Below are 144,179 nucleotides of genomic sequence, written 5' to 3'. Positions count from 1 at the left end.
ATTTTATAAAGATAGTTTAATGTTTCGATACTTGCGTGACAAAACTTTTTGTCATGTAAATATTAATTCATGACTCATACTCATTCCGATACCAACTCCAGATGTGGATCTAAACTTTGCACTTTAGAATTGATTCATATTCTTTAATTCAACATGTGAATTTTCCGCGGACAACATACTATATTTTTTTCAGTTTAGTACTCTGGGGGTCACTGCCCCTATTTTCTACGGAATACGCCCATGTTAGTGTAACAGCACCCAGATCTCAGATAATTGTGGGTCACACAAATATTTGTCTACTCGTGTCTCGTTGGCTTGCTAACCGTTAGAGATTGGATGTTTGCATTGTTTTATTACTTGAAAATGAGTTTGCGCCAGTTGTAAAGATGCAATTTTTTTTTAAGTAAAAAGTTTTCACTTATGAATTATATTTCGGATTGCATACCACGCATCCGCACCTTTTTAACCTAAAGGAGTAGGTAACGGTGCATCGATTACTTCAATTTTTTGTTGAAGTTTAATTGCCCCAAATCGTGATAAAATGGCAAAGCGTAATGACATTCTCAATTTAAGTTAGCACTGAATATTTTGAAAGGCCTCGTAAAGTTTTAAGATGTTGTCAGTTTGTAATGACATTTATTACATAACTTAACTATAACAGCGCCACCTACTGAACAACTTATTAACTAAGGCTCACTTGAGTGTTACCTCAGTGAAAGGTTTTATATTCAAGTTTATACATAATAGTATTTCATGTTTCCGCTAGATGGCTCTGTTTCACGACAAATTTTTGAGCTTTAGCTATTTTATTTATAGAGAATAGAGCCATACCCTCACAATTTATTTGCCACTATGGTAAAAGAGACAAAGAGACTCTGCGGCCAAATAACTGTTTCTTTTCTGTATTAGACATTCGCTGCGGCTATAGGTCGCAACATTAGTTTGTTTTCTTCACATTTTAGTTAATAGTAATCATTTATTAATATAACACTATATCTTATTTTTTATTGGATTATTATAACTTTGTTTCACACTTTTCAACAATTATACTTTTTTATATGAATTCAGTAAGATTGTATACAAACCATTCAGTTTATTCTAGACTATCATATTTCTATATGTATATAATTTGCCATAAATAAATTAACCTAACAAACTTTATATTTAGTCATCGTAAATAAAATTTTCAATATGAATTCTGTGAAACTGCTTTCAAAAGCATTATTTCCCCAAAGAATTTCTTTGAGGCTTTTAAAAGATGAGATTACAGATAACAATCTCAGTAAGCTTTTCAAATATTTGTTTTTATTTGAGTAGAAGAATCTTTAGACATTACAAAGATTTTAGCGGACTTGCTTTTTATATAATATCTATAATTACGTAATTTAATTATTAATATTATTATATTATAAATTGAGTTTTTTGCGCATTGGCAATACATATCAATAAAACCTATGATAAAAGTAGGTAAGACGTGTGAAAATCAAACTCCAATTAGAATTTACAGTATAAATAATATCTAACTTAAATATAACAATACTATAATTATGTAAGCATTAGGTTTGTATTACTATTAACGCCCACGAATTTTTATGTTTAGATTTCGTCCATAGAGTATAAAACACTGGCTTATCAAATGTATGACCATAGATATTAAGAATCATTAAATGCATTTTATTTGGTTTACTAGATAGCGTAGAATAATGTACCATTTATTGTAACTTTGACTTTGCGGATGAACAACACCTCAATCCCCTTCGTGACCATGAAGGCTGAAAAGTCTTCGAAAAGTCGGAAGAACTAAAATATAAAAAATCGCGATAAAATCCGAAGAGTAGTTTAATTTGAATGTACCAATGTTTTTATAGTTTATAAAATGTTACTCGTGCATAGTCCCTCATTGCAAAGGACTTCTTGCACGCTATGAACTGAGCTCTGAGTGAGATAAGCTCTTAGTAACAGATTGTATAAGAGTTCTAATGTTGCAATCTTGGGCGGATCGTGTCCGCAACCGAGGCGACCGTTACATCCGCACTCGGGTTACTGTCTTCGTTTATACACCTGATTTGATATTAAAATGAAATTAGTTTTAAATATGCCTCGGTGCCCGACTGCCTCGGTGGCGTAGTTGTATTGCCGTCGGTATCATGTCCGGTACAATAGCGCTCTGATGTCCTGGGTTCGAATCCCGGGTCGAGCAAAATGATATTTGGGTTTTTCTGCTCAGTATCAGCCCGGAGTCTGGAATTTATGCCCGATATGGCGATAGGCTCGCCCCCTATCACATCATGGGACGAAACATATTTGGCGAAAAGTGGGTGCCCTAGTTGCGCCTCTGCATACCCCTTCGGGGATAAATGCGTGATGTTATGTATGTATGTAGTTTTAAATATTATTCAAGTAATAATAAAGAAGGCGATAAGGCTTGTTATACAAGTCCATTTCTGCTGTAACTACAGCATATATTTTGCGTAGATTTTAAAGTATCTGAAGATGAGGTTAAAATAGACCGAAGTAGAAGATAATAAGGATGTATATATGAATGAGAAAGAGTTACCCTGATGCCAACAATTAAACAAATTATCATCACTTTGTGAGTGCTATATATTCAGTGCAAATTATTACAGGTTACATTATACAGTAGTGTAAGCCAAACAATGACAATTATTATTTATTGAGATAGATAAAACAATAATTGATTAATTCCTGTAAAATCAGCTTTATGTAATAACTTCACGTGTTTTAATTTTAATTATTTCTACATTCACATAACAGTGACCGAGTTAACAGCCCGATAGCGGCTATTTCTACTTCACTACACACAGCCCGGACTCAACTGAGAAGGAATTTAATTGTTTTCTAGATGCCAGCTGCGGGGTCGAGGTGTAAGGTGCCTTTTCCAGCGGGCTTTATGTGCTAATATTTTAATACTTACGATTTGCTTAGCCGGATTTAATAATAGCATCTTAATCATTGAGGGCTATATCTGAAATATCTTTAAACATACCGCCAAAGAATAATGTATGACATAAAACCTTAATACAGCCTACATCCTTTGCGTGACCGTTCATGAATTTAGAATCGGTTTGATAAATCTAAGTTATGTGAATTGTAAAATTATCACCAAGCATCAGATTTGAAGCCTTCCAAAAAACGTGTACAAAAATTGTTGATTTTTTTTTTTTGGGCATAGTAGTAAATCCTTGGTGGTATCGGATCACTTGCTCTGAAAATAATCTATTACGGATGACCTCCAATGATATTATAATAGTACTAAGACCTCTTATGCCTTGAATAAAATTCGTCCAGATTTCAAAGCCTTTAAGGAATATTACCTTGGCCAGTCGAAACGTACGCGCCCCAAACCTCTGCAGTCGCTGAACAAAAAATAGTTTTTCGTAACAAAGTACAGGCGAGCTTCATTACGTAATAGCGCTAATACTGAACAGAAAGCGCACTGAAATACTACCAAAAGCTTCATCCACTGTCTGCACTAAAGAGGTTCTATTTATTCTAGAAAAATAAGGGCGCTTCCTTTTCCGCTTTAATACCGAATGAATTATTGACAGTTGGTGATTTTACGTCGCGATTTTATTTTTGATTGCGTCTTCGTACTTGAGTTTCTTTCATTTCAGTTGACTTTCAGATTTTCTCTTTTAACAGTAATTTTGCTATAAAGCATCTTTGGTTAGGTTTTTGTTTCACCGTAATTATATTAGTAATGTTTCATTGAGTACAACCATGATGAATGTATCTAAGTTTCTATACGATAAGTTTTATCACTCGCTCTATAACATATAAGTTTCAAATTCTAAGTAATTTGTCTCTTGCCTATTTGGTATTTTAGGTCTTCGCTTATCTAAATCGATGCTCGTCCACACATGTTCTAAACTCACGTAAAGGTCACAGGTTGGCTTGATTTGTCGCTGATAGTATGTTCCCAAATTGCGATCACCAATTTAATCTGTTAAATGTGTGTCTGTTTATTCTTGATGAGTATCTTTTAGCATTTCTAGATAGGTATATGCTATGTCAGCGGACTGTGGTCAAGTGATAAATGTATTTTAATATTTAATTTTTAATGACATGTTGAGTTAAAGAGTATAACAAATTAATTGCGTTCTCATTTTTTAAATAATGCACTCGGGCATATTTGATAGCCAAATTCTTTAATTTATATTCTAAAACTTGTTATACAAACTAATTTAATTTAGTCGTCACGAATTTTTCAAGCGATTTGAATGTAAATATATTATGATCTCAGTGTTTTTACAACTTTATTTGAACGAAATCACGTACCCTTTTAAAACTTTATGATTAAAAGTTTAGGATCAACGTGAGGTTGGATTAAAAAAATCAATTTAGATTCATAATCTATGAATCCTATCGTTAAGGTACTTTAAACTTTTCGTATCAATCATTTTGAATGAACAAAGCCGAGTTCTGGAAACTTTTTTTTTTTTTTTTTTTTTTTTTTTTTTATATTTTTTTGTGTCGCGGGGAAAATCCATTTACGGACCCCCCACCTCCGATGAGGCGGGGAGTGTCGGACTCACCGGCGCCTTCCACCCAGCGATGCTAGGAGTCGCCCGAGATGTAATGGGCGGTCGCTGGGTGGGTCCCTACCAGACTTAGCGCACCGGAATACCGACTAAAAAACCCCGCGTGGGCCATCATCGGCGCATTAGGGACGGCTCCGGGAAAACCTGAGCAGAACGCATGGATTGCGCCGGAACCGCCCCTGCGCAGTGCCGCTTTCGCGGCCCGACTCGGCGGGGAAAGGTCCGTTCCCCGCACGCCGAGCGTCGCTGTGGCGACGGCGACAACGTGAGGCCTAGCCCTTCACGCTGTCGCCCACCCCGTGGGCCGCCTTAATGGATGGTAGGAGCGGCGGCCCCGGTTGCCCACGAGGCGCAGGGCGACGGGTTAGACACCGTCGCCCCGACGCCTCCTTCTCCTCCTATGGCGGCGGCGGGCGGGATCGGTCTGCTCCCTATCCCGCTCCGCGGCCTCCTTCTGCGACATGGCACGCTCGCAGAAGGAGGCCATAGCTCGCCACGACCTCCGACTGCGGACCATGGCGGCGACCACGGTCGGCAACGAGAGGTCGCTTCCGATGACGGCCAAGAGAGCGCTGCGCTCTTCCGTCCAGGCTGGGCACTCCTCGAGAGTGTGTTGGGCCGTGTCCTCGCGGCAGTTGCCACAGTGGTGGCACGCGGCGGACTCCTCCTTCCCGGCTATGCGACACAGGTATGCACCGAAGCACCCGTGCCCGGTGAGCACCTGCGTCAGCCGGAATGTCGGCGCACCGTGGCGCCTGTCCAACCACTGTCGAAGGACGGGTCGCACTGCCGCGACGGTCCTCAAGCCCGCACTCGGGCTCTCCAGCCTGAGCTGCCATTCCTCCACAGCGGCGTTGCGGAGGGAGACCAGAGTGGTCTCGACCTCTTGGGGGGCTAGCCTCTGTCCTCGGCGCAAGCTCTCTTCCCGCCACCAGAAGACAGAAGAGAGAGCCCGCGCGTCGAGATCCCAGGGCAGAGTGCCCGCCAATACGCAAGCCGCTTCGTGTGAGATCGTGCGGTAGCCCCTGACGATACGCTGCGCCACCATGCGCTGCGGTCTTCGCAGCAGCCTGACGCAGCGGTCGTTCAGGGAATTGGCCCATACGGGAGAACCGTATAGGGCCATAGACCGCACGACTCCAGCGTACAGATTCCGGCAGGGATTGCCAGGACCTTCGACGTTTGGTAGCAGACGGCCGAGAGCACCGGCCGTCCGTACCAACTTCGGCGAGAGCCTCAAAGTGCGCGCGGAAGTCCCATCGGCTGTCCAGATGAAGACCGAGATACTTCATCTTTGAGCCGACGGGTATCCGCACGCCCTCCACAGAGATGTAGGCCTCGATGGGCGGCCTACTCCGAGGCCCATGGAAGGCAAGGGCCTCGGTCTTGTGGAGAGCCACCGCGAGACCCAGTCGCCGAATCCTGCGCACCACCAATTCGGTACCGAATGAGGCGAGCAGGGACGCCCTCTGAAAGGTCCTGGCCGTCGCCGTCACGAGCGTGTCGTCCGCATAGCAGACGACGGCGACGCCTCGAAGGTTGGTACCACGGAGCACCCAGTCGTAGCCGATGTTCCACAGGAGCGGCCCGAGGACCGAGCCCTGCGGGACACCGCACGACATCGCTCTACGGTGCCACCCGTCAGCGCCCGGATACACCACGTACCTGTCTGACAAGTACGAGCGCACCAGACGCCGGAGATAAGGTGGCACCTCGTGATACCGCAGTGCCTCGTTGATGCAGGCCCAGGGCATGGTGTTAAACGCGTTGGCGATGTCTAAGGACACCGCCAGCACGACCCTGCCCCGAGCGACTGCATCCTCCGCCAGTGCTTTCACCCGCAGAATCGCGTGAATCGTGGATCGGCCGCGCCTAAACCCGTACTGGCAAGCGGCCAGATCCGGGCCGATCCGTTCGAGATGCCCGACGAGGCGAGCGTGTACCACACGCTCGAACAGTTTGCACACCTCGTCGAGCAACACGATCGGTCGGTAGGCCGATGGCGACTCTGCGGGTCTCCCTTCTTTCTTGAGCAGGACAAGCTTCCCCGTCTTCCACCGCGACGGGAAAGTGCCCTGCTCAAAGCACGCGGAGAAAAGGCTACGGAGCCTCGTACCCAGTGACTCGACAGCGAGGACCCAGACACGTCCGGGTACACCGTCGAGCCCCGGAGCCGAGTTTTGCTCCGCAACCGAGACACTGCCACCTGGAGCTCTCCAGGCGAAACCTCCGGGATATCCTCTGCCGGAATCGACAACGATGGCGCCGATGGACGTGGCGCCATCGGTGGAGGAATGGCCTCCTGGGTGGCCGGAAATAACGCCGCGACAACGTCCGTCACCAGATCGGCTCGGAGACTCTGCGTCAGCGGGGCGCCCACGGGCGGAGCTTGCTCAACGCCATGCGGTACGGGCGTCCCCACGGGTCGCTGTCGAGAGTTCTCCGAGACTCCTCACGTGCCGCGGCCTTTGCTTGCGCAATGGCCACCCGCAGCGCTCTCTTGGCCGTCTTGTGTAGGCCGTGAAGCAGCCGCTCCTGTTCATCATCGCCGGGCGGACGGGAATGACGGCGGCGGTGTCTGGCGAGTCGACGGCGCGCAGCCATGCAGGACGCGCGTAACTGGGTGAGCTCCGCCGACCACCAGTACACCTGTCGCTTCGGAGGGAGGCATCGGGCCTGGGGCATGGCCGCGTCGCAGATTTGCGACATTGCCCCCGAACCACTCCGCCTCCTCTTCGACCCGCACCGGCCCTGCCGGTACAGGGAACCACGCCTGAACAAGAGCGGCTTCCTTCACGGCCTCCCGGTTGAGCCGCGTAACGGCCCAACGCTGGCCGCCCCATCGTCGGGAGGTCAAACTTCCACTGTTGCTGGGCTGGTTGGTCCGGGGAGTGGAGACACTGAACCGTATGTACCGGTGATCGGACAGCGTCTCCTCCTCCACCAGGACTCTCCAGCCCTGGACACGGCGGGCTAGGTCCGGGGTGGCGAACGTGATGTCCACCACCGAACCCCCGTTGTGCCGCACGCACGTGTCCTCCGACCCCCGATTTAGGACGACCAGTCCTGAGGAGATCGCCCATTCCTCCAGGGCCCTACCCCGCGCGTCCGTCACCGACGAACCCCAGGCCAAGGATTTGGCATTGAAGTCGCCGGCGACAAGCACAGGGCGGGGCTGGCTGCTTTGCACCACCAGGGTTCCCAGCCGAATGAGAAAACTCTCAAATTCGGCTAGGGATCTGTTGGGGGAGAAGTAGGCTCCCACTACCCACACCCCCCCCCCCAACAGAACCGCCACACATCCGGTACCCTTCGCTACTTTTTTTCGAAGGGCGGGGAGCCGGCGGCACCCTGGTGATGACAGCCACCGAGCCGTCGGAGTCCCCTGCCCAGTCATCCCGGGGGGGAACGAAATACGGCTCGCTGACTACAGCCACGTGGATTGACCACTGCGCCAGGCTCTGAACAAGCAAGTCCTGCGCTCTGGCGCAGTGATTGATGTTCGCCTGGAGGAAATGTTTTTGTGCCATGATTTAATGGGCGATCTCCATCTCCACTGGTGGGACGGTTGCGGACGCGTCACAACTTCAGCACCTCCTCCGCGACGGTTGCGGGAGGGGGTCGAAGAGGCGACGCAATCCTTGCTGCTCACCCTGTGCCCCGCGGGTTTGCCGGCAGCTGCGCACACTGCGCAATGCGGCTCCGCGGAGCAACCCTTGGCCTTGTGGCCCTCAAGACCGCAACGGTAGCAGATCCCGCTGCGGTCCACCCCTGCGGTGCATTTAGCACCTACGTGCCCCCGGCAAAGGCACCTGTAACACCTTTGGGGCCTCGGCTCAAGGAGCGGACCCCGGCGGACACGAAGCCTACCAGGACGCGTCCTGCCCTGGCGACCTTATCCGCCACCTTTGCCGGGCACTGGGCCCACGCGGCGCCCAGACCCGAGTGCTCGATCTTGACCTGGCCCACCTTCAGGTCCTCGATCGAACACTCTCCGATTTTGGCGATAGCCGTTGCGACATCGTCAGGGGTGACGGACTCGTCAAGCCCTGAGATGCGCAGCTCTGCCGTCATGACGGGCCGGGAGACGCGAACGTCTTCCAACCCACAGAGCGCCTCCCTCATTTTGATGACGAGGGAGTCGGCTTTCGCCTCGGACTCAGGTCCGGGCACCTCGAAAAGGTAGGCACCGGTGGCCACCCGTCGCGCCTTCATGCCGACCCCGATGCCAAGGCTGGCCAGGTCGACTTTGCCCCTGACCGCCTGCAGGGCCTGGGCGTAGGTCGTGCCCCGTTCTACTGCCTCCGGTGCTACCGTCAGGGTGACGGCAGCCTTCTTCGGAAGACGAAGCTGGGGCACAACCTTGCGCACCACCTTCTGCCTCTGGCCGGCATTTGGGGCGTTCGGCTTCGGCCCGGTCCTCCTCTTGTTCCTCTTCCCCCCTGCCGCCCCGGTTACCCACCACTGTCCACCCCTTCTTCCACTGTTGTGGGGGCCGGAGCGGATTGAGGCAGAGGCGTCGCCGCTCTCCTCCTGGACCCCCGCATACGCCGACGCGGCGGGCGTTGGGCAGGCTCCTCGGCCACAGGTGTGGCTGCAGGAGCGGGGCCGAGGCGGGAGCTGGAACGTCAGCAGATCTGGGCGGAGCCGCGAGTGTTGCTGCTGCCCGACTCCTCCTCTCCCCGACGGCTGGCCAGGACGGGCCAGACACCACCGACGCCACTGACGAGCGTGGGAAGGGCGCTGGGGCGAGTTTGGCCGAGATCGCCTCGAGCGTTTTCTCCATGAGAGCTTCCATCCGTCTCTCATGCCGCTCGAGGCGATCCTCCTCCTTTTCTTAGAGGCCGCCTTCGGCTCCTGGAGCGGTCGCCGGCCACAAAATCCTCGAGGATTTTGTTCTGGGTGGCCAAGGCAGCCTCCAGTGCCGTCACCTTCCGCTCGAGGGAGGCTATTATGGCCTCCAGTCTCGCGGTTTCCGCGGAGGAGGGCTCTTCCGCGCGCTCCTGCAGCTTGGCGGCATCCTCCCTGAGAGCCTTCACAAACGTCCCTTTGAGGTTCCGGGACGCTTTTGAGACGTGACGGATGTTCTCCGCCACCTCAAGGAGGAGGTTCTTTGTGGGAACCTTTGCCGACTTTGGCGCCGCAATTTTCGGGCAGGGCGCCACGATCCTCACTTCCTGGAGCGCTGTCTCCTCCTCCACTGCGCGGGCGGCTTCGGCCACACGTTCCTCCCTCAGGGCCGACTGGTAAGCCTCCCTAATCCCGGCCACGGAGTCATCCTCCTCCGTATCCGAGGCTGAGGCCCCACACAATTTTTGGCAGCGGCGCGCAATACTGGGTCCGTTGCGCTGCCACTGCCACTCGTGCGGACTCCCCGCGGCCTTTTGAGGCCGGCTTACGGGGTTGCCGCGCCATTCGCCTAGGTAGCCGCGAAGAGTCACTGCTCGGCTCGGACTCGCTCAGGATCCGGGCCGGCGCGCGCCTCCTAGCGGCCACCGCCTTCCCTGGCTTAGAGCCACTACCACCGCGCATCTCGGCAGTCGAGGTGGAGGCAGTGTTACGCCCAGTCGCCAACGTAATGTCGCGGTCGGAGAGCAACTCTACCTCGACAGTGCACTCCTTTTTTTATTATTTTTTTTTTGGGTTTCCATCTTATTCCCACGAGTATGGGGGAAATAACGGTCCGCCCAGGCAGTGCCCCCTGTACCTGGGTAAGCCTAGCGTAACCCGCGCAGAGTGTCGGCCGGTACTCTGGCGGGGGTCGCACTCGGGACCGAACTACCCATCGGCCATGCATCCCCTCGCGGTGCGCCGCCGCTTGGGATTCGGGGTGATTTTTTTTTATAGAGGTTTTCTTCCTCGCGGTCCGGGCGGTTAAGCCAAGACCCTCGGTCCAGTGGGAGCGCGAGACATATCCACAGACCTCCACACCAGATTACGATCTGCGACGGCGACAATGGGAGAGGGAGTCCCCCCCACTGCCTGCTCGGGGCGGGATGAGCGCACACCGAGCCCGTCGACACCCCCCGGACAGAACCGGGAGCCGCCCGAGATGGGCCCACCTCGTCCGAATCGGACGACGGCCGCCGCAAGGGGCGACGACCGCCATCCAACTCCATTGTCAGGATATTGGCCGTCGCGCCGACCAGCTCGATCGACGCGCCGTTGCCCAGGGTGCACCACGAGGAGGTTTCCTGACCTAGCACCCCCGAGTTCTGGAAACTGATTTAACTCTTTGAACATTACTTAACATTATATAAGACTGAAATCCCTTTTAGATAAGGGTCAGAATGAGTGTGCAAGTATGAAGATGAGTATTAATGTACGTAGTTGGTTATTCTTTAATCTGTAATCAATGGAGATTTTCTTCTATGATTTAGGTGCTTATTTTACGTATAATACAATAGGTGTACACTGAACATGCGGTATCAATTAGAGGTGATCACAGTATATTATCATCGTTAACATCATCAACCGCAGGGTGTCCACTGCTGAACATGGGACTCCTCAAAAAAATTCCAGATCTACCTATTGGAAGCGGTCCGCATCCAGCGGCCTCCTGCGACTTTTAATTAGGTCATCTATCATATACCAACATACCCACGAAGAGGGTGGTATATGTATATGTTATGTTTGTGTTAGTAACCATCAAAAGATACGTTCGATCATCGCAGATAGATAAATGCTATACAGGATGTTTTAGTATAACCCAGCGCATGGCCAATATTACGTGAATAGGCGATCGGAAATCTAACACCACAGGAACCAAAACATAAATTTTTCATTTCACATTGATTTTCTATGTTTTTCAGAAAAAAGCTCAAATATTTTTTCAAGCACCTGATATAATATTTTATTCACGAGAAATCATTCGATATTCGTAGTTCTCATAAAATACAATAAGTATTCTCTTTATAAATGGCGTATTCTTTTTATTGTTGTCATCAGTCCTGTTTGAATTAAAATATTTATTCCACTGGTTTATTTAGAAGTTTTACATCATTTGTTAAAGGTTCTTTACTGTTACCGCAAATCACTTGACTGAACAGCAAAAAGTTTGTGAATGTTTTGCTTGATGCTTTGTTTAATGATTCGATACAAAACAATCAAACGTTTTCAATAAATAAGTTTCTCTTTACAGCATCTAGTATTATTTACTTTGCTTTCAAAGTCTTTCGGATATTTCGATATTAGGAAATATAATTTAATTATGTTTATTTTATGGGACACGCAAACATCTTAAATTAACTTTATCGCGAAAAGAAGCAATCATTAGGGTATTGAGTAATCCAGGAATTATTTTTTATCTATAATAAATCTAAGTTGACAGTATTGAAATTCCTATTTCACAGTATACACTGCTGCCATTAGGCCAAAAGGCAATTGATTACATGTGATCATCATACTGTTTGAATATTAAATATTCACCGTCTTAATAATAAACATTGTTTACGTATTTATTATTCATAATGTTATAGCACAGTGTGTTGTCTGTTTGTTTCTGCATTGTATGGAATTTTACGTCATTAGGTTTAATACAAAATGTTCTATAGATGGGACAGTCATACACAAAAATCATTAATATTTTCTCTTTTTGACATAACAATTTTTTTACGATTAAATATTTTGTAGCCTCTTCTAGTGAGGGAGTTTAGGCCTTAGTTAATCACGCTGGCCTAGTGCGGATTGGCAGATTCACTTACCCTCAATTTTTTTATTGAGAACTTCTCAGGAGTGCAGATATCTTAACTAGTATAGGAGGGCCGTGTCCAGCAGTGAGACGGTATATATTGAAGGCTGATATAATTTCATAGTTATACGACTGACCTGACACAATCCTGGGCACATTCCCTCAGGCGGCAATAGCTGCAGCTGCACGAAGAGTAGCAGGAGCCGAGGTCGGAGTCAGCCAGGCTGATGGAATCGAATCTCCTCACCATACCCTCGCCCGAACTCGGCACTGTGTGGGATCCACGCCATCTGGAATTGTTGAATGGAAATCTTTTTTAAGACCAGATTGGGAATTTCTTGTGTGTACTCGCTATAGTTACTTATTATTGAGGGTAGTTGTAAGGGAATTTGAATAATCTCGAACAGCATTATGAAATTTCTTCAGTAGGACATAAAAAATATTAGCATTAAAGATTATTAAAGAATATTTAGTCAGAACTATTATAATATTGAGCAAATATATTTGAGAAATATCTTGTACAAATCAAAATCTTTTATCAGCTATATTTAACTAAAAATGTATGTAAAAAGTTCAATACCTTGCGCTTTTAGAATCCATGTGTTCGACTAGAACATTCCACGTTCTATGTATAAGGTACAGCAGGAACAATATTCTAGAAGACTCTGCGTTAGGCGGTGGCTCCTTTTTCCGGCCCTGCCGTTTTCTACTATTTTGACTGCTGATGCCACTTCCCATCTCGCATTCGATATTCAAAATTAAACTGTCATTTCGACAATGACAACGCGATATGCAGATGTGCGCTGAAAAATAAAAAATAGAAATTGTAATTTAATGATGATGGACAGTGGCCAAATTCGCATGCTTTTTACTGTATAGTCAGGGCGATAATATTTTGGGAAATATTGATTTTGAACGTATTTCTGTTGGAAAAAAAATTAAATAAACATGTAAATTAATATTTGCACGGCCTTTAATCATCTCCATTGTATTTAGTGTAATTAAGGCTCTAACAAAGGCCTTATTAATGGAAATTGTAATCTTGTGATAATTTGGAGTGATTAATGATGTCGCGTCACTTGATTTAATTTAGTTAGCACATTTTTTTATGTTCGCAGGCAAAACAATTTTTCTTTAATATCTATGACGCAATATAAATGTAGTATGGTTGAAAAACTAGTATTATTTTAAATAAAATGCTATGGAAACACACGTTATTTTCCTACAAAGTAAAATGAACTATTCTAATACAAAATGTATCCCACTGTGCATTGCTTCCCTTATAAAAGCGTCATATTTCAAAAGAAGTTTTAAAATGCACACGACTGTTTTATCCCACTGTGTAGTGCATACACAGTGGGACAAAACAGTTGTGAAGTAAAACAGATAAAGCGTACATCATTGTACTTTGCATGCGTTGGCGTCGTATTGACGTGATCTCTTGTGCATACATATGGTCACTATATTTCAAATACATTTTACACCTCATATACCGATTGACAAGAGAGATTGACAAGAGATGATTATACAACGGCAGTCGAGACAATAATGCTGGCCTGTTGGAACCGGATATACACAGGCTGATCCCGGAAAGCGCGACACTTACGTGGGCCATTATGACGGGTTTTAACACCTTGTGTACGGTGGTCACTATCAGAGTGGATATAAAATATGTAAGTATATCCTATTACCACCAACTTAGCTAAGTTCTTATTCTGCAAACCATATGAGCGGTAGTCCGTGACACTACCTTATATGGAACACGAGAATCTTTATATTAATGATGTCATGTCGTTTTTATTCAAATGTTATATATCAATGTCATTGTTAGTGTTAAAGTTCAAAGATCAGCTTAGTCAACATCAAAAACAACCTAAAAATTGTAGATACAAATTATTTTTTTTGACACACAATATATTTTTTACAAAACATATGCAATTTTTTTGGTATGGTATCTGTTATTTTATAGTATTAATTATCAAAATGACACCCAACAAATTAGTACAACGATGGATGACTTAAAAATTTGTACACATTTTGTATAAAGTATAAGTTTTTAGTTGTTAATGCTAAATATTACTCCATCAAATTAAGTATTTAATTTTTATTAGTGTCATGTTTATACTATTTCCAATAGACAATAAGGCTAATGTTCGTTGTATTGGAAGTGTATATTGTGAAATTCTATCCGAATTCAGTATCCATTTATAATTTTACCGTTAGCTGGTAACTATTTTGGTTTTGCAATAATTGATTTGTGTAATGTAACACTTTCCTCACTGTTAACGATGAATAATTATTTTAATTATTATTATTGCCTTTAATATAATAACATTTCTTTAATAAACATAAAAAATACAACGCTAAGCTGCTGTGAATAAGATGTTTTAAATAGGTTCTAACACAACGTTTACTTGTTTTGCTTTTGAGACAGAGCGTTGTTTTACAACCAACTATTCCATCATGCAAATTCACACTTACTTTAGTGGTATCGATTTCTTTTAAGCTTTGTGTTTAGTTTCGAAGACTGACGTTTTTAGAAATGTTGTTTCATAAATTTAGAACTTAAAACGTACGAAAGAAGCTCTGTCATCCTCTTTAATGTTTATGTAAAAAAAAAACGGTTTACATTTACTTTGAGATGTTTTGCCATTTCTTTTGTTTTTACACTTATTTACAGCCGTTCTTAATAAAATGATCCCAATCTCAATCTTCAATCCGATTGCCAGTATGGATCCATCAACTAACTCCTTTGTATGTATATCGAAAAAAACTTTGTACTGATTGGTCCATTTTTGAGATACATCGAAAAAAGGGATTGAGATCGTTTATCGAAAATGGCGCTTAGTCAGAAATACACTTTAGGAGCTCAGGAATGTGGTATCACTGACACTTTTTGTGTTAATGTCATTAAGAGTACACTGTTGTGCACTTGGCAGTTAATCCATATAGCAACTACGTGGAAAGTGCAGCGACAGTTAATGAGTGTACAGACAGCTAGTCCAAACTGGTTAGAAAGTAGATGTTCTACGATTATCGGGAACTAATTTACGGGTAAAAGTTATCATTTTTCTTAGATTTATTGAAGCCAATCATTATTCCAATTTATAGTTTGTAAAGTTATTTCTTTCGAGAGCTCTGTTTCATTTGAGATATTAAATAACTAAGTTATGTACAGCAATAAAGTAAATATTTTATTAAAATCATATCGAACTTTATATGAATGCTATTAATCAAAAATGTGTCATAGTTTTTAACGACTTATTAATTATACCTAAGTATTTATTAATTACCAAACACAACGTTTCGTACAATTGCCTTCACATTCGAATAATTAAGGAAAATGTGCATTCGAAATTCAACCGTATCAGGTTCTAATTAACGGCAAATTTTCCAACATTTGAATTGCTAGTAAACAAACTCATAGTGCCAGGCCGTTAATACAATAAAAGGCATAAATCTTTGCATAACAATGAGCTATAAATTAGCAATAGGATGTTTTAGTATGACGGGGATTAGAGTTCGACAAATGCATTCAAGTATTATGATTCCGCTACACTGTATTGAGAGAATCGTCATGGTAATTGTCTGGATATAAGCCAGTTTTGCTCGCAGCGAAATGCGTTCGAGGAATTATAGGGCGAAGAATGTACGTTTAATTTACAATATTTTATGCTATCGGTGATTTGAAATAGGAACACAGAAATAAACGGTACCATTGATCGTTAAGAAATCTTGAGGACTGTCATTGATGCGTAAAATTGTTCATTTGATAAATATGGATATTATGAATAACGATTTTCTTATCAGAAGCTCTTTAAGAATGTTCATTGTGACATTTATTTGTTTTGGCGTGCCTGGGTAAATTATAAAAAAAAATATTCTTCTCTCTCTCTCTCTCTCTCTCCCTCTATATATATATATATATTATGTATCCACTTTCCGCTGTGTGTATTCCGTCCCATAATTATGGGATAGGGGGCAAGCCTGTTGTCATATCGGGCACAAATTCCGGACTTCGCTCTGATACTAAGAAGAAAAACCCAATATCACTTGGCCCGACCCGGGGATCGAACCCTAAATTAGGCATTTATTTCTTCAGATAGTCGTTAAAACTTCAACGGAAAATATCTTCTTAATTCTGGAAACCTTTAAACGCAAATTGAATCCGTCGTTTCATAAACCTTAAAATGTAATAGTATCGCTAAAACCATTTAATCTTGCTTTACCGTCGCAAACGGGTAAAAATACGTATGCGGTTTGAAACCGTGCGAGAGATCTACGAAATGCTTTGGCTGGATGCGAGCACACGTTTCGTCTAAGTAATGGATGCTGTGCTAGTTTTGGCACGTTTTCTGTAGCCGCCTCGAATACCAGGTCATGTAAAAAACGTGCACTAAAGTGGTTGAATCAAATTGCGTGGCAAGGTAACTGCAGTTGGCGATGCTCAATGACTTGGATTCTAATTATTTTTTTACCAAATGGATGTTTTTGAATTTAGAAGGATTAGTGTTTTTTTATTTGGTACGATGATTGCAATGAGGTCGTTTCTAATTATTTTTTTATAAATGTTTTTGAATTTGGAAGGCATTGTTTATGTTTTTATTTGGAACGAACGATTCTAAGAAAAGTGTTAAACAAGAAATAAAATGGTTAACTCGTTTATATCTGTTGCCATATATTTTGTGTTGTTATGTAGTCTATACTGTATACCCACGATTTCGTAATTATCAATTTGATATGCAGTCAATTCATTGATTTTTAGTTAGTTGTTTGTAAATTTGCAATAACAAGAGGAAATTTTGTAAGTCATTCTGACTACTCGATAATTCTTTGTTCTTATTCACGTGCGTATTATATTATGAGTTATAGCTATATAATATGTGCCATGAGATTTAAATCTTTATCTAGAATTTAGACACATGTCTTAGTCTGACAAGGACGATGCAATATTTTGCAGTTAGTTACTTTTTTTCTTTTTAAGTATGAGTAACTTTTGTCTGCGGCCCCGCCCAAATACGCTTTTTCGGGATAAATATTTTTCCGGAATAAGTAATAACATATAGCATTCAGGAGTAATGACAGCTACATTACTTCTGGGGGATATTAGTGACAGAATTTTCAAAATCGGTTTAGTAGTTCCAGAGTTTAGCGTATTCAAACAAACAAACTCTTCAATTCTATATACTAGTTTAGATATTAACTTTGCGTGATTAGCCATGACGCTTGTACCATCGGTCAAGGAGTCTGCTAATTCCATCTATCAGTGTTAAAAAACAACGGAAACAACAAATCTATCTTCTGGTGGAGTGCATTTAGCGTATCAAATCGTTCATGAACTTCGCCCAGGTGGTTTACGTTAGGTGAAAAGTACATTAACCCTAATCAAAACACCAAAATATTTTAACTAATTAATAGTTCTTAAAAAGTATCTCGTCCCTGCAGTGCATGGTTTATAGTAATTATAATAAAGTTTAATGACATTAAAATTAAACTATTTTACGGGTTTTATTGTAGTTTTTATATTATAACTTTCTCTTAAAATTAAATTCTTTGTAAATTAAATGATTTCGATGCGAGTCGAGTAATAATTAAAGATAATCAAAGTTATGTTTGAATTAATCAATAAAAATTGTTCATATTGCAAATAAAGACATATACAAAATGTTCCTTTTTTATAGTTTTGCGATCATTAACTTTTAACGCTCAGCTACATAGAACTCAATAACCTAAAATATATTTTCGGTTTAAAAGTAGTTTTTAAACCGAAACTAGATAATTATGATTCCGATAGTTGATTTCCTTGATATATAAATTTGCAACGAACTTACATGTACACTATTTATAACTGTCTAGAATTTTTGTAACGTACTGCCACGGAAAGTGGCAGCTAGGTTTGAATCAAAACGGTAACACCGTGGTCTATCTCTTTAAGGATTTGGTTCCATCTAAAAGTTATAATTATACATCTACACATATTATAAAACAAAGTTCCCTTTTCGGTCTGTATGTTATCGATTTTCTCAAAATCTACTTATTAACAGATTTTTATGAAATTTGGTATCGATATAGTTTAAGGCCCTGGGAAGGTTATAGAAAACCATTTTAGGATGGGCGAAGAGGAGAAGACCAGGGAATGTTCACTGACCTCAATGTGTATTAATAACGAAGGTACGCATACAACTGTGTGCCTTGTGCCGCGGCAAATGTTCCCTTGTGCAAGGGCGCGCATTCGGTGTGGAAACTGAGCGCTCAAGAATTCCCTCAGGGGTTTGAGATGTTGACATCTGTTTATTAAATAGCGATGACCTTCATGCTGACTTTAATTTGACATCATCTCAACTGATATCGAACTTCAGAGTGTAACTGAGTTGCATTTATTAATACGGTTCTATGTTACTATGCCATTAATTAATGTTATGCTTTAGGTAATAATAATATCAGCCCTGTATCATATATTATTCCACTGTTGGGTATTGGCTTCCTCTACTACTGAGAAGGATAAGTCCTTATTCCTCTACGCTGGCTGAGTGCGGATTGGTAGACTTCACACACCCTCAAAATTGTTATAGAGAACATCTAACGTTTGCGGGTGTCGTCACGATGTTTTCCTTCATCTTTATAGCGAACGATAATTCACAAAGAATACACACATGATGTTAGAAAGTTAGAGGTGTGTGTTCTTAGGATTTGAATCTGCGGACATTCGTCTCGGCAGCCCGTTCCACAACCAACTAGAGTATCGCCGCTTTTTTATATGCTGGGGGTATTTTACCGTAAATACGTATTGCACTTGCAGGTTATCGTTACTAGGATTTTGCATTTACGCGAACTTTGTATTAAAATACCACTCAATTAATTCTGCGTTTAATTGCCCTTATTAATATAGACGGACAGCTCTACAAACGTCATAATTCTCACGAAATATAATTTATCAACGACTTTCATTTTATTTGTTGCTATTTATTCGATGTCACGTTTTTTTCTCTCACGATTTTACTTTCTTATTAAGCCGCGGGAATTTAAAACACAACGCTAACTTGCTTTAATTAGACAGTAATAAGAAAAAACACCTTTATTAATATTTTAGAATATTTTGTAATTTTGAATATAGATTATAAGGTGTAATGTCTTATACTACTGATTTCAACTTATGTTTTTAATGATTTCTTATGTTTAAGTGAATGTTACACATTAAAATACAATACTATTCGGATTTTATCGTGGTTTTTATATTTTAATTTTAATTTTCTGCCGACGTTTCGACGACTGCAGCCTCGTGGTCACGGTCAGGGGAAACACCGCTGTAAAATCCGAAAAATAGTTTAATTTTAATGTTCTTTCTTTAATAGAAGGGTTACATTATCTTTGGGGGATATTATTCATGATTGTAAAGGCTTCTATTAATGCGATGGGTGTCTCAAACATAAATGACAGGTATTCTATTAAGACGGTAAACCCTGCAAAATGGTTGTATATTGGTAGAGAAAAATATTAAACAGCATATTTTTGCAGTATATTATGTTTATTTTGGTTACTTCATTTATTATAAATAAAATGCGACTATAATTTTTGATTTTGAGCTTCCCCTCCCTAAAGTACTTACACATAAACCAAATCTATTGATGGACAATTTAATAAGAAACGTTTCTGTATTTTAAATATTTTAAAACGGCCTAAATTTGGATATTTAAAGTAATTATTCATAAATATTTGCACATTTGCGCCCGTAACTCATGCGCCATAAATGTGTGGAAAGAGTACTCGAGAGTGTTTACTCGAGGAGGGTTTTAAATTAGTAAAAATTTTGTCACGTAGTTCTCTATGTAAGAAGACATTCACTAAGAAAGCAATTTACGAAAATCTGCGCTTAAGAGTGTAAAATAGTATGGGAATTTTATGCGAGCGGCATCGCAAGCAATAACAAGTTTTTTGATGCAGGTATTAATGCCAGGAAACCATCATCTCCGGAGAGGAATTAACGCCAGTCAACCTTACTTACATTGGCATTAATCTATAAATGACGTGGCTTCAACATTAATTTAATTATATCCCAAGATAATTTGCTCTTATTAAATTGCTAGAGATTTTTCTAATGTCTATTTGTTATTTTATTTATTTTAATTAATTTTGATTTAGAATTCGTTTTTAAAGATTTTTCAAGAATCAATAAATATTAGGTTTTGGTTAGTGATGGAGCGTAAAATCCTTCCCCCAAAACGCAAATATTCACTACGTGCTTTCCTTGATAAAAAAGTAACTTCAGTATATATTAGTTGACGAGATAAATTACGTCATATTAGTACCTACTTCAAATTCGTTGGAGTTTTTTCGTTTACTTCTAACAAACATCCATCTTCTTGCAACATCTTTACATACTTTTATATTATTATTAATTTATTATCATTAATATGTTAACAAACACGCTCTATGATATCACTGGATCGATAAACGTAATGTGCACAAACATCTTTATTACCAAGGTCCAGTGGACATGTAGGGTGTTTTCGTGCGGATGCGCACGCATCAACCAATGTTCCGTGTGAAACACCATCGAGTTTCACTTCAAATTATGCAAATTACACTTCAATTCTCACTTCAGTAGGGTTTGTTTTGTTTTCTTCGTCTTTCTTTGTGTACAATGTTCATTTTTATTTAATAATTTTTAAAAGATCTTCGGTATGTGAACAAGTTTTGTTTTTATTACGTGGTAGGTAAATTAAAATCCATATGAATTGAAACGATTGTTAAAAAATCTTACTGAAATATTTATCGTGAAAAAGCTTGTTCGGTTCCATTGTTTTACAGACGGCATGGTTTTTATAATAGAAAATCATGAAAAAATACCAATACAAAATTATTAACAAAAAGTTAATAAAATTTAAATAATAAAAACACCCGAGGCATTGTTTTTATTTTACGTTTTTATATTAATTTAAATTTAGTTTCATGTTAACCCTTTCAAAATGAACTTCCTCGTGCAAATATGGGACGAAACGTTAGTCCTTGCAGATGACGCTTCGGTCCACCATCGGCTAATGTAACTTCTTGTTGTAGGGTTAAACTCACATTAAACACTCGTTTCCTATTCAATACATCACGTTACCCGTGCCTTTTTGAAGTAAACTACACTAGTTCACAACTATTTGAATATGACAACGTTCACAAGAAATTTTAAGTCATTTAATGTTAGGCCTTTCTACTTATATTTAAACGTGAAGAGATTTTGTTTGAACACGTTTAATTCTAACGCATATATTCCCAAAACAATGAGAGAGATACAACTATTGTGCGGCCCAGAGAAGTAGAAAATGTTAACACAGGACACAGGCTTTTAAAAGAGACAAGTATTCATATTTCTTTTGGCTAATGGAGGTGAGTCAAAATTTGTTCAAAGATTTCTTATTCTAAGAGCGATTTAGTTGAGTGTGACATATCCCATCTTCATGCCGTACCACTTACATGGCGTCGCTATTAGAATGCTTGTATCGCATTCTGTATGATCTTCTTTTTTATACGTGCACAGAAAAATTATCCCCTGCACTTGATGGTAAGTGTTGTGGGGTCCAATAGAATGACGACTGGTAAGAAATGATCACTTCTAGACAGTCAACACAAATGGATGACTCCTAAGTAAACTATCGTATGTAACAATTCATTTTTTTTTATTTATAGCGTTTCGTTACCCAAGTACTGTTTAGTATCAAGCCTGTTGAAATAACTTAATTTATTAACTTTTTAAAGGGTTTCGAACTGATTAGTACCTATATAAAGAAACGCTAGAAAGTGTATACACAGGCTGAACCTGGAACGCGACACACTTACATGGGCCACTATGGTGGGTTTTTATACCAGGTGCACGGTGGTCGCTATCCAGGCGGATAAAAAATATATCCTACCACCAGCAATCTCGATACGAGTAAGGAAGTTGCTATTCTGCTCTGGTAGACACTTAATACCCACGGGTCTTAAATATTGTATACTAATTGTTCTATTATAAAAATATTAGTTATGTGATACCGTTTTTGCGTAATAATTATTGTTCACATTATCTTAAGAAGACAATAATTACAAAATGAAATCAAATATATTGATAAATTTAAAATAGCAAATTTAAAAATATAAAAGCTTAAATCTCTAAAATTGATTAAGCCCGAAAGTCCATAATAAATTATTGTCTATTTCTCCGAATAGCAATGAGTTTTATTTCAAAGTCTAACATTCGCATAAACATAAGAAATCATTATAACAGAAGCTACTCCGGAGTGCTTGTAGGCTCTATAAGAATTCCGGAGTAATGTAGCTTGTTATTAGTGAATAAAAAATCAAAACCGATTTAGTAGTTCCTGAGATTAGCGCATTCAAACAAACAAACTCTTCGCCTTTATATAGTAGTATAGATAAGTATATAAGTATCCACTTACAACCAATCAAGCCAAAAGCAAAACAAGTAAACAACTGACGCTTTACCGCATATTGTCGAATGTTTCCTTCCTCATGTTATAACTATTGACAGTTTTATGAGTGCACGCTTCGCAACACAAGTTCGCGTGATGAGCGGCGACGGTTTCCTCATATGACAAACTTAATTATTTAATCATGTGTATTAATGTTTCAGAATTATTGACTTACTTACAACTGTGCAAGGTTTCAGGTTTATTGTGCTTTAGATTTTGCTCGCTGCTCTGTTTGCGTGGAAGTCGTTTTCCAGAATAAAACTTATGCAATGTCTTTTTCTAAAAAAAAAAAAGTGGTGATAGCCGTAGGCTTAGCCTTAGATAGGTTGTGGAATGGACTGCCGAGACGAATGTCTGCAGATTCAAATTTAAAGGCACACACCACTGACTATTCTTAAAAAAAAATGTGTGTATTCTTTGTGAATTGTCGCTTGCTTTGACGGTGAAGGAAAACATCGTGAGGAAACCTACATACCTGAAAAGTTCTCTTATAGAAATTTCGAGGATGTAGGCTAGCGTGGTGGACTGAGAACTAATCCCTCTCAGTAGTAGAGGAGGCCCGTGCCGAATAGTGGGACATACAATACAGGGCCGATATTATTATTATATTATTAATTTCTTTTTCTTAGACAAAAAGTAATATTTATTAAGTAATATTTATGTATGTTAATCCGGGAACTCGTGTAGATGTGTCAAATTTCATCTTCAACCTAAACAAAGTCTATGCGTTTTCCTAAAAAAAAAACATATTAATACCGTCATATTAAGATTGCCTATTATAATTATTGGTAAGTAGCATGTATGACGACTTCTTGATAAGATATTAAATTTAGAGAAGATATAGAAATTAAAAGAATTGTGGTGTCACAAATATTATGATTACATATAAAATAATTGAATTCCGCTAATAACTTATGACTTAAATCATAAATGAAGTTGGAAAGTCTATATCCGCTACAATAGGTGCGCAAGCGCATCCGCATAACAAAATAAACCGGCAATATACTACTAATCAATTGATTTCTTGCGTGATGCGATAACTAGTAAGAAGTCTGGATTAACAAATCACCTCTAATAACTCGATAAATTATACTTCGATAAATAATAGGCAATTATTTGGTTTTTAAATTTTTTTACTAAATATAAATACTTAAATTAGACATTGTGTATAGTAAAAACAGAACTGATATTGAAAGGGAAAAAAAATATTATTAACTCGTTACAAAATATTTGGTCAGTTGGAAAAATAATCGGAGCCGACCATTTGGTTTAAGAAAATCACGTCTATTAACTGTCTTCTCCTTATTGCAAATATCCGAAGTTCTAAACCTTGTCTTCCTTAAAATCCCTAATCCTATTCTCTGAAATGGTAAGTAAAAGTGGTAGTATGGTGGTTTCCAAAAACATGGACATCATAGTCACATCTACTTTCTAGTTGGCCCATCTACGACACAAAAAATAGCACAAAATCCAATCGCAACGATCTAACAACTTATCACAAGACAGACTCAAACTAGCTTAAAGAAAACGCAATCTGAAATGTTTGAAGAACAGCATTTCCTGGTGCGTTTTGCCTCAAGAAGATAGTTATGTATTCACGAATGATAGATAAAAAACGCATTAGAGTACGCTATCAGTAATATCCAGGAATCTTGCTATATACTATTGGCATTTAAATAGTGTCTAATGACCTTCTGATAGTATCTATAAGAACTTATGCGTTGACATTATTCATTTATCAAGCCAACCCTAATGGAATTTCTTTTATTATGGTATATCATTAGATATTTGTATCCCAAGTCCTGCTAGGGTTTTCACGCTGTCGCAAATAAGCAAAAGCTATTAACGATGAACAAATATTAGGTAACTACCGTTATTTGAATTTAAAAGATTAGATGCGTTTATTTCATTTCGTCTATCAAGACAATTTTTTTTTGTAATTTCTATGTTTCCCCCAGTCTTCGTATTGCATTAAATTTGGATATCGGATACACGATTTAAATTTTTTCTGAAATTGAATCTTTAGCAACTAATTTGATTCTAGCGACTTCTATATCGCTATAGAAGCTATATATAGGGTTGTCAACCATAATGCAAAATATAAATTTAGACCAAAAACATGTTATCTAACCTAAAACGTACAAACAGGAATACTAATGTTTTAAGTTGCTATCTTTGTTTAGCAATGTACAAAATTTGTGAGTTGGAACTGGAGCCTTTAATTAAATTTAATTAAGGTTATTATTGTTTGTATCTGTTGCTAGATAAGTTAGAATATTCATACGTTACAACTTATATGTTTTATAAACTTTTACCTAAATTGTGAATCAGTTATGCTACTACATAAATAACATAATGTTTTTATAATTAATTCCTTATCAACGATAAATCCTCTGAACAATATGCCGCTAAGAAACGAGATTTGCTACTGCGTTTAATCATAGAAATGGATGGTTCCAAATTTGAATTTCAAATCGCGCTTCGATCCCAACGGTTGTTGACGTTTGACGGGTAACCCACGTCGCGGTTTTTGGATTGGTCACGACATGTTACTGGATGACTCCTGTGACATGAGAGGGAACATCGTGTGACAGATGTTTGAAATTGAATGGAATTGAATTTATTGAGAAGGGAAACTGAACTGCCTTGGCTTACAGACGTTGCAGCTTGCAGTGTAGTATGTGAGGGTAGTATGAGTATAGTCTCTGGTACAGTATGATAGGAGTCAAGACAAAATTATGGGACAGTTTAACTAAATAGATAAATACTTTAATATTTATAGGTCTGGTGTACATAGATGTTCATGATTAAATTTTCAACCTTATTGTCATTTGATTAATTTGATAGAAAACTAACGAATCCGGTGTTGCCCAAACTGAAACCCGAAACCAAAAGTTCCAACTCCACTGTTTATATTTATGTAATTGTATGAATAATATTATTATAGTTTTCGTTTTTGGTTATAAATTTCAGCAAACCCTAGTATAACGATAAAAGGTAAAAGTTTTGTTCCCGTACGGCGATTCGAAAAGTTCACAAACCTATGTTTATAAATATTTTAACAATCAAAACGAAATAATATAATTTTTAAGCCAAATAAAACCATCGATGAAATTGGATCGTGGTCAAACCATTTGTTAACTGTGCAATAACAGGAAATCCGTGCTAACTCTCCAATAAAAGGTAATCTTAAAATCATAAAGCCAAATAATACTTAGTTATTAATCGCTTGAACGAATTCATTCCTTTAAGATTGGATTCGATATTTAAAAAAAAAATCCGTCTACCTCTATATCACTTGAATGTGCCAATTATTTTTTATCTGTTAAGTAATTTGTTTTATTTATATAAGTTTTATTTTTATAAATCTGACTTGGTTTACTTTTAGAAAGTGCGATTAACAACGGTTTTTTAGTTATATCGGGAAACCGTTACAGTTAAATAAAATAACGATGGAATTGATCCGATCACGTGACCGAGTATTACTTGAACTTAAAAGTCAAAGTTTTCCATAAATACCCCACTTTCAGATTGACATGAATTGAATCTAGTAAATAAAGATACTTTAAGGTAATTTTTTAAAATGATTGATTAATAGTCCTTCACATACATTATAATCTGGCTAACTGTTGAATGGGTATAAAAGTCAAACGATTATGTAATTGTATTCATAGAGATGATTTACAATTCGCATGTGTATTTAATCTGATGGCTAACTTTTATCGGATGATTGAACAATTAACTCTTAGTAAAAAGAGTAATCTATTTCATTGGCACGGTCATCGTCCGTGAAACGCTGCGTTATATGTATAGTAAGTCATTTTTCGAATGATTTTCTTTGAGGTTGATGACTTTTTTATCTAATCTTCGCTGTTATGTATTTAGTACGTATTTATCTATCTATATTCATTAATGAAAAATTGCAACGTTTCAGAAATTTTGTAATATAAAAAACAAATTTACTGACTTGTAACCACTAAATAATGTTTTTTTGGTCTGACTGGTTGACTACCAAACAACGGGCAGCCTCAACTTTTGGGTCCAAATTTTCACAGACAGCTATAGAATATAGATGATTAAAAAAGATTCATAAAAAGTCATCTTGAAAGAAGGGAAAATTAATATTCACGAGTTATACAGTTTAAGCAATTCACACGAGGTTGTTAATTTTTGTAATAAAAAAAATTTATTTGTTTATAGTGCTCATTCAGGTTTACCGTGTAATAAATGTATAAATAATAATAATATCAGCCCTGTATTATATACTTGCCCACTGCTGAGCACGGGCCTCCTCTACTACTGAGAGGGATTAGGCCTTAGTCCACCACGCTGGCCTAGTGCGGATTGGTAGACTTCACACACCTTCGAAATTCCTATAGAGAACTTGTCAGATGTGCAGGTTTCCTCACGATGTTTTCCTTCACCGTTAAAGCGAACGTTAAATTCACAAAGAATACACACATGATTTTTAGAAAAGTCAGAGGTATGTGCCCTTGGGATTTGAACCTGCGGACATTCGTCTCGGCAGACCGTTCCATACCCAACTAGGCTATCGTCGCTTTTTAAATAGGTACATATAAATATCCCGCGTGTAAAATAATTTATATATTTCGGGCTTCAAGATCCATCGGTACCTAAAGTTACATGTTGTCTTCAGTTAGTTCGAAGAATTTCATTAAGCAGGTAATTCTTAAAGTAATTATTTGATGCAAATGCCCTCAGCTTGCCAATATTTTGAATACTTATAGGTTGAGAAGCTATTTAGGCTAGTTGTGAATATTCACTCGGTTTCCAGTGAAATGCCCACAAATTTTACTTTTTATAAACATGAATTATTTCTTATTAATTTCAATTATAAAGAAGAGTCATATTATTATTTACATGGTGTTACTTTATATTGAAAGACTGATTTTAGAATATTAGGTTTAGTTATTGAAACGGATGTAAAATTCCTGTAATTCGGAAGTATGCTTAAAAAGTTCTCTTATTATTCAACGAATCAACTAACAGATATGTTTATTTTCTGTTATAAGAAATTAATAAATGTTTATCTAACTTGAGTGGCATGTCCATCGCGTCTGACTTATAAGGCGGGTACTTATCATGAAAGCAATACTTAATAATTTATTATTACCTTATATAGCACTTTCATACATTTACATTGCTTTCTATCACCAATATCACTGCACTGTTCAAATCACAATATTTACACTGCGAATACAATGTTTCGTGATATGATAACACCAAAAATATTAAATTCGTTTAAATCGTTAAACATTCATAAATGACGGGTAAAAAACAAAATTAAAAATAATATTTATTCGATATTCAAATGTGACGAGATTGTTTTCGTTGATTACTTTTGATAATGAAAAGACGCGCGAACGTATAGAAATGACCTAGAGAACTGACTGATAGAACTGGACGGCGCGCGCGCAGCCATGCGGGGCGCGCATTCGAAAACACAGGTTTATGAGAAAATTGATACATCTTGATGCTTTTGCAAGAATGAATAGTTTATTGACTAACTGTTACCATTACTCGACGTTTAAAATCGAGTCATATCAATGTAAAAATGCCATTCAAGATTGTTTCAATAATTTCGAGACACCGAAATAAAACAAATGTATTGTAGGTGTCAATTGTTGCAAAGCACTAGTAAAAAAATATTTTCTACTTTGCAGGTGTGTTTTGGAAGAGATAACAATTACCATAACGAGAGGTAGTTTGAATGAATTGTAGACTGCACGTGCTGCCAGCTTGGACAGTCAACTTTATCCAAATTGTAATGTGTTTTTTAATGAGAGGTGTGTTTTCAAATTATACGATGAGAAAAGTATTCGTTAAAATTTTATTGCAATTGAATTTTGTTGGTTTTGGTAAAAAAAAAATAGAAACATAGCTACAATCCACTTTTTATAATTAAAATGTTAAAGAAAAAAATAACAGAAAGTAGGGTCACAAAGCCTTGCACCTAATTATGAGGTTTGACGTACTTACCCTTCGTTCTAATAAAGTTACTTTAGATACTCAATAATTATATGTGTTCTAAGTGATTCATTTACGACATTAGACACCAGTAATTATATACAAAATAAGCAGTATTATTCTTATATTCATCACAGCCAACGTATTTCAATCATAAAGCGAAGTCGCAACGTACGTTTAAATTAAATTAATAATTTATACACTTTCTATTTAAACATGTATTCATAGTGCAACATCTTGTTAGCCAGTGATTAATAACCATTACTATGTAAAATACTTTGATTATCAAATTTAACAATATCTATACACGTTATAAAACAAAGTACCCTTTCTGTCCCTGTGTTATCGATTTTCTCAAAATCTACTGATCGAATATTTTTATTATTTGGTATGAAGATAATTTAAGGAAACCGAAAGGTTATAGCGATTATGAGAAAATATATAGCGGGACTTTTATCCCGAAAAACTCAAAAGCTAGTTTATATTATTCTTTTTGAGGAAGATAGTTTCTTCAAATGACCAAGTATCATAAGTCGTAGTACAAACTTCATTCTCAATTCATAGGTTCTGAGCACAACACGCGGCCGATATGAGATTCCACGAGATCGCATTAAAGCCGTGCACACATTAAAACGTTTTCCATTTTTTATAATATGTTGCATGTACACGTCTGTTATTTTAACGGTTTATGCAATTGCTTTCTCATTCGAAATTATTAGGTCTGTGCCTTCGATGCGTTTTTCCAATGTCAATTTTCTTTAATTGAAAAATAAATTATTTATGACTAGTAATCGTAGGCGACTTTGTTGCTGAAAACTTAATAAAGTGTCAATTTTACTGTATGGATGGGATATCTACGTTTTTGTTGTATTATGTACAGATAATACTATTTATACTTATAAAGAAAAGTGATATATCTGCTTCTTCTTAATAAAGACATCTGTGACACAATAAATTTTCTTAATAAACCTTTTTAACACACATGTACGAAAATATGGTATTATTTAAAACTAGCTTTTGGTCACGGCTCCGCCCGCGTGAAGAATTTTTTTCCGGAATAATAGTATCGTTTTATATCTTTCCGAGATAAAATGGAGCCTATATTTAAAGTAAGACCTCTAGTAATACATCCTTAATCCTTATGATAGCAGAGAAGCAATAGGTTTAGATATTTCAAGGTTTATAAACAATAAGGGTATTATGTCTGTGTCGTGATGCACCTTAGACTAACATTGAGGTGACAGTAATAAGAGACTTTAAGGCCCTTCCTCGAGCAAACGTCTTTGAACGTTTGTTCCATACATTTACGACGGATGAGTTGCGCGCGGGAATACGCCAAGATTAACGAATAATTGCATTAAAAATCAATTTGAAAACCTTTTTAAAGATTTAATCTACCAAAATAGGGGACCGGCCTATGATTGATTTTGTACATTATTCTATATGTAATGGTTAATAATACAAAAAAGAAGCACTCCTGCGAAAGTACATAAATATTGGTTAAAAAATGAGCGAGTAATTCATATTTAAAATATTGTAATGTGCAGAAGTGGTCGCATGTGGGGAAATCGCTTCATCTCTTTCTTTTGCACGCGTCGTAATTCCCGATAACGTCACATGTGGGTATTTCGTCTCTTTTCTGTTTCTTGTTAATTAACACTTCCACCAAAATTCAAAGACTTGTAACTTGTTGATATTATACCGGATTTCAATAATTCCTTCTGTGTTATAATTTATATTATGTAAATATATGATAATAGTAAAGAACAAAAATAGCTTCTAAAAACATGGATAGCACGTCGTTTATCTGAGGGTAGCGCCTTAATACTATGTGATAAAGAAACTGTCGCAACGGGACATCGCAATCACATTTGATCTAATTATACACAGGTAATCGATATACACTCCTACTATGTATGTAATAAAGTAGTGAGAAACAGTATGTAATGTTATAGGATCTGTATGCGGTTCTTGGCCAGTGGAACATCAGGTGCCGTACTGCATCCTTAACTAACGGTTATTAACTTAAATATAGTTTATACAACCTATGAAAGATGAGCGGTGTTTTTAACTGATTAGGTTCATTTGTATATCCGTTATGTTTGTTTACAGAGAAGCTAGTTTAATTGACTTTGAACAGAAATATTTGTACCATCGAATAAATCGATGGCGTCCACGCATTACATTGTAAATCAAAAAGCATGACTTTACAAGGGACTTATTTCAATAAATATTATTATTTGGTAAATATTTAAAAACATCGACTACCTACTTTATTAAAATTATGTTTAATTATTGAAAAAAATGTTGCAGGTAATACTTACTTGTCATAGTCATTTTTATATACTTATAATTAAGTTTATTTGAACTTACCAAAAAATGTAAAATATTTATAACTTAACATAAATAAACGGAAAAAATAAATGAATAAATAATGACAGTTTAACCAATGTTGATTCGAAGATCTATTTTCTGTCTATTGTACTAACTTGTCATAAGAGCTATTTAATGGCCTAGGTAATTAATAAAATATTTTCATTTCATTATCACTTTCCACTCATAAGTGTACCTTTTGCTTCATAGGATAACCACATAAGCCTCTATCAACTTACTATAACGTTTCACTCGCATAAAAGATTATGCGGATTATTAGTCGGCTTATCGCTTACACCAGCGCAAAGTTATCCGACATCTAATAAGATCTAATGTGAGCCCCGTGTCGCATATACGACGAATTATCAACATATTCCAGCTGGAACCGGTTTAATGTAATTTAGGTTTTAATTTGTTGCAGTGAAACCAGTTGATGCACAGTGATGTTAAAATGCAAACAAAATTAATGTTGGCCATGACCAGATTTTAGATGTTTTACTTTAGTATCAGATTATATTATCCTATTTATTGAGTTACTAACTTGCTGAAATAAAACGGCGATAGCCTAGTTGGTTGTGGAGCGGACTGCCGAGACGAATGTAAGCAGGTTCAAATCCCAAGGGCACACACCTCAGACTTTTTTAAAAAAATATGTGTGTATTCTTTGTGAATTATCGCTTACTTTAACGGCGAAGGAAAGCATCGTGAGGAAACCTGCAATCCTGAGAAATTTTCTATTAGGAATTTTCGAGGGTGTGCAGTCTATCAACGCTCACTAGGCCAGGGAGTTGGATACAACTTGCTGAATAAAATTATCATGAACTAGTCCCAAGGGCATGGAATAATGTAACATACTTGGCCGGTGTCATGGGGATGCGGTTATGTGCTAGTAATGGTGTAATAATCCTCCTAGCTTAATTTTGGCTATGGCGGCCATTCTCATTGGAGATCTATATGTGAATAAATACGCAGGGGATATTAGAGTCCATAAGTGTATGCGGAATACAAAGAGGCACTCTTCTTACTTTTACTCTAATAATCCGGTGAGACGGCAATCCAACATGACCGGTCAGAAGTCAGGCGCAGGAGGGCTTTACGTGCTTTGTATATAATCATTATTATAAATATAAGTTGCTATATAGTAACAGTACCTATAATAAAGAAATTAGTGCTACTTTTTTTATCGGTGTGGAATAGCTTTTAATTTCATTAAAACCGACTAATATAAACTTTCCCTATGGTAATACAAATATAGTCTAATTTCACAAATTTCCCATGAGTTTAACCCCAATACATGTCATCACCATTAACCTAATACTTTCCATCGACTAATATAAATACGCAGAACTAGATATTTTACGATTACTCATTTATAAACAGATATGTATTTAAATAATTATTTTCCTTTTTAAATTCCTTTACCTTCGGATTGTGTCTTCAATCCATCTTGATGTATTTACTGACTTCATTCAAAACAAACTGACATAACAAAAGGCTAAAGCGACGGCTCGCAGTCCGACGAATGTGACTGAACTAAGAATAGATCATTCAGAGGTGAACACGGGATAAGATAGTATCACATTACTCCTAAAGAGCTCATCCATTATGAAACTTTGTTGCAGGATTTAAAACAACGCTATTCACATAGATGGGCATGAAGTATGTAACATAAGGAATTTTCTAGATATTATGACGTAATATTTTAATTCATACATTTATATCACACCTTTATCGCTCAAGGGGTTGGCAGAGGTGCAATCAAGGCACCTATTTTTCGCCGTGTGTGTTCCTGCCCATGATATGATAGGGGGCGAGCCTATCACTATATCAGGCTCAAATTCCGGATTCCAGGCTGCTACAGAATAGAAAAACTCAAATATTATTTTGGCCGACTCGGATTTCGAACGCAAGATCTCAGACCGATGGCGTAGCGCATGCAATACAACTACGCCACAGAGGTAGTTCAGTACCTATTTGAATTTAAATTTCAACAATTATCTAACAATAAGAATATTAAAAGTATTCCGGAAGCATGAATATCGCATACTCTTTCATTATTCCTATAGCTCGGGAGTATATCCATGATACGTCTGGCTTTATTTTTATTGTTTTGAATGAAGAGACGAGCTTGCCGTTCATCTGATTGTAAGCAATACGACTGCCCATAAACAGTAGAAATACCATCCAACACCTTGAATTACAAAGTATTCTTTGGTATTCCACTGCGATCGCCATCCTAAGACAGTAGATTTTAAATCTCATTATGTCCAGCAGTTACACTGGTTATAATGCCCTTCAATCCGGAACACACAGTGAGTACACACTGCTGCGTGGCGGTAGAAATAGACATTGCGGTGGTACCTACCGAGGCGGACTCTCACATATGAGAGATCTACCACCAGTAAGCCTCTGGAGATAACAACATCAGATGACACACTTGCTTGTTTGCTGGCATGTGCTATAAAAAACTTAATATGCTGATTTACCAGCTCAATCAAATTTATGGTATGTTAATAGATGCAACGAATAAAAAACTTTTTATGATTATCATTTAGGAAGATAACACTGCGTGGGTGTTTTTATACTCATAAACTATCTCTTTAAGTATATTAGTATTAATAAAAAATATTTGTGATTTGTTTATTATTCCGATTATCGTTGATATGATGGTAAGCAATAAAACCGCCCTAAACAGCAATAACACCATCAAATACCTCGAATTACAAAGTATCGTTTGGTATTCCACTGCGCTCACCATCTTGAGAAATGAAATATTAAGTCTTATTATGTCCAGTAATTACACTGGCCACAATGTTGTGTGTATGTTCCATAATACCTTCGAATCTCCTGGAACGATTTTGATGAAATTTATTAATAATCTTAAAACGATTCGAGCAGATGGTCCCGTAAAGTATTGATAGCGATTGGACTGAAAGTCATCTGGATATAAGTTATAATTAGTATTACTTGTGTGGGACTCGACGAGTCGCTATATAAAATTCTCAAGGAACTAGAAATAAAATAAACGGTCTCTGCACAGTCTGTTACCATTTTCCCTGAAACACTCGTAAAGATAAGGAGCGTAGAACTCGCTGCGTTACGATAAAACTCAAAAGATTTAGCGCTGCTTAATGTTGCTATTATGCAGATCTTTTTAGTCTTAAATCCAGACAGTTCAAAAGAATATAAAAATAGTAAAAATGTTTGAGACAATTGCAGAAAATATAATTTATATAAACATAAATGGCAAAAGTCTATTTGATAGTGGAATAGAATGCCGGTATGAATAAATCAGGTTCAAACTCAAAGACTTGTACCTGTGAATTATTTAAATATGTGTGTATTCTTTGTGAATTATCGCTTGCTTTAACGGTGACGGAAAACATCGTGAGGAAACGTGCATATCTAAGACGTTTACAAAAATAATTTTAAGGTTATGTGAAGTCTGCTAATTTGCACTTGGCCAGCGTTATATTAAGGCCTAACCCCTCTGAGTAATTGAGCAGGCCCGTGCCCAATTGTAGGAGAATAGAAAATGCAGAGCTAATATTATTATTATATATAATTTAAATGAGCTGAATATAGATACGTCCTTTTTTAAATCGAGCAAAGATAGGAGCAATATAATTCTGACCATAGTTTACAATCTAAAACGTAACCCTTGCGTGCAATATGGCAATAATAAATAAACTAAATTACTTCATAATTCTCAAGGCACAAAGTTGTAAGTTTACAACTACTGCAGTTTAAAACTAGAACTTAGAACTCCGAGACACGAAGAGATTATATACGTACCAAATATTACAAATGTGTACTTAGTGTTGTTTGTATGTCTATGGTCAGTTTTTTAGCAATTTAATTCTGATGGCACAAACAGAAAAGCATTTTATTGACGTACTAACAGTATTTCATACTTATCTATCTATACATATTATAAAACAAAGTCCGCAAAAGCCGTCTGTATGAATCATCGCTTTTCTCAAAATCTACTGAACGGATTTTTGTACGATTGTTACTAAAAGATAGTGCAATACTTAAGGAAGGTTTAAATTAATAGCACATCACGGTTTTATGTAAATTGACAGAAATATAGCGATTACTGTTGAAGACTTCGCGTGGTTGTAAAAAATCTCGTGGGTCAGGATTTACGCGGGAATAAATTTTGGACACACCGATTTCCAAGCGGGTGAAGCCACATGCACAGCTATTATTATAATAAATGCAAGTTATTCTGTCTCTCTATGATGTTTTTATGGCTAAATTCTTAAACGCAATTATCGTAGCAAACAAGAGCAAACTTTGTATTCGTCGTCATTGGGGCGCCTTGACCTGTTCGTAGAAAAAACTGCGTATACGCATGTACAATCAATGTAAATTTAGCTGTAACTTTACGTTAAAAATTCCATAAATTGCAACTGTAAATGATGTAAACATTTGAATGGTAGAATATTGCACGTTAAATGCACATACTATTATATTGTATCGTGTTAGAATACTTGAAATTCATCCCGAAATGTAAGATAGTCACGTATCCGAACCGAAGACGTGTAATGCACATGCAAGATATAAACACTGACTTTTGTGATGTCTTTTGTGCTTCAGATATTTGTTTCCGTATATTAGATACGTGAGAGAAATTCCAATACTTGTTGAAGTTTAAATTCTTTTACTGCAAAGGAGTTTCTACAAATCCTCAAAATTCTTGAAAGAGGAAGTTGGAAATTCAATTCTTAGTTGAAGTAACGTGTGACATATAAGGTTATCTTAAGATTGCATCGTTGTATTTCTAATGTTAACCAGCTATTTATATAGCACATTAGTCACTTAAATCTTATCTTATTTCATCTCATCTCATCTCATCTCATCTTTAACTTATAAACGCAAGAATTGGTAAAATTGTTTGGATGTTTGAAGTAAATGCATAAATAACAGATTAAATTTGGATAAAATTTTGCACGGATGAAGCAAGTCGTAGATTACCATATAGGTTTTTTTATCTTGTTAATGTGCTCTCATAGGAAATAATGGTTTTTATTAATAAAACAAATTAAGTAGATAGTGCTGGCACCGCTCAGGGTTTAAGGGACTTTTGTAGCGGGAAAAGCTTTACACTTAGACGAATGTGCAAGCAACACCTCGAATTACTTAAATCATATTTAAGATTGCCTAAAATTCCGTGAAGTGTGTATTGAATTTTAGGCTTTCTGTTGAACCCTTATAGGGTGGGCTATTAAGTACTAGGTGATGTTTGAAAAGTACTCAGTCACAATATTTCCATGAATTCTGTGTATCGACCGTTGGCAGACTAATTGACTTAAGCGACATTTGTTCGAAACATTAAGAGTAGGTTAAAAAAACGGATAAAATTGGGCAGATTTCCAATACGTATAAAACCAATGTCGCAAAATCATCAAACAAATACAAAATCAGAAAACTACTATTATTAAGGTGTAGATTGAAATCTGGAATTTGTGGTGGATGAGGCAATGCAGTCGACCCTTAACACATTGTGGACTGAAATTGAATACACATTACACGTAGCAAAAAGTGGGTGTACCAGACGCGGTTCTATTAATCATTCCGGAGTAACAGTGTGAGTGTAAAGGTATGTACAATACAATTACAAGTATATTGAAAGAGCGCATGTTGCTAAAGCAGTAAAATTAAATACATTTTAGTACTTTTTACCATCCGGTACTTTCGATTTCAACATTATTAGTCTTGTGACTCCAGTTAAGGCTTTCTATTTAGTTACAGTTTACATTTCGGGATGTAATTATAACCTACAATTTCTTGCTTTTGTTTTCATCATTTACCCTTTTCTCTAAACCCACACGAACTTGGTGTTGAATAAAGAATTTGCAGACGTACGTCAATTACAAGGGAAATTAAAGGGAAATTATGAAACTTGACAGATTGTGCCTCAGTTACCTATGTGTGTAGAGCTTAGCAATTCAAAGTGTTGGTGTTGCTACTATTTATAGGCGTATTGCTGCTCATCGAGTGAATTGCGTTCTTGTAATTTATTTGAAAATAAAAACAATCATTCCGATAAATAATCCTAATTGAGTTTCATATACATAGTTAAGATAAAAAACTTAAACTAGTCTTACCGTTTCAATTATAATGGAGTTGAAAATGAACTATTGATGATAATAATTTGGAAAATTCGAGTTTATGAAAAGGATCGGTACGGAACCTTAAAAGGTAATAAAAGAGAAATAGTATAAAAGTAAAAAAAAAAATACAAAGTTAACGCAACTACAAGATAGAATTATTCCTTTTTTAACTTTCATATAACCATTAAAGTCTCGCACGTAATAAAACGTCTCACTTGACGCGTTATTAATGATTATCTCTAGAATCTTGATGAAGATAGATGCTTCAATAAGTAATCAAACATTTTAATTTTGATCTAATTGAAATTATTTCTTTTGCTGAGAGAATTATTTGCACTTAATTTTTGTTTATTTTTATATTTATATTTACGTTCCATGCTAGTACTTATTACGTGTGATAATAACGTGACCACCAGAGAGTCCATAGCTAAGACGTCTTACTACAATCGATTATACGAATAGAAAACAAAAAAAAATGTATAAGAATGAATAGGATAACATCTGAGATATGTTTTTCCCATACAATATCATCATCAGCCACATAAAGTCCGATCCTGAACATTGGCCTCCCCCAAAGATTTCCAGACGGACTTGTTGAAAGTGGCCTGCATCCAGGTGTTTCTGCGACCTTAATCAAGTCGTCGGTCCACCTTGCAGGTTGACGTCCAAAGCTGCGCTTGCCGGTGTGGTCTCCACTCGAGAACTTTTTTGCCCCACCTGCCGTCAGTTTTGCGAGCTATGTGCCCTGCATATTTTTATTTGATTAGCGTAAACGATTGTAGAAAGGCGTCTTGGCTACGACTCATCATCAGCCCGTTGCAATCCCCTGCTGGACAACAGCCTCTCCCAAGGCACGCCACAGAGATGAGTCTGCTGTTTTATGCATTTAGTCGCTGCTGGTCCTCTTGTGCAAGTCGTCTCGCCATCTGACCACTTGGCTACAACCTGAGTTGTTACAACTCCAAACAATAATTGAGATAAAACTTCACAACAAACTGAATAAAAACTAACAGCTTACATCCACTGAATATGTACTAGTCCATTCCATAGTTAATTTTGTTCGGAATATACCTAAGTACTATTAATCCTAGTGGAAAGCACTTCGACTAATGTATTGTAGATTCCCTACAGGTACACACACGATGCATTTCAAAGAGCTCCAACTGAAACAATCATCTAATGAAAATTCCCCATTATACGTTAGTGTAATTTTCTTCACTATTCATTCTCACGCGAGCGTTTAAATGGAATATTGACTAATGTTTGAGATGATAAAAGAGGAGTATCAATGGCGATCCGTGAGAGATTTGTTAAGGTGATCATTTTGCCGAGGTTTTTTTGCACGTATTTTGTGTATATATCAGTCAAAGGGTCCGTATAACCCGATTCCTACCGGTTTCTCTTTATGTAGAATCTAATTATCATTGGAATGATTTGCAGACCGTACTTATGCGTATTACTACCTATATATTGTGTCGGGTTCCCTTTTCACCGTTCGCCACTGGCATTAAGATGTAGCGATACATTTTCAGTCATGTAGAACAATCGTTACCTTTCTGTTGCTTTTTGGTGTAAAGATATAACCTTCGACATTTAATAATATCAGGAAATCGTTAGCAACATTTAAAGCATTCAGACGACCTCAACAATTAAATTTATTCAACGCGAATATATTTTTATTTTGTTTTTAAAAATATTTATATGTGGAAAAAAATATTTTAAGAATTGCACAATGAAAAGGCCACACGAAATACCGGTATTCGCACACATCCGATATATAAAAAAATATAATATATTTATATATTATGTTACTATTCACCGGTTTAGTTTATGTTATATTCGTTTTGTATCTGCCTACCTTACATTCTAAGGATAACGTAGTATTTAATTGGGTTAATCGATTATAAAATTGAAAACTCAATCAACACGTAAGCACTAAGCTGAAAAGTATAATTGGTCTTGGCGTCACTTATTAGTATTGCATAATATATTATTATTTCAATAGTATTTAATCACATAAAAATAACTAATAAGCAGATAAAATAAAAGAAACATAACATGTCTAAAACTCTATTCTTTTTCGCGACACTATTTACGCAGTTCGAAACTAAATCGATTTGTTCTTTTTATTTTAAAAGTATTATATTTTTCCCGAATATAATAACCAAGTCGGATGCCATATCTTGAGATTGTAAAAGTAAAGTTGCAGTGAATTTATCGTTCCCCAGTTAGGTTCTATACGGGCTGTCGGCAACAAATGCTTTCAAATTAAGTGTTTGCGCGTGATCTAAGACCTTAATCGCGATGGATAGTCGACTATGGCTAACAAACTAATTCCGTACAAAATTTTTGGTCCAGTGAATTTACAACACAGTGTTTATTGAAATAAAGTGTTGTTTAAGTTACCCTGGAAGTGTATTTAAAGTGTATTTTATATCTTTATGGATGGTCTAATTAGAATCAATTTGCAATGATTTACATCACTCAATAAACAACAAATTGGATAGTTATCTTATATTGACTACTCAAATTGATTCATTAATTCTTTTAGATTTGTTTTCAATGTTGACTAAGTAATAATCATTTTACAGTAAGTTTGTAATTTTAAAATCCTAAAGTTGTAGTAGTACGTAAATTGGTATATTTATTTAAGGCACTTCAAATCCTTAGACTTTGAGGTTGTGACATTATTATACACGCCTGAGGTTTGAAATTGTATGTCTGGTAAAATATCGCGTTAAATATTTGAAAACGATGACTTGAAGACGATCATGCCATAGCTGATTATTTTAATGAAGAGTATGAATCTATGCATAAATTCTTTTTTGCTGATGTTACATTCTTTTATTACTGTCATTTATTCTCGTTCCAACAAATATGAAGTACCAATTGGTAATTTCAGGCTTTAATCGGGAAATATGCTTAACCATTTCGTCCGCTTATGTGCATAAGTATTATTAAAAAAGTACAAGCTAGAACGAGCTTTATATTTAAAGTTCGTGAATTCATATTCCTTTGTATAAACGGATATGAAATTCTATGGTTAAAAGACGCATAATAACTGCACATTGCATTAAGGGCTTGAATGAGGGAAGGTTAAAAGCCACGTGAGTTCTGCTTTATTAAAATTAATCTTCGGGTATAAAAGTTAAGGTTTACGGTAAGTATGGCGTGTGTTATATTTTACTGTTATTATAAAAAAAGCTAATTAAAGAACTTCTCTCATTTTGTCTTTTCAGTGTATTTAGAATACCATTCAAATATAATTTGTAATTAGGTAGGCAAAACAGTTGTTGTTATTTTGTATTTATCCTTCGACATTTCTAAGCAACTATTAATAGCTCTAAATGTTTGTAATGTTTCATATTTCTTACTTTAATATTTCCTTCCTGTGATAGAAGGTTGGTTCAATTTTGTGTTCCCACAATCTAGTAATAAACAGACTGTGAATAAGCTTGGGTGTTCAACAAAGGATGTGCGGTCAGAATTATTTGAGAACAGTAGGACAACATCCAGCAGTTATTATATGTTTAGTCTAACCTCTGAAATAATAGGAACAATAATTGTTTTGTATTCAACCAATTACCACTAACAGAATTTACAATTTCGCATGTAATTAAGATAGGGAGAAGTAGGAATAATAAGTCACCACAATAACTTTGTATAAGTAGTTATATAGTTTATACTTTACATCATACTACGTGTAGCCCGTGGCTTCGCGCGTGATAAGCTTTTCCAGTTACAAAAGTCCCTAAAATACTTTACGACACTATTACATAACACAACATTATTTCTTATGGGAGTAAATTAGCGTGACAAAAAGTAAATAAACCTAAGTGTTAATGTAGGACATGGTCTATCTACCCTTTGTGCCAAATGCCATTGAAATTCTTTCAGCTGTTTCTGTGTTTCCTTTTAACAAATATCCAAACATTTTCACCAACTTTCGCATTTATAAGATTAGTAATAAGTAAGATTACAACAGTCAGTAAAGATTATGATTAAATTATTCCCCTTTATGTAGAATGTTGCTTATTAGATACAAATCGGTGTTTATTACCGTCTTTATCACGTCAAAATAATTATACTTTGCTGTTCAAACACAAAACGCAAATTAACAATGTTTATTGTTAAAGTCTTAATCAAAGTTACAACTCATAAAGATTAAAAGGAAATGAGAGACATGTACGTTTTACTTCTATCCATTACCGCGTAATCGCATTTACAACTTGTAGGTTTTATAGAACTGAGAATTGCTGGCATTGAGTTTCATCCTAAATAGCCTCTTAGCGTATAGACTATACGGTGACATTAGAATCTTATAAGCCTACCGTATGAGAATAGTTAATTAGACATTTTACTTATCGTAGGAATTAGTTCTTTATTTCTAGTAGGATCAGAGTTTGATTATTATCATTAATATTATTACCCAATAGTTTGTAAACGTATATGGAAGTTGGAGAATTAAATGCGGAGACCGCTGAACAAATTTAAACAAGTTACATAAATAAGGTTGTAGACTTAGCTTAACTATATTTGTATTTTGTCTATTTTTTATCCCCGAAAATTTGTCAGTGGTATTTTTATCGCGGTAAATGCGTTTATCCTACTAGAGACACGAGAAACACTTAGTAATAATTACTTAGTATCAGACAGATAGCCCTAAACGCGCTTTATCCCATACTGCCAATTAAAAAAAAACTGCTTATCCCGCCTCAAACTCGACTGAAATCCCGCTGCGGTACGAAGATTGAATGAATGTTAATTAATCAAATTTTGATTTTTCTGTCGGTAGTCGCTATACATAAAAAAATGTCAGCAGTTAATTGATGAACCAATTTAGATTGTGACGTATAAAATGAGAACGTAGATTACAATATCACCTAAAATAACAGTAAAGTCAATGAAACAAAACTGTGGTCTTTCTTTGCAATTGTTCGTCGCAATCAGAATAACTCTTTGTAAAAGCTCTAACAATTGTAACGATGAATGTAACCATTTGGCATAAAAGACTACATATAAAGAAGTCGGGAAATGTTTCTGTCATTTCAATTTAAGCTTTATTTCATGAGCGGCGTATTTTTAATATATTTTTGTCGTAAAACCTAAATTTCATATTACTATCCATCAATTTCGTGTATTGTAATATTATTTTATTTTCATTAACATGTGAGTAAAATGTATAGTTACTTTTCTAGTTTGTGTGATACTTTCATTTTATCTTGTTTCTGTTTGATGACCGCAGTAAAGCAGGTAAAAGAAAAAAATATACAAAAATCCTAATAGCATGTCCCTTCTGTTGCCAATATATATATATATATATATATATATATATATATATATATATATATATATATATATATATATATATATATATATATATATATATATATATATATTTGTTGGCAACAAACGTAGTGAAAACTCTTTACTTGGTTATTTTTTTACATGACCGGTAAAGTATCACCGGTCTATATTTATTTTCCAGACAGTTATTCAATTATTGAAACACTTCTTTACTTCACTAACAATTTACTGCATAGTAACACTAGCGGAATACACAATGTGCTCGGTTCGAGCGTCCAAATAAGACTCGTACAAAAACAAGACAACAAGATTGAGCTCTCGTCGTTCGGCCGGTCCTTATATTGACAGCAGTCGACCTCCCTCCTCTTCTAATACTTCCTCGATGTAATGATAGATGGCGTCACTATCGCTCCGGAAATTCACCAATTCAAGGAATAACGAGGTGCTGCGGCGACATATATATATATAGCCCATATAAGTAGTTGTTTTGATCAGACCAGGATTAAAGGATTATAGGTTTAACCAAGTTACTATTATTTTCTGACAAAAGAGACGTTTGTTTTTGGGTCAACTGTAATTATATACACCTTACGGTAGTGAATTAAGGTATAAATTATTATACTAATCTTTAACCATATCTCATAATAAATTTTATTTTATTATTATACTTATAGCATAGATTAGTTTATTTTCGGATTACCTTCATTATACTTTATTAATCGATCGTAAATACTCAATTGTCTAACTTAATAATTTAATAATATTTTCTATATTGTAGCAACACTATCAGTTGTTTGTATCCAGCATACCAACACAAGAACAGCTAATCTACTTTTTCGAATAACATTTTTCGTGCAATACACTCGTTATTTTAGTACCATAATAAAATAGTGAATGTATATGAGTTAAGAGTTTTTCTTCATCAAAATCCTTCTGAATATTTCAGTCAGTTTATCTACTTTATATTTTCACTAATTATCAATAGATTATTGTTTTATTTCTGCTTTACCGTAAACGTTGTTTAGGTCTAAGTCCATCTCCCTGTGGCCTGGGGCATCTAAAGAATTCCGCCACGGTATCCTCTGCCTGTCGTAAGAGGCGACTAATTGGGGCTTAGAGAGAGTCGAGGGCGAGCAGTGGGGAGCTGCTCGTTCGTCTACACCGAGTTTGAGGTGGACGACAATGCGCGTAGTAGGTCTCCCGATGTCGTAGACTCCAAAGGCGTCATTCAGCATGTGGGGCATCTTAGCCCCTTCAATTAGAGAGGTGCCGCAATGCGGTATCGCGCAGGGACGGGTCCGTGCAGCTATCTTAGTGCAACAAGATACCCCGGGGCAGTCCCACAGAAGGCCACCGCGGGTTTTGGTTGGTATGCCGGTGTAGGGTATACAAGGGTTAGCGACTCGGTCCAACGCTCGCTCGGATGATGTTATACTTCCGAGCGTCGACATTGGGCCGTAAGACCGGTGAAACCAACATAACCATTCCACTGACCCTCCAAGTGGTGGTAGCGACAACGCGTTTTTTTCCCCGCGTAAAACAAAAAAAAAGGGTCTAAGTCCATCTGTATACATTTTTGTACAGACATAAAATAAATGTAAATTGGTGGAACGGTAATATAAACCAGATCACATTTTATGTATGAAATAACCATTGTAAGGAGCGATTAATACCCGCCAGGTGCAGCACAAGCTGCAACGATGATTTAACACTCTTGGGTAATTGCTATTCCATTTGCAGAGGCCGTGGCTTGTGTTTTAAACTATTATTTTAGTAACCACTCCTCGTGGCTGTATCTATTTTAAATTTATTTTGTTTTTAGTATAATATAATAAGAATATGATATTTAATAATGTCCGATTACCTAAGCTTCGACCTCATTTTTTTTTCACACGCAATTAGTAAAAAAAATAACTACTAGATGTCGGTGCTAAATAGTTTTTAAAAAATTCTGAAGTCATTTGAAATCAAAGTTGGGGATAGAAAATTGCCACGCGTCCTAAAGATCGTCTTTTAAGACGGTGACATAAAATACAAATTAAACAAAGGCTTATTAAAAAAATCTTTAATAATACTCTTACATCTCGTTTGCATCTAAATACAATATTTACAAGCTTATAAGTAATTCATTATTACAATTAATATAAAGTTCCGATTCTAAAGTTACTAGCGAGTGACCACTTAACATTTTATTCCCTTCTTTAACGTAGTGGGTAACACCTGAACTAAACGATAACTTAACCGTTCGTTGACGTTTAAATTGTCAGTAACTTTAGAATCGGTCACGTGTTATAAACACATAATTTTTTTTCATTTTTCTAAGACCACGATAGGCAGTAAAAAAGGCAGTGATTTTAGCTGAGTTGAGTATTTGAAATTAATGTACATATTATATAAAATAAAAGCTTCAGTTTTGTAACTAAAGTATAATAAATCATTGTCCCAAAAATACACAATTCGCAACTAGATAAATACTTACGCACATAAAATAAATATGTGGTAAATTAAAGGTACAAAAATATCCCATAGAAACAAAAATTATTTCACAAAATATTATGTTAATTATAATTGTTTGTTATAATTTGCTTCATATAAAAATGTTAAAGAACAAAATAAAAAATACCACTAAAATAAGTGTCGTAAGCAATGTATAAAAAGAGAGAGCATATTTTATTATTCATAGATTCGTTACAATCGGTTGGCATATTGTGTACCTTTGGGAGAGAAAAATATACGTAACGGGAGAAAGGTCAGACAAGCTTACTAACTTCACGTTTTTTGAAAAATTGAGCAAAATTTTATACATGACGCTCTAAGTTGCAAAAGAAACGATCAGAAAAAACTTTGTCTGTCCCATCTTTACATATCAGGGGTATTGTACCAACAAAACAATGTTGAATCCAACTTAATCGAGAGTTAAAAATAATGCTGTCAATAATGACATTGTCAATATTTCAGTCATTGTATCCTAATAATAGTATTAGGATTCAAAATGACTGGAACGAATGCATTTTTAGTCTCGGTTAGCTATAATTTTGTTGGTGCAATTGGCCCACATAATTTAATATAAGATTTATAGATAGACCTATTGTTTATATTTTTCAAATAATGTTAAGAAATTTACATTATATCACACTAGTCCTCTCATCAACTATCCGATATGCAAACTAAACGCCAATAAATATTATTGTAAATAATTACATAAGTACCTATAGTAGGTGGATTTATCTGTTTGTTACTGTTGTATTACTAAATTTATTACAAAATGTTAGCGTTCCTTTAACATGAGAAACTAATTTCGTGGTATCCAAACATAATAATTTATTTCTATTTAATATCTAACAATATTAATTTTTCAGTACCTATATTCTGACATCGATATCACTTATTTCACAAGTCAGTTCATTTTTGTCCAACAAGATTAACATTTAGATATTTATTATTTTTCAAAATTGAGCAAACGTAGCACCTTCTCGTATACCGTAACACAAAATCAGTTTCTACAAAATTATCTGACAGACATCCAAAATGTTTGAACACTTTACGAGGCTATATACATAGCTGATTCGGACCTTACTAAAATTAAGCCTAAGTTATGAAAAATATTTATAGCTGAACATAAACAGTGAACTACATATAAGGCTTACCGCCTCGCCGCGGGTGCCTGGGTGTGGTGGGTGCAGCCTTCGACATTCTCAGGCCAGTCACACACGTTCTCGTTGTAGTTGAACACCAGGTTTTGGGGGCAAGGCATGTGGTGTTTCCTTTCGCCTTCACACATGTAGTACATTGTGCAGTCAGCCTTATCTGGGTGGTACGATATGTGGCCGTCTTCTTCCTCGCAGGTCACTTCGTTGGCTGGAAAAATTGTTATTTTACTTATAGTACGCACGAGAGAATATTATAATATTTCACGATCTTCTATTCAACATTTCGATCGCTAATAGTGCATACATATTTTTTTCTCGGAATTTGATAATAAGAGATGATTTTGATGACTGCCTCGGTGACATAGTTGTATTGCTGTAAGACTGTTGTCTTAGATTTGATCCCTAGGTGGCAAAGCGATGTTGGGTTTTCTACTCAGTAGCAGCCCGTAGTCTAGAATGCGGGCCGATATGGCGATCTCGCTCCCCATCACATCGTGGGATGGAATACAGACGATGGAAAGTGTATTAAGTAGGACTGTTTAAAAATATACCGGTTGAAACAAATTAATTTATACTTTGATTTATAATTTATAATTCGATTGCATTAAGCTGCTAAAATATGAGGTAATTTCTGTGGTTATAATTTCGTTGAGCGGATTAACAATAATAATGAAGACCTTTAGTTTATGTGTAATTAGGAACTTTATACTTATAAACGTACGATACGTATAAACGTACGAATATAATATGTTGTCTGGACAATAAATTCTCCATCAACAATGGAATTAATAGGTCCAACTGAATGCCAGCAGACAATGGGACGCTCTCAATGCCCTTTAATATTAACTCGGGACATAATCATGATAGTCAATACAGTAATTATGCTTTCGAAAAACAATCATTAGATTCTTTTTCTCTCTACCCAATATTAATCACTAATACACAAAAATATGACGAGGTTTAAGTGTATAGAAAATATATTATAACCTGGTAGACTATCAAACACATTATATACGATATAATTGGATACTTACGATCTTTAGTAGTGTATTGTCCAGTAGGTCCAGATGATTCATAGGGTCCATCGTATTCAAGTTTGACTTTGTAGTCTCCGAGCTCTTGCTTCATGGCGGTGATGAGAGGATACTTCCCAGTTCCACATGAACCCCTGAAGTCGTCCATATCGATCGACCAGACCATTATTCCTCCGAAGCCCTCTTCTTTAAGCCAAGCCATCTGTTAATTAATTTAATATTAATTAATTGTTGAAATTATGTAAATTTTAATTAATCTTAATGGTTTCAAAATATTCTGACGCCTTGAGGAAAATGTAGTCTCAAACTGTCAAAAGAATTACTGTTTATATATTTTAATGAAAGGAGAATCTTGTAAACTAATTTAGACTTGTTTTTTGTAATTGATTATGGAAACTATAATATTGAAAATAAGTAACAAAATACTATATTTATTCTAAGATAACGTGTTACGCCCCGATATCTGTTAGTAATAGTTTGCTTACCTTAGTTTTAAGAGATCTCTCATCATCGAACCCAACCCATTGGTCTTCCCTGTAAGCGAAAGGCACCATCTGCTCGTTGTCCCATACAAGAGTAGTGTTGTCTTCACGAAGGAACTCGCAGATCTCGTAGTACGACATGAAACCAGCTTCGTTGGTGAATCGTCCAGCTGAACCTGTGATAATATATTTTATTTAACATCTATACTCTCACCTCAACAGTAAAATGATTGGATACAGTTCAATCATTCAGGCTTGATACGGATTAATCAATCCAGATTCACTTCGACTCTGAGGAGTGGTGTGAAACCTTCGTGTTGCCATAGATATTAAGAGCATATTTTACCGAGACTAGTATTTTAAGTTCATTGATTTCTTTACGTACTATAATTTCAAAACAGGGTTCGACATTTCATAAACACCCGAAACTGTTACACTAAGTATAGCCACAAGATTGGATTGAAGATCCAAATTATTTCCCTCGAGGGTGACGCCTACGACCGTTATTTTGTATATTGAACCAAATCTGTCCCTAAAAAGTAAGTAAGTAATTATAATATAATTTAGTTAAATACACAAACAATATAATAATTATAAATAAAAACTTACCGCCACCAGAAGCAGGCGCTCCGATGTCGAACTGTGTGTCATTGATGAGCGTGAAAGATCTTCCGTACGTGGGCATACCGATCATAAGCTTTTCTTTAGGAGCGCCTTGACGGACCCATTCACGAGCTGAGTAGTCCTGGTAACAAAATGTGTATTTGTATTATAAAATAAATACATTTTTTTTTCACACTGGTAACTAATTTATCGACAGAAAAATAGATACGTATGATAACGTTTAATTGATTTTTGAGCTATTTTTTACGATATCCAAATAAGTAGTTTTAAATTATTTAATTACAAAACATGCTTTGGCAGAGTTAATTTGGACTTACCACAGTGAGTTTCTTCTGGTAGCTGGTAGCACTTTCTAGGGGGAACAGAGGGCTGTTGTGTCCGACTTGGCGTTCCCATTGGCCGTGGAAGTCGTAAGTCATGACGTTTATGAAGTCCTAGATACAAAAATAATTGAAATTTAAAACGTGGTGATTGACAAGAAGATTACTCAAAGTATTTTGAATCATAGGTCTTTGTAATCTGACAATAGCTGAAGGTAGGTTACCCAATACCGTACTAGATGTTCCTGTACAATTGATTAAAATTGGCCGGTAATGTGGTGATACAGAATTAAGTATTTGAGCCTTTTTGAATGCTTGAGTTAAGCATCGAAAGAGGTCGTTAAAAATAAACTAAAACTGCATTTATAAAATACATATCTTTAAGCGTAGGAACATTACCAAGTGCTGTAAAGATAGTGTGATTCCTCACCAAATATTTAGAAATTTCAGGCACGTCGTAACCAGCAGCGATGGCTTCGAAGGATGCGGGTACAGCAGCGGTAAGGAGGAGACGAGGTTGTCCGGACGTCTTGGCTTCACCCTCAAAAGCTAAGCGCAGTTCTTTGAGCAGGGATACATAGGCTGCGCGGTCGTCGGCTCCCCTAATAAAAATTATAACAAAATTTTATAGTATAGAAAATAAGGTTTCAACATCAGCGATATAATATTGTCCATATTGAGTTCAGAAAACTGAATAATTATGTGCGACTAATTTTTTTATTCTTATAAATGAATATAATAATAAAGAAAAAAACAATGGCCCTATGATCATATTATTAATAATACAAAATTACCTCGGGTATTCCCAGTCTACATCCAAACCGTTGAATTGGTAATCTCTGAGGAATTCAATGGCTTCGTAGACGAACTGGTTCATACGGAAGACGTTTGATGTAAGTTCTTTGAAGGGCGTGGAACCGAATGCCCATCCGCCAATGGCGAGAAGGATCTAGAAAAAATAAGTTTGGTTTAATTCGTGTTCAATCGTGTTAACATTTTAAATTCATCGTTCATGCAGTACACACATTATACTATACATACAACTTTACAAAAGTTATTTTTTAAAGTACTTTTGTCCATATTTTTTTGTAATAAATTAATGCCATTATGTCTTTTACAAATAAATAAGCTAATATTTTAGCTACACCAAATATTACCTTCAAATTGGGATTCTTTTCTCTCAGAGCGACAACCTTGTCGTACATGTCTGCATCCTTTTCATCAGCTTCAGCCAGTTTGTAGTCCTTCAATGTCGCGAAGGCGTAGATGACGTGAGTGCAGAGGGAGGAATCAACATTCTCAGGCATGAAGCGACCTGCGCTCGGCCTCTTAGAGGACCAGGAGGTAAGGTAGCAGAGGACTTGCGGCTCTCGTCCTGTGCAGAAATAAAAATGAATAAATATCGGATACTAAGTAATATTACAAACGCATATAATTTTGATAAAAGAATAACATTTTAATTTAAGAGTTACACAAATTCATAGGCATCAAGTTAGTTCGTAAGGTATCCTGATCAAATTGTCACCAGTTTCAATCAATGAAAGAAAAATATTCTTCAAAGATTTTCAATTAGAACCAAGACTAATAAAATCGTCGATCAATCATTGGAGCATAATTTGGAACGATTCATATAAGCTTCACTTCCACCTGGACATTTTGAAATGAAGAATTAATAAAGAATCGTGTTGTTCTTTCTGTGCTGCAAAGTTTCAAACTTATTTCATATCTTTCACTTTTCATACTTCAGGAATAGTACATACTACATGTTTCTGTAATAATATTATGTGTAATAAATTATAGTAAGTATTTAAAACAAAGTAACCGCTTATTCACGCTTTAGAAACCTTATAACCTTATTGCCATTGCAAATGTGTTATTTATTACTTAACACACCAAAGGAAACATTAAGCGTGTACTCGCGAAGATTGTCAAGTGCCTACGTCATGAACTTGCCGGCATTAAATCACGAAATACATTTGGAACATTTCACCAATATACGAAGATCTCTGAATCTGTTTTGGTTATCTACATTCCACCTAAGGTTTGTGAATTTCGCTTACGGTTCAAGTGTCAAGTTTGCCTGGTCTGTGGGGAGCGCTTCAACGTGAAAGCACTCGATGTTTCAAACTTTTAGTAACTGTGTCGTCAAGAAGACTTTCCAAAGCCATTCTTAACAGTTGGGAACAACACAACGCCTGAGAGTGACCCTTTTGGCACTCCCGTCGGATATTTTGTGGCTTTTAGTGTCAAACGCACTTCTGGTTACATTTCGATGCGATGAAAAACGTCGCTTTTAGACCGTTACGGGTTTGTTTTAGTGGTGTTTGTACTTCACGGAGAACACTTAAGGAAAATTGAGTCTTTAGTGATGAAAATTTAAAGTTACTTTTTTACTTCAGACACTAAATGATCTATTTTATTGAGTTTAGATTAACGGCCAATATATATTGCACTTAATATTTATGCAATAGCCTACAATACGCTATATTTATAAAAAATAGTTTCCCTAAATCATGTTTCCTAATGTCTCTTTACAGCGACATAAATAAATAAAAAATATTGTACAAATAAAGAAAATTCTCCGCAGAATTCCATTGCACAAAATACTTTTAACGAAAGCAAACCGGGACATTTCTGAAATTCTTATTTCTTATTGCCGATGTTCACTTGCACGCGGAATGTTACAAACGTGTTTACATTTGAACGAATGCATTTGACTCGTCTCTGCTTCTGAAAGGGCATATCGATTGGCTTGAGTTTCACTTCCTCCATGAAAATTCTCTATTTGCTTAAAAACTTGTCAACTTGGCTTGTATAATAGCTCGCGTAACTTGGGATGTTATACTTTAGATTATTGTGAATAAATTGTAATTTCTTGTTAAATAAAATGAAATTATGTAAGCGGAATTTCAACTTTAAAATAATTATGGCAAGTAATGATATGGCCACACTGTTTATATTTACAACCACAGACGTTAGAATCAAAGTTTTTATGAAATGAAGATGTATTTAAAATTTAGGGATAAACAATAAATACTTGAGAAAAGCAAATAATTGTATAAGAACATGATTGATGTGGTATGAGTCATCAGTGGTTCACCTTCAAACTATTCAAATTAATAATCAATTTGTATAAATAACAGCTTCGTGCATGCTATCGACTTTCGCTGTTCGTATAGATGTTACTATGTAAAGTAAATAACTAGCATCGTAGTAATATGAGGTATTGAATAGTTCTTTTTTTTCTGTTTTGTTAATTATAGTAATTTATATCGTTGTGAAATTGAGATTTACGACTTATCTAAGAAGATATATTTATACGCTATAACTAATATTCTCTAGGTACGTATATTATTATAAGTTAAATAACAAGGAAATATCGAGTTCTTATTATGTTTATTGAAAATGCCAGGTTTTTTGTAAAATGTACAAAGACAAACAACGTAAGTTTCTTAAAAAAACAATTAGGTAATTGACTATATATCACGTCCATAGATAAAAACTTTCGGTTATAAAATGACTTGCACTAACACTTTGCACTTTCCAAAGTGATTAATCTTCTAAAACGGAGAAAATCACGATGGAAGGCAATGATTTGAAAACTGTCAAATGGCCAGGTTTAATAAAGGAGACGTTGGACCGGAAAAGGGATTTGCGACAACGAGCAAGAGTAATGACGGTTACTCACTGTTTTTATCGATTGCGGCGCCGATGTTGTTTTGTTTAATCACTACGTTCTTCGTTGGTTTCTTCACGCGACTGAGCACGTCTTTAAGAGTTATCTTGATTGGTTCAGGCTTCTCAGTTACTTCTATCACGACACTTGATGCTACTGACGCCCAGTCGACATCCTTTGCGTCTTTTCCACGGGATATGCCGCGAAGTTCTTCCCTAGAAAAGGGGAATTTAATTTTAAGTTAATTATAGAGATTTAGAAGTATTGACCGTACATCGGAAATTAGTTAACTATATTAGATAGCTAATGTAAACAGCACTCGCCTGATTTAACTGTATTTGTGAGAATAGTTACATTATATTTATATTAGATTTCACAGGGAAGTAGTAAGTTTCTATATCTAACCTCATAGCACCAATCAACGGATACTTGACGTCACCGCCGCATACGCTTCCACTGAAGTCATCCATGTCCACAGTCCACACCATAGCTCCACCAAAGTTGTTGTCCTTGATCCACCTGTTAAAGACCACAAAAATAAGAAGATACTCAAAATTCATAAAAACGATACAGTCGTTTTCATTATAGAGTGTTTATTTTTCGAAAACGTTGCAACAATTTGCGGCATTTAGAAAAGTAATAACTACTTCTACTGACAAAGTGGGAATTAAAGTTAATTTAGTTTCGATTTTATTGCTCAGTGAACTTGGAATGAAGGAAAAGCAAATCTTTTTCTTGGAACTTAACTTAGAATTTCAAAATAATTGTGTTAACTTTATGTAAATTATAAATGTTTGTTTCCAATTTATATCGTTGTTAAATAAATATAAGCGACGTAAACTTTTACAATTATCTTAACATAAAAGTGTTTGTTATCATTAATTATAATTTATTGTGAGAATATCTTCTTTTAATTTAAAAACAGAGTTTATTTTTACTGCTGTCATAATGTTGTTAATTCCCAGGAGCTTGTGCAGACTGGCGTTAATTGGACTTATTTCTTACCGTGTAATAGCATTAAATCGTCGCTGCGAGGTACCAATTGAGAATTATAGGATGCGGATTTCGACACCAAATAATTCTTTGTCTAAGCTACAGAATTCCTAATTAGTCTTCAATTAACTAGTCCGGCATTAGTAGTCTAAAAATAAAGCGACGTTTACTTAAGGGCGTTTAAATGAATCCAGAGTTAACTGAAATAATCTATCTTAAAATTACATTACTAATTATAGAATATGATGATTCTGATATAGGGGTCATATCAAAATCATCTTAGGGATACACCTGCAAAAGTATCACTAAATTTCAATAAATTATAATTAGCATTACCTCATTTTGTTTCTGATAGCCTTTTCGTCATCGAATCCAACCCATTGGTCTCCATGGATTGCGTAGGGCACTTTCATCTCGTCATCCCACACGTAGGTTCCGCCATTACGTAAGATCTCGCACACCTTTTCGATAGAAAACACATTTGGACATTTGTTTATAAGGGTCCGTAAAAAATGATTTGGTCATATTATTGCGCTACTAACTCTAACTGTAGGTTGACAACTAATTGAATATAAGTTTAGCTATGTATATTGGATAAGGAACGTGTAATATTTGGATGACATTCAACATACTCCAAAAATATTAGTTTTACGCAAAGCGGATTACATTCTAATCCGGGATTCAAATCAACGTTTGACAAGCTGAAGGCCATAAGTCGACCATTAGGTCAAAGGTTAGAACAAATGAGAATTTTTGTAAAGGAAATCGGTAGAATTAAAGAAGATTTTTTTCTATTTATATCTATGCAGGTACGTGGTTTGATTGGTGGATTTTTTGTGAAAACAGTGACCAAAAATTTGCGAAATGATGCGAAGAATAATTAAAAATACGTAAACTCCTGAGATTGGTACATTTAAGTAAATTCTCGAAATTATTAATTTATACAATTGCCAATATCTTTTTCATTTGCATTATACTACTCATAAAAAACATAATGATATCCAGACACGCTACTGGGACCTGTATCCCTCGCATGCTTATTGTCAAATACAACGCTCGACAGCATCATAATATTAATTTCATTATGTCAAATTACGAGTACTAATAATACATAGTTTTAAAATGTACCTTACTTGTAATAATTGCTTGTAACCTCAAAATAGTTATATTATGATTATTACTGAGTCTAACTGCTATTAGAATTATTCCTAAATTTTTGTATCAAAATAAACTTTCTTCGCGTTTAGTGGAATACTATGTAAGTGAAATTAAAGCCCACTTGAGATTATATTCTACTTACTATAGTAAACTTTGAATAATAGTACTAAACTCTTTTTCAGTTACGCATTTTTGCACTAATCCCGACGATTTGCTCCAGAATTATTTCATATAAAAATAATTATAAAGCCTCATTTTATAGTTTCAACAAAAAGAAATTATGTTACTGTATGATTACCGGTATACCATAACATTCTACTTGATAGTTTATATTTTATGCTTAATTCAGTTTTGCACAGATTTTTCTTCTTTACTACGTATCGTTACAAACCAAATCGGCAAGTCGAAGGCATTTAAATAAATTTCACCATAAATGTATGTTATTAGTTCACGGCATATAAACATTTAAGCTAACCTTTACGAACCAGATAATTATTATATGCGAAATTTTATCATATTTCAACTCTTTAAATGCCACTCAAAATGTTATAAAAACATGAAAATATCACTTAAACTTCCGTACATATTATGACATTTTAACACCGATATTCCCGCCCGTCTGCTGTGCCATTAAACACATCAAACTGCTGATTACTTTTTGAAACTGTCAAAATTCCTGCGCTGCGAAATTAGCTCGTAACTCAAGCTTTTTTACAATCTCCTCCAAGGTCGCATCCCAATACAAACAATACTTGGAACAGAAGACAAGACAAAATAAAAGTATTTTTAGACCGAACAACTTACATAAAAAATAAGTTGATTTCGTACTTAGTTCGCTTTTTATAGCTCACTTTGATAAAATTATGATGATTGACATCGACTTTAAATTACTTACCTCTGATTGTTCACAATTACAAACTGACCTAATTAAAACTCTAATAACGACATATTATATATGAACAAATGTTTCAAAACGGCATTGAAATACCGATCCATAATAATAAAACTAGTACCTACCAATAATCATAGGATGTTATCGACAAAACCGTATATTACAGAAAACGTGGTGTGAAGTATATACTGGCATAAATTGACTTCGAATAATCTTAAATCTCCTGTAATTGTATTCGACTTAAACAAAGCTTGCGTTTTGATCTAGGTTAGCACGATTGAAGGTTTTATGCGAGAAATCTTAAACGGCAATAAATAATGTGTTTAAATAAAGGTGATTTGTTTTTATATAAAATCTTAGAAAATATAGAATTATAGACTCATAAGAATATAGACTTTTATTTTACGAATGCATACGTCATCTACATTACAACTTCCTTCCTGAATATTGCTTTAAAAACATTTTACTGATATTACTTTTCGAAATTTAATTGTATACTTTCATGATTTTACAATTACTTGGAAGAAACGCAGTAATATGACATGTTCGTAAGTGTTGCGATAGAAAGTCTTGAATACTCAAGCAACTGCGCCGTGTTAGAGAAAGTAGATCGTTATCATGATTATTAAGCTTGCCGTATTGAAGATTTTTTCTTATATTCTCAATTGCTCAGCGCATCACGTATTACGCGAACATGAGGTAGAAATCATATTTCATATAGCAGCGAAATTTAGTTTAAGATTTATCAAATTTGACAAGAACTTGACATTAATCTTTCTTGATAATTCTTGTTGATGGAAGTTTGACACAAAATTAATGAGGATATTATTATATTAGTTAATGTACTTCATTGTTGTTTAATAGCAGATTTTAAACCTATTACGTCCATTTCATTAGCTGCAAGCATTTGTTATGTAATGAAACATCTATTCAATTATTCTGAACCACAACCATAATCACAAAAGATATTTCTGAAACGATTTCCTAAACAATGTAATGAACCTGCTTGATGCTGTTGTATTGTGACCACCTAAGGATTCTCAGGCAATATTTTTAATTACCTCATAATAGGCGAGGAAGCCCGACTCCTTCGTGTACTCGCCGGCTTTTCCTCCACCGCTGGCTGGGGAATTTACTTTGAAGTTGTTGACGTTTGAGAGGGTGAATGTGCGGCCGTAAGTCGGCATACCTGTAATACACCACTCGTGTTATTTGAAGTGTTACAGCCTCTTGTTGATAAGCCCTTCGGATATTTTGCTTGAATGATACTTCCAAATGGGCTGTACTTATGGAGTGTCACTGAGATTTTTTTAAAATGTCGCAAAATATATTCATAACTATTTTTAACTTAATATGATTCCTTCAAAACAATTTCAATAACTATATATAACAAATAACAGAATATATGTGAACATAAAATTGCCTGCTGGTAATTTTATGTTCAGATATATTCAGCACTGTATAGCACGAAGCTGTTTTATGTTCATCTACACGAACTCGTACCAATAATAAGTTTCTCCTTAGGTGCGCCCAGTTTGACCCAGAGGTGGGCAGCGTGGTCCACCGACAACTGTTTCCTCCATTCAGAGTCAGTAGAAGGCGCGTACAGGGGTGCATTGTGACCGGTTTCGCGTTCCCATTTGCCGTGGAAATCGTAGGCCATAAGGTTGATGAAGTCAAGGTAGCTGATGACAACAATAATTTAGAATTAGATTTTTTATATTTTCTGTATAATTAAAATAAATGCTTTTTTAGTTTAAACATCCGCGAGCCTATTGTTTAGATAACCTGCCAGAGCCTACCCGACTTGATCAAGTTTCCAATTACGACGAAGCACTCTAGAGGCTAGAATTCATTAAGTCGAAATAAAGTTTTACAACGTTTTATGGGTTAATTATAAATGATACAGTATATATAGCCTATTTAACAAACTAGCTTGAACAGCAGAAAGTAGGAATAGTTCGCTTCGTAAATAAAGAAGTAAAAAACAGTTTTCAATAGCGCCATTGTAAAATTTTCTGCATATTTACGTGTCATTGTTTGATCCACTGTATATTTCCCACATTAAAACAAAATTTTTAGAAAAACTATTATTTGTTTGCATGTTGAATGATTGGAAACTCTGATACTATTCAGGTCATCTGCAGAGTGATAAGTGTCAATTGACAGAACCCACAAGCATAATACCTTCAACAACATTTTGTTTTCAACTATTTCAATAGCAATTACAATTGTTTTCGATTTTAGTTCTTATAAATTATCTGTAATCAGGATTGTCAAAATTTAATAAGGTGATTTTAAAATAAGTGTTATACCTAGCAACAGCAGGAACGTCATATCCACTCTTAATGTTGTCAGGGCCAACGGGCACAGCGGCAGTGAGTAAAAGACGGGGCTTCTTCACTTCTTGAGCTTCTGCTTCGAAGGCTTCGCGAAGTTCTGTAACAGGAAAAACAAAAGCAATTTAGATACGATTGGCATTAGTAATTTACAATACATATTCGGTCCATAAATAAATTACTTATTTTAGTTTTTAATAAAAGAAAACTTTCTGTAGTAAAATTATAAACCGGAGCTAGTAATAAAAATTCAACAAAAATAGAGGTAGGATAAAATAATTTAAGTAAGTTTAAGACTTAACGAGCCTGTACATATTTAACACGAAGAATAAACAAATAAAATTTATTCCCATAACTAACCCAGCTGTAGGTTTAGATTTACGACCATTAATGTTGTGAATTATGAATTCACGAAACCAATTTTGCAAACATCAAGATACCATCTAATGGTATTATAATAACAATCCATATAACTGAGTTGGTTTATAGAAAGGCATTTTCGAAAGGAGGTTTTGAAGCCACTCTAAATGTAGCAAGGACAATTAGTGAGGTAAAGTGAATAGTCAAAGAATTTAATATAATAAGGCCATGTTTATATAGGTCGGTACGAGGTGTATGTAGTCCAATCGTTTGATATTTCGATGCATCTTATTATTTGATTGTCTGAGTATTATGCTTGTGATAAATATTACACAGAAACAGTAAATAAACGAATATAATTTACAAAGAATAATTGTTTTGTCTACTGTTATCGCAGACCGTCTCGCTTTGCCTCACATGAAGTTTATGTTGCCCTGTTCAATGCCAACAAGACAAACCTTTTTATACAGCATTCAATAAAATATCGACAAGTGTTTTGCGTTGTTAGTCCGAATGAATGTTGCTTATGAAAACCGCACGTCATTCTCCCAGTCATTGAAAACGAAGGTGATAAGTTCAACAACTTTCACGGCCCCAACTGTTATGCATTTCTGGTTATGTCTGAGAGATTGCAAAATAATATTCAAGTATTGAAATATATAAAACATTTTAATAGTCCTTTATGTTATTGATGTCACATCTCTTGATGCGGATAATGCCCTTAGACTAATAATTGTACAAACAAAACTTATCAACAACAAGATAAAAACTTTAAAATGCGAACAAAGAGCTAGTTGTTTTTAATATCAATTTACGTTAGCAAATTCATGTCTTATAATACAAAAGTTATAACATTGTGAAAGGATGGTCCCTATAAAGTGAATGGCCAAAGGTCCTTAGCGTTTGGGCTAGGCTGGTATTTAACCATTCCGTGAGTTACCTAACGTTGAGTCCAGTTTTGTAATTCTCGGTAGGTTGGGAAGTTATTTTACGTGCAATTTGGCCAATTTATCAAGGTTCGCAACCAGTATGGCTTGCTAAGTATTTTGGCACCACTCAATTTGGCAAAGCGTTCATATTATTTAGCACAATATTGGTTTGTATTAATTGCGCTGTTTAAATATTCCGTCCACTCGGAACAGGAACCAACGATTGTTTATGTATTTTGTTTACATTTTCATATCTCTAATTAACTGCAATATGGTAACAACTTCTATTTCCATATCGCCTAAATTACATCAATTTATGTAACAGTATATGAGAAGTTCAATGCTCTTCCTGCAGAATTTTACATCTTCAATGCTAAACGTTAGTTGCAAATATGTAATAAAGAATTAAAGTTGATGCCAATATCTGCTGGTTACGTCTTCATCACTTTATAACGGACAGTAATAATGTATTTATTGAATGAATGAATTCTTAAATTTTCATAAAAATAAATTGCATACAACCTAGTAAAATCAACAACTCTTAAATGGGCACAGCAAAGTGACTTGACTGCACGTGGTGGTAAGTAGAGTGGCGTCTGGATACCAGTCTGTTGGAAGTTAGTTACTGAATAAAACAAATACAGCGAATTGTGAGCCATCCCTACACTGCACCCTTACTTGGAAGGGATCGTAATATTTTAGCACTGCACCGTTCTTTCACATATTTCCTTTGATATGAAATTTCCATAGAAAAGGTTATTCAATACGTGGAAAAACAAAAGTGTGGTTAACGCGGTAATGCCTCGCACTTCTGTTTAAGGTTTTGTATATCATATGAAGTGATAGGCTCACGCTTTAAATCCCGCACTAAAGTATGAATATTGTGGAACTGGAAGTCTCCCGTAATTATCGATACGCTTGCCACAAATCTCGTATCTCAGTGAGGGGTTTGGAATATATTGTGTATTTATTAAGGTATTTAGACACTCTGTATTTATAATAAACCTACAATATTATATTCCCTACACTTTGGGAATATAATATTGTAGTCAAATATTATTCTCTAAATTTGGTGTTTCATACTGTATAGCTATAGCTATGTATATTATCAAATCATTTCCAAAGTTATATATACGGTGCGTTTACTTTTGTTCTACAAGATCGAATATTGTTACGACAGCTACATTTATTGTAAGGTTCGATATTTTATTCAGCGGGCGTATATCGGCTGTGATAAGAATCAGCAGTTTTTCACTGCAATCCATCTTATTTCGACAGATTTGCACGTAACATATTGTATGTATTCGAATGAAAATTCCTTGGAGGGTTTATACTTTGTCACAATACTGAAACTTAGTAAATGAGTTTCGCTCAGATAAATAGGTGCTTAATTTCAAATGTTACCAATTCTTTTTATTACCGGAGGCTCTAAATGATTTTGTAAAATCAATTAGAATCAGTATTTAGAACTAACTGACGTTAAAGCGGCGCTAATATAATATAGTTATGCCTTTTATCTAATAAATGATCCATTCAATTTGATGAAGATATTTCCGAAATATTGGTAGAAAATAAATAAAATTATAATCAGCGTATGATTTATTTAAAAAAGTATAATTACTATAAGATAATATAGATCATATAATACATACATCTATATAGATTTAAAATAATAATATCAAAGAAACCTTTTAATTCTCAGTTCATACAGAAACCTATATATCTTTAAATACCTACACATATATTTAAGTTAGCAGATTTCATTTCATATAAATAATATCTTAATTTCTCATTGCATCCGATCTCATATAAATATGAAGTAAGTCAGCTGCAGATGATGCGTAAAAAAATATTCATGAATAATATGGGTTTATAGATAGATATACACTAGATTATTTTTCTGAGCTGAAACAAAATAATTTATTTGAACCTATAAAATGTTATGCATTATTTAGATTCCATCAATATTAACTCTAGCAACAGTTCGGAAAGCATTTCCCTCTATAGAAGAACGGGCAAGAAACTCTCATAGTGCTCTAGTCAAAACCAGTTTAAGCTGTAAGAAAAAATACAATTGTTTTTTGTTATTGTTGTTTAGAGCCGTTCATTAAGATACTAGCAAACTAGGTAATAATATTTCCATATAAATGCACAACCCTCTCAGGGATCATGAAATAATTGAACCCAAAGTTTTCTAATATATCATGATCATCATCATCAGCCGCAGGGTGTCTACTGCTGAGCATGGCCAATAATAATATAATGGACTCTAATATATAACCCTAGCAAATTCTGTACCAGATCATAATGATTTACTGATTTAATTATCATATTGTATTCTGTAAATAGTATAAACCACAACCAAATTAATATTATGTGAGTATTTATACTAAGTTTCGTGCGACCAAATTTGGCTGTCTATCGTTATTTTTGGTGACAGATTTAATAGTTCAATATTCATTTATTTCGCAATATGAACGCAATTTGGCGTATTGAATATCCATTTACAGGTTCAGTTTCAATGTACTATTTGGTTATTATGTAGTTTATATAATTATTTGTATGGGTATAGAACTGTAAACTGTCATTATAGATGTTTATGTATCATACAGTTTACATCATGCTATGGTTCTCAAAACAGTTAATCGTGGTTATAATGTGACGTATAGTTTGGTTTCTCCACACTTTTTTGTTTTATTATTTTATTTTGTTTATACTTTTATGATCATTTAAACCCACCACCTACCATGGTAAAAAATGAGCCTTAAAAAAAGGGCAAACGAACAGATGGCAAGGTGCGATGTTTCACTATTAGAGTTCCGTTTTTTTTATTGCTTGTGGAACCCTTAAATTTAAAAAGATGGAGTTTTTTTGATTAACTGGAGACACACAGGTAGCACTACATGACGGCTTTATAATAAAGTTCCATGGGCTTTGTTTGGGCACGGAATCCTAAAAATACTAACCGACATAATATTATATTGCTTAAGATTTAAATATTCGCATAATTTTCATCACGCGTAAAGACTTTGAAAGTCGTTATGAGTTCTTTAGATGTTTTCCTTATATCCCTGACATATTTACGAAGTTGTTTGAGCTCACGTTTGGAATCCGGCCCTTATTTGAGCCTTAAGTTTATAAGTTGTTCCGCATTTTATATTTTCTCCAGAAAGTACGGAATTTCTATGGTAATCGATTGTTTGTTGGGATTTCTGAAGTTGTTAAATTAGAACAAATAATTATAATTCTTTTGTAATGTTCATAATATTTTAAGTTATTATAAATACAGAGTGTCTTAATACCTTAATAATACACAATATATGCCAAACCCCTCACTGAGATACGAGATTTGTGTCAAGCGTATCGATAATTACGGGAGGCTTCCAGTTTCACAACATTCATACTTCGTGAGCCTATCACTTCATATGATACACAGAAATCAGGATCCTCATATACAAAACCTTAAACAGAAGTGCGAGGCAATACCGCGTTTACGATACTTTTGTTTTTCCACGTATTGAAAAACCTTTTCTATGGAAATTTCAAATCAAAGGAAATATATGAAAGAACGGTGCAGTGCTAAAATATTACGATCCCTTCCAAAATGTATATAAAGTCAATAACGTAAAAATTCAGAGGCATACCTTAAATAATAAAAGATTGTATACATGGGGAATGTTTATCTAGCTCACGAACTTCGATACTTGTTTATTTCTTTTTAACGACCAAAGAAACTATCCCAAGTGCTGTACTTGTACGAATATCAAAGTTAACAACTCATGTCGAGCAGTTAGACGACTCAATTTGCCAAAATAAAGTCTACACGAAACTTTTATTTCCTAAAGAAAAATGGAATGTCGTTAGAACTTAATTTCAACAATATTAAAGTATAATTTTATAACAAATGCGGAATTCACAATGTAGATTTCTCGGTTCCGGTCTATTGACTTTCAGTAATATGTAAATTGAATACTGCGAATTAGTATTCGAAGTTCTAGCGTTCCTAAACTTGGTTCCAATGAGATCATTATGCAGTTATTGTTAAATGCAAGTTTTGCACTCATTTCATTTATGTTTTAGGCTTTGTTTTTTGTGCGGTACTAGGTACTAAGAATAGTAAGTCGACATTTTACCATACTACTCTATCCAGATTTTTTTTTTTTATACAAACGCGACAAAGTGACCCCTCTGCATCTGACGGCAGATAATTACATCTCGGCAGTCGACGCAATTATGCCAGTCTGTTGGAACCTATTGTATATGTTCAAAATAAAAAAAGTAAATAGAACAAATACAATTGTGAATTTTTGGAGATTATCTCTTGAGGCTCTCAAAGTTTGTGCTTAAACATCGTAGTGTATAGAAATTTGAATACTGGAGTGTAAGCTTTGTAATTACACTTACAGGAGGGAAATTAAATGTAAATGTTGCCAACTTCTGAACAATAAGTCGAACAGGCAAGTTGCCAGGAGTGGGTTTCTGCAGATATTCAAATGAGATTAGAAACAGTTAGAAAGCTAGTTGATATTGCGTTCAGCTTACACATCGAATATTAAAAACGTATTTGCTATAACTTATATCGAACTTGTTGTCTTAAGGGAGGTAACGACTTAAGCGAGGTATAAATACCACGAAAGTAGAGAGGAAACTCATGCTCTAAGAAAGTATTTATGCTCTAAAAATAGCGCTTATTAGTGTATTTTTTATGTTCAGCTTTTAACATCGAATACAGTAGAAACCGATTACAATGACCTCGGTTATAGCAACGCTTCGGTTATAACGACTAAATGGCAACGTCTGCAAAAAAATGTATACAAACAGTATTGTTTATAACGACTAGGTATCAAAAATAGCGTCCAGATTCGGTGGTCCCTTCAATGTCTTTATAACTGGTTTTAATTATGTATTTTAGTTTACATTTTAAAATGTGAGATAACGTGTAGAAAATAAATGAAATTAAAACAATTAACTACGCCATAACTCCATTTTTTATATACCTAACACACAAGGGCATAACTGTACTTATTGAAATGGGAACTATCAAATGACCTAGACGTCTTCCTGCAAATTGAATATCAAATCACCAGTGTTGCAATTAATAAAAAAGAATTTAACATCAATAATTCACACGAGCCGCGACCGTGGCCCACATTAGGCGCGACGGCCAACATTCTGTACGGACCACAAATAAGATAATAATGTTATTGTTTCATTGTTTTGATGTCTTTATGGCGAGTACTGACTTCATGCAGATGGGACGATATTTATTCGTATTTTTTTTTGTTTTTCAATAATTTTTATTACTTGAATTAACCTAAATACTTAATAGGTATATAAAAATGTAGTGCCTTACATTTTAAGTTCGTAAAATTTGATACACCTCATTGTTATGGCGAACCTTGTATTCAATAACAACCGAATATGCTAACTGTACTGATTAACACATTTTTACACTTAGATATGCCACACTTAACGTACACGCGTTACTTAATATAATATAACTATTTACATAACATTTTTATATAATATTACACATATACTTTACATGGACGTATAAAAATTTTAACCTCGATAAGAACTCTTATACCCCTACTACCATAGTTTAAGTTTACATTAGCTATTTCCGACTCGATAGTCAACGTACGAAATAGTTTTGTTGAAGTCTTACAAACTATAAAGTTTTCAAGTCGTTTGCCAACATTTTAAGAGTTGTTTGTACATCAAAATACAACGCATGGGAGTCGGTAAAGGAACAACGATACGAATCAATTGATACATAAATACTGCTATTTTTTACCCGACTGCTGAAGGAAGGTAATGATTTTTTACAATAGGAAACGTAGTAAAGCAGGGAACCAAATTAAACGGAAGCAATTTCTGGATGTCATCAATCACTGTTACATCTGGTATTTACCAATTCAATTGAAAGTGTTAATCTGACCATTAACAGTAACCACTAAATACTGGTGAACGGTACAATTGCCAGTTGTGGTAATCACCCTAAATATGGCACTTTCAAGACCGTAAAATGTACAATTTATATTTAACAGCGTGACTTATGCTCACGGAATTATTGTAAGTAACATTTAAGGCTGCCCGCATATGGCACGATTTGGTATATTTGCAATTTTTGTGTGGCATCAAAACGCTACGGTTATTAGCAGAAAAGGTTAGACAATTTGTTATTTGCTTCCAATGCCTTTTTAGAATATAGTATAGTGAAGACGTTAATTATTGATTTCAATTACTTTCTATTAGCCAATTGTGAGATCGGTGACTGATTAAAAAATTAAATTCAACTAAGCATATATTTTCTGTACTAAAACACAGAATGAATGATAAAAATCATGACGATCCCATAAAATATGTTTGATGGGACACTTCTACACTATTGAAAAGGGAGTGGTGTTAATTGACTTAATTCTGCAAAAACTCTAATCATTTGCAAAAGTCGATTAAATGGTTATAGAAATAATAACGACATTTTATATGTAGCATTATAATGTTATTATATTGGTCTTAATTAGTTTTGCATATTGAATGACTTATGAAATTCTCTATTCAACTGGTTTGTGAATATTTTGTAAACAAATTTATGTTGAACTAGATTTTCGTAGCATCTGGTCAATAACGTAGATCAAAATTAATATTCATATTAATTTATACCTCAGTTCTATTACTATGATAATGAATTGCATAGCGATAAACTATTTTATTCCAGAGTAATTAGGCTGTCATTTAGATTGTAAAATAAGTAACAACCAAAAAGTATTTTGCTATAAAACGTTCTGTATACGGTGCCTTAAGAAGACTCTTGATTACTCACCGGAAATAAAGGGTCAAGTGCGAGTTGAGGCGATTAATTTGATTCAATGTCAGACGTCACGACTTTCTTTATGAGAAAATATAACGCTGTTGATTAAGTCTTTATTTCCTTGTTCCGGCTCAATTATTATTTTATGTAATTAAGAGTTTTTTTACATCAAAAAAATAGTTACGTTCAAACAAAACACGACTTTAACAAAACAATTACAACTTTCATAATAAAATAATATTATCTAATGTATTGTCCCAGCAATCATAGCAATTATAGGTTACATCATATTTGGACTCAGAGTATTTAGAATAATTAACACACCTCTCACAATTTATATTCTATTACCTCATTTTCATAGTAATGCTATGTAATCAAGCGAGGCACATCAAGTATCAAGCAATGAAAGCGTGCTGCAGTTTTTATTGGTTTACTTTGATAGGATTTCCGCGCGGAAAATATTCGCGTTCAGTACTTACATTATGATAAAGATAATTTACCTGCATTTAGTATACGCAACAAGTTAATCATTTAAATATATGATAACATTATGACAATTTTGTATAACGACTAAACAGAATATTCATAATATACATATTTATTGGAGGCTTACTTTTTTTGCGCCGTGTAGTAGTATATCCGTTTTCTGATAATACAAATTCATACCAAACACAAACCTCAAATAAATCTACCGGATTAGTATTAATTATAATGTAAATAAGGTAGACATTCTAATTTCAATACAAGCGTAGGGTAATAAAAAGAACAATCAAATTGTGTCGAATTTGTTTAGGCTAGTCCTCTTTTTTATCCGCACTAAATTTTAAAAGAGGCGTAAAAGACCCTGTTGTTTCAAGTCTGGGTTATACTTGTAAACTGGTGTGGAAACTACGACGATGTCGCTACCTTCCAATATCTTCGGGTATCCGACATCTGAGAGTTAATTCCACGCGGTAATCAATGTGAGAGCGACTGCACGTGGTGCCACAGACAGCGGGGAGATTAATTTTATATAGCAGGAAAAAAAAAGCTTTGAAGGCGCTACTTCTGCTTTATCGTTGCCAAAGAAAGAAATTAGTTCTACTTTTCATAACATGGCGAGAATTTATACCTGGTAAAGTTATGTTTGGGTTTTATGTAAATATTATATTTTAGTCGAAATACTTGGGTTCGTAGAATTTAAATTCTTATTGGTAATAATGTAAGGTTAGTTTTAGTGATTGTAAATTGGCGCATTTCTAATAACATAGAAGCAATGTTTTAGCTATATATTTAAAGTGCGTATTATGTACTACAGATATTTCAAAAACGAATATCTACATTCGTTTTGAAAAAAAATAAAGTATAATATCTAAAATTAGGCATAATTATTTTGCATAACATTCAAAAGGAAGTTTTAAATAATCATGATATTAATGTTGAAGTATCATTTTTTTTTAGGAAAAAACCAAAACCTAAATTGATGTCTTGCAAAGTACAGTCAGCCACAAAATTTGCTGCATAAATTCAAATTTCAAATCGACTTTAAACATTTGTGTCCTTATCAGAAATAGTTTTACCTATACCAAAATAAATTGCAAATAGTTTATAATATAATAATAATAATATCAGCCCTGATTATATACTTGCCCACTGCTAAGCAGGGGCCACCTCTACTACTGAGAGGGATTAGGCCTTAGTCCACCACGCTGGCCTAGTGCGGGTTGGAAGACTTCACACACCTTCGAAATTCCTATAGAGAACTTCTCAGATGTGCAGGTTTCCTCACGATGTTTTCCTTCACCGTTTACATTATTATTTGCAAATAGTTAACATTATTTTAAATAAAGAAAAAGAAAATTAGGATTGAAATTAATGTGTTGAAGAGTTTTAAAGTTCTGAATTTGTTCAGCTACTCCTGTGGCTCACTGTACAGGCTTTATAATATTGATATAATAATATTTTTATAGACCTGTCAGTACTAATTTTGTCTACAAACTTTCGTCGTATTTCGCTTGCTTAATAAAGTCGAGGTCATGTTTAGCACTTTTAATGTTTTCCTATTTAGTATTTACTAAATCCGCTGGGCGTAGTAAAAACACATTATAACTTATATGTATGTATGTTATTTAATATATAATATGTATTATGTATTTATTAGATCTAAAAGTACATAACAGGTTTTATGACCGCAATTTTTTTTTGATAGACTATGGTAATTAGTAATCATCTCTTGATATTTACCAAATACTGTCAAATACAACTCAGAATATCTTAAAGTAGCTGGTAAAACTAATTTGGTATCTCGAATATAGGTAGACTAGAAAACATAAATACACATGTAAGTAATCTTTAAGTTTTTTTTACATTTGGTAAACGTTAAGATTTTATTCGCCAAACATTCAGATATCCTACTATCCTACTAATCTTGACTAACCCTTCTTATGAGTTCGACTATTGGATATAATTAATTCATTTAACGATTAAATCGCTTACAAGAAGAACATACCCTTTTACAGTTCTAAGTCAATGTTTGAACACTGTATTGGAGTGTTATCCTTGATTAAACTTTCGTGTGATTGTTTTACATCGACGTTTCGAAATATCTTTACAAAATGTGTTTTTCGGTCACATACGTGGGTCATAGGTACCTATATATTTATATGATATTGCACTGATGTTAGTACGTTAACCGAATTACAAAATAAATACACACCTACCTATTATTATAGGTACAAAACCTAACCTTAATCACTTTCTTATTCAGAAGCGGTAACTTGAAACATGTAGTCATTTGGCGAACATAAATACACAATAAAACCTTATTAGCTTCAGCTTCATTATTTCTAAAGCATTATATTACTAGGCCATTATTAGCTTCACACTTCGCACTAACAAACGAACCAGCACTGAAATGAAATTATGTAATATTGATGCGAAATTTTGTAAGGATTTGGGTGTGTGTTCCAATAAATGAAGAAACCGATGATTTGTATTTTTGGCGCTGGCAAGGATATGTAAAAGAGCTGTCACACAATGGAGCCGCGAACAATATCTAATTGGAAATAATTAAGTGGCCTTATTAAGGACCCTCTCCAAGCACGCGGCCTTGAACGATTTGTTCAATACTTGACGGCGCGCGATTAACGGGCGGGGCGCGATTAATGCAAATATTTTAAAAAAATATATTTTAAACAACAATTTTATGTATTTTTGAAAAACTTTAACTACTAAAATATTCCTTATAACATTAAATTGAAGTGTAATTTTTGAGGGGATACACAGAATTACAAGTTTTAGTGGCGTTTTTATGATGAAATCTATGAAACAATATTCACTTAATAAAATAATTCAGACAATAACGTAAAGATAACATATTAACAAAATATTATCATGTTTAATTTGTTTTCTTTAAATATTATAAATTTCGAATAACATAAAATCATTTAAAAATTAGTCAACGTGCCGTTCTGGTGGGGATAGGCCTTTAAAAAATATTTTTTTACACAATTTATCTGAATTACATTTCAAAACGTCACGGACGTATCGATTCAAAGCAGAAAAAACTGTATGAGGTCATGTGCATAAAAATATCAACTAACTCGGATAACTATCTGACCTTATGGAAATGTCGAGGACAGAGATGCATCTCGGTGAGTCACAATTTCCTTTTGTTTTAATATAAAACAGTGTTGCAGTTTCGCATCGCCCACGTCTAGGTACGTGATCTTTTACAACAAAAAGAAAGCTTAGAACGTTTTGTATTTGATAGCTTTTCGAAATCCTATAATAACCGATAAATAATCAAATTTAAAAAACAAATCAGCAAATGTTGCTAGGTGGTGATTAGTTTATAGTTTAAAAATTGTAAAATGCGAACAAAAATCAAAAGTTCAATTTTCCAAAAAACCGGAATGACAAATTTATCATTTCAGTTGACGAGTGTCTATACTATCTATATAGTAATATTAAAAAGAGGAACAACTTTTCAGTTTGTAGGTTTGTAGAGGTTAATCTTTGAAACTACTGAACCGATTTTGACAATTCTTTTACTAATAGGAAGTAAATTACTCCCAAATGCTATAGGTTATTTTTTATTCCGTTAAAATATAAATCGGGACTTATATCCTGGAAAAATTGTTTCACGTGTTCGGAGACGCAGGCATAAGCTACTTTATTGTATTTTGTACATAATTGTAGTTTTTGTGTCACAAACATCGGGGCAGGCAAATGTTCATAAAAATCGTAATTACTGCATAAGGATATGTACTACATCCTGATTTTTGAGAATAAATCACAATTGTATAGAAATCGTAAAAAATACTTCTATACTTTTTAAGAATAATCTGCTCTTTACCTGTTATGTTAATGAGTAGACTTAAAATATTGATACGTGTCAATAAAATTGTATCACGCATCATAAAAGCGTGTATCTTTATGGCTTGGAAAATAGTAGCTTCGTCGATTAGTTTTGGGTTTTAACTTTTTATTATATCTATTGTTGATTGACGGTCACTACGAAATTATATCTCAAATAGTATTTAATCACGATAAATATATTATGTACCAATATAAATAAGAATTACGTAATAATATAAAAAAAACCTACTCACAAATATTTATTATTTTACAATTAATACTAACACAAAATGTCGAATACGTCCGTATTTGATCCAATGTTTGACCAAATTCAACCTATCTGCATACTATATGGGATTTACGTAGCACGTTTCATTAGTTTAGAAATGTTCACAAGTTTAATTACAAATGTAGAATGACAAATAGTGACACCGTTGTGCCCGAATCCTAATACGCCTTTAGAGAGATTATTGAATACGTTTCTCTAAAGGATATAACAACATTGTGGCAATGGAAATTAGACAAGCACTCCTTAGAAGATTTACGTTTATGGCTTTATATTTACAATAAGCTTTGTGATGTGTTTTTAAGTATTTTTTCATATTCTCGCGGAAACTGGTTATTTTTCTTGTATAAATATAGTATCTTGAATGACTATACAAAAACATCAACACCTGTCCGTTAAACTGTTGATATGTGAGAAGAAATAAACAAACATTTATTCGTATTTAGAGTATTAGCATCAGCTATAAGTAATTAGTAAAAAATCATGACATAAACCCACAGAATATAAAGCTTACAGGGTTAATAATACATTAAACAAAACAATGCAATATTGGAAATCAAATGACTAATATTATGCATCAATAAGGAAACGTGATAATTAAAAAAAAAAAAATTCACGTCGAATTCATAACCTCCTCCTTTTTTTGAAGTCGGTAAAAAAGGCAAAATGCGAAAATGTTTGGATGTATATTAAAAGTAAACGTAGAAGGATTTAAAAGAAATTTGGCACACGAATAAGTATACCATATTCTGGATCAACGCTACGTTTATCACGGTAATTGGCTCCTAAGGGATATAACGGATATTTTTTCAATCTAATTTTTAAATAGATTTTAGGGCTGTACTATAAATCACTAAAATGTTTTAGGTACCTTTGTACCGGGAAAGGCTTTCACGTGAGTAACACGTTTAAAATAACTTTCAAAGAACAAGCACATTTCATGTCCTTGTTTAAAATATGGCTTATATAGTGTTGGCTAAACATCGCGCGATTGTACATACAACACGTTTCTCTGGAAAATTCTTTACACTTTCCACTTCTGAGTTTGGTAGTGTTTGGTAAAGAAATCGATTGTAATACCTTAGCAGACTAACCGCCACTTAGTTTCCGTATTCCTCTTAAGTGGCTTCCGTTGGACGCATTTGTACCTGGAGTGGATAGTATGTAAGAAGTGCACTTGGCTCTTAAGGAAGTTTAATAGAACTAGTAAATAGTTTAACAATGTTGGATATTGAATTCCTATGATTTATTTGATACTTAGTAAATTTAGGGGCTATTTTATAAATTTCAAGTACATTTTGCTTCACAGTTATTGTATTAAATAACGAATGTGGAGGACACTCATTTTGTTACTATTTGGGGGCATAGATTAGAATGTGACTTTTATTTTTAGTTGGCTTTTATATTTATGTGTCAAGTAGCATTTACTCAAAAGTTGTGAACCCTTGTTATATTTGAATAATAGATGATCAATAATTTAAATTAATTAATTGATTATTACCTTTTTTTATTATTTAATGGTATTTTTATAAAAAACATAAACATTTATATGATATGGTCACTACTGAACGAAGGACAAGGCAAACGTCTTTTTGGTGTCACATTGACCTCTGCAACAATCTAGTATATTGTACAAGAAACAAGGTATGTTTTTAAAAATATATATATAATATCAAAATTTCTTGATATTATGTCTATAAAATCAAGCAATATTTAAAAAATCGTTTTTTTTTTCAATCCATACAATACTGTTACGTGGTCCAATTTACAGAAAGGCAGATAAAATAGACAGAGTTTTGTAATCCTAACGGTTCGAACCGAAGCAAATGAAAAACGTACAAAAATCTTAGTTTATAGTCAGCGCTGATTGAAGTGCATGCGTTTCGATTTTTTACTGAAAAACATGAACTGTTCACTCGAACAATTCGTTTCTATCTAAAAAATTTGAAGGTTTTGTTTACACATAAAATATAAACAAATAGCATTGAGTATTAAATATAAAGAATGACGAAAAATAGATATTATTTAAGCGCAAATAATTACAAAATTAATTTAAGACTAAACAGTTATGACGTTGGTTGCCACAATCTGGTAACTTCCAAATAGTTTATTAAATAGAGGTTTATCATGAGAAAAATCTTAAAATAGATCGTAGTCAATAATGTCTGACAGTTCAATTAGTCAGACTTATTAATATTAATAATTTGAAAGGCGCGTACAGAAAATATTTTATAAAGTAAATTTTTGATATCAAATTGATTTATGCCACTTGATTTATCAATATTTTCTTCTGGGTTTGTAAATACGCGTATTGAACTCGCTGTAACATCATAAACTTCGGTCAGTTCGAAGTTGCGAAGTCTGCTAATTACGTTCTGAAATCTTCTTTATCTTCTCAAAGTCGGCGGAGTGTCGTGACAAGAAAACAGTGGCGAAACGTGCCACGCGTTTTGATGTCACAATATGAATGGCCCTTTACAATTTAGTGATGCTTGCAACTTTACAATACGTCGATAAGCTTAAGAAATCTATTGAGCTAATCACAATATAGTGCGTCTTTAAAATGAATTAAAACTGTTCTTTTAAAGATGGATTTTTGATATACAAATTTTATACTATTAGTGTCTGAAGGTTTAGTATCGTGTGTTGACTGGTTTTCGTTGAACGTTTGTTCAACAACAACATCATTTATTAAAATACATACTATATAATAGGAAAAAAGGCAAACCTCCTTTTCTAAATAGACAAACACATATCATATATATTTTACATCGTCAATATGAAATTGAAATGCGTGTTAGATAATAAAAGTAAACGGTCATGTCAGTATGAATGCGCAAGGCGAGCTAATATTTGTTCATGTGAGGTTGAATTTGCTTAAGCACTGCCTTGTAATGAACATTTGTCGTGTTCGTTTACGACGTGTATGGCTGATATTGACACATGATTTAAACGATTCACCAAAAAAGGAAATCATTGAAACGCATAACCTCAAAACATGAACAGCAAATCTGATCAAAGAATAACATTCTAGAACCTTTTTCGTAACTTTATTATTTTAATAATATAAAAAAATAGTAATATGAATTTTAATTCGAATTATAATCAATATATCACAGAAACAGAATCGAGAATCATCTTCCAGCAGCAATAAATATTAATATCACACAAGTCGAGATGTATTAGCATATCGGACTGCGTAATATCTCTGAAGTTGAAAACAATAATTTAGACTTATTTATCCACTCATCACCTTGACCTAATAACTCTAAATGAGACATTTAATTATTGCGCATTTCCTAATAAAATAAAATTGTATTTAATATTTTATCGTTATAAAAGTTAATATCTCCTTCTTTTGCACGGAACTTTTTCCATTTGAGACTTTTGCCTTAACAAAAATTCCAATTTACATTTTTCCAGGGGCAAATAGCCTAGATGCTTATTAAGGAAATTATCTATTCGTGTGCCAAATTTCATCCTTATACATTCAGCGATTTAATATAAATAATGCAAAAACATTCTAATATCTAAACATCGAAAATTTTGGCAAACTTTTAAACCCTTAATATTGGCTCAGTTTTACATTCTTTCAGATTTATCTACGATTACGAAATTCAGAAAATTTCTCGGCATTTTTGCACCATTAAATTATCGAGCAACACATTATTGATATTAATTACAGTTTTATCGATAAAAAATATTTTATGTGCAGCACTGCCGGTGTTGGCGACAGGTGCAGCGGAGCACGGCTCGCGACCGGCCACCGACATGGTGTATCGATATATCGATAAATTGTATTTAGATAACACACAGCCCTATCACAAAACAGAGGTGGATTGAAATTAATATTCTGTGGTTATTCGTGACTATTGTAATTACTGTGCTATAAACGTGCTTCCACTTACTTTAAATTATTCGTAGTGGTGATAAATGAATACTGTTGAAGTAAAGAAGCGTGGGAGGAACCTTACGGTTGAATAGGCGCATAAATGATATAATGCGGGTTGCAAAGAGCTTTTCAATGTACAATACTCTGCCGTTCTCGTGTTTGGAAAAATAAATGGAGGATTTCTAATTTGAGATAGCGCCCTTTTAATTCAGCACCAACCATGTAAGGTTAAATCTTACATTTTTTGTATATTTTTCAAAGTTCAGTTTCTGTATTTTTTTTCAGCATTTTCACTTATTTTTTTATACCTTATTAATTGAGCTTACTCTTTTCGTTCATTTTTAATATCTTTCATCTCTATAATAGCTATTAAAAATACGATACTTTTAGCTTTGCAAAGAACATTTTGTTTTGATCTAGTTAAAATTTTAATAACCATTGAAGCGTCTGCGCGTTATTTTATGTAAAATTATGCAAATTATGTATGTCTAGACTTCTGAACTTTAGCTACAGGGTTTGGGTGACTACGTACACGCAAAATTGATATTAAGACATACTATTCATTAGGAACTACTATGTAGATAATTCGAATTTCGAATCTTACTTGGGGAGTAAACCTCAATTCCCTTTCCCTTTCCGTTGCTTTTCACATTTTAATTAATCTTCAGTGTTTTAAATTAAAAAAAGAAAAAGAACAGAAAGACGTGAAATAAAATTAAAATAAGTTCTAAATTTAAAAACATATCCAATTCTAATAGTTTACAAGTCTACACAAACCGGCACACCTGTCCGCGAGAGGTTTGATATTTGCCAATATTTTGGTCATATGACCGTTAGAAAAGAGATATAGCTTTTAGAGATTACATTTGAATTGGTTCATCCTTTTGTTACCTAAAATGGTGTTTGTTTTCATTGTGTGTCCACTGTTATTTATAACTGTAATCCGCAGGTAGTGTTATATGATTTTCTCTTTATTAATTGAACTTTTACTGCTTACTTGCTTTCGCCAAAAGAAATTAAGCGAATGTATGAAACTGTTTTTTAGTGCTGACGGTGTATTTCGAACGCAATAAATCCGATGGTACCTAAACGTAATATAATCGGGCAGTTTGTTTTTTTCTTTAGACTTTTGTACATAATAGTATACATGTAAACGCGGAGAGAGCGCGCTAAGTGAGCGCGTATAAAAAAGCCACCTGAATTCCTATTAACCTAACCTAACATATTTTAGTGACTTCGGCGAAGAATAACAATTGATATTATTGATTTGATTTCTCTATAAATTGTAATAACATTGTGTCTTGAAGAACTTATAATCTCGAGTCCAAATTACACAAAATTACTTTTATTAATTTCGTAATTTTACTTTCACAGGGCGTTTTTTTAATAAGTATGTAATATAAATATTTACTTGTTTATTTAAGCGTTGAACGTAATCTGATTACACGAATGAGATTTTTCATAATCTCTTCGTCGAATTTCGTGTATTCGAAAGGATTATTATGGATTATACAAAAATCGGCTTTGAAATGTTCGATGAGAAAAATATTCATAAATGAGGATGTGAGCGAATTAAAACTGACCGTAAACCTGGGTAGGCTTTTAAAATCCATTTATTTCATAATCCATCAAAGGGAAATATACAAAATGAACTCTAATTCTTTTTTATTATGGTGTATTTTTCAAATATATTTTGCTTATTTGGCTGAATAATTTATATTTTCAAGTCTCCATCAGTTCGAAGATGCTAACACTGGTCTAGAGAACACGTGAAAGACGACGTGTGGATTCCCTTTATGTTTCAAAAGTAGTTTAAGATATTTTACTTCCACTATAGTACAGTGATTTATATGAAACGAGAAAATACTTGTGCATATTTTAAAATATGATGCATAAAGTTGAACGTTGGGGTGTATTAACTTCAAAAATATTGTAATTTGAATAAAAATTCATTTAAATTCTTAAATATTGTTTATCATCATTTTTATTGAGTATGTTTTCGTTTACCACGTCTCGGTATGATATTAAAGATCGGATATTAGAAGATTTGTTGGATTTGAAACTTAGAGTCCAATTAGATAAGCTTCAGTTTATAACAATATTATTATCCTCTTAATACACTGATGAGCAATCTTTCATATATCATTATTTTTTATAAACTGGCTAATAGTGTATATTAAATCTATTTGAATTGTCTCTACTGTTATTTCCATGGTAACAGGAGATGACTCGCCCGCTCATTAAATGAACCCCAAAACGATTCCGTCAAAGGGCGACGAGGAAGGGAAAAGTCACTTTTAACAAGCTTTTTATTTTATGCACCTATACAAATTAGCACTTAATGTTTTCGGGAAACAAGTTGATTAGTTTAACGTCTAGACGCTAAACAATATTTGAAGAAAATGTAATTATTAATTAGTGAACAAAAAATCTCTATTCGCTGCTCTTTTCGTCAACACTACTTGCTTCCCAAAACTGAACCTTACCTTTTAGCAGCAAAACGTAATTTTTCTTGTCATCGCCGCCTTTGGGGTACTCCCAGTCGATATCCAGACCGTCGAAGTTCCTGTCACGCAGGTAAGGAATGGCGGAGTAGATGAAAGTCTGCCGGGCGTAGCGACTTGCGGACATCTCCTTAAACTTTTGGGTTCCGAACGACCATCCACCTGGCGGAAATATTGAGAAATTAGATATAAAATACATCTTAAGCATTAAGAAATAGATTACATTTTTAATAAAACTTTGCAAAAGGTTAAAAACTTTTACCACGTTCATAATAAAATTTCATTTTGTTATAATTGGATCTTACGTATTAACAAAAAAAATATATCTTTTCAACGAAATCCTCTTAAAAAGTTTTTTATGTGAATACTTTAGCACTTTTTGTTTTTGGTCTTCCATTTGGTATTATAAAACATGAAGAAAAACAATGCCTACAAAAATCCCAATGATAAAGTGAAGGTGTGAAAACCAAAGTCATTGCGACTGCCATTTTTTTGTTCGATTTTCGAATTAATCGTACAAAAAGCATAGCTAACAGTATCATGTTACACTAACCATTGTCATAGAGAAAAGATTATCGTATGTCGATATCATTATTCGTCATGGTTGATTGCATAGTTCTTATGCTATTATGAAAACGGCCGGGGTTTTTATCGGCGTGAAAATAGGTGAAAATGTACGTGCCGTGGGAAAGCCGCTGTGGCGCTTTCGCACGTGTGCGCTGTTACATTATCGATATCGATGTTTCTTTCGTGTTGTATAACAGTAATTATTAAGGTGCATTAAAACGATCTACATACGGATATGTTTGTATTACATAATAGTGCCTACCATTTAGTTGTGACAATACATTATGTCTCTATAAATATCTGTATTGGAATATTTTAACAAACAAAAAGAAGATAAAAAATGCGTTATATAAGCCATAAACAATATGTAATAGATGAAATTCTGTTATATTCTGCTGAATATAATAATAAATGATTGCTATATAATAGTAAGTAAGTACTGGGTGTTAACATAATGTAGAATCTATAATTAAATTAATTATTATTTACTTTAAATCCAAATACATAAATGTTAACTTCCATGCAAAAATAATACTATTTTAAATCAGTGTTGTAGTATAAAGCAAGATATACTAGAACACTAATTTAAAAGAGTACTCATTATGTTAGTTTTATGGATATAAGAATAAATTAACAAATTAATTATAATTTATTAGTTATATAAATGGCGCAAAATTTGGCATTTTTGCATGAAATTGGGTTGACCTATATAGTTTATTTAATTTATGTTATTATTATGGAATAAATGAACATAATGATTTCTTATGTTTACGCGAATATTAGACGATAAAATAAAACCAGTTTTTGGACTTCATCGCGGTTTCTTGTTCTTCGGTTTTCCTGTAACTGAAAAGGCAATTTACAGTCGTTTTTAATTTACAATTTACGTGTTTCGTCTACGAAACGTCGGAAGAAAATTAAAATACAAAAAAAAGCGATTTAATCCTGAACGATAAATGAACATTATAGTTAATCTGATAAAAATAAATTAAGACCATGTTATTGTAAAATATTTTAGCACAAGATTGCTAATGCGATAAAAGGTTATTCTAATTTATACGTAATTTATTTTTATTTGATTTAAAAGTCAAAACAAACTGAAAGCTCTAATAAAAATAATTATCGAATTGGCAATTTTAATTATGCAGATTACAATTTATCCATTCACGTCAGTAATTCATATGAGTATTTGAAGAACTCTACTAACTACTGAGTTTATGAAATTGTGACGTAACTGCATTTTATTTCATAATAAGTGTCTACAAATTAAGCAAATGTTTTCCGCATCGTTAACTGTTACATAATTAATAATAAAATGTAATAAGAAAGTATTAAAATGTATTGTTATCGTACGCTTTATTATTTAAAATTTGTATTATATATTTATTGTTTGGCTTGTAAGATTTTTTTTATATTGGCTATTAAGTTGCATAATATTTGACCTATTACAACATCTTCATAATTTAGGTTAATATACTAAACATGTTTTTGCTGGTGGTTTTCTTTGTATAGATTACATCTAAGCATTGTTTTAAATTTCGGCTACGAAAAGGCCCGCATTTCTCGCGTAACTCATTAGATTCTTATATATTTATAATGTTATTGTGGTACATGCGTATTTTATGAAATGTTATAGTAAATTATATAATTTACTTTATGGTATTAAATAGTTTTTTATGTAAGAACAAACAAACAGACCTTTTGTTTTGTATTAGAGGTGGATTTGAGTGTATTATATAAGCAGTCTTCTGATCAAATACTACTAAACCTAGCTTTGTATTTCTAAATCTATGACTAATACCATAAACTCGGAAGCTTTTTTTATATGATAATGATTTAATAAGGTCGGTTGGCAGGCTAATTGACGTAAGCAACATTTATTTTCGAAAAATTTAGACTAAGTTCAAAAAACGAAGAAAAATAATATGATGGTATTGTTTCCAAATACTTATAAAACCCAAAGTCGCTAATGAATGTCGCTTAATTAATTTAGCCTGCCAACTGTCGATAGTATCCTAGCTACTGACAAACCTTTGAATGTTATTGAACAACCTTATTTACACATAATGGTTTCCGCCGTTATATATCTAGGTCTACTGTTATAGGCTGATATATGAAAAGATATTAATGGACTTGTTTAAAAAATTTTACAAATTAAAACAGCAACATATTACGTCATAATAGAATTATGTATAAATTTTAATAGCTTGTTATTTCGTTATGCAATCGTGAAGCGAATTTATAAATTATAACCATATTTTTTAAATTTTGCTTTTTTATGTCTATTATTGCTTTTGTATACATAAATCTCAAATTACATGTGAAAAATATCTTTATTTATGGTTTCCAGGTTAATCATAAAAAAATCACGAATAAGAGCTATTTTACGTGTTTTTTTATTAACTGATAACTACTCTACCGATTAAGTTAAATTAATTTGTTATTAAAACTGTTGAAATTAATGAAATTTTAATTTGTTTATATAGTCAATAAACTCTTGTAGTAACTTAGTACATTATTGATACAATTTCAAATCAATTTGACGGCTGTAAGATTCATTGAATTAAAGGTCATTTCTATTCGAAAAGTAGAATTTAGATTAAAAAAATACGTAGAAAATAGATTGGATTCGCAATAATATGTGTTTAGCTTAATTGACCTAAGTCATATCACTATAAAATATGGCTTAGGTCAATTATCCTTACAGCCATCGATTATTATAGATATTATGCTATCATCAATATACTGGATAATATTGCGAATTATCGATATTGTGGGGGTCATCCCTAAGCGGGTTCAACTTTGAGGTCTGTAACCTACCGAGTGGTGTCTTGTGCTCTATACGTATTATCCGAACGGCACAAAGAATGTTTTTGTTAGGAAGAATTTTTCTATTGAGTTCTGTGGAATGAATGGTAAGGAAATTGTTATGGTCTGATAACAATGTGGAGTGTGAATAACATTGGCGGAAAAATCTTGTGTTATAAATGTACTGGTATGTAGGTATTAAAGAAAATGGAATAAAAAAACAAATGTGTAGAAATACATTAGTAATGTGATATAGAAGAATATATTAATATAGAAGGGCGGTCCGTGGTAGAACGTAAGTTCTACCACGGACCGCCTTTCTATATTAGCTTTCCTTATCTCCTCAGATAATTGATGGTGCTTCATACATGTGGCAAGTGGTCTTTTTTATTAAAGATATGTTAGTTGAATCACTTACCAATAGCCAATAAAGTTTTCAATTTTGGATTAGCCTTTTTCAAAACGTTGATCCTGTCATACAGTCCAGTCTTGCCATCTTTGGTCTCGTCGTTGGACTCGAAGGAGCTAAGTTTCCCCTTCTTTAGCCAGCCGAAAGCGAAGATGATGTGCGTGCAGAGATCAGGCTGGATGTCTTCGGGCATGAACTTGCCGATCTTGGTGCGGTATTGAGACCAGTTGGTGTAGTAGCAGACAATCTAGACAATTAAAAATTATGTTAGTGCTATGGTAATAAGAGTCTTTTTTAAATACACTACTACTTAACTTTTAAATAATCTATCATAATAAATTGTTGAGTTAGCAACATTTATTGGTTTTAAATGTCGTAAATTATACTATTGGCAAATAAAACTAATTCAATTGTATAATACATGCTAAAATGCTAATGAGTAGGTAATATTATGTTATTGAAAAAGTCACCTTCAAATTATTTTTTATCTAAGATTAATAGTAGATTAGTATTGGTAAAATTAAGATATTTTTCATTACGATTATTTTAGTCATCAGTTGGATGTGAGAGTTGTTATAGCATAGTTTGTTACAGAGGTATATAATTAAAATTAAAAAGCAAAAACTATAGCAGTGATACATATTTTTATGATCGACCTTCTCTTTCATGTTTATGTGTTGTATAAATTATTTAGTAATGAGCTATTTATTGAAATTTTAATTAAAAAGCGTTGTTAATAGATTGATTTGCTGGTTTTATTACAAACCAGTTTCTGTTTTATGCTTTAATGGGAATGCGTGAATTATCATTTCAAAATACATTATAATTAGCCAATGTTCATAACTTCATAGTTTGATAACCTAAGCATCCAGGCTTTCAAAATTCATTTTGCTTATTACGAATTCAATACTGCAATGTAATCACGCTTGAATTAAGGTATTGTTTGCTACAGCGTGTTAATTCAATTTACATTCATCCTTTTAGTATGCAGGTTTTATATTTTTACTAACGAGTTACTTAGATTTATATAATGACTCACAAGGGTCCACTACTTGCCGGTTCGTTTAACAGCCAAAGCAAATTTAAACTCGTTTAATTTTAATACAGTTTAAAACCAAATTTCTAGAGATTTTAATGTCCTTTACATTTAAGGTATCGCCACTTTAGAAGGTAGAAGTGATTTATTAAAATATTGTTAACGTCAGATTATCGGTTAGTTCATAATCAATTATACAAGTTTTTTCCTAAATCGCAGCAACTTTTAGTATCGATCGGACATGCCTTTAAATTATATAATGCTGCAAGGACACTTATGTTCTCAAAATTCATTTATCTGACCTATGTATGCTTACTGGTAGGTCTGTCGTATGCGTGGGTCGGAGGGGGCATCTGGTAGGCACCAACGTAATGCGTATATTTACCGCCAAGTAACAGTGTGAATGCACTGTTGTGTTCCGGTTTGAAGGACATTGTAATAATAATATCAGCCCTATATTAAATACTGTCCCACTGCTGGGCATAGGCTTCCTCTACTATTGAGAGGGATTAGACCTTATTCTACCATGCTGGTCTAGTGCGCATTAGTAGACTCCACATAACCCAAAAATTCTACAGAGAACTTCTTAGCAGGTTTCCTCACGATGTTTTCCTTCACCGTTAAAGCGAACGAAAACTGATGAGCAATACACACATAACTTTAAAAAAGTCATAGGTGCGTGCCTTGGGTTTAGAACCTGCGGGCAATCGTTCCGCCAGTCTGTTCCATTCCCAGCTAGGCTATTGTCGCTAAGATTTTGTAGCCAGCGTAATTACTGGACATTACGAGACGTAACATTTTACGTCTCGGGGTAAAGAGCGCAATAGACTGTCACGCGGTACTTTGTAATTCAAAGTTTAGTAGTGTTGCTACTATTTATGGGCGGTCGCATTGCTCACCATCAGGCATGCACGTCTCTTATATGTTATAAATTTTCTGAAAATCTACTGAACGGATTTAGAAATTTGGTGTACAGAGATAGTTTAACTCCCTGGGAAGATTATAGACTACTTTCTATCCAATGAAAATATATAGCGGGACTTTTATCCCAGAAAAGCTCCTTCACGCAGGCGAAGCCGCGAGCAAAATCTAGTATACTCATAAACAGCTAAACAAATTTTATATAAAATTTGATACACACATAGACCATATCGTGGATTAACACGTAGGCTACTTCTTATCCGGTAACTTATCCCGTAAGAAATAGCAAATTGAGATATTTTGTATAATTTGTTAAACAGATGGCGCTGATGTCGCGTCCTATTGATGATTATTTGTACACCGATTGGTGAAGCCGCAAGCAACTTCTAGTATGAAATTTTTAACAATGATTAAATGTTTAGCGATGTTTGGTTTCCATTTTACATCAGGTAAATGGAGACCGAGCAAGCTTTTGTCTTTATGATTGTATTGAATCAGTCCACATGGAAACGACTAACAAACGTTCGAAGGTCAACAACTTTGCATTCGAAAAGCTCGATCGTGTCCGCATAGTACTTTACATCTGCAAAAATACTTATTACACATTACAGTACGCTTTTAGATTTTATTTGGACTATATAAGGTACATATTTGTTTGACTTTTTAAATGCCAGATTAAAAGAATTTTGTGCTCGGGTGTCGGCAAGGCTTAATACATGCGCCGATATCATTTCCTGCCGCGACGAGTGCTGTGGCATAATCCCTTTCTATAGCAGACATATTGAAGAAAGGATATATGAAAAATAAAGTTTAATCAGAGATTACGTAAAGAACGGGGATATTTGTGAGGCAGCTTCTTAATGAGATTGGTTTGTCATTGTGTCATTAACTTGTAATGGTAGAATTTTTATAGAAAATAATCGAATGGAATTGGCTTAAGGAAAACCTACTTTTAACTTAATTCTACTTGATTTATGGTTGTTTAACATTTCCATTTACTTACATAATTAATGTCGATTCCCAGAATCCTATTTTACAAACATAAGTATTTTTTTATACGTTTGCAACGAACTTCAAGTAGAATTTAAATTATCTTTGTTTCCTTAACATTGCTGGTGATCGGATATATATTATATTCGCCCGGATCACGACCACTTCTAACAGGCCGGCATAATTGTGGCAACTATCGAGGGGTAATCATCTCTCGTCAGTCTTCATTCTATTGGACTCCACTCCACTTACCATCAGGTGCAGTGGGGTCACTCTGACGTGTCCATAAATAAAAATAGCTATTTCATTATAAAGAGTTTTTAATTACAAGTTAAATTGTTTCCCTTACAAATATTTCTATGGTACAATACAATTCTATTGTTTGTCGACGTAATATGTCTTTCGTGGTTAGGAAATGTTTTGTTATTATACACATTACGTTTTGAGCTTCGAAACTCTCCAACTTGGGTCTTATAATAGTCTAGAAAGAAGCTTCGTACTTGGGTAATGTTTTTGTAATGTTTTTCATTGTTTAATGTTTTTGTGTAGCAATTATAATGAGGCCTTGAGTTTGCCTAGAGCCTAGGGCACACATCTCTGACTTTTCGAAAATACGTGGGTATTCTACTAAATACAAACCCTTTCTAATGACGCATGGAAATAATATTATAATATTACACGGTCGTTGTCTCCATGTGAGTATTGAAGTTTACGTGGTGAGCTTGGTAGGTAATCTATCATTTTATTAGTTTTTTTTACATTGTATAGCAGGTATTATAAAATATTTTTTACACTCATTAAATTTAAAGATACACCATATATTAGATATAGATGTTTATACATGCTTTATTTACTATTGGTATTAATTAAAGCTTTTCTTGAGATAGTAACATACCTATTAGATATAAATGTTTACATATGCTATATTTACTATAATTATTAAATAAAGCTTTTGTTGGGATAGTAACTTACCTTGTATCCATCTTTGTCCTTGTGATGGTCAGTGGTGACAGAGTTGTCGATAGCTGCCGATGATTTCCGGCTCGCTATGTTCGGCCGCCCACGGATCTTAGGCCTGTTCACACTAGCTGACAACACTTGATCTGTAGACCTGGATACGCTGGTCGACACTGATGTTGAAACTTTGGACGGTTTGCGAAGTCTTCTGCGGACGGCTGGAAAATATTGAGTTAATTAAACTACTGTAGATCGTATGTATTATAGTTAAAGATTAATTTGGTCAAAATGCAGAGCGATTGTAAAACTAGACGAAATTGTTTTTCCGGTTAAAAACTTGTATTGCGCCGAACTCAGAATTAAATTAGGTTCGGACAAAGTATTATTAGAACGACAATGAAAATAGATATTTTCATATGTTAATAATATTCGTATTTAGAGCTTTTGCCGCCGTATGTGGCAGTGATTGTGCTTCTAATAATAAATTGACCTCTATAGAGTTATTTCCATGTCTAATTATAAGCATCATAAAGCACATAAATTTTGTGAAAGCCAGTTAAATAATTCAAATCGTGTCTTCAGTCAAAACACGGTTTAGGTTGTCGCTAAAACTTCAGTAAATTGAATGCCGGAAGCTGCCTAAAAGTTGTCCCACAACGTTTAGACGTCGTTTTAAATTTATTCACATATTTCGCTGCAAGTTAGGGAGTTTGAATATAGAGGTAATTTTATAGAGCAAAGTTCGAGAAGCTAGGCCGCGTAATATTAGCATTGTATATTTGCCGCCATGTGTGGGCTTTGGTTTATAACAAAATCTATATACATATATTATTATGTAGATGTTCAACGAGAAATGCAGCAAATACTTATAATTAAAAACTCTGTACATTCTAAAATGTACGTGTAAAATATATAAGAAAATATATTCTTATCTGTCTGTCTTAGTGGCGTAGTTGTATTGTGTAGGGTGCGACTACCCTTCTAAGGTCTCGGGTTTGAATAGCAACAACAATATTTAGACAAACTAATATTAATAAAAAATATCTGAAAAAAAAATACTTTTAAAGTAAATAAACTTATTATTTAAACAAGCCAGTACTTGAGTTGGGGTGTCTTTACTTTGTTGAGACTTTGTAGAGCGATAAACTTACTAATTAAAGCGAAGCTTATGCAATCATTGCATATTAAATTGCAGTCGTATTAACATTCGTCAATGTTCCATTTCTATAAACTCAGAAATGTTAAGTAAACATGAAAAAATTAATAGCACCTTTGAGGTAAGCTCAAAATAGTTCCGTATAAATATTGAAAGAATTTTCTTTAAACTTAAAAGAGTTCTCGTTCTTTCACTCTAACGTTCAATTTCTTCCATTTAAGTAAACATCAAAGAGGGTTGCAATACGTTGGCTTCGCCGCTCTATCGCCTTTACATGCCAACAGCGCAGTTTGATAAAACCAACTTTACCTGCTACCTAAAAGGTAAGAATTCTCGGTAATTCTTAGAAAAATATTTTATACCAATTAAAGTAGAGGTATGAGCAGCAATAGCCTAAATGAGAGGGAAAATTATTGCTCAGACGAATGTCCTGTTCAAAGTCAAGGGAACGCACCGACTTTTATAAAGACAACTATGTGTATTCTTAGTATATTATCGTTTCGTTTAACTTTAAAGGAAAACACCGTGCGAAAATCTATATATCTGAGAAGTTCGTCATGAGAATTTTGGAAGGAATTTGTCTATCAATCTGCATTGGACCAGCGTGGTAGAGTATGGCCAGAAAAGAAATCACCTTCGTAGAAGATGCGGCCCATGTCCACTGTCCAGTAATGGGACAGTGTATATAGGGCTGATATTATTACATATAATATAGTTAAGGTAACGTGTGTTGTGGATCATATTCTTGTTTTCATGTTTCTCTATGATTTCACAATAAAATAAATATATAACCTATAAATATCTAGATGTTACGAAATAATATTATTGTGAATCTGTGAGATGGTGCATGTATTTGTAAATGTATTGTGACCATTAAATTAACTATTTATGAAAATATCCATTTTATTCATTTTGAAATAAGAAATTATAGACTCATACGTACATACATAAATGCTTTTTCATAATCAGGCTAGCAGCCCTAATTCTCGTAAAAACTAAACCCGAAGAATACTCACTATTCATCAATATTACGAGTTAAAAGGCACCCAATTTAAATAGGTTACGTTCGCTATACTACCGCGATCGTATTTATGCAACACCTATGCTTTTATTTTTTATTTTTTAACAATATATTTTCGCCGTTCCAATCTGTTCCGAGCAATAAAGTTGATGCATGCTTTGAATTTCAAAAGCATAGAGACCGCGTGGTAACTGATCCAAACAATTGAAAATCAAACGAAAATATACCAAATAACCGAAGCATAAAGCTGAAGTTTGCCTGTGTGCCTATTTACGTTATATTACGAATGAGACATTGCATTTTAATACAAAAGTACAGTCACATGTAATTTAGCAAAGTTTACGGATCTAAAAAATAACATTTATGCATTTTGTAAATTTGTTGCTTTGTGTCAGGCTTTAAATTGATTTTACTCTGGCTATATGAAACAAAAAGTATTTTTTACGAGGCTTTTATATTCTGTGGTAAAATTATAACACAAAAAGGTAATTTATACATAACAATATTTTTATCTGTATGACTACAACGAGGCGATATTTTTATTACTAATAATATTTACAAATTGTAGTTGCAAAAGTATCACTATCGTCTTCAATTCTAAATCTTAATACATATTTCATAATCCCAAAGGCCTATTCAAATTTAACCAGACTTGATTGCATGGAAAATTACATTTAACATATGCGCTTTTATATATCGTGCTAACCGTTTAGCTATATCACGTGTAAATGTGTTGGTGTTTTCATAAATTACATAAATCTTAAACGTTGGCATAAAGTGGACATACCGGCATAGATTATGTTATATTTTAAACATTACTAGATGAAAATAATATTGCTGCTTTGTTAAAATCTGTCCACTCTAGTAGGGGTTACCTGCCATGGCTGAAGGACATCCATGGCTATAAATAAATTTAAAAAAATATTAGGTTACCCGCCTCCTTAGAATGAACCAATCAATTCTCGTACGACTAAGTCGATGTCATTTAATTTTGATGTTTGTGATTAATCCAGAGACCAATACGCCAGTCACGTGTTAGCCTCTCAACCAATCACAATAAAACAACACGGAGTCGTGTTTTATTTATTTTCCATATTCTAAGCACACTGACCAGTTTCCCAGTAGGTATGTCTAACTAAGAACGTTTAATATTCATCAAGATTCGTCTCATCTATTTCCTACAATTAAAACATTCGACATGTAACACACGGCACGATTTTACAAATGATTTATCCTTAGATATAGAAAATTACTTTAAATTAGACGTGTTCGCCTTGGAAACGACAAAAACGGAAGCCAAGCATTATTTGATTGCTACGTTGAATTGATAATTGATATTCTTATACAAATACAATTGGCTGGTGAATTAACAATTTTAGTAGTATAAGGCTCGACCAGACGTTTATCCTACTGCAGCAGGCATATGTATTGTTTCTTATGATTTTTTGTCTGATGCGGCCTAAGTCACCTGTTGTAAGATAATTTTAAAGCGAGGTAAATGTTTTGTATCGCTCACATCACAAAAAAAAAAGAAAATAGGAATAAGTAAATGTAATTAACAGTCATAATGTCGGCAGATATTGAGAGTATTTTAAAAACGTATTGATCTATTTTTAGGTTTGTTTTAATAAATAAATTAACTAAAGTGAAAAATACTTTTTAGACTCCTTGTTTAAAATTTCTGCATTGAAAATACAGCGTATAAAGAGTAGGTGGTATTCTCCAATTTATAAAACATGTATTTGAAGCAGAAACACGTCTCTGCTTTTAAGGAAAACTGACGTAACGTTAATCCAATTTAAAATCGATGAATATTTTAAAATCGAATGTATTCCTTTAACGGTTTCAATGTCAAACATATTATTTAATATCAGGTTCTTTTGTTTATGGCGCCTTCGCTTTAGACTTGTGTAAAGTTTTATTGCTGTTATAACTTTGTGCAAATTTGGAGGATTCCTAAATTGGGAAATTATTTGTAAATATTTATTACTGTTTGAAATTAGCATAGTTATTTTAAATTGCAATAAGTGCTTTACCGCACAGCACAGTCAAATAATTTCACCTTGTATCTATGGTTCACTACATAATTCCGTCCCTGCCTGCCTATTTAGGGATAAGGTGTGTGCTTATGTATATATGTAATGTGTGTCAAAAACATTATTTTACTAAATTACAATCATTATGTTCATCTGATATGGTTTTATACCTTTAGAAATATTTAAGAATATTTTTAATTATAAACCTTATCCACAAAAACTTTCCTGGGCAGGTTAAGCCAGGTTTTTTGGCTAAAATAAATTGTCGGATTATCAGTAATATATTTTCAGCGGTCTGGACATGCGTCGCGTTGGGACACGTCGCGAAACTTGGACGCAGCAATAATTCCAGATGACTTTCATTTAAATAATGTATAATGAACGAAAAACGGTATCGCGTTTAACTGCATGAGACGAATGAAACGTTAGTATGGCAATTTTAAAAATGAAAAAAAGAACATATCAGTGCTGTAAGTTTGCTTATGATAATAGAATTCATAATTTCTTTCTTTATGAATTAAATCTGTAATATAATAGAGAGTTGACTGCCTCGGTGGCGTAGTTGTATTGCATGCCCGGTATAATAGCGCTCTGAGGCCCTGGGTTCGAATCCCAGGTCGGGCAAAGTGATATTTGGGTTTTTCTGCTCAGTATCAGCCCGGAGTCTGGAATTTGTGCCCGATATGGCGATAGGCTCGCCCCCTATCACATCATGGGACGGAACATACTTGGCGAAAAGTGGGTGCCCTAGTTGCGCCTCTGCATACCCCTTCGGGGATAAATGCGTAATGTTATGTATGTATGTATATAATAGAGAGTCTGAATAAAACGTCTGATGCATTATTTAAATAAAAAAAAAAAAACAGTAAAATTGATTCAAGTATTAAAGCCAAAGAAAATGGTAACCACAGTAGTGCTTTCAATCAATTCGTTTCCATTCCAACTGAATATAATTCAGTAACTATTGGACCGATATTCGTGTGGTTTCCTTTACGAAACGTTGCTGGATCAGATTAAATTTGGTTAGCTTTAATTTGCTGTTGCAGTAATTGCTCATTCGTTGATTTTGATTTGAACCACTGAACCGTAAATAATTAACAAACTTACTATATTTATAAAGGATTACAAGGTTTGTAGTAAACTAACATTCAATACTATAAGGTCATTGATCGGGGGACTTTAATCAGCTGTTGATATACTTATAAACAAAGTTTGCAGGAACATAATATGTGTTTCTCAACATATTAATAAATATACACTGTGATTTTATAGTCGTTGTGGAACCAAAATGTGCTGAGTTAGAATAATTTGTAGGACCAAAAAAAATTGAGAATTAAGTAATAGTACTGTTGATAATTAAAAAATATGTCTGATAACATTTTTCAATCGTTCGAATTTGATAATGATAGTAACGTCGCGACAATTAATTCATAGTTGTGAATAGCATCAATCATAGAGATTGTAATAATATGTGAGATTTAGTTGCATTAGTACAAGTTCTAATGTATTACTCGTAAACATTTATTTTAATGTTTATAGTAAATATTTTTATTTTATTACATTGGTTTTCTTTAAACTCTATTATTGACATAGAATTTAAAATGTTTAGTTTCAAAACGACTGTAAAATCATGTACTTATAAGCAGTAGTATAAATTCATATACTTACTTGTTGAATCTGATGTTGGTGCGATGACAGCTACTATCAATATGATAGTAAAGGTCCACCGCAGTAATCTTGGTGGCCACTGAAACAAACAAAAGAAAATTAATGTTGTAACGGATAACATATAAAAAAGATTTACTCATCGATGAAAACACGTAATACTATTATGGTGATGCGGAAGCCGTCGGTCACGATCTCTTTGTATTTTGGTCGTATCTAGACGGCTGTAAATACGATCCTATAAAATCGGTTGAAAGAGAACACAGGAAATACGTATTCGAAACAGAATTGGAACAAATGTGATACACGAAGAATTTTTAAGGACAGAAGTTAGAACAAATGTTTGAACTTGTAATCGCATACATGACGATAAGAACTCAATATACAAAGAGCAATTGCACACACACACACACACACACACACACACACACACACATACACACACTGCAGATGTAAACAGCAGAGATGCAACTTATGCGCCTACTTTCCGCCGTGTGTACCCTGACCCATGATGTGAAAGCGGGCGAGCCTATCACCATATCGGGCACACATTCCGGGCTCTGGACTGATACTGAATAGAAAAACCCAATATCCCGAACCGGGGATCGCATCCCAGACCTTAGCACCCTAGTCATACTGTGATATAATCAGGCCACAGATGCTGAAAGAGCATTCGATATTCAAAAATAGTTGAAACAATCAGAAGTCTGCGTTCACTAAAACCCCGTATTATGATGATGTTTCTCACTACTATGACAGTGATAATTATCATAGATAAATGAAAATGTCCAATGTGTATATAAAATTATAGAATCGGTTGTCTGCGTCCACCGTTAGATGATTAAACCAGCTCGTTCTAAACCGATGTAATCTCACACCAAATAATATCATGTCGGAATAGCGCGTCGGTCCCGACCTTTATCCCCTAGATTACAGTTTCAGACTAGTGCGACGCATATCCATGAATAATGCATCGAAACTCGCATCACGTCCTGTCTCGCATGTTCTCTGATTACATTTAGATCCTATGAATGGGGGATATAATTGAATATATGCACATATTAATTCCCGGTTTGTTGTTTGGAACATCCGTAATCTAGTTTGGCTGGCTGTCATGCGATAGGATTGACAACTTTGCAATGTAATTTGAGACTTAGTGTATTAGCCATAACTGACAGTTTCTGTTACAGGGCACCATCGCTTTATTTGGGTTTATAGAAGATAAACATATAATCGAACTTAAAATTTACTATATTGAAATAGTTTTTCACAAGCTCCTTTAAATCGTCATAAATCTACCACCGCTTCGAAATCTGTTTGCCGTAAAAAAGAAACGGTGCAAGAAATTCAGCAACACTATCTGTCAAAATGATACATTTTCTTGAATGTCAATGTCTAGAAGATGATTTCCACAAACAATAGTTAATTTGTAAAGTTCAACGGCATTACATATTATTTCATTTCACATTGATCTTTCCATAAGATTTCTTAACTAGTATAGTCTCACGGTAAACACAGCTCGGTTGCTAATAACTCAGTGTATTAGAAAGTATACTCCAGCTATGCACAAGTTTTCTCTGTTGTGTAAAATGTCGTAACTTTCTTCTTGATAGGTTAAGATCGTTTAAATATACTACCTCGAGCGGAGGAAATCAAACTAACATTAATGAATTTGATTTACTGAAAAATTAATACAGTTTAAAATTCTACGCCACTGCCTCGGTGGCGTAGTTGTATTGCACGTCCGATACAATAGCGTTCTGAGGTCCTGGGTTCGAATCCCGGGTCGGGCAAAGTGATATTTGGGTTTTTCTGCTCAGTATCAGCCCGGAGTCTGGAATTTGTGCCCGATATGGCGATAGGCTCGCCCCACATCATGGGACGGAACATACTTGGCGAAAAGTGGGTGCCCTAGTTGCGCCTCTGCATACCCCTTCGGGGATAAAATGCGTGATGTTATGTATGTATGTATGTTAAATTCTGGAATATAAATAACACAACGTTTTAGACTGGTACGGCAAGTAACTACCGAAACTTGATTGCAAGTGGAGTCCAGATAGAGTAAAGATTGACGAAAGATTATCCCACATCAGTTGATACAATTATGCCGGCCTGATTTTCAGTCCGACGCAAAACTAATTTCCTATATTCTATGAACTCTATCTTTGGAAATAGTTTTATTAACTTCCTTGTCATTGGCGATTCTATTGTTTATATTGACGCGTTTCTATCGTACATCCTATTAATAGCAACCGGAACACGTTCCCTTTGTCCCTAGGGATTGTGGGTAAGACCAGACAACCCTTCCTGAATTATGTAGGAATGCACAAATTACCCGGGCGGCTTGTTTGTCCACGATGGTTATGAATTATGGAGATTACACAGAAACCGTGTTAAGTTCCTTAACAATTGCCGGCTTAAAGGAAGGGTTCTTTTGTTTATTTAAAACAAGGCGTCTGTAAAGTATGTAAAGGTAATATTGAAAATCGTCATACTGCTTAACGTATAACACATATGTTACAAGTTACAAAAAGTATAGATTTTAGAATGTATATCGTGTATTATGTAAACACATTTAAGAAGAAATCATAGCAAAATGTTGTAGTGAGAAGTCCTCCATAGTATTATTAAGTTTACCGCACTATGTAATTTTAGTTTACTTCCTTACTTAATAATTTTATTCACCTTGGATGTCAAACAACTTTCTCTTGATGCGTGTCAGGATTAGAAATAAGGAAGCAAACGTGCCCAGGAAACTTGTTTAAGTGACATGTTTGATTAACAACGTAAAAAATGTGAGCGGACCAAGTCCTTTGTGTTCTCATTTTTGAATAAAAATTAAATATTCATTGCCTATGAATATTCATTACGTGTACTCCCAAATTAAAAGCCGAAGAGTCTAATCAAGGCATTTTGCAAGTGTGGAAAAGCTTGCTTTGTTGATATAGTAAAGTGTATTTTAAATAAATTTTTACGTATATAATTAACAAGAATTAACACGAAAACTTATTAGGTTTATAAAACATAGGTGCACTGATTACGAGTAAATATGCTTATAATAGAATAAGCTAAATATCAGATGAATTACCACGAATTATCATTTGTTTAGCATCTATTAGGAACGGCGATTGATTAGTAGGGAGTAGAACGGACTGCCGAGACGAATGTCCGTAGGTTCGATACCCAAGGGCACGCACCTCTGACTTTTCTTAAGTTATGTGTGTATTCCTTGTGAATTATCGCTTGCTTAACGATGAAGGAAAACATCGTGAGGAAACCTGCATACTTAAGAAGTTTTCTATAAGAATTTTGAGGGAATGAAGTCTACCAATCCGCACTAGGCCAGCGTGGTAGACTAAGGCCTAATCCAGTTTAATAGTCGAAGCCTATGTCCAGTTGTGGGGCAGTATGCATTATAGTGCTAATAATATTATTAGAATCTATGAATATTTAAGTATTTTGTTTGTATTTAGTATCATATTATATTGATATTTTATTTACTCTAGTAAAATTGTATTGCCATGTACCGAATTTTAGAACTGACAACAAGTTCATGACGTTCTGCACCAGACTCACCGTAAAAACGCAGTTAACAGAAAAAGTTGCAAACTGCACTAAACTTTGATACGAAAACAAGCAAACTCGCTAATGAACAACTGGGCAAAATATATTGGAAAATATTCATGTTAAAGTTTTAACTAACTTCCGCATAGTTTAAATTAATTAGGAGATTTTGTTTTCATTGTTCAGCATTTCATCTCACAGGCTAATAAATTAAATCGTTATGTGATTAAAAACATTATTAAGTAGTTTTTGCCTGCGGCTCCAGCTACGTATATAGCACTCAAGAGTACCTAATGTAGCTTTCTATTAGTGAAAAAAAATCGGTTTAGTAGTTTAGATTAGCGCGTTCAAACTCTTTAGTTTTATATATTAGTATAGACAAAAATGATTAACTATCTGATTACTAAAACGACAGATCTAACATCAAAACATTATAATAAGAAATAATACATAGGAATAAAGAACAAACTCAAAAACTTTATAGGCAATTCAGTGCAAATAATTAGGCAAATGCTCATTTAAAAAAGAAAAGTTAAATTAATTTTGTGATGTAACATGGAATATAAAAAGAGTACAATAAACATTTGTTGTTGTGATATTTAAAATTTACATTGTTGGGTTGTTAGCGCGAAATAAGGACAACGCCCGCGGCACTTTTAATTTAAAATCACTATTATACGCCACAATAAGGGTACAAATTACAAAAAAAAAAAAAAAACATAATGAAACTCTTTCAAGATCGCGATTATATTTTAATAGAGGAGCGATGCTTAATATTTTATTTTAGTAGAAATTTCAAACATTGTAAAGAATTGTTTTGTTTTTTTTTTATTATCATTCATTTACTTGAAAAATATTTTATTAATACTAACTAGTCTACCTAATATATTTGAAATAAAGGTTTTGTTTCACAACTTCTGAGTAAATGCTACTTGTCACATAAACGTATAAGCCGACTAATACGAGTTACACTGTCTACAAGTCACTATATACAACAAGACTACACTCTCAAATAAATCGTAATCAAATGAATACTATCTACATCAGCTGATTAATGTGATAACTGTCAAATAAAATGTAACTTATAACCGAAGATAGGCCAAATAAAAATCTCGTTACATTTAAATTCTCACAAGAAGAAAAAAGTCGCATGTAGAGTCAGCCACAAATTAGCTGAACGAATTCAAAATTTCAAATCTCCTATAAAGTATTGTGTTTTTATCAACAGTCGCTTTTGATTCACTAAAATAAACTTCAAAGAGTTTATCTTATTACAGATAAAGGAAAAAAGTATATTTTGATTTAATTCAATTTGTAGAAGCGCTTTGAAGTTTTGAATTTGTTTAACAATTTTTTTTGTCTGACTGTACCCTGGAGAGCAGAGGTATTGACAGAAATGTCGATGGAAAATTCCTGACTCCAATATCAAACTCGATGCTAGTTGCCAATTAGGGAGCAACGTGTAAATGCCATTTACTGTGACTTATTGGAAAGGCCGCAGAGAGACGCGTTAGGTTATTGGAAGGTTATAATTTAGAAAGTAAAGAGGTAAATTTTTAATGATCAATACTTAGTGTACGACTAAGTATTTTGTAGTCTAACACAAGGCTAGTGTTTGAAAGTTAGCCAACCAATTTTTCTATTGAATAAAAACTGATACAAAAGACTTCAGATTAAGATCATTAAATCAAAAGTGAATTCCAAAGTGAACTTGAGATGTAGAGTTGACAGCTTTTGATAAATAGGCTTCCTAATGTCAACCACCTTTAGGAAATAAAGCATGGTACATTGACTCATTACTCAGTGGAATTATGCAAATGCATACAAGGACAGCGAATGCGCTGTGAACTGATACCAAAGCGCAGAAAAACTTTGAATAGAAATATAAACCTGTCTTAGGGAACACACAATGATTTTGGTATGCACAATTAAGGTTTAAATTAAATGTTGAAAATTCCCACAGTCTATCAGGAGTATTTGAACTATACAAAACGCTAGTTTATTGTAGCACGCATGCCCGGCCGACTGTCCGCAAGGCCAAATGAAAGGAAAAGGAGCGGACGGCAAAAACTTGGCCACAGAGCAGCTTGTTGTCTAGAGACTTATACGTCTTTGTTTTATGTGGACACGGCCATTGAAAATACCTAACATTAATCCATACATTGCTGTATAAATATATACCTACGATTTTGTATATTAGGTTCAATTTAAAGATCTCCCCAATGTGCTATAAAGGCTATTGGAAAATATACAAGGAGAAAATAACAGTTTTTAAATAAAAAATAATAAAGAATTTATTATATTACATTCGAATATTATTGGCACTTCTACCGAGTCATGGAGAAATCAATACTACAACGAAAGTGTAGTTTCCTAGGGGTTACGCAGGTTAGATTCCAATCACTTGACCTATAAGAATCAGATAATGTCAAATGTTAACCACCAAGAAAACGGCTTATGCTAGCCGGAACAATATCTATTAAAATAGTAATTTATATTTTCTTGAATAAAATAAAGAGTTTAGCTATTATCGCCCGAATATCTTACTAATTTCATAATTGCGTGTTTTGTATAAAGGTCACTTTTATTTAAGGAAAAGTCGACGATACAGACAAAGCCGCGAACACCACATAGTTACCCATATGGATAGGAAAAACCTTCTAAATAATTGTTACTTTTACGTCATAATCAACATCTAAATTATTTCACGGAAGTGTCCAAGGTTAATGAGACATAGAAAACATAGTCCACACTTCGTCGCCGAATGCATATCCGCGTACATTGGAAACTATGTTTGGTTTAATGAATATACATGCCTAATAACTAAATATACCACGAATTTAGGAGTAAATTTTTTATCGGATATTTTATTAAAATATAAAACGTAATTTATATTTGTCAGATGTAAGAACATGTAAAAAAATATACTCTATCCATGTCATTTTATATTAAGAAAGGTTTTCATTAAAAAGTGAATACAAATTATAATACAAGTTTATCTCCTTATCATACAAGTACTTAATGCGTACTTAAATTTCAAAATAAATATGGCACCATTTCGTAAAGCAAATCTAGCAATATTGTTACAATTCGATTATTTATTGCTTTAACCCCATGTTACCTTAGAATGTTCTTCTGCACATACAGATAGAACTAACAGATATAAAATGATATTTATTTGACATTTCAACAACACCGTTTACATCTTCGCTAAATGATTTATCTTCTATTGTTATGGCTTCGGAAGAGAAAGCTGTAAACATATTTGATATTGTAACAATTAAATATAATAACATACTTATTATATATGTAATATCAGTTAAGCAAATACGACAATGAGGAAAAGCACAAAAAGTAATATACAAATATAAGCTGGGAAATTTGTCTAGCCTGTATAGGTACTTTGTAGTGACAATCCGTCTGGCAAAATACTGCCAATTGTCTATTTCTGGTATTAAACAGCAGTCTTCAAATACCGTTATATTTAAAACCATTTTAACACTAAGCAACAGTAGGTATGCAGTCATCATGCAGATGTGTAAACTATTACAAGTTTTCAAGAAAAACATTGCGATTAACCCAGTAGCAATCACACCTAAATAATGAACATGGCTGATAAATAAACTGGATTTTATAACTGAATCATATTGTGTATAAGTTGTATTTAGTGCAAAATTCACACTACCATTAAAAAACACGATTAACTTATATACATTCTTCGTGAGAAATAGTTTAATTTAATAAATACTAACAAGTAATTTGCAGCCTTCATGGTCATGGTGGTCATTTTACAATTAAATAAAAAAATATTTTAGCTATAGACGTTCCGATCTATGCAGAATGAGCTCACAAGTAAGCTCTATTTTATCTCAGTACTCTGTAAATGTTCGAACAATAAAGTCACTAGATTTCTATATTATACATTAGACTAGATTACATAGTATTTTTTTAAACAACAGTTATTATACATATGTTTCTAGTTTCAACAATAACCTTATATACAATATATAAACACGACCTTTTTATTTCCGAATTAGAGGTTGACACCAAGGTCGGCTGATCCATTATTTATCCTCTGCGAATATAAAGTGTGTATTAAAATACTTCCAACCTAAACGAAAGGCATAATGTAAATTAAATTAATATGAACATGATATATTATTTATCGAAGAAAATCTGGGAAGAAGATAAGTTGATTCCAAAAGTGATATTTAATATAATATAATAAAAAAATATCTCCGCGCAATCATTAGATTATTAATATAAATAAAAAGTAACATTCTTAAAAAATAATATTCAAAAAAAGAACGAAATCAATTAACTACAAAGTACTGCTTAAGTTACAACTCGACTAAAGTGCGTTTCTGACAGACTCTGAGGTGCCCTTGATCTAGTTGCCTCCGCTTTTATGTCGACCGACCCAAGTAAAGCACCTGTCCGACAATTCGCCAACGTTTTAAAGGTTATTTTGGAATTTAGACTGATAAGTGCCGATTTGAAACAATACATAAAAGTGGTATATTGAGAATAGGAAATTTTTACTTATGGTGACAAATTCATATCCTGTATCTTTAGAAAAAAGCTAACCGAAAAGCATGTAGAATTAATGAATTAATCTAAATAACAAACTATTATCGCAACTTCAAGCTATTATATATAATATTTAAACTCTAAGTCAAATTGTTATAACTTCTATTCTCTACTTCCTGCAAAAAAAGACCGTAAATCTTTAACAACATTTATCAACAAATATCAAGTCATTTGTCGTTAAATTATGGCAATACATAAAAAAAAATGGAAGCCTCCATAAAAGAATAGAAGAATTTTCTAGTTTTGTTATGTTAGGATGCGAATGCCTTTTAAAGCCAATCACTACATACAAACATCATTGAAACAGAAGTCTTGTTACAAAGGTAAAAACGATTACGATAATAACCTAGCGTCCTTGCTTTCTATACTTCATTCATGTATCATTCAATGTTGTGTTCATGATGCGTCTACGCAATAATTAGGCTCTTTAAAAATGATTTAGATGACTGTTTTCCGGTTCATTATTCTTTAATTGCAAAAATACTCTCGTGGCACACAGAACTGATTAAATGTTCATGATTAAATGTTCTTTAACTTGTGATTTTTATATTGTAGCTTTATTTTGTCATGCAAGAATAAGTATAAACCTTTTCGTGTAATATTACTATGTCCTCATTAGAAAGTATGAATGACAGAATCTTTAGAGATTGAGGAACTAAATACCGCAAAAAATATTGGCAATACTATGCCACTATATTGATTACTTAGCGGTTATATACATAATATACTGATCGATCTGCTTGGTATGTACGAACCGACTTCGTTTTCATTGTGCTTTCAATATGTCATCTTTAATATATTTTGTGCATTTTAAAAGGAACATTATGTATGTATGCACCTCAAGCAATGACCACCTTTGCGCTTGGCTTAACAACTTTGAGGAAAAAAAATTAAAAATAAAAATGCACTCCGTATAGCTATAAAAGCAAAAGCAAAAGTAAACCAAATACATAAACAGAATACGGAAACGTTTCCAATCTTGCATTTAACGAAAGAGAAAAAGCAGATTTTTTCCTCATCAGACATTCCATTTGTGAATAAAGTTAACTGTAAATATTCTTAATCTGTGAGCTCGTTCAAATTTCATTAGTGTTTGGGTACAAAAACAATTTGTATACAAAAGGTACATTCGAAACGATCACTTAAAAATGTGCATTTATTTAATACTGGATTAAATGTTGGTGTTATACCTATATATACAAAACTATTTTGCACACCTGTCTTCCAAAATCCATTATTGATATTTTATATTTTGTTTCTGTTTTGTTCAAAATAGTTAAATTTAGATTAAGATTTTATATAGTAAAAATTATACATGTTATAAAGCAAAGTTATATTTTTTTTATTGTTCCAATTATATTAATTCCACTTTGCACGACCTAGTGAATTTTGAAAGTCGCCGTAACCATTGTGTAATGACTGCAAAGGTATCATTAGCCGCAAAACAATAATAACAAATAAATGCTAGCTTTCTACTGTCCCTCATTAGTCTGTTGTTATATGAAAATATAGTATAATGTGGAAGTTAAACGAGTTATTTTCAAACAATTTTAATTCACATACTTAAACTTATAATGGGTAATTAGGAAGGATAATCTGTCAATAGCTTTAAAGATACAAAAAAATATTGAGTCTTCTGTACCAAATTTTTTGTGTGTTGCGACTTTCTGCCAGTGAATACTCTGTATGCAGTCAAAGCGCAAAAACAACATTAGGTACCTTGCCAGCTCAAATAAATTCCAGAAGAGTCCACGCCTTTTTTGTTGGACTCTGCAATGGGAGCCCAAATTGTAGCAAACCGGTGATGTTAGGTGTGTTTGTCGATATTGTCTTTTTAGTCGAGTCACTAGGATTTGGGATATCTTAATCAATATCAAATGCTCGTGTCAGGCACTTTAGATAGACCTTTTTATTAAATATTTTATACCATATTATAATCTTTACGGCCCAACTCTTGGAATGGTTTTTAAAAGACATCCAAGTGTAAAAATCAGTAATCTCAAATAGACTCTAAAGTTTGAAGACCACTTAATTTTTTTGGAGTTTTGTATTAATCAACTAAACATTAGAATAAGATATTCTACGCTACAATTGAATAGAAAAAGTATATTTCACTATTACCTCACGTAGTTCACACATCACCTATCAGTTGCATAGCAGTGCATTATGCTTTGTAAATTATGTATTCAAAGGCAGTACCAGTTTCCTCACGACATTTACCTTGGTAAGAAAAGTACTATGTAAATATGTATGAAAGTTTCGAAAAGTAATCGATATAAGGCTGGAGTTGAATACACAACTTGGTATTTATATGCACTCGACACTGACACAATTATATTGTTTTTAAATTAATGCATTAAGAAAGCGTTTACGGTAACAATTTTTTGATATAAGTTTGTAAAAAGCCTTGTGACGATGTAAAGTTTAAAGAATCCTTTTATATCCATAATAAATTGACAAGAACTAGAGTATAATTAAATAATTAGGTTCTTATACGAATATTATATCCAAGTGGCCTTGCAAAAGCAAAACCAATTCGTAGTCCTTTGTTATTAGCAATATGGTGTTGTCTAGCCTTTATTTTGAAGGAAGAATTAACCATTGTCTGTAATCAAAGTACGACGTTATCATAACTGTTATATAAGCATTACAATAACTCGGTCCCGGTGAATGACTTTTATATTTTTATTGTTCCAGTTTCCACATGGTAAAAAATATGACTCACAGAACAAGCTAATGAATTCCGATTGCAACAGTTATGCAACAATAACCATAATATGCAATGAAACTAATTGACTATCCTGACTTGTCGGTTTATTACTTTAAGTTTTGAAATAATTGACGTCTTAAAAAGTATTGCATTACATTTTTCACAATTTAATGTGTAATTATAATTTACGGTCACATTAAACGGGGTGCAATCTTGTATGTGAATGATTTATTTGTTAATAGGATCTTGAACTCTCTTTATATTTAAATTTACACCGCTATTATTTTTAATTTTATCGTTCATATTAATTACATAGTGAAAATGAAAGCCAATATCAGTCTGTTAGTAATTAATTTCCATCTACTAGACCTTTTTATATTTTGAAACACTGCCCTCTTAACTTATTTGTTTCATCGTAATAAAAACCGCTGAACAGTAAACGATGCAAGATTTACATTCACTATTGTGTAAGGTGAAAGATCAGTCAATAGATTGGGTAAAAAAGGGAAAAAACACTATACAAGACCCCTTTAAAAGTAATAAATTAATTTAAACATATCCTTTGAGTATGTTATCCAAACCTATATTGATACAGTCATATCTGCTGTAAACTAATGAGGAATAAGATACCCCACAGACAAAATGATGTTGCAGCATCAGTTCAAGGTTGCAATGTCTTTAAAATACCTCCAAAGTAAAAACGTATCACATTCGAAACCAATCGGAACTGAAAAAAGGAAAATAGCTGATCATTTGTAAACGCCGGAATAGATCTTCCTAAATTATAGCTAAGGTTCATCTCGATCAAAACCAGTCTATACTATACGTTTGGGAGCTACAGTGCCATAGACACATACACCTTTAAATTATAACGCACCTCCTTTTTCGGATGTAACTAAAAATTGTGAATATGAAAGAGAAAACAACGTAGACAAAGATTTATAAAAATATAATAATATTAACCTAGGCCTAAGACCGGGTAAACCAGAAAACCCTCTTGGTATATTCAAATATAATAACACGTCAGGCTTGTACCACTAATCATTGAGGAATATAGTATTCAAAGTGTATCCATGAGGTCAGCAGAGTTCAAATAAGTTGACATTTTAAAAACGATAACTCAGTATCAATATAATTATGAAACATGTCTAAAATTTTACTCATTGCAATACTATCTGTCGCCTGTTAACAGGCTATTAACGTAAATTGAAGGTTAATAGCAACAAAATAAAAGCTAACGAACCTGATAATTTCGTAACAATGTTGTTTGTGAATATTTTAAATATTTTTTATGATTATTATGAGAAGTTTAATGAGGTTTCGAAGTTGTATCGTGGAAAAAGTTGAACTGTTTGACAGGTAATCGTTTTGGAAGAATACAAATAATACAAAACTGTATTTTGACCCTAGTAGTGGTGTAATGTTTAGAGGAGCTACGCTTAGACATTTTAATTTGGAGTAACAAGATACAGTTGAAACATCGATAACGAATATAGTTTTGTAATCTATTATTAAAATACCAGTATCGATATCATCGACACTACTCCCACACTATATGACGACACGTCCGACCAAAAACATTGCGAAACCTCTGCGGCTAGCGCGTAATTTGGTATTAGTGTTACTGATAAATTATTATTAACGGAATGATGTGACAGTTTCATTCAAGTCAGGAGAGCTAGTTACCCCAGTTTGCATTTTAGATGATATTATTTCAGTTAATTTGGCATTAGTATTTTTCATACAGAGTTTTTAGCTCGATCTTCTTTAATAAGAACTGCTTTCCGAACTGGTGGTAGAGTTAATATTGACGGAATCTAAATAATGTATAACATTTTACGGATTCAAATAAATCAATTCATTTCATAAAAAATAGGTTTTGGTCACAGTTTTGCCAGCATGAGTCTTTTCAGATAAAAAAGCCACACTGAGCTTTTCGGGATAATAAATTGCCTATAAGTTAATCCAGGATATGGTTTATCTGTATGCCAAATTTCATCCAAAATCGTTCAGTATTTTCAGTGTATATTTTAACAAACATCTTCACGAAGTTTTGTTTAATAATAATAGTAAAACGTACGATGATATTCATATTCTCACACTTTAATTACTTACTTAGATCAATATCAAAATGAAGCAGTGGCGTAGGGTGAAATTTTCCAAAAGGTAACCCGAGGCAAAAAAAAATTCTATAGTTAACATATCACAGCCGATCTAACAGAATACAAAGCCTAAAACAAATGTAAATAAATCTGAAAGCGAAGCCGGTAGGAATCGAGTTGTATGGACGCTTCGCCACTGAAATGAAGATAATCTTTACAACTAGTAACTTCTCAGTTTCAAAACAAAATGCAAATATGGAAGCTGTGCGTTCTTTGTAGAATGGACGGCTTCTTTAAGGTCACCGCACGAGATGCAACACCCGTTATGGTTATTGAGTCTGCTCGTGAACTATAGTGAATGGTGAACGTGTTTGTTTTGAACATCTTATTTATGATAATTATCACCATAATATTAGTTTGGTCTAGTTTTTTAAATAATTGAGCTGGTTTATATTCTCCGTCAAATAACACAAAGTTTAGTATGTGTTTAAAGGTTTTAAACGCTGTCTATAAAGGATAATATATTTTATGTTGTTTTTTTATAATAAATGTGGGCCTTTAGGTATCATACTGTCCTTCCATGGACAATCTCTGTACTTTGTGACAATCCGTGCTGTTCTTCATGTATACTACCTTGTTTTCTATTGCATATTTTGTCTGTCACAGATCTGAGCAAGGGAGTCCCGCTAACAAGCTAATAATTTGTCTGATTTGCAACTGAAATTGTTCCGGATCTTGCGGCAAAATACTTAAGTTATGTTTCTTCATTGTGTACTCTAGGTTGACAAAGCATTCTTTATTTAAATAGTTTGGACATCTTTGGCTAACGAATCAATTAAAACGGTATTTTATCAAGTAATGTAAAACTGAGTATTCCTTACGACCTTCACTACTCAAAAAAGAAATCTCAAACGCAAGATCGGGTACGTTTGGATTTAAATAGTATTTTTTGAGGACTCAAGCTCCCCTTCCCTACTAAAAAGACGTAAATAAGTAGATTAAACCGCATTACACTAACACTAGCTTGTAAACTAATTTTTTTTTTTACCGAACCACGAAAATGGCTTCACTGCGTCTAATGGTAAGTCAAGTGAAGCCTAAAGAAAGTGTCGACCGATAAGAGATAAAAAAATCTCCAGAAGGGCGACATGTATTTAACGACACATTAATATCAGGTTGGTTAATATTTTCGAATATTTATTATTTGAAATTTAAATATCGGTGTTCTAATAAAGATCATTAAATTAAAAGACATTAATCAAATACCACGCACGTGCAGATTTAATTGAAATAAGTAGAGCAAACGTGAAATGTTATGATGTTTAGATGGTAAATAATAAGCAAATTGCCAGACATTTCAAATATTTATTTAGAAATTGACAAGTATTACAATTGTAGTAAGTAGAGCGTGTTGGATTCCGTCACGCAGCGCCCGCCTTGGAGGAGCGACTGCGTGTACTTTGCCGCAAATTATGAACGAATGGAGAGTCGCCTAAATGTTATTACAACCAGGAGCTCTGAATGAGGATTCGAGTAGCTAATTATTTGAGTGAATTAATTAATTTTCTATTTATAAAATGATATAATTTATATATTAATAAATTGCATCAAAAGTCATCTTTTGGGTAAAAATGTTGACGTTCTTATTATACGATTACTTTCTGCGCTACTTTTAATTTTTATCTTAACGAATTTAACACTGCCATCTAAAGAGAAACTATAAAAACGTTTCGATCTTTCTCTCGTAACTTACACCCTAACCATGTCGCCAAGTGTGGCTATTAAGTCAAACGTATGCAAGAGAATACGCATTTATTTCTACCCGACTCATTTTCTTTTTTTTCACAACACTCTTGTTAAAGGCAACAGTTTAGATACGCTTAGCAACCATTGTTTTCTATCTACCTTTTCTAACTGGATAGACAGTTCGATAATATAAGGAAAATTTAAGAAGTGTCTGTTCTTTAATCGAAAATAAATAATTGGTTATTTCTAGAATGTTAACAATTTAAGAAAGTCACATTTACCGTTCTTTACAATTATATTCAACATAAAGTTAAGTTAATAAAGTGAAATTGTTCATTAATGAACAGAAGTAACGAACCATCGCAAGATAACAATAAAACGTATTCAAAAACATTTTCTAAAAGAGAACACAATTTAAAACGATTATCGTGTCCGAAAAGATTCACGGAATCATAAATAAATCCAGCGGGAATTAAGATAATCCTTACATTCTCTTTTTAAAAATAGAACGATCTTTTCTACCTTAACGGGAAAGGTTCCAATGCGGCTATTACACTTTGTTTACGATTCAGGAATAAGCACAGATCTCGTCAGGGCGGAGAGCCGGAGCTATTTTTCCTGTGAACCGTTTGTAGTAATACAATTCCATTACAGGGCAAAAAACTCCTCTTTATTCAACTCGAGTGTCTTTCTCGTATTTTTTCTGGTATACGCGGTCTTTCCGTTAGCAATATTTGTTTGTGAGTAAAATATTGCCGCTCTGGGTGACGATTTTTTATTTCGGTTTGAACTAAATAAATTGCTCGGATACAAATTTTCGTAATTATTAAAGATACACACAAAACTTCTAATACGTATTATCACAATGTTTTATATTTTTTAAATAAATTTACTTTTCCAAATGATCTTAGATGATACGAAATGTAGCGCTTAATCAGAAAGAATAGATTTTAATATTTGTACCTAATATTAAAACATACCAAGAACAAAAATCCTTGGTCTCTGTTTCTAATAAATTTTCATTAACAAAGACCATATCATCACAAGCTGAGACTATCAAACTGATGAAACATTTCCAAGTAAAATTAACTAAGAAACATTTAAATTTATATTACCTCATTCCTTCTCTATTTCAGGCCCCGACGCAATAGATGTCAAATCCGGAAGAGATTTTGTTTCACGCATTGTTATGCGACATTAGTTTCGCAGGTTAATATCATTCCCACATTCATTATGTAAGTGTAAAGCCGCGTTTATAAGGTGACTTTATCATCCATATATTTATTTCGGGTTCTATAAAATGAGATTAATTTATCGAAACAATAATTGTTTTCGAATTTTATCTCAGTTTTTCGTAGGTAGAAAATATAAATTAAAAACCGCAATAAAAAACCATCAATTTGGTATTTAACATTTGCGTAAATATGAGAATCATAAAATTTATTTAATTAATTAAAAAAAAATGTAAATGTGCAGTTTTGCAAAGATGGTTAAAGGTATTTTTTAAATGTTTTGCGATATTCAGATATCAACATTTACAAATATTAAAATCCCTATACATCTGACAACACTTCATAATTATCAAATGACTTCGTTGAATTAAAACCTCGAGTATAGTGTTACTGGTAAAACATAATGTTGTTGCTTACGTGTTTTCTAAAACTATTACCATTTTTTTCTATGTCGTGCGTGGAAGATATGGATCACCTTGGACTGCACTACTAAAAATGCAGGGCACTTACTGTCGGTTGTTGTGTACTTTGCCGTCCCTAGATTAGAAAAAAACGAGTCATAGCAAAATGCAAACAAAGCGAGATTTCATGCAAAATCCGACTCTCTCGTGATAGCATGGAAATCAATGTATGAGTTATGATAAATTTAATTAAAATAGATATTTCGTATAATATAATACTTTAGAAGAATTGTGTATATATAAAATATATTTGTCCCTAGCAACAAATCGGCGACGTTTTTTACGTTCCCTTCTCAAACTTTTGCATTTATAATATGTGTTACATTATAAAACTATATCATTATGCTCACGGCTCAACACTAGGTTCCCAAGAGCTAAGAAACAATTTAGTACCGTTATTCAATCTCTTACAAGACAGTATGAGGTCTTTTTTACGCGAAAGTAAAAGTGGTACGCACTGGTTCCACTTCCAATTATGTAATTCGCATGTCTTTGTATCGAGAGAAACCGATTCTGAATGACGAACAGGTGTATATGTCGACTTGTGTGACGATTGATCGGGTACATAGTTAACTGGACACATAGAAGTGTTCATCTGTCCAAAAAAAAGTAAGTAAAAATGAGATATGACTATCTTTATAGGTATACAGCTTGTTACAAAATCTTTTCAAATCCAAAGTATTTACATATACAATTAAATTCTGTAACCAATGAATTACGTGTTTTTGTAGTTATAAAATGACTCTTATTGGCTATGTTTGTTGTTCTACAAAACTGTTCACATTTTACTTCACTAGATCATACTTTCATGTATTTAAATAACACGATATTCAAACTTATGCAATTCATCCTTCGCTTTTTATTCCTTTAGGAGTATGTACACAATTACAAAGAAAACAGCAGTGAATATTGTATCATACATAACATTATAATCGAAGTGACATTGCTTTGTATGTCGTCAGAAGTTTTGTGCTCGCACACATACAGACATATTATGTATAAACTTTGCATAATGTCTTACTTCACAGCCGTAATAGTGTACTAGCAAAACACTCGGTCCCTATTCTGCAATCAGTTAACCGGGGCCTGTGATGTAGGTAATTTTTTTGACCTCGTGTTACACTGAGCCACGAATGTTGTGTTTTTGTATTCATTTTAGAGCATGGCCACTTGATTGCAACTTTAAAAGAATTTTAGATAATCCCTAAAGCGCCCAAATCGTAGATCATAAAGTTAAGATAAGAACACTTGAATCATACCCAAATCAAACACAAACCTGCTTTGATCAATAATTATAGGTCGTGTATGGTCGCCGAAAATATATTTTTCAAATGACCTTCGGTATTAACTTTTATACTTGTACTTAACTTAACAAGGCATAATTTAAATAAAACCAGGAGAATCTAAAGTATAACAAACATCCGACACTTTTAATAGAGCGATACTCTGTGGATCATACATAACACAAAAATCCAACCTTTCACAATGTCTCATTACCACAGAATCGAACTCCAGAGCCCTACATCTGTCAGATCGTATAAACAGTGACACAACCGGTTGCCAGGCAAATGTCATGTGGACCAGACGAACCAGTCGGACCGTTGCGACCGTTGCGCCGACTAGCTTGAATGGAAAAGTTGTCCGCTTCTTTCGCTTTTTTATTGCACACCACTTCCAGGTGATAAGCTCGTCCAGCATTTGTTGCAGTATTCGATTCGAACTGTATTTTGTTTTGATTTTACTACGTGGTTTCCTTTTTGGTATCAAAAGATTTCTTTTTTTGAAAGAATTGTTTCAATTTCAATTATGGAACATTCAATCTCATCTCTTCCCTTGTTAACAAGTCGTGGTTTCAAGTTTCGATGACTTAAATTAAGACATTTCCGCAGCTTTCTGCTTGCTTATGCAAAAGTTGCCGCTTCTTCTTATTCACTATGAGTAATATATAAATAAAAAAAAAATATCCTTTTTAAGTTTATATATTATGAAATATCAAAACCATGACCGAATGTACTACGTCATTCGTTCGAATCAAGTGCTATCTTGTTAAAGCGTCAAAAACCTACACCCACAGCATAATAAATCTCTAATGATTTCCGCATGGTAATGCCAACATTTGACATACTAATAATATCATAGTACCAAATCAAACTTGATATTTTAAAAATATTGAATCATGAGATTGATTTGCGGATCTATAAGTAACACAGCGTAAAAAATACAATGAAAGATTTACCTTTACCACCTTTTTCAATTGTTTATTCCGAAGCTTATGTTTAATTAAAAAAGTTATAATTAGTTTTCGAATCGATTGGTCTAGTATTGAACTAACAACATTTCAACTATTCAAAAATACTGTATTATTCGCTACTGTTTGCATCACACTGGGCTTTATTCTTCTTTCCTCTGCGTCAAATTAACTGTACTTTATATTAAAGCCTTTGCTATGGTTTCAAAAAGAATAATTTACAATTAGGTAATAGTTATTATAATTATTATAAAATACATTTCATATTCATATGACTTCATAACGTGGGAAATTTTTATTTTTAATTTAATAAAACTCCCAAACACTTTTGGTGATATAACTTACCCATTGTTAACATTTTGTTTCTCAAATGCATTTCTTACATTTTTTATGTCTGATACAATAACAGGCTTGTTTATATAAGTTTTCCTAATCTCTATTTTGTTACAGAAAAAGTTGATTATCTCCATACTCGTACAGTCTCATACACATCACGCAGTTATCTCCGCAAGTGTAGGCAGAGGTGCAAAAATATGGCACCCACGTTTTACCTGTGTTCCGTCCTATGATGTGATGGGGGCGAGTTTATCGCTGTATCGGGCACAAATTCCAAACTTTGGTCTGATAGTAGTAGAAAAACATAATATCACTTTGCCCGCCCTAAGATTCGAACCTGGGCCCGTAGAGCTGTGTCGTATCGCCCATGCTATTGCTTTAAGAATAAAATTGTATTGCTACCCTTTTACATCGCAAGTTTCACTATGTTAGTGAACTTAAATGTTTTGTATCGAACTTGGAGTTCCCATTACAACTGCCTGGAAGTCGTTTACATGATAACACAGTGTAAACTTTACGCTAAGTTTTCGTAGCACTTATTATTCTGTCTATTTATATGTTTTAGACCTTTTTAAGGCAAACTTACAACAAACCTTGTTTTTAATAATATATAAAAGACTACACCATGAAAAGACATAATTTTTTATTGGATTCTTTTACATTCTTAGTCCATAGGATTATTTTGACTATTGACTAATTAAATATGCAGAATCAAGTTTATTTTTTTTTTTGTATACTTGCTTTCAGTGGCGAAGCGTCCATACAAGCCGATTCCCACCGGCTTCCCTTTTAGGTTTTCGGTAATACTAAACAAAATATTTAATAGGCAAATATAAATTTACAACATACCAGACAGTGGACAATAATTATAATAGCTTAACTTATTAATTAATGATCACTTAATAATGACATCTATCGGCGAATAGTCCATTGTTTGTTAATTTAATCGATATCGATTACCTATTTTAAATAACGTTAGATGGCGCACTTAGTATTTAGTTCCCCAGAAATTCCGTTACCAAAGTGAAATTGTGACGCCACTGGCGCAAGGTAACCCGCTGTCAAGCGGCTTAATGTCGTAGTATGTTTTTAATATAGATGGCAGCACTTTGTATGACTTTCTATGCCAGTGTTTGTCGGAATCGCGCGGAAGATATGGGCAAAGGTAACCCGAGCATTTTCGGCTTCATGTTAACCGACTTTGTATAGTTGTCACTTTTACGTCCATTAAACGTCATAATTTATTATGCTACTAAGTTGCGGTGTTTGTAAATTGTCATGTTCATTTTATTTATTGATAGTTTTGTGATATTAAGTAACCAGCGCTTTGTTTATTTAGAAACTATAAGTAAATGTGTATTATAATGGAATTAACTACCTGTGATCAGTTTAATGTCTACCTTTACGTAAGTATATTATTAGTCTGTAATTTCACATATTAGTATTTAGATGGTTAAATATTAAAAGTAGATCTGAAAGTTTTTGATTTTAGACACAAAATGTGTGTTAGAAGAAAATAAGCACTTACTTATTATATTTTACTGAATTTAAAACGATAGAAGCAAAAGTTAACGTATAACCTTTCTTTATTATTTTAATTGATAATTATATACGTTTATCATGAAAGTATCTTTAAACTGTTGGTCTGTTTGACGATCGTGATACCTATTTCTATATGGGGTAATTACATTTAAAGTTTTATTTTGAAAAAAAATAACAGATATTTATTTGGAGGTAGTGTGGTTATAATTTTAATACTTACTTTGTTGCTTTTATAACAAATTAATAGGTAAGTACTTATGTTTGTGATTAATGGAAGGAGAATTATCTACATTTATTGTTCGATTTTATAAATTTTTCAATTATTTACGCATAATAGGTAATTTAGTAGGTATGTCAAAGTTAGACGATTTCGAAGCAAGACTAATGCGTTGTCTTAGTTTTTGTTTTCCCATAAATTGCTCCCGATATCTTAACTGACGCCAAATATTTCACACCGGGTTACCTTTTGAAAAATTTCACCCTTCGCCACTGCTTGCTTTACTTTTTGAAAGTGCAAAATTTCCGTAAATTTCATACTTATCATGAATATTATATACCTACCACTGTTATTAAAATTTTTGCTTAAAAAAATGTTTTTGTTGAATGCTTTAGTAGCAATTTATAAATCACATACGAAATTTTTTTGTACCGAAACCAATCAAATAGCTAAGGACATAATTGGCAAAGTCGATCAGCAGGCAATTGGCATTTGTGACTCATGTAACCTTGAGTATGACATATTTTATGTTATTTTAAACATTTTAGACGTAGGTGATAATGGCGCCGATATATAAAATAATACCAGTTTATGATTAAACCCAATATACATATTCATTTACATTTTAGACAGCGTGTGTGTTGTCGACGCAAACATGTTTTTAATTATGGACATTGGCTTTACAGCTAATATGTATCTTAGTAATCAAATTCTAAATATTGTTCTTTATAGTCTTCGTTGTTTTCAAATTTACAGCAGATTGGACGTCTAAAGTCATGTAATTTCCTAGCGGAACTAATAAGGTAAAAAAAATATTTTATGGGTATGAAAATATAAAAAAGTTATTAAATTCATCTTTTCGCTACGCTATAATAAAATGTCGAAATATATTTTAAAGGCTAGCTATAGGTATTGACATCTATATTGTGCAGTTGATTCTAAATCATGAAATATATGACTTCGAGTTGTGTTATACTGACATTTACCATGTATATCACAATGTTTAAAAAATAGATATATTCTAGACATTCATAGGTTTAAGAATAAATTCCGATCGTCTAAGCATGTATTTTTAGACCAGAACCCATCGATATATAATATGTACTACGTACTAGATCTGGCATTCCGTATACTCATTGTGTTTGACTCAACTGTATTGCAATCCGTACACCTGACTTTAGCATGATTTCAACAATGACAACGTGTGGTTATGTACGCAGTGGCGCTCATAATATAAGAACTTCAGTTTAAGTGCACACCTGGATGTGAGTAAAAAATATTAGTCAAATAAGTAAAATTATTTGTTGTTCAAGTGAATAAACAGGTTATACCAGTGGCGTTTTGGTTGCCATTTTAGTTCAGATTTGGAACAAATAGTTTATGCGTTCGTGTCTTCTATAGAATATACGTCATTGCCAGAAACCGAGTATCGATAATTTGAATGCTGATTATGATATTGATTCTAAATATATGGATGATAAAGAGTGGGCCTCATACTTTGAGCTTTAATGTAGGGCAGCTGTAATTTAGGGCAGCATAAATAGCTTTTTGTCCATTCCAGTATCGGAAGAGGCTAAAGGCTTATTAAAAAAATATTTTGATTTTATAAAAAATTAGTAGGCATGGATAAAAGTGGACGTACGGAGCGACATAGTCGTGAAATAACGACCAAGCTCCTTAAATAAAGATTAAAAAAAAAGTCGACTTTCCTACGAATTAAATGAATAAATAGTTGACAGTATTGCATGCTATTTGTACTCGAATCGATGTGTAGAAAGCATTCGGGTTTCCCCTTGACGTGAGAGTGATTATATTCCGTAAGGCATATTGCATTAACAATGGTAATTATATTTTAATTATGCTGGTCACAATATTTGCTAATTGTTTATTAATAGTATTGTAATGGCCGCACGCAGAATGTTCAAGTTCACCAACTTTTTAATTAACATAGGTATCCTACAGATATAGATAACCAGAAAATAACGTCTAAAATGCATTATTAATTTTAAATATTTCTCATAATAGCGAAACGTACATTAAAAACTCATTTGATAAATGCTACAAAGCATTTGTTATTTTACAATGCAGAGGAGTCATTAAACCTGAGTATTGAATAACCGTTGAATTTGCAAATGATTATTACTTATAATATTATAATAAATGACTTTAGGCTACGTAGTAAGACGAAAATAAATTCCTTAGAATTATTGACTATTAAATGTTTGTAATATTCTGTACGATACACGATTTAAATTAATATGATATTAATCCTATTTCTTTTTGTTGACAATAAACGGCCACAATAATACCATAAATTTTATTTAAAAATAAATTTTATATGCATCTGGGACCACGGTCACTGGCACTGCAGCTAAAAGCCTATGAATTCTTTGTTAAAACCATTGGAAAAATTATTTAAACAAAAGCCTAATAATGATGAAAATAAGAAATTAAAGCGAATTAATGTATGATTTCTATCTTTGAAATATCTGTTTCTTTTCCGAACTACCGAAATCCGAAGGAGTGTGGCTCAATATTGGAGGTCGGGGTCAACGAACTGCCCGATGACCTCTATCAGGCCCGTTTTAAGGAGCCTTTAAGCCTTTGAAGCAACTTATATGTGACGATAATAATATGTTTTTGTCATTAGCATTTTAGTATCCATATTTTATATTTTGTGAATTCTAATGTTTGGGTTTTTTGTAAATCGGCGGTACTATTTACATATGTAATGAGACTATCGAAGAGGTATATTAAAATACATAAATAAATAAAACAGGTAAACAAAATTCTGGTCTCTCCGGATGCAGGATAACTTTTGTATGACTCTTGTAATTTTTTGCACACTTTTTTGGCAGAACATAGTGTAAATAGCTATGAATAAATAAACACTTCGATAGTCGACGCCAAGGAGTATTTAAGTGTCCGCAAAAATTCCTTGGAATTGAAACTGGTGTACAATGTGGAGATAGGGATGTTGCCATTTGAAATTGATAAAAGCTTAACAAAAAATCTTGAGATACAAGCTTAGTTCAAGACTGGTTGAATTGTGGTGTTACGATTACTTACCTATTGACGTAATAATTTCAACCCAATATTATATACTGTCCCACTACTGGACACGGGCCTCTTCTACTACTGAGAGGGATCAGGCCTTAGTTCATTACGCTGATAAATAAACGTTTATTATTTGTTTTAACAGTAGACAACTTCCTTGGGCTTCTGCTTGTACTTAGAATACAAAAAAGTGAGCATATGTTATTTGTTTAATTTTAAAAATAAACGTATTCTCGGCCTGGTACGATTGATGACGTCAGATTTATCTGATCGGTAACGCATCGTGCACCCTAAAATTTTCAAGTTCCCAGAATCAAGTACAAGTATGAAACAAACTTTTTACGATGTCACAATGTGTTGAGAACGGGGGATTTAAATGGAATTTGTTGGAGGATTACATTGGTTCTTATTATTTTTAGTACATATTATATTTAAGGCCAAGTAAAATAGTATTTATGAGAAGAGTCCATATCATCCGATTTATGCCGGCTTCTCCTTTGTGATATATAATATGAAAAAATATATTATTAATATATAATTTATTCATATTTATAGCAAAGTGGACTAAAATCTAATAACAATAAGTTTTCGTACCTAAGTTTTGTGTCGGATACTCTTTTGGATAATTTTACCCTACGCCACTGGTATTTATTAAATTTAGGAATAACACACATAAGAGTTATTACATTTAAAGTCAAAAATACTTATCTAATTCCACAAAATACATTATTTACTTTACTTTTAGTCCAACATTCTGTGCTTTGAGGCGCGGCTCATATTTTATTATAGAGCTAAGCTGTAGGTATCTTTACATGAAGAAGGATTAGGCTGGTCCTGGCGTAATATTACAGCGTTGTGAAGCTAAAAGCCTCAAACAATATCTCTACCTCTCTGTAATATCTATTTTTCCTCTAAAATTGAAGAACAAATGGTCCAATTAAAGACATTATAGATGATCCAAAATTTTCATCCATATTATTGTAACTGAAACTATCAAACTGTATGTTTAATGACAAAGAAAAAGACGATATATTAATTACATATATACGTAAAAACGGACATACAGTATAAGACTTTTGAATTTGATTTTTATTTTGTTAGGCTAGGTCATAGTATTATTAATTTCTAGTTTACTGTATAAATAACACATTAACACCAATTTAAATATTAAAAACAGTTTATATCAATAATGGATAGAAAGTGCCATAACACGATGTGCGTCTTGTGCAACACACATGACTACAATAACTATATGCTAATATAACGAAAGGTTAGATGATATAACTACTATAACTCATCAAGGTTTGCTAAATGTGTATCCATTCTTCGTGGCCTTTGGACGTTATGAAATTTGCCCATTTACAAAATATTGATAATTGTTTTAGTTTTTAGTGTAGACGCTATAATTATATAATACTTAGCAGCAAAATATTTGCCTTGTTAAGTTAACATTGTTAGTAGTATTCGATTTTTTATACATTAAATTTAGTACATACATAAACACAAAGCAAAATACGTACGTAAAATTAATACATGAATATTAAGTGTCAGCTATCCTTATTTAAAAAATTGGGTATATATACAGGAAGTCTTTTATTTTACTACATTTATATTCATCCAACATCTTGCGAGGTATAACTTCAAAAACCTTAAGACTTAAGCTTTACGATTATGATACGTAATTTATACGAGATAATTACGGGTCCCCAAGCAATAATAGACCTAACGTCAATCGATCTCCGAACCATATTCATTTTTATTGTAAACACATCACGTGCCGTGGCCCACTGACACGGTGCGTAGAATGAGAAAAAAAAGAAAGTGGTAATTCAAGGTGATTTCTTTTCAAGGACGACGCGAAAGTGGGCTATCGTAATATAGAAACAGGATTTGAGATTCTATCTTTAGAAAAATGTTTGTTCCATGCATTACTTTCTTCGTCTCTACTGGATTGTGAAAATATCTGATGGTAAATAAATATTCATTTACGATGTTTGTTGAGAAATGTGCTAACGAAACTCCAGCACGCCGTAAAATTATATATTATATTAATTTGTAGAAACGCAGACTTCTGCTGTAAGAAATGATTGTAACACATTGATTACAAATATATCAATTTGTGAAGGTATCATCGAAGATTCCCCTAAACTCTTTACGAATTTTCAACTCAATTATAAAGCAATTAGTTTAGTATGAACCAACTTTCTTATTTCTTTCTAAATTGCAAATACTGTGGTACAAATGTCCGGAGTTTCAAACACCTTTAACTTATTTTTAAATAATGATGTGTGTATTCTTTAGGAATTATCGCCGGTGTAGGAACATCGTGTAGAAACCTCTGTACCTGAGAAATTCTCTATAGGGATTTTAAGGGTGTGTGAAGTCTACCAATCCACACTAGGCCAGCGTAGTAGACTAAGGCTTAAACCCTCTCAGTAGGAAAGAAGCCCAGTGCCCAGAAGTGGAACATATGAGCTGATATTATTATATAAAAAAAAAAAAAAAATGCTTAACTTTAAAGAATCCATGAAGCAATATTTAAATCGACTCACGGTAATAAAACTCTATAAAGGTCTTTAGGAAACATGATACCCGACGAGATCTATTAATTTCTAATTAATCAACAGCCATTTAATCAAAACGTTGTTAATTGGGACAATTTTTGGAGGATAATAATTAAAGGAACGACTAAGAAACAAGTTTAATGACAAGCTTCACGATGTTTCCAGAAAAAAACGTAATTTAATTAAAAAGATCAAATACTCCAGTGGAAGTGCTTTTAAATACTTTTGAACTTTTATATTACTGGCCGGTATTTTTCGGTTTCGCTGTTTTAATATTTGAAATATGTGCGCTTTTGAAGTGTTTAATACGTAATCATTTTTATATGAAATTCATATTTATTTATGTATATTTTTACTTATTTCCTAATTATAAAGTATGATATAAGAGTCATTTAAACAATAAACATGTTATATTATACTCGCCTGGGTATTAAAACTAATGAAATTCTGGCAATACCGTAACATTAAAATTTACTAAACGGCAAAATTAACTTCGCGCGTTTATCATATCTTTAACAGAGTAATTTAAACTTTACTCAGCAGACTTTAACGTTCATAATCAGGTTACTCGATATGCTACTGTCCATCATATCGCAACATATTGCTTAATAGGCAATGGCCAGTGGGCACTGTTTATGGGTATGTATACTATGCAATGTCCGCTGCAGTTTCGTAATGTATGGCCGTCTTTATACTTTTGTATTCGTTTCTAAACATATAGGCTTATTATTAAGTATTTTGTATACAATCACTGTATTAATGTTATGAAATAAAATACAGAAAATGTAGAGTCCTAGACTCAAATGACAATACATAATACTCAACCTTACTTCAGTTTCATTAACTTTTCAAAGTCTACCTCGATCTGGCCGTATCCCAATTAAGAGCAACATTAGTTTCTTGCCCGTTCTCTCCCTTTAAAAACTACTTGCAGAACTGGTGATAGAGTCAAATTAATGGAATCTAAATTATGCACCATTTTTTAGGCACAAATAATTATTATTTAATTTTAATTTAGAGTCAGCTTAAAAAAAGTTAAAGCGTGCTGTAGAAAGGATTTGGTCTTACGACCAGTCGCAGCTTGATGCCAAGGATATCTGTTAGGTTGTAAGTACCCATAAATGTATTCATGTCTATTGACTGTGTAACATCAAGCATATGCAATAGGAGTTTAGCAATTTTAGATCACGCGATGGTTACATACCAAAACTTGCTCGTATTCGAAATGCAACGTACCTAAAAAAAAAAAAAACATTGATAATTAGAAAAACATGAATCGTTTTTATGTTTTACCTGTTATTAGTTTCGTACTTAAGTATAAAAAAGGGAAACTAAAATCTATTCGGACGTGCGACCTTTAACGTTATTGTAATGTAAACAATGACCAATTCAGAATATAAAAACGTGCTGGTCGGTGTTAAGAATATAAATAATTTCCTTAAAATCAATATTTTATGAGTGCAAATTCCGATTAAACCAGAGAAAGTAAACGTGAGTCATTTCGAATTCTGATATAAAGGTAAAGCGAATTCTCAGAATTAATCTGGAAATTAAAATGTAACGGTATTTATTAAGCCTCTTTTCATTCGAACTTCCGCGTTCTTTTAGCCTTTAGTTCAAATCATGCATGCAGGATATTATTTTATAATTACACACAACAAATAACAATATTTAATTAAGGTTAGGGAGTCCTATTCCTTCTACGAAGGTATATGCGTCATTTTACAATCACGGGCGTTCTAATCGAAGGACGGCTTTGATGGCCGTAGAGGAAAATAGAGAATTTTTTGACTGTTTTACCTATATTATATATATCTGTCGAAGCTGTCCTTCGAATACAACTTCCGTAATTGCAAAAAGACGGATTCGACTGTATAGACGGAATAGGGCCCCCTGACCATATATGTCTTTTTTTGCAAGCAGTTATAAATATAAAATTCGGTGTATACTTTTGCACAAAATTTTGCAGAAAGTGAAGCTGTAGTAGATTGTGTTTTAAATTAGTTTTGGTTTAATTAAATAAATTAGCTAATCGACTAATGTAACAACGATCGCAAAAAAACCAGTTTGCTGGTATAGACGGAAATAAACTGGACACAAAAACCAGTTACGAAATTTTATTACATGCTTTATATTTTGGTGACATGAGTGGAGCAGTATATACCTGTGTATTTGCTTTATTATCTCACTAATACATAGTTACTAATATTGTAAATGCGAAAGTTTGCGAAAATGTTTGTATGTTTGGTCGTTTAGATATATAGAAGGAAATACAAAAACAGCTTAACTGATGTAATCTGGCAGATGGATATGCATGTCCTAGATTAACATATAGGCCAATATACGTCCAACAGGGCGGCATAATTGTATCGACTGCCAAGGGGTGATTATCTCTCGTCTTAATTTAACCCCGTAGTAAATAATAATATCAGCCCTGTATTATATACTTGCCCACTGCTGAGCACGGGCCTCCTCTTCTACTGAGAGGGATTAGGCCTTAGTCCACCACGCTGGCCTAGTGCGGATTGGTAGACTTCACACACCTTCGAAATTAATATAGAGAACTTCTCAGATGGGCAGGTTTCCTCACGATGTTTCCCTTCACCGTTAAAGCGAACGATAAATTCACAAATAATACACACATGATTATTTAGAAAAGGCATAGGTGTGTGCCCTTGGGATTTGAACCTGGACATTCCTTGGCAGTCCGTTCCACACCCAACTAGGCTATCGTCGCTTATAGTAGTAAATAAATATTTTTTTTTACTTAGTTTAACGATAAAGATATAACACAGACGTTGTACAAATCATGCTGTGGCTCTCTATAGTGATATAGAGACTTGATGCGGAAGAGTATTCGCGCAGGTAAAGCCCCGGGCATCACCTAGTTTGACCATAAATCTAACAATAATAGTATTTTTCATTAAGTTCGTTTTGCAGTATTGACAATTGAAAAAAAGGTTAATAGTGGAAAGCAATAATTTACAAAAATCGAAAATATCGTATCCAAATTTATAAAGAAGAATAAACTCCGTTATTGTAATAAAATAGCGAAAGCAAAATTATTGTATGGTTCCAAATAATCTTTCGATCAACGAGACATTTTATAACTATGATATTTTGTTCAAAATCTTCTTTAACGATATTTTAGTTTAGTCTACAAAATAAGTTTTTGATATTACAGTTATAACAGTAACACAAAGTGAACTATTGTTGAAGAAAACAAATCAAGTAAAAGTTAATAGCTACAATAAAACGAAAGTTTTGAGATTTAGATAATACAGTTATGATTCAAAATAAAGTGCACAACGAAATAAATTAGTTTTTATACGTATTTTGTGAAGTGAAAGCAAAGCAAATGTATTAAAAGATTTTGAAGAAACAAAACAGTTTAAGTATGTATCAACTTATCCCTTTAAGTTATTCTTATATTGTATCATAAATATTATAACAGAGCGATAGCGTGTAGAATGGACCACAATAATATACGAAGTAGACATATTTAATGCTTATTTTTTATAGTAAATAGGAATATAACTAGTTTATATCACAACACGGGACGGAATACACATTGTAGAAAAGTGTGAGTAGGTACCAGTTGCGTCTCTGCCTACCCCTTCGGGGATAAAAGGCGTGAATTTGTGTGATTGTGTTTGTAGAACTAATAGATTAAAATAGACTACACGCGCGTGAGTTTCTGGATAAAAAAATATAAAAGAAGAAGAGAAGAAAAAATAAAACACAGGACCTTGTTATGACATTTTACAATTAGTTAGCTATTTATTCATAGGTATATTTTAATATATAAAATATTATATTCAATATCGTACTTATCATTAATATAATATATATAAGTGAAATTTTATAACCGAAGGCTTTTCCTGCATCGTAAATCGCATCAATTTTACGACGACGTCTCAAGCTCGTGTTTCAACGACCCCATTTTTATTTTCTCTCGTTTTTGCTTCAGAAAATTTTACAAAGTTATATGGGTGATATATGAAATATCAATCTACGTTTAGAGTATAAATCTATATTGCATTTTAGTTTATAGGTTGATTAGACTGTTAAGCATATAATAATGTCAACTTGTCTGTATTTTATTACATGAGGAAAATTAAATAGGTCATATGTTACTAAGAAAACTGGTAATAAAAATTCAAAAATTGGTAAATATATCTAAATGTAGTCTGTTTTTTGTTAAGAATTTTTTGTCCTTATCGAACGATGTCAGTCAACATATGAAAATTGGATTCCTTTTACACAATTTCCTTACTTAAACCTTGATAATTCGTCAAGATACTTCTAAATAAATACTAGATAGATACTGCTACCTCTACTTTATCTCGACAAGTTTCAATTCCAAGACAATGATTAGTATGCTTGTCCACATTTCCGTATTCAATAGTTTCATAACAACCGCAAATTAATTTCTGCATAATGTTAACAGGATTCGTGGTAACGGTATGGTCTTGGGGCAATTATTTCTTTACAAATAATGCTATGTAATGGCGGATATACAGTTTTCAATAAATAATCGCAATCTCAATCTTCAATCCAATCCCGACAGGAACCAATCAATATAACTCATGTAAGTATGTCAATTTTTTTTTGTTCTGATTGGTCCATTTTCGTTATAGATCGAAAAAACGATTCGGATCGTTTATTGAAAATTGCGGTTATTAAACGTATAAGGTCATGAGAAAGTTATGTAATATATAAAATCATAATACAAATCTTCAGTAATTTAAACATAAATGAAACAGTTTACTTTAATCAAATTTGAATATGTTATTTAGCGTACATTGAAGATAATCATAAAGAATCAAGATGCAAGCAAAGGCAATGATGAATTAATATGCTCATACATTATACAGACAAGATAGCATCTGCAACAATACTTAAATTAATATGAACATTATTTACAGAAAAAATAAGTGTTATTTCCTACATATATCAACAAATATAATATTACCTACTAAAGTATATGTAAACGACCACTACATTATCTTTCATCAAACATTACACCTAGCAACTAAATTATAATGTTCTCACAAAATAAAGTTGCATTGTTAGCGGGTGCTGTTTAACTTGACAAGGTTCAATAAAACTTGTCAGTTGTCATAAAAATACATTTTCTTTGTAAAATCACAGTGCTAACACACGTTCGGTGTCCTTACTGAGACTGGCCGACCTTGCCGTACACTAGCTTTCAACATACTGTGTTACTCAACTACGTCGAATAACCAATTTTATGTGATCTGTCCTGCCATATAAAAATAAAGCGAATACGTGTCTCCTCACATTGGTGGTAGAAGAACCTAAATGTTAACTATCGAAATATAAAGCAGAATTTGAAAATATAAATATAATTGGTTATTGTATCGGAATATGAAGTAATGGTTTTGATACTTTGGTGAATAAAAATATGATCAGAATCTATAATAATAAAATTGCTATCGTAATAATCTTTTTTTAATACAAAGAACACGTCTTAGATTAACCTAATAGGCTTCTTTTATTCTAGAAAAGTCCATAGTGATAGTTCACACTGATAAAGTCGCGAGCAAAAGAATGTATCAATATTTTAGAAAATGTTTTCTTCGTTATAAATATAATGGAATATAAATATTTCCGGCGTATATAAATAAACAATATTGAATAAACAAATATAAAAAAATAGACAAGAGTTCATCGTCCCAAATTATTAAGATGTAGTTTTTAGCTACATTTTTCCTAAAAACGGAGCAGATTTATCAGGATTAGCGTAAAAGTAGCAAATATGAGACCGGTTCTGTGTCCATCTATACCGGCCATTACCCTTTTACTTTTTTTGTACATTTCAAAGAATTTGTCCGTTACGTTAACTTTAAATTCACCACTCGACAAAACAATGAAATCACATGCACAAGAAATGTATATATTCTACAACGGAGCTCAAAAACAAAAAATCGCCATATTATAAACAAATTAACAAATATAACCGACCGTTTGACCCTAAGTTTCCTATATATAATTTGTTCTAGCAGTTTCGATATTATATAATAATATCAAATCTTTTTAATTTCAAATAGCAAAACGTAGCCAGATGTAGCTTGTCCTTCAAGCAGTGAAGGTACTTTCAAAATTAATTCTCTTATTTGGTTTATACTTCAGTCATCTTAGTAATCTAGTTCATAGGATTCCCAATTTGTACACACTTGATCATCTCAGTTTATAAATATATTTGCCCTCATACCTACTGCTAAAAATGCGAACAGTAAGTTATGCAAACTGCCATTTACAGAATTGCTATAAATAGTGAGCAATGCCAGCAAAATTGGGTGTAAATATAGTGTAATAAGTGTAGTAGCTTACTAACTCGGCTTTAATTGAATTTTCGCTTAACTAACTCCAGGCAACAGTCACCCGGTCGTGTTAAATTCGATTTATAATTTATTTTATTAAGCATTCTAGTTAAATCATCAATATTGTGAGTTTTGTCAAATAAATCTTTGGATTCATGTCTAGCATTATAGATGATCCTTCTAATTCCTTCTAATTGGTATCGTCGTATAAAAAATGGATATGGTAGAATTTATTCGTTCGTACAAAAAATGACCCGTCTGGAGCCAAACAAATCGACTCCTTGTTTTAAAACCTTGAAAGACTCAACAAAAAGAACGAAGACCGATTGCTAAATGGTGCATTCACTGACCGTCCAGAGTTGTATGGCTTCGAATATAAAGCATTATATTAAGACCATGGCCTTTTTAAACACAAAAGCCGGGCTTCTGAGACATATTTTGTAACATTGTGATTTTTACCGTAACCTCTTGACCGACGTGCGATTCAAAACATCTTCGATAGTAACGTTTTATTTTCGATAACAATAATGGTCAAACTACGTTTGTGCAGCCCCTAATTTTCTCTTTAATAATTCGGTGAGTGAATGGTACATTTCACCTTGATAAGTCACTTAATTTAAGTGGATAATTTTCGGCTGTAGTTAAATTTCCATATTCTTAAAACTATATTTGCCTGAGCCATAAATAATTACGTAATGAAATAACAGTGAATAATTTAAGCTGTAAGTGTAAAATGGGACCCCTCTTTATATCATGTTGGCGTTATAAATTGTCCGTAATCAAATTTCATACTGGACAATGGGGCAAGGGTTTCTGCAACTATTTGTACAATATAAACCAACCAACCAGCGACACATATGTGTATTGCTGCATTGTTATTGAATCAAGCGATTTATCATGGTAGTATCATTAGATAAGACTCAAATTCCAATAATATTTATCCATAATGTATTAGTATATACTACTTAATATTAAATGCGAAAAATTTGTAATGGTATTTGAATGTTCTAAGTACATGCAAAATCCCTGAATATGATTGGATGAAATTTCTCATACCTAATGATACATTATCAAGAGTTAACACAATATAGGCTACATTTTATTCCGAAAACTTGCACATTGACACATTTATTTAGGAAAGCAGCTAATTAATAATCCTTAGCAAGTACAGAAGTGAGGCGTACACCAACGCAACTTTCGCGCCAGTCTTGCATATGCCCCGCACGTCACTTTCACACAGTTCATAGAGGTTAAATTATGTACGATCAATGTTACTTCACGAATGACTAGTGGTATGTCTCTCATATACGAGATTTTAGCTTTTTAATACAGTAATGAATAGATTGTCTAGTACGCTCATCCTTGTTGATGTCTCATCCTCTCCCAATGACCGTCTTGGGCCGAGGTTCGTAACCTGTTAGTCGGTTGCCCTCAGCATGGTCGCTTAGATTTCAAAGTTTGCGAGCGCCTAAATTGCTCACCCAAAAACCCAGTGTGTTTGTATAATTCGACCCTTGTCAGGCTACCAAACGTAAAGTCAGGCTAAAAGAAACCTGTGAAGGTACGATCGCAAGCACGATTGTGTTCCTGTTTGAGGGACTATGTAGACAGTACTTACAAGATTGGACAATAAATTAATACCTGACAGCCGCTTTATGAATATACCAGTATAACGGAATTGTAGAATAAAAGATAATTGGAAGGAAATGTCTTGTATCTCTTTATTTCTTTACCAAGTTAACGAAATTAAATGCCAATTGAGAAGTAGGTCCGAGCAGTAATTTAACATTAAGGTGGTAGCTCAAGGTCCATTTTCATACATTTTGTTTCGGCTTTAATCTGGGTAACTAAACAAGTATTGGCAAGTAAAGAATTTAAATTCACGTCTAGTTGAAAGAAAAATGTAAAAATAATTAATAATCATGAATATTTCGGCCTTTAAAATTTAATATGACGAAATTTTAAAGGCAGAAATATCCATGATTATTAATTATTTTTACATTTTTCTTTCAACTGCGAGAACTAATCACTAACTAGACGTGAATTTAAATTCTTTACTTGCCAATACTTGTTTAGTTACCCAGATTAAAGCCGAAACAAAATGTATGAAAATGGACCTTGAGCTACCACCTTAACTCAGAGGCAGTTGATAATAATGCTAATTATTATAATGCATATATTTATTTAATTCAACTTACTAGATAAGTTATAAAATAATAACCATTTTATTCGTTTATTTTTATTCCAGTTTAATTTGGTCCCTAAAATGTATAGTTATTTTATGCAAATTTATAATAATTAAATATCTTGAGACCAAAATCTGTGATTACAAATTTATACTAATATGTAAAGCTGAAGAATTTGTTTGTTTGAATGAGCAAATCTCAGTAAATACTAAATCGATTATGATTTTTTTTCACCAATAGGAAGCTACATTACCCTTCAGTGCTATAGGCTAGATTTTATCCATTAATATTTTTTTCACGCGGCTGAAGTCGCAGGCTAAAGCTAGTGTAATATAGACATAGTATTGTTATTGATCAACAAAGAACTAGTTGTTAACTTATGAACGTCGCGACAAATTTATTATTTACGATATATTGTATCTAATAATATAAACAGCTGATTATTTTTTGTTTGTTTAAACGTGCTTATGTCTACAATTAGTGACTATTTATCTTGGAAACGGAACTAAACACGAGTGGATCTGTACGCAAAAGCTAGTAAAATACAAAACATTGCATAATGTCAACATGACGTCTTGTTCAACAGAGTATCACAGGGGCGTATAAGGAAGGAGTGGCAGAGCGTGGCTCGCTGTCTCTTTTACGAAACCGACGATTGTCACCTAATGCATAACTCTGTTAGGTTGCAGTTTATATCATGTGCCGTCCAAATTATCCATTTACTGCTTTCTAAATTGTGCTAGTTATATATAAGGACATTTTGACATTTCGTTACTAATTAAAACCACAGACATGTCGTCTATAAAATAACCCCCTTATTCATAAACGTTTTTTATCTAAGGACGGAGTAAAGTTGTGATAACAAGCCTGTTTCTCAGTGCCCAACGGCACTGGGAATCAGACATAGGGCCGTTGTGATTGGTTATTATTGTTGTATTTCAATATTAGCCAATCACAACGGCCCTACGTCTACGCACTGCGAAGACTGCCATGCCGTCAGCACTGAGAAACAGACTTGTTATCACAGCCTTACTCGATCGTTCGATAAAAAACGTCTATGAATAAGGGGGTAAGTCTTTACAGTAAGTTACTAGAACCATAAAAAAATGTCAATTATTAAATTTGAATTTGGTTAATTAAATTTTACGCGCCCTCATGCCACTGCTAATACTCTAATAATTCGTCGCAGCGACAGCGCTTTGTCAGAAATATACTCAAACACATATTGGCACTAAACTACAATGATCAAAAGACCAGAAAATTACAACTTATAGGATATTTGGTCAAAATATGGGTTTTTCGTGAATGATTTTTGGCACAATTTTAGGAGAGGCACGGCCGGGTTGTTTCATTTATTAACGCAATATCAAAGTGATCCTGTATATCAGTTTTCATGGAACGAGCGGCACGGACTTAGTCGCGATTTTAAAGTTTTTGAAATTACTATTCCCTAGGTTTGGTCAGTATTTTAACCCAATTATTAAAAGATAACGTTCTTCCACATTGGTAATGGTGTATCCGGCTATACTGCTTACTATCGTTAGTATTGGAATAATGTAAAATGTAGCGCATGTAACTAGACAATGTATGTAAGGCATGTAATTGATTATTGAAACCATATGAAACGTAAATTACATTGATGAAACAGTTACAAGTCTATTGTTGCGTATCGTAGTAAATCTACTGCAGATTAAACGTAATAAACAAAATTGTCTCATTAAGTCGTTCACAACGGTTCGCAATAACCTACTTTTCCACAACAAATTATCTACTTTAATTTCTTTATGTTCAAATTATGTCAAAAGTGCGGAAACCGCAAAACATTCCCACTGAGTGCCTAAAGACTTGACGTAATAATTGGCAAATGCCTAAAATTAATCGTTAACAAAAACAACTTTTGTTACTGCATAATACAATCACGTTTTGGTTTCAACTAACGCAGTTTGTTATGCAACAGGTTGCAATCCATTCGTGTTATTATCAAATAATTTTTGTGGCAAAAAGTTATCTAATACCTATCGCAGTTAGTTTTTGTATCTCTTCATTCAACATCTATCACTTTGAGTATTAATCTTATGATTTTATTCGCTGTTAAACTATAAGTATTTTGTTTATAAGTACGTCTACCTTCCTATAAATAATTGTATGTAACTATTATAAGCGTGAATTTCACGCATTCACTTATTCTTTCGCAACGTCTTTTTTTATATCTTACATTTTAGCAGACAATTAATCATGACCCCATAACAACTCTTATATAATACAATTACATTCAAATCTCTGTAATTAAAACCACATAATATAATCATGTATTTTCGAAATTATACCTATTTATTACCACCTTCAGTTTTATTGTTTTTATTGGGTAATTAGTGGCTTACCACTCTGCGAGATTTCAGCAAAGAATACTATTTCTAACTAAGCTCAAATAATACGTGACTCAATCGTATCGTCACAGGAGGAAAAAATAACGGTTGTATTGGTATGTAAAGTAAATGCTGCCCACAACGTGACTAGCCTACTTTTATATTGCAAAAACCTGAGATAAAGTGTATCGGTCGATAATGCGACATCGCATCGAAGGAACTGCGAGAAATCCGCTTAAAATAAGCGAGCATCGGCGTCATTAGCCAATTCAATTTTGCTGGTTTAGATGCTTCTCGAAACATATTAGTAATCGAAGTGTTGCCATCATACATGGAAGCTTCGGATTTGGTATAAAATGTAGACATATAACTTCAGAGGATTAGCTAGTATATCATCATCATGCTGTATAATTAAGACAAAATTTTATGTTATGACATTTAAATCTCATCGCAAATCTCATTAGCATGTAAACATTCGTCTTTGGTATTAATATAAACGTTAAATTCAACTCTAATAACAAATTAATAAGCAGCTTTATTAATTCGGTACTATATTCTTTATAAAATTTTGAAACTAACAGAAAATGTGTAGTTGTAATCGATGGACAAGAAACCCAAAATTTACTACATAGTTTCTTTATACATAATAGGTAAGCACTAGGAAAAAATTTTGGAAATTAATTACCTAAGGGATTATTCAAGGCAAATAACATTTTTTCCTCAGAAATTATTGTAATAAATAATATATTCAGATGAAGAGTAAGCTTTGAAGCAAACGAAACATAAGCCCTGATTACCTTCAGACAAAAAGAACAAAATTGTTTTTTAATATTTAACGTTCTTTATCATAACTCGTTTTAAACAAGATCCAAGCCAACAACTGATTCTGGATTATTATTCTCAAGACCTCCGAGTTTGATGACTCAGGAAGGACCGAGTCGAAATTTTAAAATTATGACATTAGGATATTGTCATGTTTCCGGTTTCTGGTGTTTTTATAATAAGAATCTTTGTCGTGAGATACTTTGGGGCCTACGTTTATTGTTTCTTATCAAAGCAAGAAATTTAGGGAAAAGTCGCAGATTATAAGGTTACATTTTATGTGGCTTTAATAGAATATTAGATAAGAAGTAATTCTGAACATACCTCTGTTAATAATAAGATTCTTTTTTAGAATTCCTTAACAAATATTTGGTACTAGGATTGATATAAATTGCTATGTGTCATAAGCAAATAATTATTATTCGCATTGCATACTACAAGATGATGCTAGAGCTTAGAATGATTACTGATTCATGGTCTAGAATCTTAGACTTTAATCAGCTTTAAGAATTTCAACATTTACATATTATTTTCTGCTTTAGGTAAACATATATACAATCGGATATCATGTTCTCTGAGCATGCCATTTCCAGTTTCCAATCAAGCCTCATCAACGGTTTCATTAAGTTTATTAATATAAACGTACTTCTTTTAGCAAACGCATATATTCCACCAACTGGAAGCAACAATGGATTCTGTTCAATATTTATAAGTATATGTAGGTACCCATTATAGGTAAGTAAGAAGCATAAAAACAAATGTTTAGATCTGTGCTGACATTAACCCATTTCATCTAAACAGATAGGTCCAACGAATCTAAAAGTTGTAACATAAAATAAATTTGGGTTCGACGGCCTAAGACACTTTCTGAGAGCGAGATTGTATCCAAATTTGTTACGAACGAAGGGTAAGAAAATAAATGCTATTGTCATGTCACCGACTACACTAAATTATCATGTATAAGATATAAACATTTATCGTATTTTATCGAATCTTGTATGTTTTTTATACGTATAACGCAATTCAGATACACTACCGTTTCGAACTTTAACCTTATCTATTTAAAGCGCATAATCATATAAACAAATTGTTTTATTTTCCACTATGACACATAATATGTTAAATGTCACGGCGTTCATGTTTCAAAACATATGTTCAGGATTGATTTTTATCACATTTATAATCACGTGCGGTTTTAACTTCGTTTGTTTCTACATTTCATTGAAAATAAAACAAAGAAATGTTAACTATTTGATCTAAACATTGCTTAATGTCAATTTAAAGGGATTGTTTATAAATTAAGTATATAATTTTACAACTAGGTTACATAACTTAAGTATATAATTTTATTTTAATGGCATCGGGTATTGATAATACTTAATCGATTTCTGAAAATAAATTATTTTTCTAGTTGATCAACGAAGGAAGCTAGGCTAAAAATGACCTTAGCGTCCCTAAATTTAGGTCAAAGACAGCACCGGAGCGACAGTCTGCAAACTAACGAGCAAACTGTTTCGACACATACATTCCCATTGACTTACGAAATATGTCCCCACATAAACTTGACAAGATTCGATACCGTACAACCTATAGGCGCATGCGTACTATTGGTAGTTACAATTGGTAATACTGCGGATATGCATTCAAACGGCTGAATTGACACATTATTTTGAATATAGAACACCTACAAATATTCTTAGTTCAAATCATGTATGTTTTATGCTATTATAAACTAAACTTTACCTTTTAAATTTCAATGAATTTAATTTTACCTCATGATATAATGAATTTCCTAAATAATCATTCATAACTTTACAATATATTTAATTATTTTCGAAACTAAAACCATATTTAGTTGTACCGATATGCCACAATTGAATTAAAATATGAAAATTGAAATGTAAAGCCCGCGAACACCAAACGGAAATTATTTCCATTCGAGGTGATTGGAACTACTGTTAGCTTAATACAACCAGATGAACCGAGTGAACCTTTTAATAGACTGCGGTGGTTGGGGAATATGTTATTATTTAGTATATTTCCACGCAAAACTCTGTAAATGTAAAGGGGCTATTTTGGTCTGGGCTACTACTTTACAATTAAATAAGATTTTTAACCGATTTCAAAAAAGAAGGTAGTTAATTCGACGTGTATTTATTTTAATGTTATCTCAGTACTTGATCATTTCTGAACCGATTTGGAAAATTATTTTTTATTTGAAAAAATATACCTCCAAGTTGGTCCCTTGGTTTGCTTTCAAAATAGCTTTAGTAAGTAGTTTTCTTTTTATATAATTATCAAACTTTATTTAAACCAAGTGATTTTATACTCAGCAAAATCTTTAAGATGTGTGAGCTCTGTACAAAAATACAAAGTACTTACTCTTTGAGTATGTATACATATAATACAATCAGGTTTCGCAATAAACAGATTCTAGAAAATAAATTGTGCACAATATGATTACTATGCCCCGCATGACATACTTAGAGCTTTCAAATGATGTTGTTTGAATATTTTATTTGTCGGTGTCTGGCATTACAGGTCCATGTAGAGATATGTCAAGATGTCTGAATGTTACGTTTGCTTTACAACGCGAATGCCATTGCTTATGAAATTTCGTTTGATGCAGTAGCTGTTTTATTATGGACTAGTTTTTGCTCCCGGGTCGCGAGAAAATGTTTTTCCGGGATAAAAAAATAATATCAGCCCTGTATTGAATACTGTCCCACAGTTGGGCTCGGGCCTCCTCTTCCACAGCCAGGAATTAGGCTTAGTCCGCCACGCTGGGCAAGTGCGGATTGGTAGACTTGAATCCCTTAAAATTCCTATACAGGACGTATGCAGGTTTCCTCACGATGTTTTATTCAACGTTAATGGAAACTATAATTTACAAAGAATACGCGCTTGGGATTTGAACCTGCGGACATTCGTCTTGGCTGTCAGTTTCCCACCCAACTATCTATCGCCACCCACCAAGCTATCGCCACTTAATTTCATTATATAATATGAATTCCTTTCTTCTTCCTTAGTTCTATAATTAATTCTCTGTTAGAGTTATTTCAACCATATTATTTATTTTTATCCTACAGCCATATTTACCATCACACATGATATAAAATGTTACAGATTTTGTATAATAAACCAGTATAAATTAATATCATATTTTTCCAAAAGATTACATCTATTTCACCTTTTGTTTGAGCTTTCAGGTTCGTACCGAATGGAAACTGGCTGCGTTCAATTAACATTCATTCATTCGTTCGCTCAACCATTCATTCGTGTCATTTCATTTGCGAAACGTCAAAAACGACCTATTAGCATGAAAGCCGAATACGGTTTTATCAGATTTTCTGCCCTCGTACACCCAATCAATTGATTTGATTACTAACATCAACGTACTACGTATAAGCGTTTTATTTAATAAATAAATTGGATAGACGTAGCGTCACAAAAAATGTGTCATTGTCTCAAGATGAAGGCATAACTTCAGCTAGCACTCAAGAGCGTATATAATAAAGATTTATTGTTAGGTTCAATTTTGTTTGTCTATTACATCATGTGGTATTAGTTATGTAATTCGGAGTCTGATTTTCCTTAACATTATGACCGCATGTTTAATTTTATTAAATAACTTCATACCTTTGTTTTGGAGACTCGCATTTAAATGTAACTGCATTTATTTGATTGTGTGCATTTACACTATATTGCCACTTGTTAATAGCCCTTTTTTTCTATTTAGTTAAGTAGATTTTTATAATAACGTATTCTAGGCTAAGTCACTAATGCTAGTGACTACGCCTACAAATTATTTCATAGAAAGAAAGTTGTTTTGCTATCGGTACCGCCTAATAATACGTATCGCTCAGTACTACGCTCCAACAGTCTCTGACGAACCGTGAACACACGTTAGCAGTGAAAAGATCCCGTCACTAGCAACACAACGTTTAGGTTTAGCCTCTTTATTTGGAATATTTTTATTATTTGTGCACCTAATACTTTATTCTTTCTTAGCTAGATATTTTAGCCATTTTAATTAGAGTTTGAGGTAAATTATTGTTATAATCTAATAAATCATCAACCGAACCTACCCAAGACATTACATGAGCGATGTTTTTCAACCTTTCCAATTTGCAAATAGAAAAATTAACACTGCAAATCGTATATTTTTGTCACAGAATTGAAAATTTCACCAAAGAATTGACATAGATGTTGTAAATAGCCTCCGCAATTCCGTGAAACCACGATTATCTCGCCTTTAGGAATTAGCAGGTCTTAAGAAACCTATAATAGAGCGAGCCCGTCCTATTTGCTCCCTTTCACCACCGAGGTCCTTACCGTCAAAATTTCGTCACACAATCGTTTACGTAACGCGCACATAACCAACGGTGCTAGTGCGTTGCCCAAGCAGTTGCACGAGTCTCGGTGTACCCGATACAGCTGGCATGTTAGCACTTTTTAATTATGTCCAATGACAGTTTGTTGATATTTAACATTCTTCTGACAAATAGTAAGTTCGTGCAAATGCGGTAGTTCCGAATGACTGGATTTCTTAAGTCTAATGCGTTAACAGAATATTAAATATCCCTTTTCATCATTCTCTCTTATTCCATCCAATGGTTGTCTGTAAGAGATTGCTTCGAGTCAATTGTACCTCCTTTCAGCCTTTGTTTTAATATTAAACACAGTGTTTTGTTTATGGTGTCAAATAAAACTATGAAATAAATAAATATTATCTTTCAAATTTAACACTTTTAATAATTTCAGTTTCATTATAATAAATGACGTAATTGATTTAACGAGTTGAAAATATTAAAATTCATTTTCCGTTATGTAACTTAGACTACATTTTAACATACTAAATATATTCGAAATAGAAGGCAAATAATTCCTATAGAAGGGAAATGGGGCCAGGATATCCGCAATAACTTATGTAATTTGTAACCGGTATTCATAATTAAAATTAAGGTAATACATTAGTAAATTGTATTTCTTCAACTTCAAGGAAAGCGAAACAACCAGCTTAATAAAACAAAAGTAACAATGGTTTACGCAAATAAGGTATAATTTTGGTTTCCATAGCAGTTATTTAACTTTGCCAGTTTAAGAACAAAGTTATAACGAATCCGAATAAGGCTATATAGACATTAACAAAAGCAAAATTTGAGTTAAAAATCAATACAAAACGTAACACCTACTTTTATAGAGCAAAGGTCACTAAGCATTAATATTTTAAAATAAGCTATAAGTCTACGCGGAATTCATAAAACAAGCAAGACCTTTCATAATCGGATTAGCAGGCTCATAAAGTTTTAATCGTCGCGATGCAGTGGTTGGTGTACCAGATAATCCAGTAACGGTATGATCGCCCGCGTAGCACCCGACCATGGATAGTACTTGCAATATCAGGGCTTCCAATATCATTATTCAATGTTAAAGTTTCAAACAGCTGAGAAATTTGTTGTGAAATACTAAGGATGCATTGTATCTACTTGCAATATTGTAAATAGCTTCAAATATCATTATTCAAATAGTTTCTGCTCGCAGTTCGTTCCGCGTAAAAGTCCGTTTTAAAAATATAAGTCTATGATTTTATTAGATTTTATAGATATCAGGTTTTGATAAATATTGAAATTAAAACACGTAGGTACAAAATTCATATATTTAAAATGTCTTAAATGAAATGAAATGAAATGTCACAAAATCATTTTAGGATATTATATAGATATCAGGCTTCGATAAATATTGCAAATAAAACACACAGTAGGTAAAAAAATCAAATATTTAAAAAGTGTTAAATAATATTACTATTCTATATAAATGCATCTTGAGTTAGTATATTTTAACTCACACATTCATATGAAATATCAGTATTAGGGCTGTGTACAAAACTATAGGAACGAGGTCGAGTAAACACTCATCCCTAAGCTGATAGGCTAACGGGATAAGTAGATACTTCAATCAATGTAACCACGGACCGTTCTTCGCATGAACCCGGTTATTACAGTTGCACCACTAACGGTAATGTCGGGATCAGATGTCTCACGACCTGACCTGGTGGAAATGTCGGTGTAATCACTTTAGAATGTAGAAGGTGCTCATCACGAAACAAAGTGAAGCGATTATTGAGTACTCTTGAGATATTTTCTTAGATAGTGTTTGGTTCATTTATGGTTCCATCATATGAATAAAGTTGTATATATAGATAGATAATTCTTTATTGAACACCACATAAGTAAAAGAAAAAAACTTATATACAAATTAACTATAGCTAGTGCAACAATAGGCGGTCTTATTGCTAAGAGCGATCTCTTCTAGTCAACCGTGGGGTAAAATTATTTCTACAGAGAAGTTGGAGTGTGGGTTTATTTATATATAACTAACTTTATATGTGTATTTAACTTTTGAAATAAAACCGTATATAAGAACATTTTTTATCAGTATAAAATTGTATGTATGGGTGTGCTTAGGTTTATGAAATGAATAATTATTGGAACTAATTTTCAAAATTTAATGTCTCTGATTTTTTTTTGCAATAGAAAGTCTAATAAAAATTACATGTCCTACTGATTTTTCAAACATAAAATGAGATTTATTTGAATTGAACACACGAAGAAATAAGTTTTCATCTTAGAATAATCTCTGAAATGCAAATTTATAGAATATTTTAAATTGATTTCTATATCGACAAACGATTGTTATAAAAAAATGAGTAGATATTAATACAATTTGTTTTTTTTTGACAAAATATATAATATAATACAAAAAATATTTATTGCACCTACAAGATAATAAATAAATATAAGGACACAAACCAACATAAACAACCAAAAGATGTTACTTACTTATTTTACAGTAATCATCTGCTCTAGGCCCGATACAAAACGAATCCAATGGTAACGATCGAATTGTATAATTTGATCATGTCTTTCCTAATCCCCAGACAGATTGCACCGCGCTAAACAAAGAAAGTTCGGTCTTGAACTAGTTCTTGCCTTGAATATTCATGATTCGTTACGCAAAGCGATTTTTAATGTCTACTTTGGCAATTATAATAACTTTACAAACAACTTAACAAAGGGTAATTCGAAAGTAAAATTCTTTAACGCACAAACGGGAACTTATTAAGAAAGTTGTGAACAATGCTAAGCGAGAGGAATTAGCTATTTCTCCCGTACTAAAATAAACTTTGTAGTCCCTTTAGGCGGCGTGCAGACGCTTTCAAATTATTGTTAAGAAACACTACACTATACGAAATTTGAGTCTCTTTAGCAACTGTCAACAGTGTACTTTTTCAAGGCAACAAGCTGGAAACGTCCGCGCGGTGCCTTAATGTTCCCGTATCTAAATGTAACTAAATAAGTCTTGTTAAATAAGTTCTTATGAGGCACGCAATATTCCCTTGTAATTTATGACTTCATATTATGGTCCAAGGGTACCAATAGCGCCTAACTCTTATAAATAATGACTGGGCCTACAACGCAATAACATATTTTCGCAAATAACTAAGATAGAGCTATGACCTTTGACAAACTAGCGGCCACGACTAGCAATATTAGTAATAATAAAGTGAAGGAAGTAATTTATAGCTTTTAAAGGCAGAGTTAAGTTCTGAATTTTTTAAAGGTTAATAATAATTTTTGAGTTTTAATAAATTTGGAGCTAAAGCCTGTTAATAGTAGAATCTGTTAATGACTGTACTGTTAAAAGTTTTTTAATTTTATGTATCAGTTTGAAGTCGAACGATTTTTGTTTCTTTTTGGTCGAATTCTTTAGATAATACTGACTGCACATTATTATATAGCCTAATCAAATAATTATAGATATCGAAAATATTTTGCAACGCTAGCTAAAATTCCACTACATTATTAAGTTCTATTTAGTACTGCAGGGCGCTCGAAATCTTGAGACATTAGATTCAGTCAATCACAAAAGTAATTAAACAAATTCTAAATTTCAAATTGCACTTAAACTTTTGTGTCATTATTTCAATCGTTTTTTCTTTACTTAAATAGACTTTAAAGGGCTTACTTACTTTATTTTAAATAAAGAAAACTAAATATTTTGATTGAAGTTAATGTGTAAAAAAGTTTTTAATTTGTTCAGCTACAATAGCTAATATGCTAAAATACGTTTTTTAATAACTAGTTCTGTTTGTAAGCAAATTTTTATATTTCGACCGCTATCGACTCTCCAATACAAGAGACCTACAACTTGCTTAAAATAAATTGAGGTAAGATCTTATTATTGATATTCAAGAAGGCATTTAGAACACATTTGTTATAATGGCGAAACAATAATGCCAATATAGTAAAAATAAAATATGTTGAAAGCAAACAAGATGCACACGCTTATTTGGGACATGTGAACAGCCGATTTCGAAACTATTACTTCGTATTTGCAAACAAATTTACATAATTTTATTGTTACAAGTATTTATTCTGGCTTTAGTGACCCGCGTTTTGTGTTTTCATCTACTAATTGGTACGAGATACCGATTAATAATTCAAATACACCATTAAATTTTTACATTTCTTTACACATGAAAAAATATATTTTGATTTATCAATAACATGTCTAATCTTTGTGGCTTCGTTGACTAATTAATACGAGACACCGATTAATAATTCAAATACACCATGAAAATTTTACATTTATTGATACAGGAGAAAAATATATATTTATCATTTATCAATAACATCATCGTGTCTAATCTTAAAACGTCTTTGTTTGGAGTAAAAATCACTAACGGAATCCTATAATTAAAATTTGGAAGTATTGTCACTCGAATTTTAAAGGACTATGATTTTATTCAACTATAATATGAATAATCACGTCATTATTTACGAAAACATAAAAAACCTAACAAATAATAATAACTAAAAGTGTATACAAAACCTTCGTGATAGAGTCCTGTTTGCAACTGCAAACTCTCCATGTACTAAAATGTACGCCTAGTTTTCCTTAACTGCAATGTTTTTCGCGTACGACTAAACTCGATGTATCTCACACCGATATAATAAAATATGTAAACTGAACCTCAGCATTAATTATAACGTGATTTAACTCTATGGAAATTAATTAACCCCAAAACAAAACCTGAAAGTAAATTTATATATAATTAATTTCTCGAACGATTTATAACCGTTTGGAATTGGGTCTCTGCCAGTAAAAATGTGCAGGTTTTTAAAATTACACGATGCTTTACCCGCTTAAGCATAAAAATGTCGTATTTTAAAATGGAAAACGCCTTGTGGATAACTATCTCTGCATATTCGTTTAAAATGTTACGAAATTTTGTTATAACATAGAAAAATACATTTTTAGAGTCGCTTATATTGGACCGAAATATTTTTAATGAAAAACTAACACTGGCTGTGTTCATAGTGAAAACTGAGTTACAATTTAAATTATGTATAATATTATAAATTAAATAAGTATAGTTAGGGGGCTATTCCGTCTACGGGGGCATATCCGTCTTTTTGGAATTACTGGCATTCTAATCCAAAGACAGCTGTTGGTAAAATAGTAAATAAATATGCTGTTTACCCTACCAAAACTGTGCTTCAAATAGAATCTTCGTAATTGCTGAAAGACTGATTTGCCCGTAGACGGAATTGGGCCCCCCACTATATTTTATGTATGTATCACAGTTCTGAAGAAGGAAGAAGCAGAAGTATTTATAACTAGAAGTACCTATACTAACTGTTTGACATGGGGTAACATCCAATGCCGGAACAATGGGTTTGAAGTAGCAAAACTTGTAGACATGGATTGCTTGATCTGCCGTACGAAATAAAAAAGACGAGAGATTGAGAAGGTTTTCATTTTTAAAGAAATTGTTGTTTCTTTGTTGTTTTAAAATGTATTAATGAATACTTGGAAATTAATTACCTTGTCTCAGCAGTTAAAAATGTAAAGGTTTCCGTCATACCCGTGGCACAACGAAATATTTAAATCGATAGAATTTGTTTATATTTTTATTAGAAGAATCGATAGAACTAGTTTTTATAAATTCGGTTTTAAGGCAACCTCCTTTTTAGTATGTTTCTAAAATATTGGCGACATTAATTCCGCTGACACTAAAAAATAGAAGTGTTTCTAGGTGACGTCGGAATAATATTTGCAAGTTTTTGTTTGTTTCTCGGTCGTAAAATCAATATTTAAATCATGTAAGGCATATTGTTTTACGATTCTACAACCATTTATATCAATATGTTAAGAAAAATTGAATGCAAATGCACTTCAAATACCTAAACAATTTTAAGGTGTTTCGAGTTTATTATTTACGTATTAAATGTCAAGAGTCATACAATAAAAACACGCCTCCAATACATTGCGGTACATAGGTAACATCTATAAATTAAGCCTAGGAATCTAACTACTGTTGATAACCCTAAAAATTAGAGCACATTCAAAGTACAGGAAGCTGATGTATGATTAATAGTGAAAGTAATTAGAAAAAAAAAATCTAAGAGACAAGCCGAACAGAATAAATAAATTTCTTTTTATAAACACATAAATCCCATATATTTGGTTAAAAAATATTTGAAATAAAATCCTTTTAAAATAAAGGGAAGTCGACTATGAGGGTAAATTTGACCAAAATTATAATATTCTTCCAAGCGCTTACTTCAAAATATGATTCGTCGATTACGAACAGTGTTTGAAGGAAGAAAGTGTCCAAGTTTCAAATGATATGTCGAAAAAAAACTAAATCACACATACAGCCGTGAGTACGTACGCAGTGCGAAACAGCCGATTTCTACGAGACGATTGTTCAACACTTTCACTCAGAGAAACTGTGGCTTTTTGTTCATTGTCGGGCGGCCGCGCCGCGTCGCAACGCAACGTTCACGGATTTCGAATATAGATCACAAGGATTTCCAATTACAAATTTATTTTGTTTATAATATATTTTTTAATCATCTATTTTATTTATGTGCCTACGCTAGTTTGTAAAATTATATTTATTTAACAAGCTTACATATATAATTTAATATATAATAATACTTTAAGTGATTAGATTCTGTTAAACTAAAAAATAATATTTAAATAGATATATTCATAGTAGTGATGAAAAATAAATGATACATAAATTCAGCCAGTAAGTATTAAACATAGAATTATTACATTAAGGGACGCAGAATAACTTTGAATCTTTTTGGTTTATGTACCTATCTATACAAAATTATAACCGAATCAAAATAAATAAATAAAATGACTTTGGTAGAAATACATACAATGTAGTAATATCCTAATTTTTATGCGAATTATATTTTATTCAATACAATTCAAATAAGAAAGAACTAAATTCATATAGGCAATAACTGTGAAATATGACCGAACTCCGTTATTAAAGTTCGAGAAATAAAACGCAAACCTTATACAAAATTATATTTAATATATTCAACATTGACTTTTATCTGCTTAAGGTCTAAAGTAGTGGCTGACACTGAGCATACGAACTTGATGTTTAAAATATTTATTTTGGTATGTGAACAACCTTTATTTTCGTCGGCACGGTTTTATTGCGCGGAATACTACCAGAATTGAAAAAAAAATAATCGGAATCGCAAACGGAAAAGAAGTTTTTTGATTTATTATTTTTTACATCAGTAACTTACCATTTTCCCGGATTTTCACTAAAATATTCCACTTGAAAACGAAAAAAAATCTTGCGCACCACAAAACACAGTACTGCACAAGTACAGTCGATCACAAAAGTCGCACGTTAGTTTTAAAAAGGCACAAATCGTCGATCACTATAAACTAATCGATATTTTTTATGTATATATTAATCGAATATTGAATTGTGACGGTCCTGTCGTCTGTCCAGGTTGAAAGACAGTCGTGGACTGAGCGACCGAAAGTCGGTGCGTTTCGCCGTTGTTAACGATTCAGTGTGTGCGCGTGAGTCAATATGCGGACCTAACTGTCTTGACGCTTGGACGTGAATTTTGATTGAGTTTAAAAAACGAGAGTGCTTTTATTATGGTTTTATGTTTTGTAGTCATAAAAGGTCTTATGGGCTAAATGTTACAGCTAAATAGAAAATTTCAAAAATAAAAAAACGGTTTAAAATAATAAAACTTTCCAATAATAGTATTCTTGACCATCTCCTTACCAAAATCCATTTTTTTTTTACTAAACATTACTGTCGTACATTGAATAAATTGTAGTTATGTATTTAAAAATAATATTTTTATTTTCACCCCTTTCTTATTGATATTATTACTTTGGAGTGAAAAAGTTAATGCATTCATTGATTGGTGTCATTAATATACAATAATCAATTTACTACTACCTACCTCAGTAAATATTTTATTACGGATTTTCCAAATGTCCCACTATGGGAAAGTACTAATCAAGGTAAAGAATAATACCAACCCAGGAACTACGTAATTTTACCCTGCCACTTACCGTCCCCATAATTGCTTAAGCGACCCTTCAACCATTTATTTATTCATCAGAAGGTTTTTACCCATAATTGCTAATGGCCGATAATTTTTGTCACTTTCTCTTAACACTATAACGTAACAACACAAAATTGAAATTGATAATAATTAAAAACGCATTAAATTTAAAATTGACGTGTGGTTAAAATAAACATTTTTGGATACATTTTGATGCTTGAGGTTAATATGCACATTTATCATTTAAAATTATAAGATAAGGATATTTTTAGATAAAGCTAAATAGGCTTTAGCTTAGAAGTCATTAAAGATCTACATAGCATTCATGTTTTAAGTAAATTCAGTCTTTCCATCTTGGTACTTAAAGTTTAATTTATCACTTTGCTAACTATGGTGGTCCTCGTAATTTCCATATACATTAAAGTCGATTGGAAAGTAATGTTTAGTTTCATACTACTTAATAACCAGGGTGAACTCAAACGTCCGTGGTTTTCTTCAACCCAAATATATACGGATATTATAGCTTTCTTTCAATAGTATTATATACAAATTGCATTCATACTGAATATGTAGTGTGTAGTTATAAAGGTATGCATACCTGAAATGGCTGTCAAGATTGCTAATAAATTTATCACTAAAATGAATCAATATAAACTTTGGGTTTCCTCGTTATAAGGGTTATCATATTAAATCATTTATATGTGATTATATTCGATATTATTATGCACTTTAATTACATGGGTTTTTGTCTCCTTATGGCTTGTCGAAACCTGATTAAAAACGTGCAAAGCGAAATAGTTGTAATAATAGTTGTAAAAGACATAAAATTAAAAAAAATGTGTAGTTTTGTTCCAATTTTTTCGTAAAGTGCCTAATGAGAACGATACATTGTCCAGTTAAACAGTTTGTATTTTTGTCCAAAACTATCTAAATGATACAGGAAATTAAATACAATAAAAATAATATTTGACGCACCACCAATATAGCAAGTCAATGGTACAGGAAGTACAAGGGATAATGAATTTAAAATGAAGTATCAGGACTCCGAAACAAGTGTCAAGACTCAAACCAAGCAGGATTCATAAGGCTTTTGACAAAGTAAAAAATACACGTTTCCTTTCACCCCTTGCATATGTGAGCTTTATGTGTGAGAGAGACAAAACATTTTCCAAAATGCGGTTGCAGTTCATTAGTCTTGTTGACTGCCTCATTACAAATTACAATACATTCATTCTAACTAAAGGTTTAATATTACGTTAAAAATCCTTACACATTGGTGCAATTAGTAGAGTTGGTGACTTTGAGATAATAGCATATTTAATGTTTTTCGATAACTTGTGATTGCATAATTTATAAATCTACAATATATCAGGAAAAAATAAAATAAGTAATATTTTTTTTTTTTGTATTAGTATAGAGCGTAAAAAATTACATTTCTGTTTGGACGGCTCTACCACCGCATTATGCGGCATATTGCAGTTGAAATAATGATATCGTATCGTACAAATATTACACTACGGTTGACTTTATATTTAAGTAGGTATCTTATACGTAGTATATACAATACGTCTGACCAACTGTCAACAGAAAAAAAATATCTGGAAAAAAGATCGTCCAACTTGTCTAAACTAAAGTAATAAACATAATGCTGCCTAAGTAGACAAAGGAGAGACAATTATTACATTAATATCATACCACACGTCAAGAAACCATAAAACAATAATCTATAAAGATCTATATCTCGAGACATAATAGACCGTGATACTAATTTTGAGTCGCCGTGTTGCAAAATAACATTCCACGTTGTATCTGGAGCTGACAATAACAAGTTTAAGTGTGCAGCCAAATATTTTACGTACAAGGACTTTTCAGTAAACGGCATGATCGTAAACAAAGTATAAAACAAGAGTACAATAACAAAGATACGAGTAATCTTATCTTTGTACATATAAATGTGAAAGTTTGTGAAAATGTATGGATGTTTGCTAGGATAAACGCAGAAACAGCTGAACAGATTTCGATGCAATATGGCACTTAAGTAGAACATCTTCTAGATGAAATATAGGCTATTTTTTATCCGGTTGTTTTCTGATGGAACTGACCTCATACAGGCGATGCTACGAATAGCAACAGTGTTTGAGAGACTGCATTTTGTTACAGAATAGCCTTAATTAAATATTATCTAAAGGATCGTTCTACTGTATACCCACGTAGATATTGTTCCTGATTAGTCCCAACTTTGAGTAAAGACCTGCTGAACATCGTTCCCTAAAGCTTTATGTTAATTTTCGATAGTCTTGAGTTTAAGTATGATCTATAAACACTCTTAAGTCCTGTCATCATCATCATCGTCATTTCAGCCGGGAATCGTCGACTGCTGGACATATGTAAGCCTCCCCCATTGAACGCCATAGGGACCGGTTCTGGGCCGCCCTCATCCATCGGACTCCGGCGACATTCACCAGGTCGTCGGTGTATCTCGTGGGGGGTCTGCCTACACAGCGTCTCCCAATTCGTGGTCGCCACTCCACATTCATAATATTATTAATACATCTCAGGTGTATTGTGTATTCCTTGCTAGGTCAAGTTACCACTCTGAGATTTCGAGTTCGAATCTCCCATCAGGCAAAATGATATTTGTTCTCGATATAGGGACAGACTCGTCCTTCAATACCTAAGACGGAATACATACTGACAAAAGTGGGTTCATTTTTTTGCGCTTCTGCTACCTCTTTAGTACTAAAAGCATGATGGTTTTGTTTTGTGTTAGTTTTTTAGACAAAGAAAGGGAACGTTAAGATGTGGTTTTCGATATATTTACCGGGGACAAAAGCCGTGTGTGCGTACGTGTCTGTGTGCTGGCATATCACCTAATGAAACAGGATTTTGACATGACTAAGAATTTTGAGAATTCAAATTCTAAAGAAGAAATAAAACATACTATTATATTGTAGCGTCCGATTTTTACTATTCATTTCATTTTCCTACCAGCACATTAGGTCATAGCACGTCAGGCACAGTTTGAGGCTATAAAGCAACCGACTTTTTAGTGAAATTCTAAGTTAAATGCGATAACCTAGAATAATTTATTATTTACTCTACGTTTATTTTGGTTGTTACTAGGTTTACTTTAGGTTTTCTTGTTTATCCCTGCACCAACCTAACGTCAAGTCGTATAAAATGTCTCTAGCATTAAGTCCGTCTATATACTTATCAATCCGCCTATATAAAGTACATACATAAATAAATACATTTTGTATTCCAACGCAAGATAATCGATTTGTCAAATGAAATGATGAGTATCGAAATTGTACAATGCACAA

At 33.7% G+C, this 144,179-nt stretch overlaps 2 protein-coding genes across 4 annotated transcripts in view; both read right to left on the bottom strand.

Moving 5' to 3' along the window:
* LOC115441525 overlaps window positions 1–28,151 on the bottom strand; it is a 109,089-nt gene extending 80,938 nt beyond the window's left edge. Inside the window, exons 1-4 of one of the 3 annotated variants that reach the window (XM_037437804.1) lie at window positions 27,844–28,151; window positions 22,889–22,988; window positions 12,833–13,055; window positions 12,390–12,542 (exon numbers count right to left, since the gene is read on the bottom strand). In XM_037437804.1, the coding sequence (XP_037293701.1) occupies window positions 12,390–12,542; window positions 12,833–13,055; window positions 22,889–22,988; window positions 27,844–27,861 (494 nt within the window). In that variant the 5' untranslated portion in view covers window positions 27,862–28,151. Of the gene's footprint in view, window positions 1–12,389; window positions 12,543–12,832; window positions 13,056–22,884; window positions 22,989–27,843 lie in introns of those variants that run through there. The other 2 variants (XM_030166343.2, XM_037437805.1) reach the window with 2 other exon arrangements.
* Window positions 28,152–44,546: 16,395 nt separating this feature from the next.
* LOC115441530 (probable chitinase 10) lies at window positions 44,547–140,333 on the bottom strand. Its single transcript, XM_030166350.2, has 19 exons — window positions 140,068–140,333; window positions 90,357–90,435; window positions 84,491–84,693; window positions 80,581–80,818; window positions 76,770–76,949; window positions 57,641–57,764; window positions 56,829–57,010; window positions 56,387–56,514; window positions 53,612–53,736; window positions 52,688–52,801; window positions 52,295–52,497; window positions 49,764–49,981; window positions 49,401–49,555; window positions 49,037–49,208; window positions 48,604–48,720; window positions 48,272–48,407; window positions 47,666–47,838; window positions 47,181–47,382; window positions 44,547–46,354 (listed from the first exon to the last, which is right to left on the bottom strand). Exons 1-19 carry the CDS (start codon window positions 140,068–140,070, stop codon window positions 46,140–46,142), a joined length of 2,967 nt encoding a protein of 988 aa, XP_030022210.1. The 5' UTR covers window positions 140,071–140,333; the 3' UTR covers window positions 44,547–46,139.
* Window positions 140,334–144,179: the final 3,846 nt, after the last annotated feature.

The sequence above is a fragment of the Manduca sexta genome, chromosome 12 (genome assembly GCF_014839805.1).
Source record: "Manduca sexta isolate Smith_Timp_Sample1 chromosome 12, JHU_Msex_v1.0, whole genome shotgun sequence".
In the NCBI taxonomy this organism is placed as follows: Eukaryota; Metazoa; Arthropoda; class Insecta; order Lepidoptera; family Sphingidae; genus Manduca; species Manduca sexta.
Note: the sequence above shows the minus strand (reverse complement) of the source record. Positions and strands in the feature narration are given on the sequence as shown.

Excerpts from the sequence above, each read along its gene's own strand:
- LOC115441530 (XM_030166350.2), bottom strand. Across the intron at positions 48,721-49,036 it reads CTGAAATTTCTAAATATTTG|GACTTCATAAACGTCATGAC; the intron begins GTGAGGAATCAC and ends TTTTGTATCTAG. Across the intron at positions 47,383-47,665 it reads AGAGATCTCTTAAAACTAAG|ATGGCTTGGCTTAAAGAAGA; the intron begins GTAAGCAAACTA and ends ATTAATTAACAG.